At 40.2% G+C, this 144,179-nt stretch overlaps 1 protein-coding gene across 32 annotated transcripts; it reads left to right on the top strand.

Annotated features, from left to right (window-relative positions):
• Positions 1-71,487: 71,487 nt before the first annotated feature.
• On the top strand, positions 71,488-141,596 carry NRCAM (neuronal cell adhesion molecule; the record flags this gene model as incomplete). Of its 32 annotated transcripts, none has more annotated exons than XM_079786704.1 (30): positions 71,488-71,593; positions 73,941-73,958; positions 77,748-77,853; positions 82,720-82,916; positions 84,290-84,412; positions 88,326-88,496; positions 89,000-89,056; positions 90,919-91,030; positions 94,413-94,597; positions 96,032-96,163; positions 103,027-103,170; positions 104,397-104,508; positions 105,866-106,032; positions 106,127-106,274; positions 108,875-108,999; positions 109,431-109,460; positions 110,970-111,071; positions 115,902-116,099; positions 116,197-116,267; positions 117,230-117,455; positions 118,039-118,154; positions 119,452-119,656; positions 122,620-122,742; positions 123,455-123,631; positions 124,654-124,689; positions 130,050-130,166; positions 131,275-131,427; positions 137,210-137,341; positions 137,882-137,960; positions 141,359-141,596. In XM_079786704.1, the coding sequence occupies 30 exons, from the start codon at positions 71,488-71,490 to the stop codon at positions 141,594-141,596; spliced, it is 3,906 nt and encodes a 1,301-aa protein (XP_079642830.1). The 32 variants fall into 32 exon arrangements, with proteins under 32 accessions (XP_079642830.1, XP_079642819.1, XP_079642846.1 ...); XM_079786693.1 differs by having other exon boundaries at positions 123,455-123,640; XM_079786720.1 differs by lacking the exon at positions 89,000-89,056.
• Positions 141,597-144,179: the final 2,583 nt, after the last annotated feature.

The raw sequence follows: 144,179 nt of genomic DNA, 5'->3' as shown, positions 1-144,179 counted from the left end.
AATCAAGGAGGCTTTGGTGGTTTATAATAAAATATAGCTAAAACGTCCTTGGAAGCATTCTTCTGGCTATATGCATTGCCTTCTTAAGGTAATTTAAGCAGAACAACAAATTCACAGATCTCAATTGTATAAATAACAATTTGGTGAAAAGGTGAATTGTGCAAATTATATAGGTCAACTTTTCTGAACTCTGAGAGATAGTCTGGAATCTATTTTGTTGTTCAGATGTCAGATTAGCTCTTGACAAAATCAAGTTTGCTCTTTCCTATCAGAATTTTAAACACAGAAATATCTGTCACCTACTTATTGAATTTTTAAATCTGCTTAAAATAAAATAGTGAGCATGTGACTAACTTGATTATATATGAAAGGTGGAGTTTTCTTATTACCTTATATATCTGCTCTTTGCATACAGCATTATGCCAGGCTGAATTTTTTCCCATTCAACGGTAAATTTTAGCATTGATACAATACTTTAAAGGAAGAAATACTATCTCTGGGTTGGATTCTTTGTTCAAGTTCTTAAATATTAATCAAATTGATGCAACATTTAGTTAAATGTCCCATTGTCACCTTATGTTTTGTTTTAGTTTTACTTTGCTATTAAATTTATTGGGGTGACATTGGTAAATAAAATTATATAGGTTTCAGTTATACAATTCTATAATACATCATCTATATATTGTGCTGTGTGTTCACCACCCCAAGTCAAATCCATTATCACCTTATGTTAATGAAAGATGCTTAAGTAATCATATTTTGTGATGTTTAATACACTTTACTTTTTTATAAAATAGTCACTGTTTGTTTGTTCCCCTCCTCCCCTCTCCCAAAGTATCCACTTTAAATAGTATTAATCAAGTGTGAGCAATTTAATTTACCAGGCTTACAAATTCAGGTGTCTCACTGTTAATCAAATTCAGCTTCATTAGTAGATTATATAATAGAACTTAAAGAGATTCTATGTTTTGATCAACTCTAGAGAATTAAAAATTGGAGTGATGTTTATAACTTCTTATTTGATCATGATAATTCTTTGATATGTTAATAACTATCTTTCATCTGAAAGCTTCAAAGAATTTCACCTACTTTTATAATTGTATAAGAATTCATTTGTAGATCTTGCTCTCATTTTCAGTTGGTCATTTTTAAATTGTTAGAGCAGCAAAGAAAGTATTATTTTTGATCAAGTGATTCCTTCTTCCCTGTACCCCCCCACCCCCACCCTCAGCCTCTTTAAAGTACATCAGTGGATCCCACTGCCCTTAGAATAAATAAAGACTGAAAGATCTGTGGGTGCTGTGTGGCCAGAACCCCACCTGCTTCTTCAGCCTCGTCTAGACCACTCTCCCTTCCCCTCTGCTCTGCCCACACTCCCCCTTCCCAACCTTGTTCATCAGATCTCAGCTCAGTCATCATTTAGAAAGACTGACCTCTTAGACTAAGCCAATTCCCATCACCACACACTCTGGGAGCTCCACACATCTCTGCTTTGATGACTTTTCAAAGTTGATATTTTAGATTAATTTCTGTGATTAGTTGGTCAATATCTATCTCCTGCAGTCAACTATAATCTTTGTGGAGGCAAAGAAGGGTCTGGTTTGCTAAGGTTTTCATTGTTATTTTTTCACTGTTGTATTTCTGGTGCCCAGCATAAAGATTGGTAAGTGATGGACATTTAATATTTGTTGAGTATTTGAGGGAATGAATAAATAAATACTATATGAGGGCGGGGCTTTTTTTTATTCTGTTCATTACTGTACCTTCAGAGCCTAGAACAATGCCTGGGCCATAGTAGTTGCTCATTAAATATTTGTTGAGTGAATTAATTTTTCCTGACTTTTCAAAGGCACAGAAAGTATTGATGGGATAGTGTAGGATGTCAGTTGAATTTTTCCCCTGCAAATATCCTATTATTAACTTACAAAGTTAGAAGAACATTCATAGCCATGTTTTTTTATTGTGGTAAAATATATTTAACATATGAATTACCATTTTAGCCATTAAGTGTGCAGTTCAGTTGTATTACTAGTAAGTACATTCACATTGTTATGTGGCTATAACCAGCATCCATCTCCAGAACTTTGTCATTAATCCCAGACGGAAACTACCCATTAAACAGTAACTCCCCATAGAGCCATGTGATTTTATAAAACTTTTTTGTTTGCTCTAGAATCTTTTCCCCCAGCACTTTACATGGAAGTTCAATCTGTAAATATGTAAAGTTGAACTGCTTTTGCTTCTTGAATAAGATTGGGTGCCTACCCTTCCTCTGTTTCATGCTGTATCTTGGTTGGTGATAACGTTACCTGGAGATTGTGTTCCAGGACAGGGACACCCAGGGGAGATTGGGGAACCTGGGGCCACAATGGGGGACATTTTCCCACACAGGCATGAGACCTCATCTCCCCAGTTCAAACCCAGAAGTCATCTTTGTTTCTTCCTTCTCCTCATCACTAGTCCCTCCACACACACACACGCATACACACACCGATAGACATTTGTGGTCACTCTCCTAAGACTTTGAGCTGCTTAATGATTGGGATCATATCTTACTTGTCTAGATCCCCAGAGCTCTGTAATGTTTGTTGACAGAGTGTTTTCCACCCTGTGGATGAAAACCTTTCCCAATTTTACTTTCCTCTAGGAAGGAAATTGACAACATCACAAAGTGGTGTATTCACTGTTTAACCATCATTACCCTAGAGGCATTCTTCACCTTGTTGCTCACTGTGTGTCCCATGACCACCTGCATCAGACCCCCTGGGGCTGGCTGTTAGTAAGGTGGAGTTCCAGGCCCTGCCTACACCTACTGAACCAGATTCTCTCAAAAGCTTTCAATTTTTCCCATGTTCTAGGTCCCGTGCTATTTTATATGGTATCGTGTAAATCTTCTCTGTTTGTTTTATTTTAATGATTGTTGAAAAACATTTCCTCATTATCTGCTATAAAAATTGTTAGGACCTTTATATATTTACTGACAATTTATCCTTCTTTAAACTTTTTCTTCCCTAGGAGAAGTAAACACTGTTACTTTAATTATCTTTAATCAGACTTATATCCTTTTATCACTTTTGCTCTACTGCTCTGAGTGCACTAATATTTTAAAATTAAATATGTTTCTGTTAGATTATAGACACAGAAAAAGGACCAATGAAGAATAGATTCAATTTAAGGTTTCTATTATGTTCATGACATGCTGACTCTACTAGATAGGGCAGAGCTAGCCAGTCTAACAAACCCCCAAATTGTAGAAACTTCACTGGGTTAGAGTTCCCTTCCTAGAACAGTCTAGTGCTCGTAATGTAGATCATTTGTGTGAAGGGAAGGCTCTCTGCTCCTCACCCTAGGGACCTGTGCTGGCAGAGACCAGGCCCTGGGACTTCTAGTCACACTGAGCATTGACACCCAGCCCGCAGTGGAGAGATAAGGGGGTTGGGAAAGACATACTTGCTTCTTAAGCATCTGGGCAAAGAAGTGGTACACATTAGCTCTCTTACATCTCACAGTCTCGCCCAGATGCAGGGGGAACTAGAAATGTAGACCCTGGACAGGAGCCTCTTCCCCACAAGCACTCTACATGTGACAGCTAACTATGAATGTACACTGGACCGCTAGGCTTCTATGTACACGTACACTAACTCCTCCTATAAAACCATAAAAATGTGCCAATTATAATATACCATGAAACGTTACAATAATGTATGTGACAGTGTGCACTGACAGACAGTAAGATGGCATATGTCCATCCTGCCATAGATCAATGTAATTTGCCCACTATTGGATGTTAGCATCAGTCTCCAAGGTAGCAAGTGATGATGTCACTTGAAGCAGTCACAGCTTCTGGATGTGGTCAGTCTTCAATCTGTTTGATTTGATTCACCGAGGGCTCAGTGGTTCCTTTCCCTGGAAGGGTGAAGCAGGATGCACTTTGGTTCACTTGCAAGTTTCCCATCAGAATGGATCCCATCAGCCTCGCTCCTATCCTGACATGTAAGAGGTCATGGAGTTGGTCCCAAGTCCCAACAAATTTATTAGTCTTTCAAGAGGCTAAAATTGGGGCTAGAAGTCAGATCTTGTGTCCCCGGAACACCAGCCAGCCAGGTGGTGGTAGAGGTTGGCCCCTCTGGGCACCGTCTGGTTGAGGTACTAGTTGGAGAACCTGCTTTATGTCAGACCATGCTCTATGCTTTTTGGAATGGACTAGTTTTGTAGCCTGCTGAAATGGAGAGAACTGGGTTTCAAGATGATTTTGGCATTTTCCCACGCCAAGTTGAATTAAGCTGCTGGACGACAGACATACCCCAGAGAAACCAAAGACAAACGCCAATTTTAATAGGGTTGTTTATCCTTTTCTCTCCAGTTAATAAGTATGAATGGACCCCAAATTCAGTCAAAAGATCATGTCAAAAGCAGGAAGTTAAGAAAAAATAAGTGTTTCGGGGTTAGTCCATGATTTTGATACTACTGAAGTTTTGTTAAGACCAAAGATTAAAAAAATAAGTTTGTAAATTGCCATAATTTTAAAGTGATAAAAGCACAAAACAATTTTGCATGCTACAGAAATATATAATACTTTAGTGGCATAAATATATTGTTACATGTAAGGTTTTCAAAATTGATATTCTAAAAAGTATTTCTCAGTTATGTTTACTTTTAAAGAGCATAAATAGGAAATAATTCTCACAGATGAAAACAGAGTAAGCATGAGGGGTCAGATGCTTCATATTTTAATGTAAACTATCCTTTGCTATATCATCAATACGGCCAATTTTTTAGAAATTAATCTCATAGGAACCAAAGAATATGCATGTTTAAGATCCTCATAGTTATTCCAGAGAGTATAAACCAAATGAGATATTGGGGGTTTTTGTTTGATGATCATTTGTACCAACTAGTTTTTACCATAACAGATTTTCAGTTGTATTAAATGTTATGGATTCTAACATTTTAAAAAACAAAAATAATTTCTGCAAAAATTTCATGTGCATCAATAGTTCCATCTACTTTGGAAAGATTAGGGGAGGGTCAATATTTTATTTTTCTATGAGTGGTTAAGGCAAGTACTCACTTTCTTGAATTATTGAATTTTTATGTAATACTTCTACACCATTCAATTACTTTCATTGTAATTGCTTCATTGTGTGTACAGTGGCCTTTGGGTTTACATTTTTCACCTAGATGTGATTCATCTTTTCTGAAGGCTACTTTTAAATTACATCAGATCTCATCTTGACCTTTTGATTTAGGATAAGTTGATTATATTTTGGTTAAAAAAAAAAGGAAACTGTTACTTTGTTATTGGAAAAATAATCTTTAGCAATGATGTATTACTCTATCCCGTCAATCTAAATGTGTTTTAGAGTGATGAAAACCTATTGACACAGTTGTCAAAGCAAGAGTAATGAATGTAACAAAAATTCATTCCATAGAAATGTTTGGCATAATTGCTGACGTGGCAATACACTTAATACATAGTCTTCTGGTGGTCTTTGTAAAGCTTGAGGGTTTAAATCATCACAGGGAGGTTAAAACGGAAGCAGTGCCCTATCAATAATAGCCAGGATGAAATAATGGTTCTACATAATGCCTATGGGAAACCATACCTATGCAAAACTACATATGTGTTCTTTTTAGGGCAATGTGTGCTGAATTGAATTATACTAAAAACTATCCAAACTAATCAAAAAAGCCACATTGACTCTTGTTTAAAATTTATGTTAAAAAACATCTTCCAAACCATTCCTAGTAGTAGTTTCATTCCTGTTGCTTTTGTGAAACATTATTCATAAAAAATATACTTGGCAGAGGGACATAGAAATGGTAGTGCAGTTAGGTGTCACTAAAAGCTGGAAATCACAGTCGTTGGGGAGATAGTGATAGTGACCAGCTCAGGCTGCGGGGACTTCCCACTGACAGCTGCTGAGGTCTCCCCATTTGGGTCCTTCCTGCAGGCTTTGACCCTGTGGACCATCCTCCTCCCCTCCTGATCCTCTTAGTTCTTGGCTTCCTCAATACCTCCCTCTCAGTCTGACCACTCTTTCTGACACCTTCTGCCCTCCCCTTAAATTTCAGTAGCACCCCAACTCCAAGTTTATTCTGTCCTCTCTCAGAAGCCATAGGGTAAAGACGAAGAAGCTGCAAGTTTTGGATTTAGACAGAAGCAGTATTGTATTACAGATATATAGGGTCATTTACTTAACCTCTCAGTGCTTCAGTTTCTGCCTGTGTGTTGAAGCAATAGGATAATTACAGAATTGGTGCATCCCCTGCAATATGTATACAGGATGTGGGACATGGTAGTAGCCCATTATCTCTTACTAGAGGCCCGGTGCACGAAATTCGTGCACGGAGGGGGGTTGTCCCTCAGCCCAGCCTGTACCCTCTCCAATCTGGGACCCCTCAAGGGATGTCCGACTGCCCGTTTAGGCCCGATCCCTGGGATCGGGCCTAAACGGGCAGTCGGACATCCCTCTCACAATCCAGGACTGCTGGCTCCCAACTGCTTGCCTGCCTGCCTTCCTGATTGCCCCTAACCACTTCTGCCTGCCAGCCTGATCACCCGCTAACGACTCTGCTGCCAGCCTGTTTGCCCCCAACTTCCCTCCTCTGCCGGCCTGGTTACCCCTAACTGCCCTCTCCTGCAGGGTTGATCACCTCCAACTGCCCTCCCTTGCAGGCCTGGTCCTTCTCAACTGCCCTCCCTTGCAGGCCGGGTGCCTCCCAACTGCCCTCTCCTGCTGGCCATCTTGTGGTGGCCATCTTGTGTCCACATGGGGGCAGGATCTTTGACCACATGGGGGCAGCTATATTGTGTGTTGCAGTGATGATCAATCTGTATATTACTCTTTTATTAGATAGGATAGAGGCCTGGTACAGGGGTGGGGGCCAGCTGGTTTGCCCTGAAGGGTGTCCCTGATCAGGATGGGGTTCCCTTGGGGCGTGGGGCGGCCTGAGCGAGGGGCCTGTGGTGGTTTGCAGGCCGGCCACGCCCCCTGGCAACACAAGCGGAGATCCTGGTATCTGGAATTTATTTTCCTTCTACAATTGAAACTTTGTAGCCTGGAGCAGAGCCAAGCCTGGGGCTCCCTCCAAGGCCCGCAGCCATTTGTGTTGGGGTTATAATTGAAACTTTGTTGCCTTAAGCGGGTGGGCCCAGCCAGGGTGTGTGGAAAGCTTTGCTTCCCCTGTTGCCGGCGGCAACCCTGGCCTGCTCTCTCAAGCTCCATTCTGCCGCCATTTGTTTGAATTTGTTTACCTTCTATAATTGAAACTTTGTAGCTTGAGTGGAGGCTTAGGCCTGCAACGGCTGGCAGAAAGCTTGGCTTCCTCTGTAACCTAGGAAACCTTGCTCTCTGTGGCTGTAGCCATCTTGGTTTGGGTTAATTTGCATCCTCTCTCTGATTGGATGGTGGGCGTGGCTTGTGGGCGTGGCTTGTGGGTGTGTCGGAGGTATGGTCAATTTGCATATTTGTCTATTATTAGATAGGATAGGTAAAAATTACAATAAATTTATTTTTATTGACATGTGTTTTTTATTGCTTCATTTCCCTATATTTAGCTGTGGCCTCTGGTCATCTGTCAAACAGATTTTCAGCAATTGCTCCACAGCAATGTGGTGTAGGTTCTTCATTCACAGTGAAGGTTGCAAAATAATTAGGGTGAAGATTCCCCTAAAGGGCTTAGGTCAGCAAACTAAAGCACTGTCCAAGTTTCTATTGATTTTACCATACACAGAAATTTGTTTTAGATGGACTTTATGAAGGAAGGAATAGGCTACCCTTTTGAGTTGCATATACATCTTACCATGTATTTGGAGATGAAGGATTGTAGTATGCTTTGGCCAGGAGACACAAGAATGCTTATGTTCTGTTCTGCCTGTGAGGTCCCCAAATAAGATACTTGTAGTGCTGATATTGACAAAGCAAAAGAAAGTACAAATGTATTATTAGCTGAGGCTTGGTCTTGAGTCCCAATACAGAGCTCTACAATAGGCTAGAAGAGGTGACAAGTTCTTTACCCTAATGAGGTTGGCTTGAATGACCTGAATGTAAACTACTCCATTAGGCAGGCTCTCATTCTCTTAAGCCCAAACCAGTGTCAGACATTAACATTGCAATATGAAGAGAAAGATGGACCCAAGCCCCACATCCAGCAATAGGAAAAGAGGACACAGAGGGATGTTTCTCGACTGTAAAGTATGTCACTGGGCTAATCTACCTCCCTCAGGTCCTGGGCAGGCCCCAAAGCAGAGCCGAGCTGCCCTAAAGAGAGAGATTGCGGGAAGATGGAGAGATGGCTAGGTGGAGAGGAGAGAAATGAGACCACAGCCACCTACTGACCTAATAAAATTCTGCCTACAAGGTGCACTCACATATTGGGACAACAGGAAACCACAAAATTATTCCATTGATAAAGTAAAAATGCAATACCACCAGCTGTCATGGCAAAATCAGTGTTCTTACCCCTAAATCAGTGTTCCATCTGTGTATCCCGATTCTTCTTGGGGAGAAGGCAAATGTGGGCTTAGGGAGGAGGCAGTGGTTACCCCTAGAAGCCAATAATCTTGTATGCTGGTAACTGAAACACCCCCCTAAACAGTCTCCCTTTCCAATCTCTACCCTCTTTCCGTCAGTTACTCACAGTACTGACAAGTGTTCTTTCATCTCACCTAAAATCTTCAATAGGTCTACATTGCTGTCAAGTTCAAGTCCAGACTCATAAATTAGGAGGTGCTCAACAGGCCCTTTACACTCTGGTTCCAAGTGGCCTCTGTAGCATCCCCTTTTTGCCATACTTCCTGTCTGCCCCCCTTTATCACTCTGCCTGTAGCTTCATTGCTCTACTGATGACATCACCCATTTTGTCATTGTCATTACTTTGCTCCTGCCCTTCCTCTATTCAGAATTCCCTTTCTACCCACCTTTAAGGTTCAACCCCTCTGTTATCTCCTGTAGAAAGCCTTCTTTGATGCCCCCTTCTTTTGTGGCCTCATAATGTTCTATAAATAGTGCATTTTATGGTGGTTGGTAGTAGTTCTGTTTTTCCCATTAGCATCTGTACTGAGATCCATTATGGTAGGAAACATGTCTTATTTACATTTTATTCTTTTTTCCTTTTTCATGTTTAATATATTGACAGATACATAGTAAACGCTCAGTATGTTTGTGGAATTGAATTATTATTGTGGACGTAGCTTCAAATCCTTGTGGACTCTTTCCTGTATGCCGCTAGAGAGTTGTTTTTTTCAAGTTGGAACTTTTAAAAATGGCTTTTAATTCCAAGGAAGAGCTGCTAACCTTCACAACATTAACATTTTGTTCTGATAAAACATCATTGCATCAAACCCAATGAACATCTCTATTACGATTGGTTTTACATGTAATTAAGGTAAAGCTTTTTGCAGTTTAATACAGAAAATACTGTATAACACATGCATAAACTAAAACATCTGAGCTGATTACAGACCTTTTATTTTATTAAAGGAATCATTTGAGATTCATAGTTGTCTTAATATTTGAGTGCAGCCAGGAGTTCCTGAATTGACACTTGTTTCTCGTCTCTGAAGCGTTTTTCAGAGGTTGATAGTATGACTTCTGTTTCCAAAAATCCAACGTCCAAAAAGTCACAAACCCTCAATAGAAAACCGTGATGTCACTGAGTTGGTTGTCTAGCAAACCAACTAGTGAAACCTAATGCCCTCCGCTGTGATTGCACTCCATGCTGTCTTTTTCTGGCTCATTCTCAGCTGGAATATTTGCAAAGGAAACATTTAGGCTGAGGAGACGAGAGTTAGAGAGGACCAAGCTCTGGAGCTGTCCATAGCTGAGCCTTTGTCCTAGCCCAGGTGTGCCGCTCCTCTCCTGTCTATTCCCATCATCTACTTAGGACCCTCATTGAAAACTTGGGGGGCTTTCAAAAACAGTCAAAAGAATTCAAATTCTACTAAATGAACATTTTAAATAATAATGATGATAGTAATAATAATAAGCAGCCCACAGCAAGAAAGTATTTTAGCCACACTGTATAAAGCATTACGAAAACCTCTATTCCCCTAAACTGAAAAGAGAAAATAGACGTGACTCTTTGGGATGAGATCCATTAAGAGGATAGCCACCACAGTTTGAGTTTCTTCTCTGCTGTCACTTTTGATTGAAACCAGCAGTGAAGTGTTTTGCCAAATCAATTCATAATTCCCTTACCCGGGTCCCCATATAAATTGTCTTTCCCATCAGGGAGTCACTTAGAATTAATGTATTGACAATCTGCTGTGATTGATGACAAATGGCTTGTTAACATTTCCCCCTACTCTTCAACCCACAGAGCAATACTGAGAAGACATTTGGTTTTAAGTATTAAAAAGAAGAACAGCGTATTCAGACCTTCAAAGGTAGGAGTTTGTCTTCTTAAAAGAAGGGAATTATGCCCTGGCTGATTTGGCTCAGTGTATAGAGCATCAGCCTGCGGACTGAAGGGTCCCGTTGATTCTGGGCAAGGGCACATGCCTGGGTGCGAGCTCAACCCCCAGTAGGAGGCATGCAGGATGTTTGAAACATCTCTCATCACTGATGTTTCTAGCTCTCTGCCTATCCCTTCCTCTATGAAATTAATAAAAGTATTTTTTAAAAGAAGGGGATTATACCATAAAATGTGATTATATAATATTACTGCCTTATTTAATACATTTTTAATCCAGAGAGTATAATAAAATATAGAGTAGGGATATAGATGCAAAAGCTTGTTGTCAAAAAGGATGGACCAAATACATAGAACACACAGTGAAGAAAACCAGCCCTTCGTGTCCTTTCATAATAAAACAACTTTGTTTTACTAAATTATGAGTCATAAACTTCAGGAAATAGACAGTAGAATAAAAGCCTTGCTAGTAAACAATATTTTCTGAAAGAATTAAAGATAAAATGACAATGAATCATTTACAAGAAAAAGCTTTCTTTTTGATTTAATCATTTATCAAAAATCTCCCAAGAACATACTATCTGTACGTGATTTTTCTTGTCTCACAGTGAAATCCAAGTAATACAAAAGTCCTTTTGAAAAGTTTAAATATTACTTTGATATGTGTGTTCTACTTTGTAAATCCCTCCCCCCTCATTTCCCACCCCCACTGCTCACTCTGTTTTCATTTATTTAGTCACTTAGAATTGTCAACTTTAGAATGGACTCTACCAGGCCTAAGATGCCTTCTGAAAGGCCATTATTATAATATTGAACTTGATGAAAAATATCTTACTTGGAGATCTGGAACACAGTTCAGAGAACCATATCTCAACCAATAATGGCTTTCTTAAAAATTTTATGAGAGCATGATTGTTCAGACATTTAGTCCCATACCTCCTAGGTTTCATTTGGCAAATAAACTCTCATGGACTTTAATTAAGAAAGGAAGATTGTATGCAAGATTTTGAGGTAGTAAAATATTCTAAACATGTCCCTTGTCCTGAAGAATTCTTTAATTGATTCATTTGGATGTTGTTTTGTATTTAAGAGGAAATGATTCATGCCTTATTTGAACTTGCTTTCATTGTGTTGTATTGAAACTGATTTTATATGACTAGTTCTTATGCTGTTTCAAAATATTACCAGAAATCCCCAAATTAGTAGTCTGGGAACTAAGAACGCTGCTTTGTGAATGAAATAACACATTTTGGTTTGCTTGAAGAGTTCTTGAGAAGTGAAAATCAGTGAAGACTAACAAAATTGCTGAGTTGAGTATGACAAATACCAAAAGAGCCTTAAAATCTGTATAAATGGCTGTTTTAATAGAAAGCTTCCTTAGTTAATGTAAAATGTCTTCTTTTATAATGTTTTGGTACATCTATACATACCCCTCCAACAAGTGTCCATATTTCATAAAATAAAGAACACCTGTGAGGTAAAGCAATCCTATCTAATAAAAGAGTAATATGCAGATTGACCATCACTCCAACACACAAGATGGCTGCCCCCATGTGGTCAAAGATCCTGCCCCCATGTGGACACAAGATGGCCACCACAAGATGGCCAGCAGGGGAGGGCAGTTGGGAAGGACCAGGCCTGCAAGGGAGGGCAGTTGGGGGCGATCAAGCCTGCAGGGGAGGGCAGTTAGGGGTTGCCAAGCCGGCAGAGGAGGGAAGTTCAAGGTGACCGGGTCTGCAGGGAAAGGCAGTTGGGGGGGACCCAGGCCTGCAGGGGAGGGCAGTTATGGGTGACCAGGCCTGCAGGGGAGGGCAGTTAGGGGTGACCAGGCCTGCAGGGGAGGGCAGTTAGGGGCAAACAGGCTGGCAGGGAGCAGTTAGGCATCAATCAGGCTGGCAGGGGAGTGGTTAGGGGGTGATCAGGCTGGCAGGCAGAAGCAGTTAGGGGCAATCAGGAAGGCAGGCAGGCAAGCAGTTGGGAGCCAGCAGTCCTGGATTGTGAGAGGGCAGTCGGACATCCTTGAGAGGTCCCAGACTAGAGAGGGTGCAGGCTGGGCTGAAGGACATACCCCTCCCCCCATGCACGAATTTCATGCACCGGGCTTCTAGTGTAATATAGAACACAAGACCCATTCATCTGGCAGGGACATGAAAGTCTGTATTCACCAAATCACAGTTGTTAGGAACTAGGAATTAATAGTAATGATGTTAAGTATGAGTGGCTTATCAATGAAACACTACAATCAGCAGTAAGTTATTGCAAGTTCTTCTGTAGGTAATATATTGTGTGATACCTAGGAGAGGAAAAAAGACAGCAAGACCAGGAACTTATCTGTAAATGGCTGTTTCTGGTAAAAGGAGAAAATACATGAAGACAAGGCCAGGGAAGGGACCACCAGAAGGGAATACATCCGGCCCTTTTAAGGGGGCAGAGATGGGGCTCGATAAAGGGTGCTGTCCCACTTTTGAGGGTGCTCTCAGCTGGTTTCTAAGTGAGTTTACCTGGCAGTTTCTATTGTTTTCTATTTTATTCATTGTGTGAGAGTTATTTGACTTAAAATCTCTATCTTCTAGGCTAAGTCATAATGAAAAGGTTCAATTCTACATTCTTCTCACTGATCTTTTTGGCCAGTCTTTTGTTAAATGAATGAAGTGAATTTTTAGTTGTCATGCACTACTGAAGCCACTAAAACATCTCATTTTATCTTTGTAAATGATTTAATCGGGTTGAAACTAAATACTGAGTTGTCTTCCCCATTTCTTTCCCTGGCCTCACAAAGACTCCCTAAAACTTCCCGAAATTCTAAAGCACACTTGTATTCAGAAGTCCCCAGGCTATTCAAGAATTCGGCCTCTGACATTAGAATCAGAAAGTTTTTTGTAGCTCCTGTTTTCAGTAGTCTTTCCCACGTTCACTGGTGTGCGTGTTATGTTCTCCGAAAGATGGTGTGTGAACGCCCACTCCCATCCCCACATCCTCTCTCTGGAAAGTGCTACCTCTTCCAGTTTCCAGTATATATATAAAAACTGTGTTCTCATTCATCATTAATGCTAATGTGTAAATTCTCTCCAAGGAAAATCTACCTTCCACCTGGCTTGAAAACCTTGAATTAAAATGCAGGAGAGCAATGGTGGAATTGCAATAGCAGCCAGATCGAGGAGAAGGGACACCCCAAATCACTCCATATAATGACTGGTTTTCTTGTCTGGCTGCATTTGTATTTGTATACGTTTGGTTCTGGTTGTAACCACGAGTCTGTGAAGAATCTTGGCCATGCTATACCTTAAAGCATGACCCTTTTGGCAAGCTATATAAAAAGAAATCTCTGACAAGTTGTCAGAGTTCTTTAATGATTGTTTTTGGTTAATGATTTGAAAGTTTTTCTCCCCCCTGGACTCATAGTACTAGCTTTTTAAAATTATGCATATATCTCAGGAGAATGGTAATTATAGTTGACCCTTGAACAAAGCAAAGGTTAGAAGCCCTGAGCCCTCATACAGTCAAAAGTTTGTGTATGACTTTTGACTCCCCCAAACCTTGAGTTGTCCCACGGTATATACATGGGATTGTTTCTAGGACCTCCTAGATACCAAAATCGGAGGATGCTCAAATCCCCTATATAAAATAGCATAGATCAATATATACAGTTGCCCCTCCACATCCACAGACTCCCAACCACTGTTCAAAAACAGTACAGGCATTTCCTGAAAAAAAAAAAAATCCATATATAAGTGGACCCACATAATTAAAATCTGTGTTGTTCAAGTGTCAACTGCATATATTGAATAGATAATAGTAAAACTGATAACAGTAAAAAGACTATCTTATAATTAAGTTGATCTGTAAATTTGAATCAATATTTTATTACAAAGCCCAAATGGGACTACTGTTTTTAATACTATTTGACAGTAAAGAGATCTATCAAAATTTTGTCCTATAGCATCATTTTAAAGCTGAGAATGTTTTTATCAATGTTATGTGACAGCAGACAAATCCAGGAGACTCGTATCATCCACAAAAGGAATACTTACCTCATGAAACTAGAGTTGAAAAGCTCATGAATAAAGCAGTTACCCCAGGAAGCCTGGCACTTACAAAAACCAAGACAGGGATCTAAATCTACACAAAGGATATTCACCTCTTGATTGATTGATTGAATTTATGGGGGTGACAGTGGTTAATGAAATTATATAGGTTTCAGGAGTCTAGTTCTATAACACATCATCTGTATATTGTAGTATGTGCTCACCACCCCAAGTCAAGTCTCCTTCCATCACCATTTATCCCCCCAATACCCTCTTCTACCTCCCCGCTGCGGGGCTGTGTGAAAAAGGTGAAGGGATGAAACAAAACAAACAAAAAACACCAAAAACCCACAGACAACATTATGGTGATTATCTTTATTGTTTTAAATCCATGAGGCATTTAGTCAGCCAGAAAACCAGAATGATATTTTCTTATCCTTACTAACTTCCTCTTTGTCCTGCTGATGATGAGTGACCACATCTCTTGACTATTAGCACCCTTGGGCAGTCCCTCCACTGTGACTGTGGCAAACTCCTTCCCTGAGTGACTGCTGCTCACCAGAGCTGGGCATTCCTGGAAACTGAATGAGAGAGAGAACATTTTGTTCTTCCATCCTCATGTACTGTCCTGCTTTCCATTTCTATGTGGAGTCTGAGTAACACCCTGTGACCTGAGGTCAGATGGAAGAATATTAAACTACGTGTACAGTGATTCTATAGGGAGGTTGAATTATAATACACTTCCTGATATTTAGCTTTGAGTTATGGCATCCATGATTGGGATGCCTTTATTGATTAAGTCCTTTCTGCCCTTTGCATCCTGTCCTCATAATTCTTTTTTTTAAAAAAAATATATTTTTTTATTTCAGAGAGGAAGGGACAGGGGGAGAAAGAGAAACTTCAATGGTGAGGGAATCATCGATTGGCTGCCTTTTGCATGCCCCCTACTGGGGATCGAGCTTGCAACCCGGGCATGTGCCCTTGACTGGAATCAAACCAGGGACCCTTCAGTCCACAGGCTGACACTCTATCCACTGAGCCAAACCAGCTAGGGCCTGTCCTCATAATTCTTATGGGACACAATGTTTTTTTCTCTGGAAACTCACCCTATTCCCCTCCCACTACTCTGAACTGCTCAGTTTTTTAACTGTCATTGAAGGCTCAGAAAGAGCCATCGAAAGGTATCTGAAAAAAGACATCAGCATGCTCTCTTAGGAGATGGGTGAGAGGTGGATGATTGCATAAGGGTGAGAGAGAGAGCAGAATGGTGGCATTATGTTTTTGTGGCAGCGACAATTAGTGCTAGCAGTCATTAGAGGAATCCTGCAACTTTCAAGCATTCTTCCCCTCTTCTCCCACTGTGGACTAGGGGAGAGAAATATCTGCTTTGACATTGGAAGGAGAAAATTGCCTGAGTCACTCCAGAAGAGGAAATGTGTAACAACTTAGCATTTATACACCAAAAGGCTGATGCAATGACCTTTGCAAATAGCTATTTGCAGATACTCACTGAGTTAGATTTTTTTCCCTTGCTGCACTTTTGGCTTGCAGTTTTTAAATGTTTTCTAGTGTCATCAGAGTTAGAGCTGGTGATGAGATAAGGCTAGATCAATGGACCATGGACTTCCATGTGGGGACTCACCGAAATGACTAGAATTCTTCCCTGCGACCTGTGTTCCCAACAAGTACCTCTGCTGAAATAACTCTGCCCCTGAGAGGAAGCTTATCCTATCTAATAAAAGGGTAATATGCAAATTGACCATCACTCCAACACAAGATGGCCACCCCATGTGGTCAAAGATGGCCACCCCCATGTGGACACAAGATGGCCACCACAAGATGGCCAGCAGGGGAGGGCAGTTGTGGGCGATCAGGCCAGCAGGGGAGGGCAGTTGGGAGGGACCAGGCCTGCAAGGGAGGGCAGTTGGGGGCAATCAGGCCTGCAGGGGAGGAGAGGTGGGGGGGACTGGGCCAGCAGAGGAGGGCAGTTGGGGGGGACCAGGCCAGCAGGGGAGGGCAGTTGGGGGCGACCAGGCCGGCAAGGGAGCGCAGTTAGGGACAACCAGGCCTGCAGGGGAGGGCCATTGGGGGGGACCAGGCCTGCAGGGGAGGGCAGTTAGGGGCGACCAGGCTGGCAAGGGAGGGCAGTTATGGGCGACCAGGCTAGCAAGGGAGGACAGTTAGGGGTGACCGGGCCAGCAGGGGAGGATAGCTGGGGGTGACTAGGCCTGCAGGGGAGGACAGTTAGGGGTGACCAGGCTGGCAGGGGAGGGCAGTTAGGGGCAATCGGGCTGGCAGGGAAATGGTTAGGGGGTGATCAGGCTGGCAGGCAGAAGCAGTTAGGGGCAATCAGGCAGGCAGGCAGGCGAGTGGTTGGGAGCCAGCAGTCCTGGATTGTGAGAGGGATGTACGACTGCCCTCGAGGGGTCCCAGATTGGAGACGGTGCAGGCTGGGCTGAGGGACACACACACACCCCCGCCCCCATGCATGAATTTCATACACCGGGCCTCTAGTTCAAAATAATAATTATAAATGGTATCCCTTTTTCATTCAGAATGATGATCTTTATGTTCAGCCTTCTCATGCCAAAGTCAATAGTTATTGAATTTCATGCACCATAACCTACTGAAGGAAGATACTCTGAGTGTTGATAATACTAGAAAGCCTTAAATGTTCAGGTCCACGGAACCTTGTACACTCAAAGGTAGAAATGTGTGCCTGGGTTCTGTGGGGGTTTTATCAGAGCCCTTCCTTCCAGCATCTGGACATTTCATCCCTGGCTGCTTTTGGAGGGAGTCAAATCCTGACAGGAGGGTTATCTAGGGAACTACCCAGGAGGAAAATGAAGCCCGGTGTGGAGCAGGCGGCCAGACCCAGGCCCCTGCTGGTAATGCAGTATGTTGCTGTCACATTTGACTGCATACACAAATAGATGCTTGCACTTTTTTTTTTTCTTGCTTTGTTTTGTTTTGTTTTATTTTGCCTTTCGTTACAGCGTGCGTTTTGTAAGGCAAAGAAAAAAAATCTCTTGGAAGGATTCAAGTTTTCATATCTGCAGAAGGCATTTCTATAGCTTTTGTCAAATTTAGCTGCTCTGTAAAGTGTCTTTGTTTCTGGTTGACTGTTATAGAAAGCAAGTCCATAAACTAGTGCAAATACAGGAGAGAATGATTTCTATTGAAAGTGTCGTAGGGTAGGATGTGGTGCATGGGCCGATCCTGAGGGGCTTTGTTTCTTGCAGCATGGTGGAAATTCACATTGATATGGCTGCTTCGAGTTCGTTAGCATGCATGGTTAAACAATGGGGCATGCCAGCTGACGTGGCAGCGTTGATTAATGCATTCCTTGAATGTGTTGATTAATGTGTTCCTGCGATGCCTCCTTAAGCCACCCCTGCACCTGAGGTGTGCGGGATGTGCCTCCTCACCCGCTGCTGCGTCGCTCACACGAGCCCGTTTGCACATGGGTCTTCTGTGTGTATATTTCACACCAGTGCCTTTATAAACAAAACAGCCCTAGGAGGTTTTTACAGAAATATTCTCCTCTCACAAAAGTGTTCTACGCTATAATGTAGAGTGACTCTATACACTATGAAATTCATAGAAGGAATTATCTTGGTATATACACTTGGTGCCATCTCTCTGTCCTGGGCATGATGCTGCCTTGATTTTCATTTTTGTAATCAAAGTTTTTGTAAACAGAAAAAGCTGAAAATACTTGTTGAGTGCAGTTTTCACTGGAGTGAAACAGGAAGAGATATGAAGATGGACTGTCCATTAGACACTTGGTGAACTTGGCATCTTAGTTGGAAGCCCAGTCTTCCCAGAGGCAGGGATTTCCATCAGCCCAGCCAGAATAATTCTGTCTTCAGTCAGCTTCATTCAGGGTGGTGACTTTTCTTGCTGTATTATGAATCCCCATTAAACTATGTACGTTTTCATGTCTTGTTTCCAAAAAGTCTCATGTTGATGGGGTTCTGCCTGGCCAATGGTTTGGGGGAAAAAATGAGTGATTGAGGGTTTTTATTTGTTTGGTATCATTTACTTGTTATTTACATAAGAATTCTACTTCTACTTTTTAAACTTTCTGACCCTAGAATTCTCAGCAAGATGAAAAAAATGATGAAAAAGCTATGTTCTAAAATGTTGAGAGATGGTCCAAGCATAGAAGAAATGATTCAGTAGTGGTGTGGTGATGGTGTTGCCCTCTGTGTCTTAGGCTCTAACTGTAACATTTTAACAGCGGAAACCATCAGTTCTATTCAGAAAAACATCTTTTAACACTGGGAAAAGCAGAGCAAACACGTTCCTTCTGAACAAGAGGGAACTTCTTTCTTTTTTTAAAATTATACCAATTTATATTCCCAGTACCAGTCATATCTTTTATTTTTTAAATATGTTTTTATTGATTTCAGAGAGGAAGGGAGAGGGAAAGAGAGATAGAAATATCAATGATGAGAGAGAATCACTGATTGGCTGCCTCCCGCACACCCCCCACTGGGGATCGAGCCCACAACCCTGGCATGTGCCCCCAACTGGAATCGAACCCAGGACCCTTCAGTTTGCAGGTTAACGCTCTATCCACTGAGCAAAACCAGCTAGGGCTAAGAGGGAACTTTTATATATTAGGGAATTATGAAACTGCTAGAGGCCTGGTGCATGAAATTCGTGCATGGGTAGGGTCCCTAGGCCTGGCCAGCGATCAGGGCTGATCAGGGCCTTCCTTCATTCTGCGCCACCCCCTGATGGTCAGCACACATCATAGCAAGCCATCGAACTCCCAGTTTCCCGGTTGAACTCCCAAGGGGACACTTTGCATGTTAGCCTTTTATATATAAAGATTATATAAAGAAGTAATAAAGTCACCAATATTTAAGCCATTTAATTATAGGATGAAATTAATGGTGAAGGATGGCATTCTGATATTTTCAAGAATAAGACTTGAATGAAAATTCTTTATTCCATTTAAACTTAGCAATAATAAGACCATTCAAAGGTCTACTTTGGAAATTCATAGACTACATGACTTTTGTTATTTGCTTAAGGACATTGAAACCCATTATTTTTCATTGCTTATGTATGCCTGTATCACCGGGAATATTAATGAAAAATTAAAAAGTAAAATATTTAATTACTTCCTTGGCATTTGAATACATAAGCATTTTTTTGGAACTTGGGGTATACAGAGTACGTGTTTAAATCATTATAATACATATTTGATGTGAAAGACATATTTGGGAAAATTAAGTTTACTTGATTTTCAGAGGATCTTTCATTATATGGTATGTTTAAAAGAGAATTGCACCAAAATGACTATCTAAGTGGGAATTCACATTTGTGATTAGACATGCATTTTCTTGGTTTGCTTGAATTCTACAATAACCGAAGCGGTAAACAAAGAGAAGCAGTGAATGTGATTAATCCATTTTCCTGCAAAGCTTTTCATACTGTCCTGAATAGAAGCCTCGCTGACAGAAGCTGTTAGCTTGTGAAGGAAAGGCCCAAGGAACAGGTTATAAAAGGAGAGAATGGGAGGCAGAGAACCAGCCACGTGAAGGAGCACAGGGGAAATGGTTTCTGCAAGTTCCTATTTATTTTTTGTGTCAGTAAGCACAGAGAGCATGTAGTTAATTCAGTTTCCTAAATGGCTTTGTTCCTTAGGGCAATCCCCCCTCCCAACCCCCCCCCCCCCAAAAAAAAAAGCACCAAAGAAAGAATTTGACAAATATAACTGGACAAAACTACCATATTAAAATTATTCAAATGACCTAAAAATGTATCTATCAAGTCCCCAAGTGTCCTATAAAATATTTCTTCATTGTGTAACATTTCAGACTTATAGAGAATCTAACTATAAGATATGCTTCAATACAAAAAAAAAAAAGATCTTTGAATTGATATATTGTACAAAATAACTTATTTGACTGGGATACATTTTTAAAGGTCCTTAAAAAGCTTTCTTGCCATAGAGGAGTGGGAAAAAACAAATATGTCTTAGGCAGCCTCTTGCACCATCCTGGGTACTTAGTTCATTCTCTGAACTATTTGTTAACTTGAAATGAATACTTGATATGTACCCAAACCAGAAATCATCCCTTGAGAAAACCTTCCCACTAATTTTCTCTGGGTCTTTCCATGTGTTGCTGATGGTTGTCAGAGCACCTTTATGATAAATTAATAGACATTTTCATTTTCCTAAAAACAAAGCTTGAACACTAGGGTGAACATCCCCCAAGTACAGTGATGAAGTAGATTTCAGACATCTACATTATACTGGACTTGCTGAACCTGATCAAATTACTTTTATTACTGAAATGTAGCTGCTTTGATCCAGGAAGTGATCCAGTAGACACAGAAAAGGCATGGAAAGAGCTTTATTATAAATAGTAAACAATGAAAAGACTTTCTTTTATAAAAGTAGAGTATTCAGTAATCACTGAATGACTTATGGGACCATTGCTCATACTGGAAACTAGACTCTCACTACTTTACTGACAATAAATCAGAGTTTATTCTGGAGTTATTGGGGTTTTATTAATATAAATAAAATACTAACTTATGGGACCTACATGTAGTTTCTATATGGTGACCATCTTCATTAATAAACTTTGTTGATTGCTTCTTTACAGATAAGGAACTGTGAAAGGTTCTAACAGTGCACTCTGAATTAAAAGACATGACTCTTGCCATTCAGTGACTCACACTCCCTAGTTATATACATATAGGTTGACTGTTCCCTATTGAAGCCTTGGAGTTGATATACTTTGAGTGTATTGCTATGACTGAAGGTGCAGAAGTTGGAGGTGCTGTAAAGGCAGGTGAAAGAGTGTTGTCTGGGCCAGGAGTTTGGGACAGGTGTGAGATTTCTTCATAAGGATTTTGAGTAGAGGAAGTCACATAATTAGATCTGAGTTTAGAACATATACCCCGTGAACTGTATGCAGAATAAATGGATGAAATTGGAAGCCAGAATCCAGCAGTAGACAAGAGATGATAAGAAGTAAGAGTGCCTGACCCAGGTTCCTATCAGAGGGGCAGAGGAGACAGTTTAAATTATATTTCAGTGGACCTATATGCCCATTGGAAATGAAGAATGGGGAAAAGCAAGGCTTGACCTCTGACTTTAAAGACTAGGTGGATGGATGGCAGTGTTACTGAACAGAATACAAAATGCAAAAGGGCTATTTTTTGAGAGGAAGGTAGAAAGTCTGTCACAAATATGTTGAGTCTGAAATGTGTCCAATTGTGAATCTGTTGTACTGAGTTTGAATCATGTTTGGTCTTGAACCCGTTTAGCTCTTGAGTATGAAGTGATGTGTGCCCACCATTGTTTTGAAAGGTTAATTTGGCTTCAGCATTTCATCTTCAATGAAAGCACATTGAAGATGAGGGAAGCAGTTACTGTGAGGACAGCAGAAACTATTGCTGTGGTAGATGCATGAGTACTTACATCCCACAACTAGTAGAGAGGCTGTGGGGATGGGAAGTGGAGATGCCAGGCATCAAACAAGTTGGAGCTGGAGAACAGAGGCCCCTTGCCTTTCCTCATTTTATGTAAATTTAGCTGAGCTTTTATTCATTATTTCACGAATAGTTGAGCCATCTCTGCCTTAGTTGAGTTCCTCCTCTGGAGCTCAGAGAACTGAGTTGGCAGCATGATAACTAGTCATCCCAGGTTATCCTTAGAATGAGTACAGGTTTTTTTTTGAAGTGGGGGGCTTTCCCCTGGACCACATGTGAGGAGAATTAATGCCATCAATCATCCAAGAGAAGAACTGGCTGTAGAAACCAAAAGGTCAAAAACTCTTATTAACCTAAGGACCTAGTATGTACACAATTTAGACTGAAATGACTTTCTCAAATTGTGATCTACTAGTAAACAAAGAAATTTTGCCAAGGGCATAGCATTCCCAAGAGTCACTGGAAACATTTTTTGAAGCAATAACATGGGATAATATGTCATTATTACTAAGCAGACAAATTTGAATCCAATGTAAGAAGAAAGAGCTGCATTGTTTGTTTCTGTTGTTATGTTTGTGGTTATTGTTTTTTTGTCCGGTGGGCACTATTTGGAAAAGATGATCAGATAGACACATGTTATTTGGCATGTGTCTAACTGATCATGTTTAATGTAAATACCCAAGGTGGTATTCACATTAAATATTTTTCATTTCAATAATTCTTTCAGATTTCTAGGTGAAAGACAGCTTAATCCTAGGGTATGTGCTAAGATGAATCACAAGTCTCAAAAATAGTGTCCTAATGTGATGCGTTGGCTGCAGAGGGAATTCATGTGTACTTATGAATAAATTCTAGCATAATTAGTGCCCCAAATCATAATTTTAAGTCGTAATTTATATTCAGAAAATTTTCATTTTGAGCTCTTAGGTATTTTGTAATCAAAACTCATATCATTGCCCATTCATGTTCTACTTAATCAATCAAAAGGAAAAGAACTGTAGTTTTTTTTTTTAAGAATAAAAAATTATTTAATTTCCCTTCCACTTCTCATGAACATACAATAAGCAGAAAACAAAATCTCCAAACTTGACATGGTACTTCTTTCATTTATCCCAGAAACATGGGATGGAATAGGAAACAGTCGTGTGGTGCATGCCAGGGGCACCCTGCTTGCTTCCTTCTGCTGTTAAGTCTTATGGTTACTAATGACCTCCCAAGTGCCTGGTACCAATTCTTCATTAGTTCCTCTTGTCTTAGAAATCGTATTGGTGATCCATGTGGACCATGGAACCTATTTTCTGGAGAACTATCTAATAGTTATTTTAATTTATATAAATTTTGTTTATGGAAAAACCTTTCTGGGGTGTTGTTTTTTTCCCATATTTAACTTGCATTGTTTTGAATCTGGCTGACATATAATATACTTGGGCATCTGTAATGAAATTACATTTATCAGCCGTCAATAATTTGCTTCCTGATAAAAGGAATGGGACATGTTTATTAGAATATATAATAGCACTATTTTTAAATTGTTCAAATTGTGTAGAATTCATTGTAAATGATGTTAAAGATTTCACTACAATTTAAATTCATTTTAATATCAAAATTATCCTTTCTCTTTTTGGTGTTATATATCTGTGCCTTGTATACTTCTTCAGTATAATTAAATGTTTTACCTTTATTTAGAGGTTATAGAGAATATTATGCATTTTCCTTTTTTAGTTTTATATAGAATTATTTATAATGAGAATTTATGAGTCACTGAAATCTAGCTCTATTGAAATACACATTCAATATAAGTAAAATTTGTTTCCTGAATAAATGTAAAGTAAAACAATTTATTTTTAAAAGGGTTTTTTTGTTACTGAATTGATAGTATAATATCTTAATCAAAAGTATTTGAATTAAAAAATATTGTTTTTCATGGTTGAGCTTCTGTTGATGCATAAAACATTTTAGTGCCACAAAATCAGCAGCATAAATTTATTCGTATAATAAATTAGAAAAGAAAATAAAGAAATTCTAGGTTGTAAAGTCAGACCTGATACAGGTTTTGCCTGGTCCCTTTATTATTAACATATTTCCTCCTGGTTATGTGCCTGCATCAGGGTAGACATTTGCCATTCTTCTTTGGAACTGCTCATTTGACGTGCTCCTATTTCATTGTTGCCCTTAGTTTAACATAGAGGCAAGTTATTTTCTCAACTTACCCAGGGATGCATTTGTCTTATGCTTCTCTGTTTTGTTGGCCTATATGTCTGACATGATGGCCTTTTAGAAAGGCCATCATGTTGTAAAAATAGCACCTGGGATCCTCTAAGGCTGTATTCCATAAAGACAAATTAGTTTAATTTTATATAATATATTTTAATGCCTTCCCAATAGTGATGGCCCTTCTTTAATATTTAATAAGGTAAAATTAACGCAATGTAACCATAACAATTGAGAATAATCAAAATATGCCCTAAGCAGTATTTTACTTTTAATATCAGGTGTGGGTTTTTTTTTTTTTTACCATTTTTCCTTTTTTTTTTTTTTTTTTTTTTTTTAGTCCATGCCTATAAAAAGTCAACAGAAGTTTTGGAAAGGATTAAATTTTTATATAGACAGTAATACCATAATAGTGGAATTTAATATTCCCAGTGGCAACTGCTCTGAAAGCCATTTTGTTCTATTGTAATAGCAGTCACCCTTTATGAGGCTTACTATGTACTAGACATGTTCTAAGTATGTTTTATGCCATGTTATCCTCACAGTAACCTATTATCATCCTCATTTTATAGATAAAGAAACTGAGGTACAGCGTTAAATGCATTGCCCATAGACACACAGCTAGTAAATCGTAGAGCAGGGATTCAGACCAGGTTAGTCTAATTCCAGGGCACATATGCTTCACCATCACAGCTCTGCCAGGGCAAGGTCATTAATAAGGGAAGCCATTGGCTTTGGGAGTTCTGGTCAATGTGCTATGTGTGCATGACAAATAAGGTCTCATATTGTTACTGTAGGCAGCCTTCAGTCGGAGCAGGGGCTTGGGGGGCTGTGCAGAGGATGTGGATGCACTGGGATGCAGGGGGTGCCTCAGGACTCCAACCGGCGCTTGTGGATGTGTGGGCACCATGTCCAGTCTCAGCTGCTGCATCCCCAGGCTTCCTGATGGCAGATCCTGCCCCTGCTCCCCACTGCAGTGGACAGGGAGCACCATAAATCTCCCCCATTGGCCAAAATGGCACAGGGGGAGATTCTTAAACCCAACGTGCCAAAGGCTAGAAAGATGAATGGATGGGCCGAGGGTGTGGAAAGCTAGAAATAATTGGATAGAAAAAAGCCCACCCCTCCCAATCTCTATAAGAACCTTGGTCTTGAGCAGGAATGGGGAGATAGTCTTTGAGAGGGTAGTCCACCATGCTCCCAAGTCCTGCCACACCTGAATAAAGCCTCTTTCCTTTTGCACTAGCACCTGGCCCACAAGTTTGGCTTTCCTCGTGGCAGGCAGCTGAACCTGTGTTTTCGGGTACAATATGGAAGTCAAAGCTATTACCCTGCTGCCCATTCACATCAAATAATAAATCTAAAGCCTGTCAAGGTTGTTACATGCACCTGTGGTTCTAAATATCCATTTCGGGTCTGTGCACATTGTGTGGAATAAAGGGGGGCTACAGAACGAGAAGAAAAACTCTAGGCCAAAAAATGTAATACTGTTAAGAATGCTTGCCTGCTACAAGGTGGTGTGACATCAGTGTTAGCCATTTTTTCATATCCCTTGTGAGACTGATGATATCTAAAAAAAAAAAAAAAAAAAGTTCTTGGAATTTTAGTGTCAGAGTGGTTTGCTCACACGTGTGGCATTTGTTCACATTAATAGAAATAATCATAATTAAAGCTTGCTTTTTGTACCTTGTCACCACCTTCCCATCTCACCTCTTCCTCCTAGAGCTCTTCCACAGGAACCCAAGGCGTGATGCATTCACACAGGATTATCAAAGGCAGCTGCTGCCTACTGCTGCTCACCTGATAACTGCTTTAGGGGCGACTTCCTGCTCTTTTCTCTGCCCCCTTCCCATCCTAACCCAGTGTTTGTGTTTTAATAGAAGAATCTGGAAAATAAATGGCCTTGAAGATCTAAAGGAAGGAAAAATTAAATCCTATCATTAAAGCAGTAGAATTCAGAGTAGAGGGTTTATCTTTTTGGATGGGGAGCCCTGTCCCACAAATCCCTTAAGCCACCACACAGTAAAACTATGAACTCACAAATCCCCCACCTACTTAGATTACAATAATTTCAGTGATGTTTTTAGACAATGATCATGATTAATATGTACTTTTTTTCTTTAAATATGATCGTTAGTAATAATGGCTTTGCCACATGCATTTTATTTAAACTTGTATTTTTTTATGAATGATCTTCTTATCAAGTGTTTTGTTGTGGATATTACTTTTTCTTTATCCTAATTAAGCATCTACAAAGCCAAAGCCCATATCCTCACCACCCTGCTGTTTGCCCAACTCTGCTGTTGGTACATGGGCCTCCTTGATATCCTTGAACAAGTCAGGCACACTCTCAACCTCAGGGCCTTCGCGCTATGGTTCCCTCTGTCTGGAACACTCTCCCTGCATTTGTTCCAAATTGCTTGCCACCTCTTCTTCAGGTCAAAGCTCAAATATCACTTTTTTTTTTTTGGTGAGCTATTTCCTGATCCTGTGGTGAGCAAGTGTGCTTATACATGTACACACACACACACAACCTTGGAACCCCTACCTCCTTTTCTAGTTCTCTAGTTTTATTTTTTCTCCATTATACGTATCACCCAACAAACTATATCATTAACTGCTGTTTTGTTATTATCTGTCTCCCTTCACGGCAGGAATGTTTGTCTGTTGTGTTCATTAATATCCCAGCACCAGAAAGGCTGCCTGGCATACAGGGGGTGCTTAAATTGCGCGATGAAGGATCCAATGAGTGAATCAGTGCAGAGTTATGAAAATTTTAAGTTTCAGCCCTTTGTCGGATAACATCATTAGCCTCATAAATTCTACCTCACTTTTGTATAACGTTCTGACCTTCCAAGGTTCAGAAATGTCATAATTCAGATCTTCGCTTACTCACAAATTCCACCAGCAGAAGGTAAGGGTACTATGGTTTCCCATTGTTAAATGCGGAGGTAGAGTTGGAAAACAATCAAAAGAAATGTTCCTCTCATTTTTTTGGAACAAATGAACAAATCTAGCATTTGTTTTTGAGAGAACAAATGTTCTTCGCAAAGAACTGAAACTGTTCCCGAAATCTTTGAAGTGTGTCATTGATCCTTTACCCAGTAGCTGGAAAAGCAAGTATCCCAGTAACAAACATGGGCTTTGTCGGGATGAAAGCTAATCATAAGTTTACAAAGACTGATTGGGCATTTGGTTTGTGACTAATTCCTGGCAGTGACACAGAGGAAGCTCTTAACTGGCCCAGCCAATGTATTTTAAGTAAAGACTCTTGTCTTCAAATAAATTAGATTTTTTTTTGCCTCGTACTCTCAATTAGATTAAAATAGTGCATTGCTCAAGATATAAATAACATTAAGAATTCTGCCAAAGTCACAGCAGTTTCTATAATGGTAGAGGGAAACATATTTATTACTCAGGGATGGGGATTATCATTATTTATTTCCTAGAGGTTCTTTTTTTTTCAATAATTCATTTAACTTGCTGTTGCAAAACCACAATGAATCAGAAAAATGTTCCTAATGGCCTTCCAACTTCTGGGTCTGTTTTCTGGCACAAATATTGAAGCCAGCCTATTTCCTATCAACAATAAAAATCTTTATCAACCCCAAGGCCTGCCCTTGATGCTGCATTCCTGTAGTGATTTCAGGATGCTCGGAGCCCCCCCCCCTGGCCTGCTGGCTGGTACATAAACTTCTGCTAGAGCTTGGTTTCCTTAATTCAATTCTATATTTATTGAGCTGCTACTGTTTCAGTCACATATCAGACATGGGATTAGCACCAAGTCACCTATATTCTCTTCCACATGCCAGGGACTTTAAGCTTTAATCCCTGCCGAAACGAAACCTCCGAGTCTCATCCGCATGTAATGCTTTAGTGGCTCCATATTTCAGCTCTTTCCAGGGAAGGACATCAGGATACTGGCACAGAACTGGAAAGTACAATAGAGAAACTGTCCCAGCTTCAACACTGTATAGAGGCCCATCCTTGTCCACAAGTCATAGGGATACAATGCCAATTGCTTGGAACGCTTTGGTTTTCTGAGTAGTTGCCCTGTTTCTTCCATTCTTCTTAAGGCCTTAAAATGTGTGTAAGTGCCGCAGGCAGAAGGGCAGGTTTCCATCCGTAACCATGTGGGACTAAGACGTAGCCTTGGCTTCTTGCAGACAACCTCCGGGATCTCTGCGCTAGCCCAGGTGCACTCCTTCAGCAGGTTCAGTGGGGCTCTTTCCAAATACAGTCACATGTGGAATCGCAGTATATATAACACAGAGAAGAGCTGAGCTGTTCTGGGCCCCCCCCTGCTAAGCCTGTCCTCGGTGCCCTGAAGAGGCTCTGCCGATGATGCTGGCTCTGGCGTAGGATACTGACCACAGAGGTACTTGGGTGGTTGTCACAAATGCTGTTGACCATCCACAGAACAGGGCCAGATTAGTGTTGTTTTCAAGTGTACAGCTCAGGAGTCAGACAACCTAATTAGACAACATGAGTCCTGGCTTTGCCGATAATAAGGAACATGGAGAAGTAACTTGACCACTATGGGCCTCACTTTCTTCATCTGTGAAATGGGGAAATATTTGGTCTGGAAGAGGTGGAAAAGCGTTAACATATGCAAAGGATGTGGTACAGAGTAAGCCCTTAGTAAAAAGTAGTAGTTGTGGTAAAAATAAATAACACTCAATCCCAAATGATATAGAATGCTTCCATTTTAGGGGAGAAAAAAATAAAATCAGTAGCTTTAATAAGGGCTGAAAAAATTTGACACTCTAGCAATAATTTAATCACTATTTCCCACTCTTAATCCCTGTTATAATGAATAGTTCTATCTCAAATTATATATGTGTAGTAATTGTGCTCCTTTTTGCTGTAAACAAAAAGTTTCTGATGTATGGTGATGCAAATGTGGATTTAAGGGATGCTAATGCTATAATGAGCCAGAAGTTAATGAACAGGAAACTGAACAAGAATGGGGCAGACAACTTGGCACCAGAGATGGCTTCGGGGCAGGAAGTAAAAACCAAGCATGTCCTGGAAGGGGAAGCGATTTGGAAGACCAGAGGGGTAAGCTGGATGAGGGGCTGCGTCTGGCCTGGCTTTGGACAGATTTGACTGCCTGCTGAAGGGAAAACACAAGTGCAAGTCCCACTCCTGCACCAAGCAAATAGAGTTTGTGATGCAGTGCCCATGTACTTTCCCATCGCACATATAGTCTTCATGCCATTTATCTCAGCCCTTGACTATATCTACTGTGTCTTATTTGCTCTTGGCTCAAATGTATTAGTTCTATTACACAGACCGCTTATAGATTCCTTCCGGGCAGGGACAATGTCTTCTGCTTTATTTATTTTTTAAAAAAATTTATTGATTTCAGAGAGGAAGGGAGAGGGAGGGAGAGCAAAAAAAACATCAATGATGAAAGAGAATCATTGATCTGCTGCTTTGTGCACGGCCCCTACCGGGGATTGAGACCACAATCAAGCATGTGCCCTGACCAGGAATGGAACCGTGACCTCCTGGTTCATAGGTCGATGCTCAACCACTGAGCAACACCAGCCAGGCATCTTTTGCCTTATGTACCTCTTCCAAAGTGTTGCCACATAGCAGGTATATTTGTATAAGGCAAGGTACAGAAAAAAAACAAAACAGAAGACATTTTAGGTGTTTAGAAAGGCTGGAGCTACAAAAAAAAAAAGAGGGGAGAGGCGGGAGGGAGATGGGTGTTGGAGGAGCAAAAAGGAAGAAGAGGTGATATCTATATCAGAAGCAACTAATGTCCCTGAGCTGGAATCGGTGAACTTGCTTTAGCTGTTGCAAGTGGGTTGGAGACACATGTATTTGACGCTGGATCTGCTCAAGAGGTGCTATGTCAACCAGGGTTGGAACCAATAAAAAATTGCTGGTCCTTCCTGGGCTGCTGGAGTCAAGAATCACAACAGCCCCACTGCTACTGTAGCAACTACCATCACCTGCCTCCTTTTGAGTCAGAACCAAGAATCTTGTCTTTACCATCCTTCTTGTTGCCCACAAGTACCTCCAGTTAGCAGAACCAAATGGAAAGACAACAGGGAGAAGAGTGTGGAAATTTAATTTGTAAACTCCTAGCTGCAGTAGTACTAAGTATAGTGGGACAAGTGTGGGACTGAAAGACAACAGATACATAATTATAATGGAAAGAGCATTCGATTTAAAATCAGAAGACCTGAAACCAAGCCCATATCTAACTCATAGTAGTCATGTGATGCTGTACAAGTTACCTAACCTCGCTGAGCCTTAGCTTTCATGTTAGTAAAATGAGGATGATAATAATGGTGCTACCTCAAAGAGTTGTTTGGACGACTAAATGAGATAATGCATATGGAAACCATTTAGAAATGAATATTAGTTACATTACATGGACCTGTTATGAGATAATCATAAGGACTTTTTTTTCTGCCCGTCTTGCATGCACTTAGCCTTTCTTTATGATACAAGAGAACATGACTAAATTGGAGATGTGAGATCAGTGGTATTTGTCAGTTTAGCAGATGAGAAATTTTTTTTAACAATTCTCTTTTGATGGGTCACATCCCAAGATAAGCAGCTGAGCCCTCTTAGCAGGAAGGAAGGGCGGCTAGCCTTGGGTTACACAAATGAACTTATTAAGGGGATTTATAAAGCCATCCAGTTAATCAGAAAGGAGGAGAGTGAAAAGAGCCTTTCTTAGCTAAGCCACGTCTGCCCGCTGGACAATTAGAAGCACAGTTTTCATTATACTGTTGTAGTCCTCGGTTGGGGTCAGGCATATGAGCTAGGATACAGCTGGTGGTGCATGCAGCAACGCTGTTAATTAATCACAAGGGGGTGGAAACCGAGGATGAGGCGTTCACACCCTTTGATTTCGAATGGCCCCTGTTCCACTGCATTGACCCTCGTTTCCTAAGTTGACCTCTGTTAGATTTCTATGAACTGTGGCATGTTAGGTCCTCATTTACAAGTTGCCAGTGGAGTTGTTTAGGCAAACGATTGTCTTTGGCCTTGATTGGATGAAGATTAGGTTTTGTTTGTTTTTCAGACAGTCTAGAGTAAAATGCTGGTTTAACCAGTGTGGGAGATTTGGTGGATTTAGCTATTGCTGTGTTTTACATTAGTAGTAATAACAGCTAATTCTTTCCTGATGCTTTTTCTGTGTCAGACACCATTCTAAGCACTACCAAAAATTCACTTAACCTTCATAATAACCCTCTGAGGTAGGAACTGTGACCCCTGTTTTTACACATGAGGAAATTGAGGCACAGAGATCTTAGGCAATTTGTGTAAGACAGTAAATGGGGGAATAGGCTTTGAACCCAGGCCAGGCTGGCTCCAGCGTGTGTTCTTGACCAGTAGGAAGCACTGCCTCTCAAAAATTGAAGCTTCTTTTACGTCTCTTCTTGTTAGGTGAGTGTTCACTTAATTAGATGTGGCACATTTAACACCAGAAACTTATGTAGATAGAACATATTCCTGAGTTAGCAATCAAGTCTCTGATGGACATTGTTACGGCATTTTGTGTTTGTCCTTTCAGACTTTGGCATTACATATCTCAATACTCAAACTTACTGAGAATTAAAGTTTCTAAGCAGTTCCTTTACAAGTAAAGAAACGTATTACATAAAAGCACCAGAACAGGCATCTGAGGCCAAGAGAAACGTGGACATGAGTTTTTCAGATAAGGAACCATTCTGAAGGAGACCCATAGTTATTGAGAAGCAGCACAAAGTCAGGCAGCATCTGGCCATGGCTGTGTTTATTTATCCTGGAGCCACATAGCACTTTTACATTAGTTGCTACTACTTTAAAAATAGTTAATTTCATTATCAACGTGAATTTCTGGCTTAAAAAGAAAAAAGGTGGTCTGGCAACACTGGGTTTTTATTTCACTGACCACAGTCAGCTGGAGCTGAGTAGCAACAGGCCCTTACCTGCCCAGTAAGCAGGGCTTGAGTCTTCATTCCTCCACTAGGCAGATTCATTCTTTAATTTTAACTGCTTGGCACCCCATAAGCATTTTAGTTTGAGACCACTAGTTTGCGACAAAGACCTCCTGATTCCAATAAAGTCATTTCTGAAAATGATGGCTATTTATAATTCAGATACTTAAAGAATGTTTAATTTAAGATTATAGTCAGCATTCAACTTCTCTTATGAGGTGATAAGGTTGTGTCTTTTCTCTCCTTCCCTTTCTCCCCTTCTTCCCTTTCCCTCCCCTCTCCAAAAATCTGTAGGGATATAGTAGTTTTAGGCAAGACCAAAAGAAACATTTACATGCAATAAATATATACATATATATTTTAAAATTGGTGACACACCAAAGAAGATATATAGATAGCGAATAAACATATGAAAAGATGCTTTAAAACATGTCATCAGGAAAATGAAAATTAAAGCAACAAGGATTGTATGGAATTACAAAACAGCTCAATAGCCAAACCAATCTTGTGAAGAAGGAACAAAGCTGGAGGCATCATGCTCCTTGATTTCAAACTATATTACAAAGCTTTAGTAATCAAAATAGTATGGTATTGGTATAAAAATAGACACATAATAATGGAACAGAATAAAGAATCCAGGAATATGTGGTCAATTAACATACAACAAAGGAACCAAGAATATACGATAGGGAAAGGACAATGTTTCAATAAATGGTGTTGTGAAAACGACAATATGAAGAAGAGTGAAACTGGACTAGTACTTAAACCATACACAAAAATTAACTCAAAATGGATGAAAGACTTGCATGTAAGACCTAAAACCATAAAACTCCTATAAGAAAACATAGGTGGTAAGTTGTGGATTTGACACCAAAAGCAAAGGCAACAAAAGCAAAAAATAAACAAATGGACTACATCAAACTAAAAAGCTTCTGCACAGCAAAGGAAACCATCAAGAAAAAAGAAAACCTACCGAATGGGAGAAAGTATTTGCAAATAATATACCTGATAAGGGGTTAATATCCAAAGTATAGAAAGAACTCATACAATTGGCCCTGGCTGGGTGGCTCAGTTGGTTGTAGAATTGTCCCATGCACTGAAAAGTTGTGGATTCAATTCCCAGTCAAGGCATACACCTAGGTTGTGAGTTTGATCTCCAGGTCGAGGTGCATATGGGAGGCAACTGATTGATGTCTCTCTCTTTCTCTCTCTTTCTCTCTCTCTCTTCTCCGTTTTCTCTCTCTAAAAATCAATAAAAACATATTCTCAGGTGAGAATTTTATAAAATCTCCTATAATTCAAAGAAAGTTCTTTAAAAAAATTTTTTTAAACCAAAACACCAGTGATGCTGTCATTAGTCTTTATGACCCACATTTAGCTGTCAAGAAAGACACATTTGAGAGAACAAACAATTTGGAATCAACTTGTCTTTCTCTGTATTGTTAGGACAATCATTAAATTGTATTAATTTCTGGTTTTCTAATTAGGTATCATCAGGTTTATGACCTCAAAGCATTTGCTTGCTATCTGGCTATTTTTAATTCAAAACGAAATTGCATAATGAAACTAATTATATTTTCCATTGAGATAATGCATTTTTAATTACTCAGAAGGGAGTCAAATTAAGTAGTATTTACCCAAAGTAAATGCAGGAGATAATAAAATATCTTCCTGGCATGTTTAATTCAACACAGTCCCGTACACAGATGAATTTGGTGTTGGATTAGAGGTACCTGGAGGAAGAGCTTGCCCAGAAACACAGCTCTTTTCTTTTGCTCTCCTATATTTCATCTGCCAACAGCTAACCGATTAGATTCTGGATTTGCCAGTTTCTTTTCCTGCGGAACCATTGGAAATGTGACTAATCCCGGGTGGTTTTGTTCCTGCTCATCTACAGATTGGTCTCTGAAAGTGACTAGATGTGAGCACTGTAAGTCCAGCTTTGTAATGCCATTTATCTGGCGACAGAAGCCCTATTTGCAGTAGCTAACTGTCTTTTTTACATTTGCCATGGTCCAGTGGTGTCGCAGAGCTCTGTGGCTTCAGTAGCTAGTTGATGACAATCAGCAGATTCTAAAGCCTTTACAGAACTCTGAAAGAATAGACACTGATAGTGTGCACAGCTGAAATGAGGGAAGGAATAATGGACATTCAAATGTTGAAGCCACATAGTTTCCAGAAACTGATTGCAGTTCATTTTCTTTGATTAGCTTTTCAGGTTTTGACTTTAATTTTTTATTGTGTAACTTCTGTAAAATGACATTGAGAAAAACATTGCCACATGAAATCTGTCAGAAATGTTTAGACAGTTGTAATCACAAAGAGCGAGCTGCCTGCTTTGTTCTGTACTGTGGACCCTGCTCTGTCCTACCCTGATAGTTGCTGATTCAGATTTTTAAGGGTGTAAATGATTCCTTTTTGAATGCTTGAGGGAAATGGCATTTAGCTTTTGTATGAGATAGGAATGGTGTTCAGCTGACAGAAACTTGAAAAAGAGTGAGTTAAATAAAGTAGTAATCTTTTTACTCAGGACAAAGAAATCTGGCATTTCCAGGCTCAGAAAAATATGGTGCTCCACAGATTATGATCAAGACACAAGATCCTTCTTGCTTTCTGCTCTTCCCTCCTTGTCCTCATTCTTTGAATTTGACTGCTGTGAATGCCCACGTTTCACGCAGCAAGAGAGGGCGGGGCAAAAAGGATGAACGCCTCATGACAGTATTATTTTTCCATCTGATAAATTTGTTGGGTTTATTACTGAAGGTTGACCTTTGAGACTCTGAGATGAAATGGAGCCTTCAGAATCCGATGAGACTAATGTTTAAGCTTATCTATTATCTAAAACCATCTAAATTCATGTTTAGTGGCACCATAGGTTTGCCCCAAGTGTGGGAAATGTGAGTTAAATGAAGTAGTAGACTTTGTAGGCTTCCTTTCAGGAAAGGAGGGACCCCATATTATTAGTTTGATTATAGAGGTTGTCATACTTTAATGTGTATCAGAATCACCTGAAGGGTTTTTTGCCATACGGATTCTAATCCCCCTTCCATGGTTTCTGATTCAGAATTTGACTCCCTTGACTTCTGTAACTTCTGTTGATTCGATTTAATTCAACAATCATTCCTTGGTGTGCCTGGCCCTGGCAGACACTGCTAGTCATGAGAAGAGAAACAAAGATGAGGCGTCCAAAGACTTAAAACGCTTACAAACATAAGTCAAGTACCTGCATAACTACTGAGAGACAGAGAATCTGTACTTTTTCTGTTTATACTGTTGGCAGTGTATATAGCATTTTTAATGGAATGCCAAATGTCTTTGATCATACTATTCCAATTATTCCAATGATTAGTCTGCCTTTTTATTTAAAACAGGGAGTCATGTCCTGTGACCACCCTGAGCCCTAGATAACTTTTGTTTGGGAAATTCCAGCCCAATTCACTGCATGTGCTATTCCAAGCAGGCCGATCTTCACTACCCTCTAACGTGCCCCCCACAAATGGAAATGGAGAAGAGCCATTATAAGTAACTAGAGGCCCGGTGCACGAAATTCATGCACGGGAGGGGGGGGGGCGTCCCTCAGCCCAGCATACACCCTCTCCAATCTGGGACCCCTTGAGGGATGTCCGACCGCCCGTTTAGGCCTGATCTGGGATCGGACATCCCTCTCACAATCCAGGACTGCTGACTCCCAACCGCTTGCCTGCCTCTGCCTGATTGCCCCTAACTGCTTCTGCCTGCCAGCCTGATCACCCCCTAACCACTCCCCTGCCAGCCTGATCAACGCCTAACTGCCCTCCTCTGCTGGCCCAGTCACCCATAACTGCCCTCCTTGCTGGCTGATCACCCCCAACTGTCCCCAACTGTCCTCCCCTGCAGTCCTGGTCCCCCCCAACTGCCCTCCCCTGTAGGCCTGGTCCCCCCAAACTGCTCTCCCCTGCAGGCCTGGTCCCCCCAAACTGCTCTCCCCTGCAGGCCTGGTCCCCCCAAACTGCTCTCTCCTGCAGGCCTGGTTCTCCCCCCCGCCAACTGCCCTCCTCTGCTGACCTGGTCTCCCCCAACTGCTCTCCTCTGCCAGCCCAGTCACCCCTAACTTCCCTCCATACTGGCCTGATTGCCCACAATTGCCCTCCCCTGCAGGCCTGCCCCCCCCCACTGCCCTCCCCTGCTGGCCTGGGTCCCCCCCCCCAACTGCCTTCCCTTGTTGGCCTGGTCTCCCCCAACTGCCCTTCTCTGCTGGCGTGGTCACCCCTAACTGCCCACTACTGCCCTCTCCTGTAGGCCATCTTGTGGTGGCCATCTTGTGTCCACATGGGAGCAGCCATCTTTGACCACATGGGGGCAGCCATCTTGTGTCTTGGAGTGACAGTCAATTTGCATATTACTCTTTTATTAGATAAGATAACAGAGTCAGGGTCTAAATCATAATCTTTGGCTGAAGAAATAACTCATATCTCTTCCTGCAGAAGGTAAATTATACCTGCAAAGATAAAAATAAGCTACTTCAATAGTGATGGCCCCATATAGTTAGTTATATGGTTTCTTTCTAGTGAGGGAAACACTTTCTCAACTGTTATTCTTCACCTATGTACTTCCTCCTTCTCTCCCTGGTCCCTGCAGATTGCTACAAAGCATGTAGAGAGTGGAGGTAGTGGTGGGGAAAGATTTTAATGTAATTGAAAGTGTCTACCAACCTGAGAAAGGATTCATGTCTATAATAAAACATACCGTTACTAGTAAGCAAAGATAGGGGATATAGTAAATGTGTGAATTCATGTAAAGTGAGCTAAAAATAAAAGTTTCTTATTAATTCTGAATTAATTGGAATATTCAATAAAAAAGTAAATAAGCTAATGGCATAGAGAGATACATTTACAGTAGCTTACTTACAGTTCTCAAAAGACTATACTGACATATGTGTCCCATGTATCACTGAGTAATCATTGCTAATACATGCATTTTAATGTGAGAAAATATATTTAGTAAAGAATTTGAATGCATAAACATCTTTGATGTTCCCATAAAATTTTTCTATTTATAATTTTTTAAGATTTAAAAACTTAATGTACTGGAACTATCCTATATAACAGGGATTTTCAACCGGTGTGCAACAAGAATTTTAAAACATGTAATATCTAATCAGGGGCACTGACCTCTTTTCCCTTAGATTGTCGAGTAAAAAAATTACAAGAGCCAACACAACAGTAACTGTCTGGTGTGAATGAATAAAAATTGTACCTTTTTTTTTTTTTTGGTCAGATTGACAAAAAATATATATCTTGGTGTGCTGCAGAATTTAAGTAATTAGTTTATGTGTGCCCCAAAATGAAAAAGGTTGAAAATCGCTGCCACATAAGATGTGCCTAAAAATAATAAAAATTATATAGCTGATCTTATAGACACCAGCGTGGAATGGAAAGAGTGTGGAGTAATGTAGACCTGGCTTTGAGTCATGGCCCTGCCATTTAAAAGCTACGTGTTGAAAAAATGGGAAAAGTAATACTCACTTCACAGGATTTGGGAGGATTAAATAAAATAAGCCACATAAAGTACTTAGAAGAATGTTTGATGATATTAATCACTCAATAAATACTTTCTCTTCCACCTCCAATCTTTCCTTTTCCCCCCTCTTCCTCCTCCTGTCTTCTTCGTCTTCTTTTTCTCCTTTTTCTTCCTTTCTTCTCCTCCTCATTCTTTTTCCTGGACTAACTTCCTTGTTCTCTTATTTCCATTGCTTAATTTGTCTCAGTGAGGAGTGCCTGCTCAAAGAATCTTCTCATTGAATTTCTATCATCATTTTCTTTTTAAAAAAATAATTTTATTGATTTCAAAGAGGAACGGAGAGGGAGAGAGAGAGAGAGAAAAAAAAAATCAAGGATGAGAGAGAATCATTGATCGGCTGCCTCCTACAAGGCCCCACACTGGGGGTCAAGCCCCCATCCTGGGCATGTGCACTGACCTGGAATCGAACCATGACCTCCTGGTTCATAGGCCAATGCTCAACCACTGAGTCATGCTGGCTGGGCTCTATCATCATTTTCACCTGTGAGGTTAACTGATTTTTGAAATGGTCAAATGTCATTTACAAAAAACACTATACCTGTGGATAAGGCTGGTAAGCATTGCTCTAGAGCCGTGGTCAGCAAACTGCGGCTCGCCAGCCACATGCGGCTCTTTGGCCCCTTGAGTGTGGCTCTTCCACAAAATACCACGGCCTGGGCGAGTCTATTTTGAAGAAGTGGCGTTAGAAGAAGTTTAAGTTTAAAAAATTTGGCTCTCAAAAGAAATTTCAATCCAACCTGTTGATATTTGGCTCTGTTGACTAATGAATTTGCTGACCACTGCTCTAGAGCAATGGTCTACAAACTAATGCCACTGCAAATTCGGCCCTCTGCCTGTTTTCTATTGCCTGTGAGTTAAAGATGATTTTTACATTTTTAAATATTGAAAAAAATCAGACTCTCAGGGCAGAGAGTTGGAGTGAACTGGATCTGAGTGCAAACAAGTCGTTCTGGGATAATTCTATGGCCAAGCTTGGTGGAAACCCTCCTTCTCTTATCTCCTAAAAAAAGAAAAGAAAGAAAAAAAAATCAGAAGAATATTTCATAGCATATGAAAGTCAGATTTCAGGGTCCATAAATAAAGTTTTATTGGAACCCTACTATGAAAAACAGGCTGCTTTTACACAGTGATGCCAGAGTTGAGTTATTGCATCAGAGAGTATATGGCCACAAAGCCAAAAATATTTATTATCTGACCCTTAACAGAAAAAGTTTGGTGATCCTTTCTAAAGGAATGGAACATGTATGAATATTAATTTGGTGCTGAAACCAGTTCTGAAAGGGGAGCTTCGTGGTAGGAGTTGCTGCCACAGGGTTAGAGTGAGTATTAAGCTTCTTGGGTGACTGTGTGGAGGAGAGCATTCAAGGAGATAGATGGTGGAGTTTCTGATAGAATTGCCTACACAGAAACAAAGATCCATCTCTCTGCTCTTATTCTGTTAACTCCTGACAGAATGCAGTGAGTGATAAGCATATACAAAGCAGTTTTGTTACTAGCTCCTTAGTGTTTTAGACCATTTTATCTACGAAGCAATCGGGTCACTGGTCTGGGGGAGACCGGTACAGTAGGGCCTCACTGAAACAATCCCTAGGAATGGTTTGGACCCGAATTTCAGAAGATATCCAATGACAATGTAAATCCCTCCCCTTCTGCCAATTAGTTTGTTATCCTTGGGAAATCCATTGTTTCCCTGAGCAAGCTGGGAATTCCATTGTATCTCTTTAGGAGAAGGACTGACCAGATCAAATATCTACCTTGAAACTCATTGTAAAGTTTTTTTTTTTAGAAACAGATTGAAACTGATCACATATTCCTTGATAGTACCCCAGATGGAGCCAGTACTTGCATTTGTGAACAAATGTGTATTGTGTGTGTGTGTGTGTGTGTGTGTGTGTGTGTGTGTGTGTGTGTGTTTCAGTTAAATGCAAACAGCTATTCCTGGGAGGGTTAGTGGTATAGTGTTTTACTCTAAAGAAGTGGAACTGGGTGAATAGGAAAGGGTGGGAGGTAATCTTTTTCCTACAGCCATGTCTAAGTCACTATGTGATCTGGTATCCAATGACTGAGACCGAGGGAGAAGACAGAGGAATAAAGCCATTAGGTGGACTTAAAGCTCAGATGGTTGAACTAGACAAGCCAGTGAATTTAATAAGTTAATGAATGCCATCTGTCAATTGCATTGGTGCTCCTGACTTTGCATAGTGGCATCTATTCCTCTCTTCTCTCAAAGTCTCATCCCAGCCTATTGTTCACATTGCTGCTTGAGTCATTCAATGAGTAGATGAATGAGCCCTTCTCCCACACAGCTCTGATTAGCGGGTCACTCATTCAGTTGAGTGCTAATTATGTGCCAGGCACAGTGCTAAGTGCATGGGACACAAAGCAGAACAAGAAGTGTTTCCTGCTCTCCCCAGTGAGGCACTCACCGGCTCCCGGCGGAGACACACTTGTAAACAAGTGTAGTGAAGTAGAGTGGGCTCCTAATAGATGTCTGTGGGAGGAAAAATCTCGCCCTGGGAACAGATAAGTGAACTAACAGTTACAGCTCAGTATGAACCACAAGTTTGGGCAGAGATGAAGAACATCTGACTCAGAGCAAGAATCCCCAAAGATTTCCAGGGACCTGGCCTGGTGTCTCAGTTGGTTGGAGGATTGTCCTGTACACCACAAAGATTGTGGGTTCCATTCCTGTCAGGTCACATACATAGTTTGTGGGTTCGATCCCCGGTTGGGTCAGGTACAGGAGGCAACCAATTGATGTTTCTCTCTCTCTCTCTTCTCTCTTCCCCTTCCCTTCTTCTCTCTCTAAAATCAATAAACATATCCTGGGGTGAGGATTTTAAAAAACACAAAGATTTCCAGGGAGAGGATTGAGACTTGAGGAATGAGAAGGGAAGAGTGTGAGGCAGGCAGGAAAAACCACATTTAGGAAGGCATACTGATTTGAAACAACTGCAGGCAGGTTGAAATGGCTAGAACCGCAGTGTGTATGGGAGGGAATCGCATTAGAAGTGGGCAAGTGTCAAATCATAAGGGGCCAATGTGCCAGGTAGGCAGGCTGAACGCTAACCTCGGAATCCTGGGGACCAGAGTAGGAGAATCATGTGATCAGGATTTTGTAACGATGCTTTGGAAGCCATGTGGAGAACGGACTGGGATGTATTGATGCTGGAAGCTGGAAGCCTAGTGAGAGTGATTAGTGTATCTAGAGAGGATGAAACATAGAGATTGAGGAGAAAGACTCAACTAAACAACATGACTTCTTAAAGTGGGGGAGAAGGAGAAAGAGGAGTAGCTGGCATATAGGTTCCAGCTTGAAGTCCAAGCACACGAAAGTAGTTTAAACACTGTACTATCATTGTATGAGAAATTAATACAGGATACAGTAGAATTCAGGGACAATAATTTTTTAAGAAATGTGATAGAAATTTGGGAATGAATGATATATAGGATGAGTGGAGGAAGAAATGTCTAAAGGGGGCTGGAAAAGGACATCAGAGAGATAGAAAATGAAGGACATTGTGGATCCTGAGGGAAAAGAGTGCATGAAGGAGGCCAGCAAGTGGACAACAGTGCCACACGCTGCCGAAAGATCTAGTAAGACCACAACAGAAATTGTCATTCACATCCCAAGAACCTCAAACTTAGACCAACAGGATTATCCCAGCAGTGCTTCAATCTTCTCTTCTGGATGTATCACCTTTTACTTCTTTTTGCTTCTGCCAAAGTGAACTGCCAAATTCTGTTTCCTGGGTGTATTCGTCAATTAACGTCTCCTGCTTTACCAAAAAAAAATCAGGATATGTTCATTGATTTAGAGAGAGAGAGAGAGAGAGATGTGATAGAGAAACATCGATTGGTTGCCTCCCTGACATACCTGCTTCAATTCTATCAAGCCTGCTTCAATCGCTGTAGTTTAATAGCATCATTTTCTGCCAATGAGCAAGAACTTCAAAAATAAGTTCCCTCTTAGGTTCTATTGTTTCTTGAAGAGTTTTACCAGCTCTTCAGCAATGTTTGTACAGGTAAACTGTTCTTTACTGGACTCAAGTTCTGCTAAATTGCCAAGTGCATCGAGACACATTTCTGTAAGAGCTGCATTTTGGCAGTGGATGCCCAGTAAGTTCACTGTGGTGAAATTATCAGTGCCCATATTGATAAGATGAGTTTGGAAAGAATTGTTCTCATTGCTGTAGTTCTTCAGCATGCCACAGAAGACAGTCAGGAGCTTCTCACAGGTGGGATCTCTTATCCTGCACAGTGGCCTTAGATGGTCAGTTACAATCTGCACCACCTGCTTGGTCAACCCTAGGCTTCTAGAGCCCTGCCCTTTGAAGCAGCACTGCCTGGTCTTTGCTGTTTAGTAGCCAGCCGCACCAGTGGTGAAATCAGTCCAGCACCCACACATGGAATTTGCATAAATTCAATTTTGGCTACTTCTGCTATAGTGTTAGCTACTTTGGCTGTACAGGAAGACTATGGAATCGACAGACTTGCAAATAGTTGAAGTATTCCACTTCCTTGGATTTTTTCACTTGTTTCCATATTACTTTGAGCCAGGGCTTGAAGCAGACAATCCAAGCATCCTTCTAACCTACCTTCAGTTCTGTCAACAGTTGTCATTTTCAGCTGCTTCAAGGTATCACTAAGATTATCCATGTTCCTCCTGAGGGTGAGCAGCTGGCAGGGCGGGGCGAAGGTCTCTGGTGCAGCCAGGGAAGGACCTCGGGGAGGGGCGGAGCACCTGGGAGAAGCAGTCCCTGAAGCTGCAGGCAGCCAAACCTGGGCTGAGAGGAGCAGCAGGGAGGGGCCCGGGTGGGCGGGTGCAGCGCAGAGGCAGCCTGAGAAGCGCCCACCCCTCCTCCCCATCCCGCCTTCCCCCCCTCCCCCCCCATATAAGCATAACCAATGGACACAGACACTAGGGCGTGAGGGCATGGGCAGGGTGGGGGGCATTGGAGGGGAGGCCAGGGGGAGGTCAATGGGGGAAAATGGAGACATATGTACTACTATTTGTAATACTTTAAACAATAATAAAAATAAAATAAAACAGGCACACTGATGCTAGGTTCCACCCCAGAGCTTCTGGCTTAGATGGTAAGGAGTGTGGCCTGGGCATTGGGAGTCCTCAGGTCATCTCAGGTGGCTCTCCTGAGCAGTGGAGTTTGAGAACCATTGTTTTTCAAGTTCTCATCTTTTACTGGTGATGACTTATTGTTCCTACACTGAAGTCTGCCTGTAGTTATAAACCAGAAATTTGTTTCTAACGGTAATATATCCTCTCCCTCTCCCTCTTTCTCCTTCTTCCTTCTGCTCCCAACCCATGAGCGAACAGTCCTGAAAGCATGACTGACAGGTGTTCTCTCTGCCAGGAGGAAAATGCCAGTCTCCCCTATGGACGTGTTGCTGTGGCCACATGCCAACAAACAACCAAACCTTGAATACATAAAAATATTTTATGCTGAAATGTTGAGGTGCATTAATGTCATTAATGGTATAAGGCCCCATATGAGCTTTGTTCTTAATATGTTCCAGTGAAACAGAAATTTCTAAGACAAATATGTTGGTGGTGCTGCTGTCCAAGTTTTATATATCTCTAGTAATCATGTCTCAAGAAAACAGCATCTGCAGAGATTTTGTGTTTTGTGTTTTTTTTAAGAGAAATGAAAGAATGACAGAGAAGCAGTCAGGTATCAATCAGTTCATTTCAGACATTAGTAAAGTACGCCTGCTTGTGTTTCATAGGAGAAATGATTTCCTGCTTACCTTCTCTGTTAAAAATCATAATTTTGGTCATTTCATTAGAAACGGTGTAGTAATATCTTTTGTTCTTTATGATATACCTTGCTGTACTACTAAGTCTGTGTATATATCCACTCTTTATAAAGAGCTAGGTTTATTTAAAAATACTAAGTAAATTATCATACATGGCTGCTGGAATTCATTTTATTGTTAAGATATTTAATATTTTATAACAATTAAGTCAAAGAAGCAGGACCGCAATGACACAGCGACTTTCTTTTTCTCACGGCTGCCTCCACGCGCCTGCTCTGTGGGGCCAGTTGTCCTCCTGGAAGAAATCTCCAGTTTTATCCACTCACTTGTGTTTAATCAGAAGTCTTCCTTCCACACACTTGAATCCCCGAAACACTCTCAGTCCTGTCGTTATTATGTCCAGTGTAGTTTATTCATCAAAGCTGCCGGCTTTATTCAAAGCCAAAGCTTTGCCCCTTCCTCAGCTCCAGGCTGCTAGTGTGGGTAGAGCAGCCCCCCAGCTGGCAGTCATTCACACCCATCTCTCCTGAGTTCTCCAGAGACCCCCTGCCCACCTCACAACTGCCGCTTGGGCTCTTTTACCTGCCTTTTCTGGTGGGTGGGTTATAACCCCTCCTTCAGCTCTGGGCAGCTGGACACCTCCAGCATCCTTTCAGAAACTTGCTAAGATTTAATTCAAACACTTCCTGCCCCCCAAACCTTTGGGGTTCATAATCTCAAGATCACTTGCCTTCCTCTGAACTCTCACAGAATGCCTTGCTATTTCTAAACCATTTATCCCTTTATTCCTTGCATTACAGTTATTTATGATACAGCCTCCTGTCTTATCTCCCCCACTATATTCAAAGCTCCTTAAGAACTTTCATCACTCACTTTTTATTGCCCACAATGTACAGGATACAAAAATAAAATACTAAAATAAAAATAAAGGCATTTATAAAAGTTGTAGTTAGGTTATTATCATATGAAGTTAACATTATATACATAAACAAGTGCATAATTGAACACCTGGGGAAATTTATCTAGTTCTTAATTTTGTTCATTTCATCAGGTTAAGGAAATAAAGTCGATTTATGTTTTCATAGTTTTTTCCCCACATATTTTAAAATGGAAATATGCAATCGTTTAGATCAATTTATCTAAAATATTTTAAGTTGTCCCATGAAGTAATTATCATAGTTATTGTGTTACACCAAAGAGCAGATAGCAAATTACTTATTTCCTTTAGCAAAAAACTCATTTCTAAAGACTGTTGGGGTTTTAGAAGGACAGGTTTTTCGTCATTTAATCTTTAAGTGTATTTAATGCCTCTATTTTAAGAGCTTTTAGCATAATAGGCCCATTGCTTTCCTGACTACCTTCTCTGTCTTCATGAGGAAGATAATTTATAATTTTATCTTTTTTTGACCTAGTGTTAGTGAACAGACTAAAACAGCTTACTAAATATTTTAAGAAATCATATTAAGGTGGCATTTGTGTCTTTACAACAGCTGCTAGCCATATTGCCAGATCTTTTATTTCATTATGTAAAATGCAGTGCCATTGTTATTCCCATCAATCCAGTTAAAAATGGACAAGGCTCCAACTGTTTTCAGTAGCGCCAAAGGGACTACATGTAAAAGTTCTGGATTGACCTCATTGTGATTTTTGAGACAGGTCATTGAAAAATATGATGTTGAGATTCAGATTTGTGTGCATTTGTTATTGTTCAGTGGGAGGGCTCTATTCCAACTCCTACCATTCTGTGATTTCAATAGTTCTCTTTAAAAGGTAGTCATATCACAGGCGACTGGCATGGGCTGCCACGGTAGCTCCCGGGCATCCCACTGATTCTCCTTGGCAAGAAAAGAGGCTTTTACACCGCATACTAAATATCTCATTTCTTCCTCACATTTGACACTCTGGCCTCTTCCTGCTTTTTCAGATTGACCTTCATTCTGGTGAAAGGCGCCAGAATTGCAGAAGCGTCAGTGTTTGATAGCTGATAGAAAGAATAACTGTATTTCGAACTACCAAAGGAAAGATCATGCTGAATCCACTAAAGTTGAAAAGAGGTCAGCCCTGACCCCAGAGGATCGATCCCATTGTTGTCTTTTCATCCTGATCTTTTAAAATTATATTTACTATTAAGTTGTTTGGATATAGAAATTGCCTGGCGAGATCTAAGACTTTGGGTTTTGATAGTAAATGTTGGCACTGTTGCTGCTGAAAATGTGAAATGCCAGTTTTCCTGAAGTCTTGGTGCTCAGATTACCCTACTTTAAAACATGTTCTGTCCATAGTTATCTTGCTGCCAAATTACAAATAAAACTCATCTCCTTTAGGAAGAATTAAAGTGATGGGGCAAACATCTCTCTATGGGGGAACTCATAAGTCTTCTCCCACCCCCAAATTCCCAGACAGAAAAATATAACATTTTTATATATTTACTAGAGGCCCAGTGCACGAATTCGTGCATGGGTAGAGTCCCTCAGCCTGGCCGCGATCAGGCCTGATTGGGGCCATCTTGCCCAGTCCCGATCGAGACCAGTGAGGGGAGAGGGGGTGTGTGGGGGGAGAGGGACCCAGGGAGGTTGGCCGACTTTGGGATGTTGGCTGTGGGAGCACACTGACCACCAGGGGGCAGCTCCTGCGTTGAGCGTCTGCCTCCTGGTGGGCAATGCACATCTTAACGGTCACTTGGGCTTTTATAAATATAGATATATACAATATATTTTTATTATTTTAAGAACATCAGGGTTTTAAAGCATGTAAAACAAACTGTAACAATTGTGAAACATAAACCAGGGTTCTATTTGATTTGTGAGTATGTACATTTTTCATGAAGATAGGAAATAAAAAATAAGAAAATAAAATTGGTAAAAACTGAAAATCCTACCCACACGCATGTTATCAGTGTCTGTCCTGCTACACTTATGCCAGGAAGCCCACCAAGCTAGCACCCGATCACCAGTCTCTTACCTTACAGTCCTTCCCTATTGTCTGGTATAATAGAACGCAGACAGGTGTTATAAGCAGGCCACCCTCTTTCAGTACCTCTCTGCCTCTCACTCCCTAAGCGTCAGTTTCTTCATCTGTAAAATGAGAATGAAATTTCGTGACTCTTTTTCTGGAATCTTGGGACCAGATGAGTTTTAGAATTCAAGGTTTTCTTAGAATTTTTCTTTTAGAAAGATAACACAGTGTAAATACAAATGTTATAAAGCAGCCCCAGCAGGATCTGAAGCAGCATCGTATAATCAAACACATTAGTAATTCTGCAGTAAATGTGTAGCTAGTCACACTTAGTGAGATAGAGTGTATACATGGGTCAAAGTTGACACCAAAACTTGCATTTTTCAGATTTTTTTTTATAATCGAACCTGTACTAATCTCTTCTTTGAGAATGTAAATATTTATTCTTTTTATTAGAATTAATGGCAGATAATGTGGATTTAATCTCTTACAGTTCAACCCACAGTTGGGGCTTGTACAGGAGGCAACCAGTAGACATTTTCTCCTCTGCCTCTCTCCCTTCCTCTCTCTCTCAAATCATTAAAAACATATCCTCGGGTGATGATTAAAAAATAAAACCTACATACTTTAATAGGCAGATATGCTGGGGGAAAAAACTCCTCAAAAGAAAGAAAAATTCTCCTGCCATTCATACTCCTGCACAATGCCCGCCCCTTTCTCTTCCATTTAAGAAAGTATATTAGAATCTAGGAAAGTGAGAAGGACATTATCACAGGGTAACCTTAACCTGAAATAGCCAGGAAGCCCGCCATTGGAATGTGAATTAAAAAATTCTACTCACTGTACACCTCTCATTCCCATTAATTTCATTAAAGGCCATTATAATCGTTTTTAAAATGGTGGTGAACTTCACTCTTCAAAAAAATATTCACAAGAGAGCATAAGTGCTTCTTCAGTAATTTTAGATCTACACCCATTACTCTGCTCTGACATGATTGATAAGATCAGAATTATAGATTTAGAACAGGACATGAGAATTCTATTACATGCAGTTAAAATTAGCACCAGCACATTTTCAGCTTTTTCTTTTTGCCATAATTCTTAACTTGAGAGGATAAAATCAATCACTTCACTAGTTCAGCTAGCATCTGAACATTCTAAAGTGACTTATCTTTAACCAGGCTAACTTGCTCGCTTATGCTTGATGTGCCCTTAGACCAGCAGTTTTCAACTCACTCGTGTACCAGGATTAGTGTGAGGTGTCTCATAAGAAATTTTACCAATAATATACCAGAGTTTATAAATTATTTAATTAAAAATAAATGAGTTGCTATTTCAGGTTACCCTGTGATAATGTCCTCCTCACTTTCCTAGATTCTAATATACCTTCTTAAATGGAAGAGAAAGAGGAGGGCATTGTGCAGGAGTATGAATTTTTCTTTCTTTTGAGGACTTCTTTTCCAGCATCTCTGCCTATTAAAGTACGTAGATTTTATTTTTTTAATCCTCACCCGAGGATATGTTTTTAACGATTTGAGAGAGAGAGGAAAGGAGAGAGGCAGAGGAGAAAACGTCTTATCGGTTGCCTCCTGTACAAGCCCCAACTGTGGGTTGAACCCACATCCTGAGCATGTGCTCTCACAGGGAATCGAACCCCTCAGTATGAAGGACGACGCTCCAACCACCTGAGCCATACCTGCCACTCATGTTGATTCTGCAGTCTCAGACCCTTCTTTTTTATTCATGTAAAAGCACTTTAAAAAAAAAAAGACAATATAATTCTCTTATTTCTTATGGCAAAGGTATTGTGTTTGTACTTTAATAGTATAAAGAGTAAACAGGAAAAAAATCCCAATTTAAAAAAATGAGATTCATTGTGAATTAAGTTTACTTATTTAAGGTATTTATGTGAAAATGGCTAAATGCAAGTTTCAATTTTAAGAACCAACTCTGATATGCACTAATTTATTTCATAAGACTGGGCAACTGTGTGAGGTAAGCAGTAATTTAATTATCTATACAGAAGTCTGGTTAATGGGTAATATTTTTGCTAAAGTAGATTCTATGTATGAACATAATAAGAAAATAATGTTATACCATGGAGGAAATGAGCTTTGTCTCCAAGTAAATAAATAGAGTCTTTCCTATTTTATCCCCAAGCTTTGAATTAACAATTTATTAAAAGGACTACTGGATTGGAATTAACATTTGCTTTTGATGAGCTCTCTTCATATTCTATCTGAGATTACTAGTATATGTACATATAAGTATCTTTCTGTCTCTTATAAAAAACCCAAGTAAGCTAACCTTAAATGCAGTGTTTTAATTCAAATAATCAAGTATTAAGAAATGAAAATGTTTCCCTTTAAGGGTGAATGGGTTACACTTACTAAAACTTTGTTAAATTTAGAGTATTTGTAGTGGAACCCTAGATAACTCTTTAAAGTGTTTAGAATGGTCTTGATATGGATAAACATGGCCAAAAATCATTATTTATATTTACACTAGAGGCCAGGTGCACAAAATTCATGAACTTGGGGATGGGGGAGTGTCCCTCAGCCCAGCCTGCACCCTCTCGCAGTATGGGAGCCCTCTGGGGGATGTCTGACTGCTGCAGAGGCAGGAGAGGCTCCTGCCACCACCGCTGCGCTCGCCAGCCGTGAGCCCGGCTCAGGGCTTCTGGCTGAGCAGCGCTCCCCCTGTAGGAGCACACTGACCACCAGGGGGCAGCTTCTGCATTGAACATCTGCACCCTGGTGGTCAGTGCACGCCATAGCAACCGGTCGTTCCTCCATTCGGTTGATTTGCATATTGGCCTTTTATTATATAGGATTCTCTTTGGAGGCCATGGGAGTCTCAGGACCCAAAGCCAAGAGCTGACTGAAAGCATGAGGTTGCCTATTGAAAGAGCATTTCTATATTGCATAGCCACACAGTGTGTCTTATTTTATTTTATTTTTATTATTTAAAGTATTACATAGGTCTCCTTTTTCCCCGATTGACCCCCCCCTCCACGGGCCACTCCCACCCCCCAGGACAAGCCCGTACCACCCAGTGTCCGTGTCCATTGGTTATGCTAATATGCATGCATACAAGTCCTTTGATTGGTTTCTTGCCCCTCCTCCCCTGCCTTCTCTCTGAGGTTGGATGGTCTGTTCAGTGTTTCTTTGTCTCTGAATCTATTTTTGTTCATCAGTTTATATTGTTCATTATATCCCACATATGAGTGAGATCATGGGATATTTATCTTTCTCTTGACTGGCTTATTTCACTTAGCATAATGCTCTCTAGGTCCATACATGCTGTTGCAAATGGTAAAAGTTCCTTCTTTTTTATAGCAGCATAGTATTCCATCATGTAGGTGTACCACAGTTTTTTAATCCACTCATCTGCTGATGGGCACTTAGGCTGTTTCCAAATCTTAGCTATTGTAAATTGTGCTGCTATGAACATAGGGGTGCATATATCCTTTCTCATTGGTGTTTCTGGTTTCCTGGGATGTATTCCTAGAAGTGGGATTACTGGGTCAAATGGGAGTTTCATTTTTAGTTTTTTGAGGTAGCTCCATACTGTTCTCCACCATGGCTGCACCAGTCTGCATTCCCACCAGCAGTGCACGAGGGTTCCTTTTTCTCCTCATTCTCACCAGCACTTGCCCTTTGTTGATTTGTTGATGATAGCCATTCTGACAGGTGTGAGATGGTACCTCTTTGTTGTTTTGATGTGCATCTCTTGGATGATTAGTGACTTTGAGCATGTTTTCATATGTCTCTTGGCCTTCTGTATGTCCTCTTTCAAATAGTGTCTATTTAGGTCCTTTGCCCATTTTTTTTATTGGATTTTTTATCTTTCTTTTGTTAAGTTATATGAGTTCCCTGTAAATTTTGGAAATTAAACCCTTATCTGAAATAGCATTGGCAAATATGTTCTCCCATGCAGTGGGCTTTCTTATTGTTTTGTTGATGGTTTTTTTCGCTGTGCAGAAGCTTTTTATTTTGATGTAGTCCCATTTGTTTATTTTCTCTTTAGTTTCCATTGCCCTAGGAGCTGTATTAGTAAAGATACTGCTATGACATATGTCTGATATTTTGCTGTCTATGGAGTCTTCTAAGAATTTTATGGTTTCCCACACAGTGTGTCTTTCTACCATAGCAAACAGCAGCAAAATTAAAGGATTGCTGGGGAAAAATCCTTGATGGGTCCCTTGCACATCTTGCAAGCAGAGGTACTGGTTGCAAACTCTCTTTTTGATGATGTTTGTATACTGAACAGCCTCGGAAGTAGAGACAGTGTTTCCCTTTAGAGCAAAGGGCAGGCATGCTCACTGTCCATTATAAAAGATCCAGGTTCCCTAATCTCCAAGTTCCTCTCATGTAATTCACCTGTACAAGTGTCAGCTGGTCCTCTTCACATCACCCTGTAGGAATTAGAACCTTGGGAATCAGGGCAAAAAAATGCTGATATTCTAGATCCTCTGACTGTTGTTATTGCTGTATGCAAGAAAGTCTTTGTCTTTGGCCCAGGAGTCCTGTGCCCTCTACTGGAATCTATAAAACTGTAGCAAACTACTTGTTAGCTTGTGAGTGAAGTAGAATCTCAAACCATTTACACCTACTGCTGGGAATGAATAAAAGACAGGTAAAAATGATAGCCTTCACCCCCACCCCCCTCTGTACATGATCCCAAGCAGTTGGTGGTGGGTGTGCAGATAACATGGCCTGAAGTGTAGTATATGGATAGAGCACTGCATGAGATGGCAGGGCATCCAATTCTAAATATATAAGGTAGCTGTGAATGGCAGAGAATAACTGGCATTTCTCAGAAGTGTAGGAGATTGTCTTTTCATGAAGACTTTGTACATCCAGGGACAAAAAGGATGCTGGATCTGATTTGGACTTCATCTCTTTTGGCTCACATTCTCAAGAAAAACATTATCTTTAAATTTGTGTGGAGCACATGCCATGTGCAATGGCTGCTTACTCTTAGAGACAGTGGATAAGCATAAGCCTCGCCATATAACACCTCATTTTTGTCATCATGCCCAGGGGGATGTCATCATGTCACCATGGGGATGCCAGGGTGCCAAAGTCTACATTGTTATGAGTTATGACAATAACATTTCTTTATAACTGCCTTCCTAGTATGGACATGCCTCTAAAGAATGGTTCTGATAGACTAGATGGAAATGTCTTGTACTTCACCCAAAGTGGCTGAGGCCACGCCATCATGAATAGGGTAACCAGCATGTAGCCTTTCTGTTGTCTGTTAACTCATCAGAAAGAATGGGAAGGGATTTTGACATGCCATTCAGGTGAAGGCCCAAACTGTCATTTCCTATGTGTTTTGGCATATAAAATGATGGAAGAGATCAAAGGACTTCTCCTAAGAGTGATAATAACAAATTATAGAGGAACCCTGGCCGTTGTTGCTCAGTGATTAGAGTGTCATCCCATGCACCAAAGGGTCACAGGTTCGATTACTGGCCAGGGCACATACCCAGGTTGCGGGCTGGATCCCTGGTCAGTGCACATGTGTGAGGCAACCAAATGATGTTTCTCTCTCTCTCTCTCCCTCACCCTTCCTCTCTCTCTCTAGAGTCAATGAAAAAATGTCCTCCAGTGAGGATTAAAAAATATATATAGAGAGAAGAGTCTTCATGATTTTGTTGTTCACAAGCAGCCAGAGAGGTTTTTTTCTCTGTAACTAATTGAGGTTGGCCAACAAGTGGCACTGGCGCTGCCACTCCCCCCATCTGTGCCAGTGTGTCCATGGCTGGTCCATCCTGGCCTTCTCTCTAATAACACCAGACTCCAGCCTCCGGCTTCTCCACCCAGCCCTCCATGAAGCCACTGACAGTGGACTCATGATGGCCAGGGAGTCTAAATCTACTTGTTCCCTTTCTGTAGATGCTTATGAAGATTCAATATATTTGAGAATCACAATGCCCCATTGAAACGCTGTTGTGGGGAAATCTTACAAAGAACATTGTGAAATGGCACTTCTTATCCATAAGAGAAAATATTTAAACACGCACACAGTGTTAAGAATTAAAAAATGAAAAATTTCAAGAAAAATCAGATTTAGATGCATGAGAGGAATATTTAAAATGATTTCAACAATTCAGAATTATTCAAAATGCTGAACGTTATTCTAGCACTTTCACGACCACTGTTTTTCTTATTCACCAATTTTCTCCACTGACAGATATGCTTTCATTGACTAAACATCAAGGGTGTATTTTAGTGTAAAAGATTGCAAATAAGAAATGCATGATTTGATGAGAACTGCCCTAATCAGGATACAAATATGCCAGTTAATTTTGAATCTTGTAGTCTTTTGTGAACCCTCCTAACTATCTTTGAAGCTTTATATTTAGAAGCTTTTATCTGTTATTTGTAACCTAACTCTGAGAACTGCTGTGAAGATTAAATAAGGCAATGATTGCAAATTTCTCAGCACAGACAAAGCCTGGCACATAGAAAATGCTCAGTAAGTGTTTAAAACATGAGTGTTATAGATATTAGGGGTTTCCAGAAGGAAGCCAAATTCTGCTGTGCAGTTTGGAAAAGTATAAAATAGAAGTCAAATGTGAATTTGTTTCTTAGAAGGTGATGGGGAAATAAAACAAGGACTCTGCCTGCTTGCAAAACTGGGTCAAATTGGGATAGGTCTCAACATAGGTATGCTGTGGAATTATCTATGTCTCACAGAGGGACATTGGGATCCATCCACAAGGTGACCTACCATTACCACTGATCAAGGGTGGGATCACCGCTGAGACCTTCCATCCGGGGCAGGGATAGTCCAGGCATAGTCCCTGTATCCCAGAGCTCCAGGGTTGACAGCAGGATCCAGAAGAGCTGTGCAGAGCACCAGACTTACACAGATGTTAAAGGAAGGGAAAACCGGGAGTGTGTCCTGGGTATTATCACACAGGTTTACTTTCTAAATGCAGCTATGTCCCCTGAAGCCCTGAGCGAACCTTAGCTGCCACACAGTCAGCTCTGAACATCATTCGGAAGGTGGGGCTGAAATGAACCATCAGCTGTCAGAAGTTACACAGGTGCCACCATTGCCCCAGAAGCACCTGATGGATGGAGCTTAAGGCTCAGATATATCAGTCCCTCTTGCAAACGTAAGGTTAATGTTCACTGCCGGTCTGGTAGGAGATCATCATTGTTTATCTGCTCTGGGCGGGAAGAGGAGGTGTTCGTTGCTTTTTCATTATGCCTTGCCTGAGGGGGAAGAATAACTCCCCACCCCCAATTCCATAGCATTAGTAACCAACCTAGAAACTGAATGAGGGCTTGGTCCAATTAATCAGACTCTGATTTCTGATTAAAAACGACAACTCAGGGAAAGAGAGCACACGTGTCTGTTATAGGAACAATGGTCTTCGGTTTTTGTCCTAACTCTGGAGAAGACCATAAAAAACAATGGGGTGCCTTTAGGAGGCTCATAAGGACAGCTGCTGTAAAGCAATTGATGCCAGTTACAGTTACATGTGGTGTTATTCAGTATGGAGCATGGATCTGTCTCTGAAATACCAGTTTGTTGCTGTGGTCGGACTGTTTTTGGAGTGATCATTTCAAGTAAAGGGAGAGTAGTCCTAGTTTTGGTGACACCTAATGACCTTAAGATTCTTGTGATTTCTCCAAGAGTCCCAGTTGTGCATTATTTTTTAAAATTAAACCAAAAAACACGTAAATCAGCTTGCAGAGAATATAAACATAACTAAAAATGAAATAATGCAGCATTAAAGGTCTTCCTAGATAAATGAGCAAAGGGCTTTACACAGGAAATAGAAAAGACGATGCTAATCCACGTTATATTTTCAAATACATAGCATTAACTGTCGCAGTAATATTATGGTATGTTTTAGAAACAGCAGGCAATGCAATGAGGAAAGACTGCATCAGGGAATACCTGCATGGATCATAAGGTAAATAAAGTGGAGGAAATCTCTGGGCTGTACGGCTGGTATGAGGCCCGGCCCAGGTCACTTTCAGCTGTCTAACATGTGTTCCTCACTCATGGCACCCACCCAACATGAAAATGAGCTTTTCTGATTAAGTCATCCCATAAGCCTGGGAGCTGAGCTCTGTGGAGTGGGTCATTCGTGGAGATGAATGACTTCTAGTTTCCTAAGTGGTTTCTGTGTGACAGTTGTGCTCATGGCAGGGGTAAGGGCTTCTGAGAAACACCCCATGATTGGTGGCAATTACTCAGCCCAGCTCATGGCTGGGAAATGCCAGCACCTGCCAGATGGTACTGGCAGGAAGTGGGCTCCGTGCAGGCCTCTCAGCACTGCCTGATGAGGAAGCTCCGAGTTGGGGCCATGAACTGCAGTTGGCTCCTCTGCCACTTTGCACCTGTTAGTGAAGAGGCCAGGCTGTTGTGCCATTCACGCGCAGAGGATCTCTTTCTTTCTGACTTTCGGAGTTCGTGTTATCCTCGTCTCCACACTGGGGGAGAAAGAGCTTCAGCTCTCATTTCCATCAAAAAAAGTGGGGGCAAGGGAAGTAATGACATTCTCTTCTGTGAAGACATTGAGTGAACAGAGTGAAATGAGGCAAACAGATAAAATAATACGATTTGGTTCTTTCTCCCGGAGTCTAGAATCTGAGAGGAAATTGGGAGTTTGCTGCCACAGGGCAGGCATCCAGGTGGTTCTCGAGGGAGCCACGGAGAAAAGGTTCTTGCTCTAACTTAGCGCCTTGGAAATGGAGGGTTGTTTTGGTGGTCTCCCAGACTATGTTATGTTCAGTTTTCCTTTCAGTGTGTGCTCCATGTCAAGCTGGTAGCCAAGCTTGAGGAGAAGTTAATGATGTCTGAAAAACGCCTCTCCAAGCTGTGGCTAACGTGTTCTTGCATAGAACAAATTTGCACCAAGGGAGTTTGTAGTGGTGTTTCCAGTGAGGCAAAGGTAAATAAACAGCTAAGGCAGTGGAAGAATGTGATGTAAAAGGAGAGGAAAATGGGGGTGGGGGCAATTCTAGGCATTGAAGCAGAATGAGGTTTCACATTGTAAGAGTCATTATGAGCCACTGGGACACATTGTGCTCCCTATAGCAACGGAGGAGAACCAAATGCAGAGTCCAAGAAATGACCCCGCAAAAAGGGTGAAACTGCACGTCTAGAGATGCATGCCTTATCTAAAGCTTGTCCTGCAGATCCTCAGGGGATAAATGTGGAAGGAAACAGATGCTCAAGATTTGTAGTAATAAGGACTTGTCTACTCTTAGCATGCCATGGAAAGATTATGGGCTTTGAACCCACAGGATTGGTTCAAATCCTAGTTTGAATTCTCACTGTGAAATCTTGGATGAGTTATCTGGCCTCTGTGAATCTGTTTCCACATTGTATAAAAAAGGTAATAAGAAAACTAAAATAAAGCTGGGCCCATAAGTGCTCAAAAATGGCCATTTCTGTTTCCCCTTGGGGAGAAGACACAAATCAGTGCAGTTGAGGAGTCCTTGTGTTGGGCGGTGGGTACCCCAAGAGACCAGTAGTAGGTGTTGTAATTCTGAAACATGAATCCATAGCATGAGACTTTGCAAATCCACTCTAAGCCTGTGCGCACTTGTCTTAGCCTAGGGTCTCTCCAAGTGAGAGACCAAACTCATGCATAGGTACTTTGTTTGGAAATGTCATCTCTGGGAGCAGAACTACAGGACAGGGGAGGGAAACAGAGAAAGGGGGAAGCCAACACAGGATACATGATTGCACTGGCTGTTTCATCCCGCCAGGACCTGTGAAATGCATCTCAACACTGTCTGCCAGGGGATGGAAGTGGAATAAAACATGCATTTATTCACTGGTCAAGTGTGGACCCACAGCACTAACTCCCCAGTCCTGATGGGCTCAGCATGCCTGAATGCAGAGTGGATTCCTGGGACACTTGAGCTACAGAGTAGAGGTAACTAGGGCTGGAAGCGATCCTTTATGAGGAACAAGGTGAGGCTGCAGTCCAGATGCTCCTGTATAAAGCTTCTCAAAGTCTGCAGAGGAATAAGACCTAATAGCTGTGGCTGAAATATAAAGAACAACTGACACGGTTTTGGGGTGGTGCAGAAGAGGGGTGAACACACCAGCTCTCAGGAAAGGCCCTTTTTGTCCTTCTCCCTAGAAGAGAGGTGCTGAAATAAATAATTTCTTGAGTGTCTTTGGCCTTTCAAGTCTATGATTAATGAAGATAAAAAATTGCTAAAAATATATTGATTAATAAATGTGAATGGACCCAGCAGATCACAGCAATATCATTTATTCTCCAAAAGGTATCTGCCAGCTGTAGACAAGATATGGAGCAAAATAGAGCTCTATCCAGTGTCTACTTAGAAACCTGAGTAGGCAGTTTTGCTATCCACTGAAAACAGAGAAATCGGTGTCTGGGCTCTGAGGAAAATCTGGTGAAAAGTCAAGTTTATTGGCTCTTTGTACCATGACCATTACCTGGGCCTTCAGTGTTTTTTATGACTTAGGAAATTTTATTAAAGGTCAAACTTGGAAGGAGTGCCAGGGTTGTTTTATTAACCTGAAATTTAAGGAGAGGACATGGGGAACCTTTTGAAGTATACTTGACTCCAGGCAATATTATAAAGTGGATCAGGTTTGTTTTCAGCTCTTCTCTGTCCACCAGTCCCCCCTAACATCCCACACTCACTATCCCTGCATCACATTCACCCTTTGGGAACCTAGAACCCCACTGGACTACTCAGATGCCTCCATGCTGTCAGCTAGTCTTTTAAAAAGGTTTTAAATTTATTTTTAGAGAGAGAGAGAAAAGGAGGGGGAGAGAAACATCAATGGGAGAGCAAAACATCGATCTGCTGCTTCCTGCACACACAGCACTGGGGATTGAACCTCCACCCCCGGGCATGTGCTCTGACTGGGAATCGAACCAGGGGCCTCTTGATTTCATAGGTCAACACTCAACCAGTGAGCAACACTGGCCAGGATTAACCAGTCATTTTTTATTGACACCTTGTACCTAGAACCTTGCTGGGAATCAAGTGTGGGAACACGGAAGATTGTAAACCTTCCCCAAATGTCTTATCCTCTGGTGTTCAATTCCTGCCCATGATGACTAGGTAATTTGAAAGATAAATTTATATACATTGTGGCAGATATCTTTTATGCTCCTCTTCAGAGCCTGTTGGTCTCCCCATCTCTCGTTCCAGCTTTGCATGGGCTCTGACCAACTTCGAACCCGTACACTTGTCAGCTCCAGCTCCAGGCTCCTGTGTTGACACCACTGCAGGACCTACTAGGTGCCCGTGCCTTGGAATGCACAACCCAGAGGTGACCAAGTGGAGCCAGGGATAAATTCTTTCTCCTTTTCTCACTTCGTCTTAGAGATTGTTCATGACTGACATTTGTATAGCTTCTTAGAGCTCTGATCTGTGGACTGAACAGTCATGCTCAGCAGCTCAATATACTTCTCCATATTAGATCTCCTTCTTTCTCAGCTTCATTCCCCTTGTACTTCATTCCTCCCTGAGATTGTGCTCCCTGATAAAATAGTAGCACATCCATTCCTTCAACAGATATTGTAAGGTACGTACTATGAGCCAGACACTCCCTAAGACACTGCAAGTACTGAGATATTTACATTAAATGACTTACCTGGCATCAGACATTTTCCCAGAAGCCACATCATTTAATTACCTTTGTAGGAGGCCAAGAAATCCTGGCCACATGGTGTAGAGCTGGATTTGCCCAAATGGGTTGGGACCCAGAGTGGCTAGAAACAAATGTCATCTCACAAAAGAACACAATGAGAGGCAGAGGAGGGATGCCAGGGACAGGGCATTAAGAGCAAGATAAAGCAGCTGATCTGGGAAGATGCACATCAGAGAAGAGACAAGAAGTCATGAGTCAAGGAGGTCAGGGGCCTCCAGACAAAAGATTTTTTTAAAGCTTTTAAATAAATTATTCAATAACTCCTTTAGCAAACTTACTGATTGGGGTGGTACTTCAGAAAACTCACAGTTAATAGAGAAAAACAAAGAATCAACAATCAAAACGTGAAATAATGAGTGCTTTATAAAAGTACACATGGGTTCTTGGGTCGAAGATCAGCAACGACATTTTTTCCTCTAGAGCTGCTCTGTCTAGCTGCTCTGAACTTCCTGTGATGATGAAAATAAGTTCTATTCTGCAATGTCCAACACAGCAGCCACTAGCCAGCCACAAGTGGCTCTTGGGCACTGGAAATGTGGTTAGTGTGACTGAGGAACTGAATTTTCAATTATAGTTAATTTTAAGTAATTTAAATCTGAATAGTCATATGTGGTTAGTGGCTGCTGGTTGGGACAGCACCGTTCTAGAGGACGACATCCTAGCTGAGTGGCCGGGAATGAGGAGGCATTATCCAGGCCACGAGGAGGGTGAGGATCAAGTACAGAGTGGGGAGTGTTCCAGTCAGAGGGAACAGCAGTGAAAGGCAAGGGGATCTGTGTGTCTGCTTATTAGGCTTGTGATAGAGCAAGTGACAAAAAGGGAGTCTAGAAAGGTATACGGAGGTTGTTTGTGGCATGCCTTGTCACATTGACTAAGTCACCATTTACTGAGGGTGCGCTAAGCTCCGGGCATGTTGCTGTGTGCATTACATATTCATCTCATCCTCTATAGCCCTGGAGCTGGGGTAATGCACCCCATGTTGTTGGTGAGGAGACAGAGGCACAGAGTTGCTTTAACATAACCAGTGCAACACAGCTTCTAAGTGGCAGAGCAGGATTTAAAGAAGGGTCTGACTCCACAGCCAATCTTCTTTCCACTTTATCTTTACCCCATTATGCGTGCCATGTGGATAGTTTGGGCGTTTGGGCGGTCATTATAGGTAAGACTGTTCTGCATTGGCATTTTTCCAAGCAGGCATGATGTAAAAACAAGGAGACAAAGGAATTGAGAGGACTGGGCAGAAGGATGAAGGGTGGCCCATAGCGCCCAGGCTGGAAGGAGAAGGAAGTAAATATAAGAGAGGCCAATGAATGGAGATAGTGGGGTAATTAAGAGAACTGAAGGCGAGGACATTGTGGTCAGAGGGGATAATTGCTGGTTTGTGGGCTTTCAGCCAGAGGACTACATGAGTATTCTCTGCCCTGGAGCTGAGGGTGTTAATTGGTGGGGAAAGCCTTTGGCAAAGTTCCCAACCGGCACTTAGACAACATCTTTTTCTTCCAACAGGCAGAGGCCCAGGCTCCTCCTCTGTGTGAGTTTCAGAATTTTTATTTTTTTAATCTCTATTTTGGTGCCTTATTTTTCCTTAGTGACATAGAAATAAATAGCATTGACTTTTAAAAATGTTTGTAACTCTCAGCACACTAAGCGACATGGAGTTGGGGAGGAGGTGGCGGGGATGTAAAGAAGGGGGCATATGCCCTCACCCGCGACTCTTGAGGACACAGATCCTCTCTGCCCGATGTATGAAGAGGTCACGTGCCTTAGGGGAGATGGAAGTGAATGTGAGGTTAAATGTATTTTCAATTTGAAATCAAAATTTATGTAGACATGAGTCTTAATATATCATAAAAATCATTTGGGGAAATATTGAAAAATGTCCTGAACTCTTACTAAGGAAACTGATTTGCACATGATGATAGAAACATTTTTTATGAAAATGGAAAATGTAGCTTAGTTTCATTGGCATTATCTATTTTAGTTAGAATAGCTCCTATCTCTAGATTTTTCTCTTAAAATGACTCCTTCAGTAATTCAGTTAGACTCCTAAACTAATAGACTGTTTGCCATTTCTCTCAGTATTACTTAGTTTTCTTTTTCAGAAATACACACACACACACACACACACACACACACACACACACACTAAGTGGCCAGATTATTATGATCTCTGAATGCATAATAATCTGGCCACTCAGTGTGTGTGTGTGTGTGTGTGTGTGTGTATAAAATCTAGCCACTCAGTGTGTGTGTATTTAACTTGTACTGGGACTAGAGTAAGTATTATATGTGAGAGCATATACCAGGGGAAATAAGGTCGTAAATGTATCCTCTGGCCCTGGCCCATGTGGCTCAGTGGGTTGGAGCATCGTCGGGTCCTCCAGAAGGTCGGTGATTTGATTCCTGGTCAGGGCACACACCCAGGGTTCGGAGCCCTGGGACCTCACTGCCGTCCTCTGTGCCTGGAGGACTCTGTTACTCTTCCAGGGCAGAGAGCAGCTGTCACCTCCTGAAGCCTTTCCTGGGAAAGTCTCTCCTCCTGAGCAGAGTTGTTGGCATCATCCTACTCCCTGCTCCCCTTGGCTCGGGACCTGCAGCTACTGGAGCCCTTGTTTTATATTTAGTTCTTACAGAGCTTGCCTCTCTTTCCAAAGCCCAGATTTGAGCACTTTAAGGGCATGAATTATGTCAGATTCACTTTTGAAATCCCCCAGATTATCTGAAACTTATAGGTACACAATGAATATCAATATATATATAAAATCCCCCAACACCCTGATCAGGGGCGAGGCCAGCCACCAACCACCCGTGGCCCCTCCCACCGGTCAGCCAGACCCCACCCGTGCACGAATTCATGCACCAGGCCTCTAGTTTTAAATAAAATGTTTGAAACCAGTGCTACAAAGAAGTCGATCTAAGTGCACTTAGACACCGCTCTAATGTTGCAAGATTAAAGCTTCTGGGTACAAATGAGTGCTCTCCCATTAAGCTCTGTCATTTTAGAAGTGCCCAGGCCTGGCCGCCCCCTCAGGCCTCACTGCCTCTGTGCCACTAGTGTGAGCTTTCTTCTCAATTGTGTAGCCTTGCTCTCCGGTGAGAATTTTCAGCAGAGATTATTGTCATTTGCTTCCGCTCTGGAGCAAAATAAATTCAGAAATGTATACAGATGACTTGTCTCCACTTAAAACCTTGCTCACAATTAAAACCAAAAGTACGTCTTTCAAATATGACTGACTATTGCTTCCTGCTTCTTGCTTGTCTACCTGAGAGCTTAGCACAATCTGAGAAGTCTGTACATACGAGCCAATTTCTTGAACTAGTTAAATGTATGAGAAAAAACTGAAAATATAAATATCATGTTCTTGTAATCAACTTGGATGAGAAATCAGAAGTTAATACTGTGCTGCTACTCAGTATAGTAGTATCTTTCTAGAAGGATACTTAGCCTTCCAAAAATATACATAGCTTTTTTTTTTTTTTTCTACAGGGCTTGTGAGAGGAGTTGGGGAGGCCTGAAGTTAATGTTTTGTACTCTAGCAACTGCCTAGAACAGTGGTCTCCAACTGGTGGTCTGTGAGGTCCGAGAGGTTGGCGACCGCTGGTTTAAGGAAACCTTTGGAGCAGTGGTCGCCAACTGGTGTTCCACGGACCACTGGTGGTCTGTGAGGTCCGAAAGGTTGGCGACCATTGGCCTAGAACACTCTTATTTTACATATTAAAGGAAACAAAAACCTAAACTTTGAAAACCTTCCTCATACAGACTTGGTGGACACATTTAAGATGCTGCCCTTGGCCCAGTGAAGAATGGGAAGAGTAACCCCATTGTTCACTGACTTAATCCTGCACCTGCTGGCCTGGGAAGGAATGGACCTTTAACCATTTCTCCCTGCCCATGCCTGAGCAACTCCCACACTCCTAATTCCCCATGAAAGCCATGTGTAGTCATTCTTTTCAGCTCCAGGAATGTCTCCCACATCCCTTGGTCTTAAACTTTATACCAGGTAGTCTCCCTTGGGATGCTTTCTGCTATCTCTTACCTGGACTGTGTTCTTTATCCAGCCCTTTCACTTCCAGACTCTGTTGGGCGCTCTGCCAGGCTTTTGAATTGCTTTCTCCACAAGAGGTTTTCTTATGTTTTGCCCAAGTTGGCTTCACTGGACACAGAGATCCAGCAGGTGGTGCCCAGACCCAGGAACCACTGCTGAGCCTCAGCAGAGAGCCCCAAACCCACTCTTCTCTGAGAAAGCACTGGGCGCTGACTAGTCTTACCTGCTCACATCATGCTGCCCTTGGTTAAGACAGTAACATGTGGCTGATACTCATTTTTCCATTCTTGCCTTGCCTATGTTCATCAGATCCAATAACCAGCAGCCTCACAGAATCTGGTGCCTAATTCTCTGTTTTTCAATTCTGGCCTTAGTGTTTTGCTTCTGCTGTGGCATCTCAATGGCTGCACTATTTACTAATGGCTGCTTTATTTGGCTCCACTTGCATTTTAGCAGATGCGGCTCTCATCATTCAGAGTAGAACTGGAAGAGACCTTGCAGGCTCTAACAGAGGTGCTCCTACACAAACATTTTCCTTGAAATCTTTGATTCCTTTCATAGGCTAAAAAAGTTTTCCGTAAGTATTTTTCTCCTCAGTTTCTTTGTGAATTAAAATTTCCGAATCCCCAGAAAGGGATGATGATAACAATACTAATAATGTAACTTTGAGCATTTCTTGCATCTATAACTTTTCTTTCATTGCTTTCTCTTCATCCTCCTCTATCACTTTTCCTTCTTGCTTCCCAGCTCTTTCCAGAAAGGCGCAAATATTTGTCTTTAGGAAATAAATGATCAGCTTACCCATAAAAAATTTTTCCCATGAAAACTCAGTTGAAGAAACACAAGGAGGCAGTAATTCTGGGTTTAATGTTCCTATCGACCTACTTTGACAAAAACCTCTGAGGGGCTTTTCTGTCCTGATTCTTCCAGAGAGCTGGACACTTGGTCCAAGAATATGTCCTTCCTGTTGGTATTCCTAACTGGCTCTTTGAGATGCCATTTCTTTCACACCAAAGCCCTGGAATATATTCTTTCCATGGGGTCCATTTAAGTAGGAGTAGAAATAGAACAAGATCTTCTCATAGGAAAAAGTGGTTCCTGAGAAGTCAGTGTCTATTAGCTCACACAGCAGACTACTCTAAAGCTTTGACTGTCAGGCTGATTAAATCTCACATTGCAGGGAACATTGTTTTTAACGTGCATACTTTTGTATTCTTAGCTTTCATAGAGAATATGGACTCCTGAGGAACTAATATTTAACTTCCTGGAAACCAAATTATATTCTAGATGCTCAAGAGGAGGATGTTCTTTGGAGTAACTCTGATAAATTATTTTGGAAGCAAATGATCACTTACTGATTTTTTTGGATGTTCACATGGCCTGTGTAAAGAAAATTAAATGCACCTGGGGCTAAATAGTATTTCATGCATTACACCCCCGTTTGGATGGTAAATCCTTTGTAGTACAAAATGCCTATCAGCAAGTGACTCAGATGTGTTCTTTATATAAAATAGCTTCTAGGTGGAATGAAAGCTTTTCAGCTATTTAATGTATGATAATATAACTTCCCTAGCACTGATAACAAGTGGAAAACACAATTCTCCATGCCATGTCAGTCTCCATTTCTCATTTTCATGGTCCTGTTGTGATTATACAGAGCCTGGATAACTTAGCAAAATATATTTTGAAATGTTACCGTGAAGATTATAGTAATTTATGACATGGAAGGAATGATGTCCCTTAGATTTGATAAATCTGGGCCTTCTGCTTCCTCACTCCTGCACCCAGGCCCATGTTTGGGGGAAGCCAACTTAGGAAAGAGTGATTCAGAAATGCAGTTGGGAGGTAGGCAAAGGAGGTGGCTGCAGCCAACCAACACCCACACAGCCTTGCTCGCCACCATCACCCCTCTTCCTGATCCCTGAGATGAGGCATAAGACAGCATGAGGTATGAACTGTCCTGTGCTGAGCACTGAGACCTCTGGCTTCATTTCTCACTACAGCGTAGGCTCATTCTCTTGCAGGTTCTCTCTTTCCCCCAAACTCCCTCCAGCCCTACAGGGGAGGAGCACACATTGACATTTTGACCCAAGCCCTACATCTCCACCCTGAATGGCTTGTAACAGTTTGTAAGTCCTGGTTTCTTATATTTGAAATGTGACAAAATTTTTTTAATAACTAGCCTACTATTAAATGGCACCATTTTGCCATGTGTTGTTTACTTGACAGGTGAATGAGGGATAGCCCCTTTAATATACTAATATCCCATATGCCCACTTTTGCTGACGGTTTTAACATCTTTTCACTGATAATTGTGGAAATCTCAATTTTAGGAAGATAGAGCCAATGATTCAACAAATGTTTCCAAATATACTACTATCAAGACCCCTAGTCAGAATGAAATTTCTATTTCTCAGACTTCACCTTTAGAGCAGTCCCCTACCTTTCATTTTTAAAGATTAGAACATTTTTGTTTTATAATTGGAAGGAAACCAACTGGGAAGCAGGCCTTGTGATGAAAAAAATAGACCAGTTTCTAGCTTAATTTTTGCTTTTATGCATTAGAAATAAATTGCTGTAATGCCTAAGACTCTCAATTAGGCATTATCCACAGTTATTTTAGTGTGAGCAAATTCATTAGACATCAGTGGTAACTAACTGTCTTCTATTTTTTCTGAGTATAAGTTTTGTGTAAGAAATGTAACTTTTCTGTGCCTTTTGGCTGCACCAATAGATATATAAGGAAGTATATCTAGGAAAAAGCAAAATGATACATCGTTTTAGAGGGAAAACCTATACCACCATACTATTTATTTAGAATTCCTGTGGTTCCAATCCTGCTCTTATAAGGAGATTTATGTATTTGAATCATTAAGGATTCTCTTAAATGGGCATAGTAGGGTCTTTCTGTTCACAAGAAACAGCCGATCTCCATTTATCTTAATTAATTGTTTCACATGTCTGTGCTATATAACAAATCACCACCATAATTAGTGGCTTAAGACAACAATAATTTATTATTTATCATCATTCTGAGGGCTTGTTAACCCTCAGATGGCTAATGTCTGGCTCTTCTGCTCTCAGGTGATTTTTCTGTTGCATGTGTATTAACAAGCCTTCAGTTGGGAGCTCAGTTGGGACCAGAAAGTCGAAAACAGTCATTCATGTGCCAGGGTCTCTTTCCATTAGTCTCTTGTCATTTAGTAGTCTGCTCAGACTTCCCAGAGGGAACCTTACCAGAGGATAAGCCCCAGTGTGCAAGTGTTCAGCGCACCTCTGCTTGCATAGTTCTTGCTAACATCCCATTGATTAAAGTATGTCACATGGCCAAGCCCAGAGTTATGTGAGAGGGGACTCCCCATGGGTATGGATGCTGGGAGGAGTGCTTCCTGTGGGCCACCGATGTAGCAGCTTACCCACCATGTTAATGAAGGCTTGTTTTAGAATTCACAGATAGAAGAAAGACAGGAAGACATTTCCATCACAACCACTATTCTGGCAAACTTCATAAAGAATTGGAACATCATGTTAGAGTTTTAGAGGCCTGGTTGCCATAGTGCAACAGGAGCAGACACTTGTTATCACCTGTCTGGCATTCCACTGATGCCGTGTCATTCAGTGACTCTTTGTCTCTATTTCTGCTGATCTTGTTGCTGTCTACTGGCTTCATTCTGCTCTTGCTTATGTCATATCCTCTGCTTACACATGGTTTCTCATGCTGTCTTGCCTCTGGGTGATCTTTGACCTTTATTCCTGCTGTAAACTATTGACTTACTTTCTCTTTCAGCCTCATATTCACCCTCCCCATGAGAAAGGAATGTCTTACCACTTCATCAGTCATTCTTCAGCCATCCACAACAGCCAAGTCATCTCACAGGCTCTATGTGGCTGCTGCCTTTGGTCAGGACTCCCCCCACCATCCCCTAATTCTTCTAGCCTTGGTCAGGATGGTGGGGTCAATGACAAAAGTCAGACTGTGAACATGGCTTACCTTCAGAATGGAATAGTCTTCTCTCCATTCTGTTTAGCTAATTGTAATTGAATTTGAAGGTAGGAGTGAGCAAGGCTTCTTTTGAGAAACACTATTATCTTTCTCTCTTATTCCACCCTTCCTTCCTTTTCTAATCAGCTCTCTCATTCCTGAGGCTGATGCTGACAACTGTCATCAGATAACTGGCTGGACACGTGTAGAACAGGTGCCAACCTTGGTCAGGGTCACTATTAGTCTTACACATAAGGACTTTCATTAAGCATTCTTTACCCCTTTGTCTTAGATCTCTTAATTATATCACTGTCTACTATTTCCTTTCTTATAGTTTCTGTGCTTAATAAAGGAGGTGTGGCAAAGCCAGTATCAAAATAATTTTGTGTGGCAGATAATTAGATTCCATTGGAAGACATTGGTATTTTTGATTGTTTAACACCAGTCAAAAAAGGCTTTAAAATTTTTTTCTAAATCCAAGAGGTCCTTAAAACATGGTTATATATATTTTTATACTTCTTTATGCATCAAATATCTCTAGAAGGATTTACAAAACTTGGTAATAGTAACACTCACAAGGGGAGAAACTTGGTTTCTGGCTTGCTTGCTTTGAATTATATGGTCTTTTGCACCTTATGAATGTTGCATTATGTACATATATTGCCTACTTTTAAGTTAACTTTTAAAGTGTGTCTTACCTACATTGTCCTGACTTGTGGTTCCTTTAAAAGTCCAGGGCCAGCAGGTGATACCATCCCAGCTGGCACCATTCTCATAGACTCCAGCGTGAAGAGGCCCCTGAAGTTGTGCTGTTGGCAACACTGTGAAGATTTGTTGATATTCAGAAACCATTCATGCTTTTTTTATTTTTAAACACCGGTGCCTAAACTCGGTCATTCTGTTTGCAAGTAACTAAATGTAAAATAAGAGGATATGAGAGGGAGGGAAATGCTAGGGGCTTCTCAGGGTGTGACCATGTGAGATAACGGAAAACTCCAGAACTTTTCAGAACTGGGGCCCTAGGTCTGGAGCTCCTCATCCTGTGAGTCCTTAGGCATATGACTTTACCACCTTGCATCTTGGGTTCTGTATCAGGAAATTGGAGCATGTAATAGAATTTGCCTTTGGGGATTATTGACAAGAGGTGGTAAATTAAAGCAGGGAGCAGACTCAGTGTGACTCCTGGCACATGGAAGGTTTTCGGTGAATAGTAGCCGTCCACTGTGATTGGTTTCTTCTCCTCATCTATTAAATGCATATAATACCTGCTTTCCTATTTTCTGGAGCTTTTCTGAATAGCAAATAAGTTATACTGCTCCGAGGAGTGGAGATTTGAGCTATTTTTAAGTTGTAGTCCATTATCTGTTATTTGGGTAAAAATAAAAGATCTGTTAATTGTTCACCTTTCCTTCAATGCTATTCCAGGTTCTAGCTACCAGATTCTTTGTGGGAACTCTACTATGGGACATCACTTTGGGCTAGGAGGAAATTAGAAACTTGTTCCTTGGTACTTCATAAAGTTTGCCTTGACAATCTCTGTAGTCACATCTCAAACTACTGTTTTCTGGGGTGCACTCATCGTAGTTGTTGCATAGATTTAAGGGTGACTTGGTTGATGTGTTAATTATGTGAAGTCATTGTCCATTCTCTCTAACCTTCCTTCCATAGTCTCAGACTCAAAATCTGTGATTGAAAAGCATAGGTATGGGCTAGAAATAGGCATTGATGTGCTTATTCTTTGTGGTAAACACACAACAAAATATAAAAAGTAACCATCCTCTGGTTCACTGCTGAAAAACGCCTTTCACAGCCAAGATAATGTCCCACGCAGTTAGCTATCCAGTCAGTGAGGCCAGCCACTGACGAGTCAGGAGAGCAATAATTAGTGCCAAGGAACAGCCAGTCACAAGTTTATTGGCTCAGAGAGTGGGCCATCTTACGTTGTGCAGTCAGCATTAAACCACCCATGCTGGGATGCTCAAAAGTACAGATTAGAATGCAATGGTAAGTAATGCTTGGCCTCTCAGTTTTTTAATTAAACTAATTTTATCTTTCACTTGAAAGAAAAATATTTTATTTTCTTTCTAATGACAAGACTTTTTAAGTAAACAACACAAGAGCTGTTTCTTGGGCTTAATAACAGCTTTAGGTTTTTAAAAATATATATGTACCGTAAATAATGCAGGGGAATATTTGCTCTATGACTTAATATGAATTTTGGGCTAAAAGAAGCAAGGGAACCTTGAATTGCATTTCTGTTCTAATGATGAAAAGTTTACTGAAGAAGGGAGGTAAAGAGGTTCTGGAGTTAAGGTGTGAAAAGTTGCTTTGAATGGCATTAAATTAAATATTAAAAGGCTGTATTGTTTATCATTAGTCTGGTTCATTTTACAATATATGTGGTTTCAAATATCAGGGTGATTTATATTCCAAAGATGAACCTATCATTTGTTTCATTCCAGCATGTTTTAAAATGTCTGTGGCAAATATTTTTTTCCAAATTACAAGCTATATTGTGCTCACATACTCTTTAGCCTTGACTACACATGACTTGCTATTTTATATTGGGGTTTTATTTATTTGAATGTCATTGCATGAACAATTTAGTTTTCGTTCATGGTTCTCATGTACGAGAGAATTACCATCATTTTTCAAGGTAAACTATAAGGCAGATGGGCTCCTGGCAGGGCAGGGCGTTGACATCAATATTGAGTGCAGAAACAGTGGTGTTTCTTTGTGAGATGTGCAGCGCACATTACTCTTACAGAGAGTAAGCGTAATTTCTTGTAGCTGTATTTGATTTTCACTTTGACTGAGTGCTGGGGACTTAATGCTGTCCTTGGGCATTGGGTTTTTCGCCTATGACAGCATACGTAGGAGGAGTGAGTGAATTTCCAGGGGCAGGCTTCAGAGGATGGGCTGGGCCATTGCTTTGTCCTCCTCAAACAGAACCTATCCTGGACACAATTTTGTGGCTACTGGTGCAGTTAACTTACAACTTCTTGGAAGAGGGACCACATTTTCAATGATCATAGTTCATGCCTCTCTCATTGTGAGGATTTACCCATGTCTCTTTAAGTAAGTGCTTTCTCAATTTTTCTTAATGTTTTTCTTTATGCAACACTGATTTAAAATGCGATATTTTATTCCATATATATACTCTTAAAAGGTAAAGCAGGTTGAATGATACTTTCTTTTATTTGAAGTTGTCTACTGGTTTTCTCAATTTTGAAGGATGACTAGTTAAGGCATCCAGGAAAAATAAATAATAAATGAAGAACTTAGAACAGAAAGTGTATGTGGTTGCTTAAGATCTTATGAGCATTATAACGTATTAGTACACCTTTGAGAAAGTGTTTCATTTCTCCAGCACCTATTCAGAGAGTGAGGCACTTAAGATGAATAAACTCAATTACTTTGACACAAAAATCAGGCAGGTGTGCCATTTGTTTTCTCAGTGATTCTGTGGTTATCTCTGAATATGTGTAGAATGTATATCAACTTGTTTTAGTGCCATTTATGCTAGGTATTTTTATTTTCCCTGAAGCTTATGAGCAAATGCAAAATTAGCAATGTAATAGAAGATCCTGATAGACGTAAGTAAATTTGGCTAATTGATGTAGATATGCTTTGCACACACAGAAAGACAGTCTGGTTTGTATTTGGGTTAGAAATGGTTGTGTGAGCTGCTATACCTGCCTCTCAATGCTTAATGGGCCTGATGGTTTATATATTATATTATGGAAAGCCAATATCCTATTTCTTAAGTGAAACTACACAATATGGATGTTTCATTCACAAAATATTTATATATGTATAATATCTATATTTAGCACAATAAATTATTTTATTTATTTATTTAGCAAGAAGTGTCCAATTACAATAGTAATTAGATTCATATCAGAACTCAGTTGCTAGCAAAACATGTCTGTATTCTGTGTTTGTGCTCATGTTCTCCTGTGGACAGTAAACATTTAATGTGCAAGGCACACTAGGTTACATGAAGGGAGAGGGATACAAAGATGGGAGAGGCCTGAAGGAGTATGGTAGAGAGCATGAATACAAAAAATAAATCTATTTGATTCTCTATCTATCTATCTAACGTGATGATTAAAATAAGGAATTTTAGGAATTTTTTTTTTTGGGGGGGGGGAATGACTTCCTAGTTTTAGTGATCACCAATGTTTCAATTTTAACTGATCTATACAGAAATAAGTTGGACTTTGATAAGGAAATATGGTGGAATGGGCATTCCAGGGAGAAGGAATAGAATAGATAAGGCAAAAAGGTGGGAAAATTCAAGGTATTGACCTAAGAAAGAAAAACAGAAACAGACCATCAAACAAACAAAACAAAAAAGTTATGTGGAAATAGGAACAGATAAGGTTGGTAGGATAAAATGTAGCCAAATTATTGAGGTTTTTTTTAACTACCTGTTTAAGGATATATTGAACTCTATTTGGTAGATCCCATATGGCTACTCCCAATATTTAACCACAGAAGACCCTGTAGGAAGAATGAACAGTGCTCAGGAGGGTGGCTTCAGTGAGGAAGGCCTGGAACGCAGAGCCCAAGCATATCTGCTGCCCTAGTCTAAGTAAAGATGGGAAGGCCTGAATTGTCAGTAGTTCAGCTGGTAAGTCAGTGTGGGGTCTGAAGCAAATTCGCAGCAATGCCCTGGGGTTTCCCAGAAATAATCTCTAGAATGGAGAAGCCTCCCCTCTAACGTCACACTGTCTAACTGACTTACAAGTCAAGTTTGTGTGAAGGCATGGCAGGCTCTGATGGGAATGCAGATATTTAAAATGGAAATGAATTGACCAAAAAAATGGGAAGCACAGAGACATGGAACAGACTGACATATCTCAACGTGGGGTTGGGGGGACCAGAAGAGATAAACCAAGGAGCTTACTATATATTTATATGCATGGCCCATGGACACGGGCAATAGGGTAGTGAAGACCTGGGGGGTGGGTAGGGGCTGGGAGGAGGGAGGTAAAGGGGGGCGGGAATGGGGGATAGCTGTAATACTATCAACAATAAAAAAATATATATTTTAAAAAAATAAAAAATAAGTAAAAAATAAAATGGAAAAATCATAAAGATGGCAGAGTAGACAGATTTTTGCTTAGCATCACTACCAATATTTCTGACCTGATTTCAGCTGGTTTATAAATAAATGATTATTCTAGTCCCGGGAGTTAAATATTTAAAAATTAGCTCGCTTTTAGAGTTCATGTATAATCCAGGACTGATTTTCTTTGCTGCCGGTTTCCGCTCTTCATTTCCTTCTTTTTAATACACTATAATTTTTATTCTGTACTTTTTCAGTTTCCTGCATGAAAATTATTTAGACATTGCGCACAAATCTTTTGTGAAAGAAGAAAAGGAAATCCAGCTTGTGGGTCTCAGCAGGAGTTAAGCTAATGCAGCTGAAAATAATGCCGAAAAAGAAGCGCTTATCTGCAGGCAGAGTGCCCCTGATTCTCTTCCTGTGCCAGATGATTAGTGCACTGGACGTGCCTCTTGATTGTAAGTATTAACGTTTTAAAGCTGTTAGGCCCGGGAGTCAAAACCTCCCCAGCATTTACCGTTACTCTGAACTGTGTGAATGGAGAAGGTGTCTGTGTGATACTGAAAAGCTAATCAAAATTAATTTGGCTTTTACCTTCAGCACCTGGTGTTTATAAAGAATCGCACCAGAGAAATGGCCATTGAAACGATCGGACACATTGCACCCTCCCTATCATTATCTTTCTGCGCCCCCAGGTGCCTTTTGTGTACCAGGGGACAGGGCTGGCCTGAGAAGGAGTGAATTGTGGGGTGCCCTGATCCTCCCAACAGGGGACTCTTTAGAGAAGGAGTCCTGCAAGAAAACTACATGAATGACTTTAAAATGATCGTGGAGACCTCCCCACTTTCACCCTCCCTACTTCTCCACCCTCTCATATACTGAGTGCTCTGGAAAAGATGGGGGTAGGCTCTCGGCCAACCCCACATCACTTCCTCATCCCTACACTATGCATAATTCATTTCTCTTCAGACAAGACAAAATTCACCTTTGATTGTTGAATCTTAAATATTAATTTAGATATAGGAAGTGCATCTTATCTTAAGCCTTCTTTGTTTAAAAAGCATAAAGATCAAGATGTAATTTTTCTTTTTATATATATTTTATTGATTTCAGAGAGGAAGGGAGAGGGAGAGAGAGAGAGAGAGAGAGAGAGAGACATCAATGATGACAGAGAAACATCATCGGCTGCCTCCTGCACGCCCCCTACTGGGGATCAAGCCCGAAACTGCAGCATGTGCCCTGACCAGGAATTGAACCATGACCTCCTGGTTCATAGGTTGCCGCTCAAACACTGAGCCACACTGCCAGGCGCAAGATGTAAATTTTGAAAATACAATAAGTCATCTGCAAAAACACTGTTTAATATAGAGCAAGAACAGCTACTGTATTAGCCTACTCTTTTCCTAGTAGTTAAGTATATGCTGGACTCTCCCTGGTCTGGGTGGCCTATTTATGAAAAAAAAAATGAAGATAACGCTTGGTTTCAACTGGTCACTTTTCCTGCACTGAAAAGCAGAATTTCAAATCTGGACAATTACTAAACTTCAGAATTGATTTATTCTTTATCCCCAATCTGCATAACTTCTTTAAATCCATTAGCTTCCTGAATAGAACATCTGTTTGGCAAGCTTTCCAAGGTGCAAGGAAGATAGTACTTTCCTGGGGCTGTTTGATTGTTGGGATGTCATTTTTTGCCAAAGAGGTTGCAACTGCCAGTGGAAAGACACTAAGAAGAGATGTGGTTTGCCCCACACTTTGTTGAATTCCTTTGCTGTGCCTCTATAGTCTAAAGTACAAAAATGCAATATTTTGCTTATTTTCAAAACATATTCTTTCAATGACCTTAATTTCAATTAAAAAAAAAAAAGGATCACTTACATTCACTGGAGTTGGAATGCTTAAGTAAGCATTTGCCCTAAGAGGTATGTAGGAGAGAGATAAAAGCACTGGAGAGAAATGTTTTATTCTCCCTTAATCTGACTGCTCAATCGAACAATCAGGAGGAAATAATCACCTACGGCTAACTCCATTATTGCTGCTGATGGAGAAGAGGCATAACCATGATGAAAAGAAAGTCACGGACAAGCAGGGCCTCCTGCATTAACCTTTGCAAGAACTAGTGCCAGGCAACCCTGCAGAATCATTTGAATTGCATATTCATGTAATTTCTTCCCTGCCCCTATTCCTTACATCCCTTCTACATGAGACGCTCCTTGTTGTGGCTACTGACAATCCCTGGGTGATTGAGGAATTCTGAAGGCAGAAATATGCTAACAATCTGAAAAGTTTATTACGGATATGGGTATTAACCATAGAAATATAAAAACCTAAAATCAGTGTTGGATTTGATTTGGATGGAACATTGTCATTGCAGCCATGTTCCCATTGTTAAGTGTTATTATCATGTGCATAGTGATGTCTGGGATAATGGGATCAGACACTACATAGTGTGTGACAACTCAGATTAATTGTAGATTTCAGCTGTTTTCCAAATTGAACATAATTACTTGTCTAGTACTACATGGATGGAATGGAAATAGCCATTCTTATTCCTGGAAGAATTATTTTTTTTTTGTTCTTCCATGTGTTATATGGGATAACTGCTACAAGAATAAACAAACCCATGAATGGGAGTTTCTTTCTCCTACCACTTCACAACTTCAAGCTTTGCTATACTAGTTTTTTTAGGTCAAATCATATCAAGATGCCCCTTTTATCTTCAGGGTTCTAACGTTCTTATTACTAACATCTGGTTTTCTTTAATCCTGTTTGCCCACTCACCTGCTGATATTGATGGGGAAAAAGCAAAACTTCTTGACGACTGTAAGTGTCTTTTGGCAATTACTAGGCAATGCGAAAATTTGGCCATGTTTTTGTTTTTGAATGAATAGTGTGAATTAAATGCACAATTTTATGTTTTGTGACTAACGTGTTTTTAAGCATGTGAATTTATTGTGGCTAAACGTTAAAAATACCAAGAAGCAAGTTTAATATATTCCCTGCACGAATTCTGAAGACTCAGGTATTACTATTTTTCATTTACCAATACTATGTTCTACTAACGTCTGTGCTTATTTTGACTTCTGATGTAACTCAATGAGAAAATTCACTAAATTTAAAGAGTATGACTAACTGGTTCTAAATGCTATTAAATGTTTGCAGGAATACAGACGTGTCTTTTGGTACCTTTTAGAAATTGGATGCATGCAGACGCTTCCTCCAATTGGCATCTATATACCCTCTTATCCTTCTTCAGCTTGTGGACTGTGTAGTCAGGTGTTTTCAGGTGCCATTGGTATAATGGCCTGGAGAATCTGAATATTGTTTTGAAGTGTGCAAAAGGCAATAAACAGCCCTCCCTCACAGCGTTTCCAAGTGGCCTGCTCTAAGCAAAAACTTCTGCTGCCCCTCGGCATCAGTTGAACAGCATCTATCATCTACCTAAAATAAAAGAGTTTTCAGGCAAATGAAAAATCCTTTGATGTTGGATTAACCAGGAAAATCATGTGAAACCACCTTTTTTCCATATTACTTCAAAGCATTTGTTAGTAGCTAGGTGATCTAAGCACTGTTCATATAGGTAGGTCTCGACGGTTAACACCTGGCAGTTAGGAGTGACATCTTAGCCAGTTCTATTGCAAACACATGACTAGAAGTTCTGAGTCTGAAACTACCAGTCTTCCACCTCTGTCCCTTGCAGAAAAGCACGAGTAATTGGGCTGAGTCACTCCTAAGAATTCCCTCACCTACCACCTATGTCCACCGTTCCCTGGATGTGAAATTCCAGGTTTCTTTCCATCATCCCAAACTCTATACTCCCAGAGCATCCAGGATCACTCAAAGGTGAAGCTGGTCCAAATAAAAATGATTGTGATAATAATGTAAACACAGCGAACATTACTGAACCATTACAGTATTGGCATGTACTAATAATTTTACACAGATTGTTTTATTTAGTCCTCTAGTGACTCTAGGAGTTAGATACTACTTTCAAACCCCATTTTCTCTCTAAGGAAAGTAGGTCTTACAGAAGTTAAAAAAAAATTTGCTTGAGGTCTCAAAACTGGTAAGAAAGAAACAGACTAGTTCTTAGCCACCAGACCACGCTGCTAGCCAACATCGGGAACCGACAGGGCTGGAAGAATGAGGTTTCTGTGCCGTGGTGGAAGCTGGGAAGAGCAGCTGGCTTTTCAGGAGGCCAAGGAGGGGGACAGATCTTGCTAAAGGGAGGGGAAATTGACACTGTCCAGTATCCTGCATTTAATAGGTGCACAATAAAAAATGACAGTGATAGGTTCATCTTTTGACCTGTTTTTAGGTGTCATTTGGATATTTAGTAAAAGATGACTGGTGGGCAGCCTTTTACTGGGAGGTAGCACAAGGCTAGAGACCAAGCAAGAGAAGAGACCCATATTTGCAGGTTTATAAGACATTGGATGTGGAAATGGTAAATTTAGCCCTGGCCACAGTAAAGAAAGACAAGAGCAGAGCACAGTTATTAAGCTTAGGGAAACACTTGGTTGGCAGTGGAAGAGATTTCCCAGAGGAAGCACAGAACATGGGCAAAGGAAAGGGTAGATCTAGAATATGAAAAACTTCAATGATTGAGATAACTCTGTTCCGGAGGGGGGCACTATATATTATAAAATGTTCAGTAGCACCCCTGGCCTCTGCAATAATAGATGCCAGTACCACCCCTAGTCTCAGAGGTGACAACCAAAATCATCTCTAGATATGGCCAGCGGTGGGGGCAAACTGCCCTGGTTTAGGAACTCTGGTCTATATGAATGGCTCTCCCTGGAGGTGTGCAAGTCAGTTGTTTCTACCAGGAGAGTTTGGCTCTTTTCTCTGCTGTGTGCCTTCCTAGTCAAGCCTAGTTGCTGCCTAAGCAAAAAAATAAGCTGAAATCGATCATTTCTCTAGTCCTCCCCTGTTCTAACACTCCTGATTCTGATTTCACAAAAAGAACATGGTAATTTTAGAGTGAATTGAGTGTTAGATGTCCAGAAACTAGCTTTCTTCAGAGTAAATTGTTCTGGGTCAATAACCGTTTCACCCTCTGATTTGATAATAAATAATCACATAACACTTTGAAGAGTGGAATGAAAATATTATCTCCTGTAACAGAGAACTTCCCAAATCTATTTATCTTCCAAATAAGACTTTTACCTTTGTTCTTACTAGCCACCTACATCCTGGTTCTAATAAAACATGTCCAGTCACTAACTTAACCATCTTTTAAACATTAAGTTCTCAAATTTATTTGTTCCCAACATACAAGGTGGGGCAAAAGTAGGTCTACAGTTGTTTATATGGAATATAATACAATAGTTAATAAATAATAATACAAGAATAAACTTTGTGTTTCGCATACAAACACAAAGTTTATTCTTCGCATACAAACACAAAGTTTATTCTTGTCTTATTATTTATTAACTACTGTATTATATTCCATATAAAATTCATGCATGGGGCGGGGGGGTGTTGGTGTCCCTCAGCCCAGCCTGAACTCTCTCCAATCTGGGACTCCTCGAGGGATTGGGCCTAAACGGGCAGTCAGACATCCCTCTCACAATCCAGGACTGCTGGCTCCCAACTGCTCGCCTTCCTGCCTGCCTTATTGCCCCTAACCGCTTCTGCCTGCCAGCCTGATCACCCCCTAACCACTCCCCTGCCAGCCTGATCGATGCTTAACTGCTCACCTGCTGGCCTGATTGCCCTTACTGCCCTCCCCTGAAGGCCTGGTCACCCCTAACTGCCCTGCCCTGCTCTGGTCGCCCCAACTATCCTCCCCTGCAGGCCTGGTTGCCCCCAACTGCTCTCCCCTGCTGGCCCGGTCACCCCTAACTTCCCTCCCTTGCCATCCCTGTTGCCACTAACTGCCCTCCCCTGCTGGCCCAGTTGCCCCTAACTGCCCTCCCTTGCAGGCCTGGTCCCTCCCAACTATCCTCCCCTGTTGGCCTGATCACCCACAACTGCCCTCCCCTGCTGGCCTGATCGCCCACAACTGCCCTCCCCTGCTGGCCATCTTGTGGTGGCCATCTTGTGTCCACATGGGGGTGGACATATTGTGTGTTGGAGTGACGGTCAATTTGCTTATTACCTCTTTATTTTATATAGGATTGTATTATATTCCATATAAACAACTGTAGACCTACTTTTGCCCCACTCTGTATGTTAACATATGTTAGCTCACTAATGAATATAAGTCAATTACTCTTTCCTAAGAAATGCAAATTTGCGACATCACTTAAATTTCATTGAAAGGCCTGTTTGAACCAACGGAATCAGAGCAATTTCTCATTGTTACATCAGAAAAGAAATGGTCCTAATATTAAACTTGTATTGGTAATTATTTTTCTAATCTTTTAGTGGGGGAAAATGGGCTTTGTGAGTATATATGGGTTACCAAAGGAAGTTATTCCTTGACTTCAAAGTTTTAGGAGACTGCTGGTTAGAATCAACTGGGGCATGTGCTGCCACCATAGACATTACTAAAAGCATTTGGAGCATATTTAGTCTGGGGTAAGTGATGTGATATAAAAAAAAATGATGGCTGTTATGATATTAAATGATTTATTTCTTTACATTGTTCTTCTTTCTACAATTAAGTGGTACAACCTCCAACCATCACTCAACAGTCTCCAAAAGATTACATTATTGACCCTCGAGAGAATATTGTAATCCAATGTGAGGCCAAAGGGAAACCTCCTCCCAGGTGGGTGTGCTTTCCGCTTTGTCATAGTACTAAAAGTAAGCACTGATATTAACACTGAGCTTGATTTCAGGTCCTGCACATCTTTCAAGTATCATTTGTAGGTTCACTGTTTTGTCTCTCTACTTACAGTCTGTTCCTTTTTGAAAACCCAGATAGCATTTCTGTATTCATGCCCTTCTGTAAGATGCTCAAAAATAGCGGGGAGATGTGGAAAGAGCATTCTAGTGGCTCTAAAAGCCTTATGACATAGGCAAGTCCCTCTTCTCTGGGCCTCAGTATCTTTATTTGTAAAATAAAGAACTTGAATTTGATGATTTCTCAGATCCTTCCTATCTCTAGAGAGGTCTATAAAATAGCCTTAAGTAGGTTTACTAACTTGGCTGGGTTCAGTAACTCAGGATTTTCCAAATGGGTCTTGCAGTGAGCACTGCATGGCATTTTAGAGTTGGGAGAGATGCTAGAGATTATCTGGCCCAATGAATATATTTTATAGATGGGAAACTGATGCCTAGTAATTCTAGATAACTTACCCACGATACAACGGTTAATTAGTAGATGATTGCTAACTTGTCCAGTAATATATAGGAGCTTGGGAGAGTTAGGTTATTATTATGAAAATGTAATGTGGAATATTAAGTAATAAAAAATGAAAATTTCTAAATTTTTTCTTTAACAAAAAATATCCTTTAATTATATACCATAAAATTTACCCATTGTAAGTGTTTGCTTATTTTTAACCAATTGGCTGTTTTGCAACAATCACCACTCAGTTCTAGAACTTTTCCATTGTCCCCAAAGTTCCCTTATGCTCTTTTGCAGTAAATCTCCCCGCTACCCTGAGCCTCAGGCACTAATCTAATTTCTGTCTCAGATTTCATCTAAATTGAATATGACATGTACTCTTATGTACATTTGGCATCTTTCAGTTGGCATAATGTTTGGCTATTATGAATGATACTGCAATGAATATTCTGTGCAAGTCTTTGTGTAGACATTTGTTTTATTTCTCTTAGGTAGATACTTCAGAGTGGAATTGCTGGGTTGTATAAGTATATATATAACTTTTTAAGAAAGTACCAAACCATTTTCCAAAGTGGCTCTCCCATTCTACTTCCCCATCAGCAATGTATAAATGTTTCTATTTCTCCCCATCCTCTCCAACACTTGTTATTGTCTGTCTTGATTTTAGCTATTCTAGTGAGTGTGAAAAGATGTTAATTTGCATTTCTCTAATGAGTAATGACATGAAACACCTTTTCATATGCTTATTAAATACTTCTATATCTTTTCTTGCTGAAATATCTATTTAAATAATTTGCTCATTTATTAATCGAGTTATTTATCTTCTAATTATTGAGTTGTGAGAGTTCTTTATATATTCTAGATACAAGTGCTGTATTAGATACATGATTTGCAATTTTTAAAAAACCTATTTTTTATTTATTTTATATTTTCATCACCATTTATCCCCCTGTGCCATCTTCCACCTCCCACCGCCACAATCACCACACTGTTGTCTATGTCCAAGAGTTTTCTTTCTTTTTATTATTTGCTCAATTCCTTCACCACCACCTCTGAACCTTCCCCTCACCAGAGCTGTCTGCCTGCTCTCTATCTATGAGTCTGTTTCTATTTTGCTTGTTAGTTCAGTTTGTTCATTAAATTCCACATGAGTGAAATCATATGGTATTTGTCTTTCTCTAACTGGCTTCTTTCACTTAGCATAATGTTTTCCAAGTCAATCCATGTTGTCACAAAGGGTAAAATTTTCTTCCATTTTACAGCTGAGAAGTATTCCATTGAGTCAATGTAACAAGCTGTTTTATCCGATCATTACTGATGGACACTTGGGCTGCTTCCAAATCTTGGCTATTGTAAATAGCATTGCAGTGAACATAGGGGTGCACATATTCTTTTGAATTAGTGTTTCTGGGTTGTTGTTTGTTTTCTTTTTTAGATAAATTCCAGGAAATCAAATTACTAAATCAAAGGCAGTTCCATTTTTAATTTTTTGAGGTAACTCCATACTGCTTTCCACAATGGCTTTACCAATCTGCATCCCCACCAACAGTGCACAAGGGTTCAGTTTTCTCTACCTCACCAACACTTGTCATTTGTTGATTTGTTGATGGTAGCCATTCTGACAGGTGTGAGGTGATACTTCATTGTCGTTTTAATTTGCATCTCTCTGATGATCAATGACTTTGAACATCTTTTCATATGTCTATTGGCCATCTGTATGTCCTCTTTAGAGAAGTGTCTATTCGGGTCCTTTGCCCATTTTTTAATTGGATTGTTTGATGTTGAGTTGTATGAGTTCTTTATAAATTTTGGATATTAACCTCTTATCAGATATATCAGCAAATATGTTCTCCCATTCAGTGGATTGTCTTTTAATTTTGTTGATGATTTCCTTTTGCTGTATAAAAAATGTTTAAGTTTGATGTAGTCCCATTTATTTATTTTATTTATTTTGTTTCCCTTGCCTGAGGAGATATATAAAGAAAAAAATAATAATACAAGGAATGTCTGAGATTTTACTGTCTATGTTTTCTTCTAAAATTTTTATGGTTTCTAGTCTAACATTTAAGTCTTTTATCCATTTTGAGTTTATTCTTATGTATGGTGTAAGAAGCTCCACAGGGTGGTATGAGAGTGTTTCCAATTGGTGGAGCTATTGCTTCCCCCTAGGCTGATGCTGCATGGATGGGAATGTTTTGTCTGAGAAAGATGGCTTCTGCAGTATAGGGGAATGACTCAGCACAGGGATCCTGGTGGCTGACCTCTCAGCTCTCTTCCCAGTGCCACCAACCCCAGACTCTCCTCACACAGCTCTAGTCCACTCTGCCCTCCCTCCACTTGATCCCAGGGTGAGTGACTACAAATGAAATTTTGTGCATCAGCCCTTTAAGAGGGTGCCTGCATTTCTAGCCATCTCTCCCTGGGGACAGAAACCTCCTGCTTTTCCCAGCCAGATATTATGTAGGCTTCTTTCTGAGTTCTGGCGCTCTTGCCTGGAGAGTCTGCCTTGGGGTTTAGACCCCACACTTCTCAGGGGGGACCCTTCCATAGCTGAGATATCCTTCTAGAACTTCAGCTGCTGCCTGTGAGTGCCCTGCCATCCCTCTTGTACCTCTGTACCTCCTGCCAGTCTCAATGTGTCCTCCTCTGTAAGTCCTTGGTTATAAGACTTTTCTCCAGCTAGTCTTCAGTTGGTTATTCAAGGGTGATTTTTCTATACTTTAGTTGTAACTCCAGTTTTGTGCTGCGTCCAACACGGGTAGGTTCGGTGAGCCTGAGGAGGGGCGGTGAAGGATTAAAGAAGACAGACAAGAGAATACAGCTGGGGCTCGGTGGAACGCTGCTTCTCTGATGGAGAGACAGTGCCATGGCCTGCAAGCCAAGTCTTTATTTTATAGTCAGAGCACACAAAGCAAAACAAGGGTAGTGGTCAACATGTTTACAATGTTCTTGTGAGTTTTACCTTGTTTTGACAGCACGTGCTACACCTCCCACAGCCCATTAGCTACCTAGGAAGGAACTAGGGAGGACTATAAGGTCAAGCTTAATTATGCTAGGAGAGCTCTGCCCTCCAAGCTGGGACTTGTTTGTGGGCCCAGCCACAGGTCAGTCTGAGGCTTAACCCTATAGCCACTCCCTATACAGTTTGGTCCTGGGAGGAGGTGAGTATAGCTTCCATCTAATCTGCCACCGTCTTGAATCTCAAATATTTTATTTCTGAATTTGTCTATTGCTGGCCTTACCAAACTAGCACAGACTAGCACCTGAGGAAAAAAAAATAATGTATACTAAATACTGAAGTTTATAAAAATCTTTTATCAAAGGCTTGCTTCAAAACAATATAGTCCAACATATTAGAAACACTCTAACACTCGGGCCCTAACATGATATAATTTGATGGGGTTCTTCTTTAGTTTTACATGTACGTTATCTCAGCACTATTGATATTATGGACAGATAATTTTTTGTTGTGGGAATGGGGGCAGTCCTGTGCATTGTAGGGTATTTAGCAGCATCTCTAACCTGTACTTAGTATATGCCAATGGCACCCACCACACTGCCTCCACCATAGCAGTTGTCACAACTATTACTACAAGGAGAGCAGTCAGAAGGGAAATCCAAGTGGTCCTGGAGAAGAGTGACGTTTAGAGATGTATCCCTTTGTCTGAGCATGGCCCTTGTGACTAGCGATAAAGTACTTAATTACACGAGTACTGTGAGTTTTATATAAGAAAATCTTTTACATAAATGAAACTGGAAAAGAAGAATTTCAGTTGATAATTTGAAATACTGCCTATGGAATTTATAAAATTATCTCTAGAATTAAAAGTCCTCAAAATACATTATATATAGATTTACCACTTTCCATAACCAACATTTAAAATGCCACTGAACTTGCATTTCTTCCCATCCTACACTTTGCACTTTGGCAGTTTGAAACTTGTCTGATTACTTGTGAAGGCCTTCCTTGTCACATTTCAGCCCAGAGCAAATTGCTGTAGATAGGTCAACTCCATGAACAAGGGAGTTTACAATAAAAATGCTAATGAAGCTCTAAGATAGTGTGCCTAGGAGGCCTCCTTTCTATATTTCCTTGAAAACTGACAGGCAATTTGTGTGCATGATTTCTTTATTGAGTCAGATTTTGGATAGTCCTAATAAAGACATGTACCTTAAAATATGTGGCCAGCACTCTTTTGTAAGTCATGATTCAATGAAACATTTTAGGTGTGAAGTCTATTGCTCTTTTACGGAATATCAAAATCTAATAATTATTTCTGAAAACATATAAACTACTAGGAATTTGTTAAAGAGTAAGTAATCCAGTTTTTATGTCTTGGGCAGCTTCTCCTGGACCCGAAATGGGACTCATTTTGACATAGATAAAGACCCTCTCGTCACCATGAAGGCTGGCTCAGGAACCCTCATAATTAACATTATGAGCGAAGGGAAAGCGGAGACCTATGAAGGAGTCTATCAGTGTACAGCCAGGAACGAACGTGGAGCTGCAATTTCTAATAACATTGTTGTTCGTCCATCCAGTAAGTGGGACTTGTCCACCAACAGGTGGATCTTTTTAAAGCATGGCTCTGAGACTCAGCATCTGTTACGTCATCCAAATACTATTACGAGTAGATAACAGCATTGATTCCAATAATCTGACTTTGTTTTGCATAAAAATTATTGCCCCTTTCCACTTTACCCTAAGTTCCTCAGCCTAATTCTTTGTCAGTCCAGTATGTCTTTTATACAAGTCCAGAATAAAACACCAGGGGTAAGAAAAGTGTTTCTTTCCCGAATTGATCTAATTATTGATTTCTTATGTATTTTATGTATGAACAAACTTCTTACAGCCAGGTGGAATAAATTCAGTAAGAAATGAGTAATGAGGTGTAAGTATTATTTATTTAAAACATTCTTGTTTCAAAATTCAGGTAGAAATAGAGGGGCCTCACTACCTTGCTATTACGTGGTTGTTTTGCAGTGTTCTGTACCCAAATCCTCTCAACAGCTCAAGAGCATAGATTTCAAGAAAAATGACCATTGGCAGTTCTAGTCATTTTAAAAGCTTTTTTTAATTACATGTGCAATGTATGTTCATTATATAAAAAATTAATTCTGCCCTGGCCGGTTTGGCTCAGTGGCTGGAGCGTCGGCCTGCGGACTGAAGGGTCCCGGGTTCGATTCCGGTCAAGGGCACGTGCCCAGGTTTCGGGCTCGATCCCCAGTGGGGGGCCTGCAGGAGGCAGCCGATCGGTGATTCTCTCTCATCATTGATGTTTCTCTCTCCCTCTCCCTTCCTCTCTGAAATCAATAAAAATATATTTTTAAAAAATTAAAAAATTAATTCCAAATAAATTTAAAAGTTACACATGCATTCTTCCATTCAAGAAAATAATTACTGCTTTTTTTTCTAGATATGTTTGTATGTGTTTAAAATGAGCTCATTCTGAAGTACTATTTTATAACCTTTTCTGACTTAACTACGATAAGTATATTCTCACACCAGTTTTATCAATAAGAATACTTACATAATATATAATACTGTATGATATTAAAAGGTGTAAGTGTATAGTTATGTTATTTGTTTTACAAGTCTTTGGCCATTTAAGTGTTTTTCCATTCTTTTGTGAAGAACATGCTTGTAATGAAATTATTAGGTATCTTCCGAATGATTTATTTAATATAAGTTCTTAGGCTTAGAATCACTAACTCAGAATTTATACTATTAATGGCAGAGAATGAAAATAGTCTTTTTTTTTTTTTTACTTTCAGCACTGTATTTAAAATTAATTTTCTTGTTATCTTAATGTACACAAATGCTGAGTTGCAATTTCCCCAAAAGTTTAGTTTGTCTTTCTAGTGCTCTTTTTCAATGCAGAAACAACTTAGAAGTTGTTATTTCATACCATAGGGTCACCGTTGTGGACCAAAGAAAAACTTGAACCATTAACACTTCGAAGTGGCCAGTCTTTGGTACTTCCCTGCAGACCTCCGATTGGATTACCACCAGCTATAATATTCTGGATGGATAATTGTAAGTTTTAATAATATGAATTTCTTTCTCCAAGAGTCTGATAATTATTTGTTGTCAAAATAAATTATTATCTCTGTGATTCATGAAATGTTTATAAAATGTTTTAGAGATCCCCAGGAAAGTAAATGCTCATTGAGATAAATTTCATTTCATTCATTCATTGGATTTTGTTGAGCACCTACTATGTTCCAGGCACTGCTCTAAATAAACCAAACAAATTTCTTGCTCTCCTCGAGCGTATATTCTATGCAGTAGGAATAGATGGGCGTGGAGAAAGAAGCAGACAATAAATGCATGTTGAAAGTATGTGTCAGCTAGCAATCAGTACTAGGAAGGAAAATCAGCAGAGTTTTAAGCAGAGAATTAATGGAATGAGAGCAAGACAAGCCCCTAAATTGCTGGGTGGGAAGGGAAAACCTGGCACAAGCCCGTAAGGCAGGAGCACCCTACCCTGGTGTGTGCAAAAGGCAGCAGGGAGGCCAGTGGGGCCGGACTCAGTGAGTCAAAGGGGAGAGTGATGGGAAAGGTCAGAAAAGCCCCTGGGCTCAGTGCAGAGGGCTTTGGCTTGGCTTTGAATGAAGTAGGAGACATTGAGGGAGTGACTTTACCTGAAACAAAACCAGTAGCAGTAACATCACTTCTGTTCATGCATGGACAATAGCGAGGACAAAGGGAGAGTTGGCCTCCTTGTTTGGAGGCCGCTGCTCTAACCTAGACTTGCTGGTGACTCGGACTCGGGTAGTGGCAGTCCAGTGGGTAGCACATGGTCAGATTCTGGATATACTTTGGAGGTAGAACCTCTAGGATTTATTGAGGTTTGGATGGGAGGTATGAGAGAGAGGAATCAAAGAAAACTACAGGACTGAACAACTGGTAAAATGGAATTGTCATGTCATTTCCCGAACTAGCAGAAGCCCGTAGAGGAGAGGAAATCAAGCTGCTTGATTCCGCCCCCCCACTTTCTGTGTGTGTTTTTGACCCCCAACAGCAGCTAATATTTATTGGATATTTATTAAGTGCCTTTGCTAAGGACTTTGCATGGGTTATCTCCTCAATTTTTTACAACAACCCTATGAAGTATATCTGGTTATTCTTTCTGCTTTTTAGATGAGGAAACCAAAGCACAGAGTCATGAAGTGATAATCCATTAGGCAGTTTAACGTTTGTCCACCTGTCCCTGTCCTTGTGGGACTTTTTTATTGCTCCGCCTCTCCACCCTCCAAAATCTCCTGTACTAATAGGTTAGCATGTTACCTTATAGGTGGGTCCCACATGGTTCTGCTGGGAAACCAGGAAATCAGGACTTTAAACATGAGAGGCCGATGAGACATCCATGGGGAGATGCCCACCCAGCAGGAGTCAGAGCTACAAGAGTCAGAAAAAGATTCAGAGCTCCAGTCAGCAGTGTTTGCCTTAGGAGTGTCTTAGAGCCAGGGGCTGGAGAAGAGAAGGGCGGGAGGGAGGGAGTGTAGGTGGTAAAGAGCAACGCCTGGGGGCTGAGACCAGGAGCCCTCCAGGGACCAAGAATTTAGGGAGAAACCAGCAAAATAGATGAGAAGGAGCTGTCACTGTGGTAAGATGAGGACAAAGAGAGAGTGGTGAAGGAGGAGTGTTAAGAAGACAGAACCAGACGGATTAACCAAAGAATTTATATGCATAACACGTGGACACAGACAGTAGTGTGATGAAGGTCCTCGGGAGGGGGCAGGAGCAGGGGGGAGTGGGGGCAAGGCAGGGGATTTCTGTAATACTTTCAACAATAAAGGTAATTTTTTTAAAAAGACTAATAATCAACGGTTTCAAATGCTGCTGATAAATCATATAACTTCTGATCTGACTGAGAAATGACTATTGAATTGGCAACATGGAGGTTACTATTGACCTTGACAGGAGTCCTTTAGGTATAATGGTGGCAATGCAAGCGAAATATTTGTTGGGAATATATTTTATTCTCAGTGACATGATTTCTTCTGAAGTCACGTGCTGTACATATTACCAAAGATAAAATTTAGCTCTAACATAATTTCCATTTTGACTCTTACTTGAAAGCACTCAGAGAAAGTATCATGAAAAATGGAAAATAAACATACACATGAGTAAATGAGCAAACATATTTTTCCCATTATTGCTTTTACTGGTTTTGAAAGTATAAGCAATAAATCAAATGTAAATGTCTGGTGTCTGACATTGAGAATAACAGTATCTAAATGTCACTGCCAAGGGAGGCCAGTATTTGGTCCTTGGTTCTTATTGAGAAATGGTGACCTTTTCATTTACTAAAGATACATGTACATGCATAGTTTCAGAAAAATCTGAATAAATAACTAATTTTTTTCCAAATTGCACTGCTTGCTTTGTCATCTACATGCATTTTAGACGTTGGCATATCATCTGGATCTTTCAAATAAAATTGCATCTGGAATATGAGAAAAATTCAGATCTGTATAGCATCCTTCTTGCAAGATGACATTATCAAGTTATTCCTATCTGCATACATTTTTTTTTAAATGTAACGCAAAGGAATTCAACGGGCACTTTAATTTGATCTACTGAACCGTGTCAAGTAATAAAATCCAGCAGGAGAAACAGAAGAGAATAAATGCATGCTTATCTTTGACTCTCTGTATTCACTAAATAACCGTACATTATTTTTATGAGTTATTTTTAAAACAATTCTTTCCCTAGGGATTAGTGACTCAAAACCATGACTTTACAATCACCAGCCAAATTTGCGTCTTGACCGGGAACTTTGTTAACACGGCTAACCAGCGCTGTTTCTGGCTCTGGCTCCACATTTCTCTGCCATGTTTTCTGCCCAAGGGAGCTGCAGGCTTTGCACCCTAAGTTTACCTTTTGTGAAATGTTAGATGGGCACCTGCTGCAGGAGGAGCACAGCGGTGACTCGGACTGGAGAAATCCTCTGGTCCCATACAACCTGGCCCAGGGCCTGGGGTGTGCAGCTTTTCCTAGTTCTTTCGCTTCAGAGCTGAAGAATTCTCCCAGTTTAGACTCTGTGGACTGAGTCAGAAGCTTCAGGATGCATGTTAGCCAGCCCAGTGTAAATTCACGCACAGATCAGTGGTCCCACCTCCCTGCATCCTTCATCAACTTAGAAAAGCTTCCCTTCATGCCTGAAGCTAGACAGTTCCTCAACTGGACCTGAGAGGAAGTAAATGGTTAAACACGAAGCTGACAATTGCTGATTTAATTACGGAGCTGCTAGGTGCTACCACGGAAGACATGCAGGTGGTAGTCTCTGTCCCCCTGGAACTTGAATTCTGGCACGGGGAGACAGGCAGTAAGCCATGGATATGACACATGAAATATGTTGTATGTTAGAAGGTGCTAAGTAACTCAGAAAAGAAAAAGTAGAGGAGGTGAGGAAGGCTGGGTGAGGCGGGCTGCTGAGGGGCGTGTCTGCAGTATTAAATAGTGTCATTATTGCACCCTATTGTTAATTGCCCTTTTGCTGCCTGATTCTTCAGTTAGACAAGCTCAGACAGGGTAGGGACCCTGTTATGCCCGACACCTGCACAGGGCCTAGTTCACGGTAGGTGCTCTCCCAGTATTTGATGTCTGGCCATTTGTGATGATGAAACCCAGGTTAATATCCTTATAAGCTTCCTTAATGCATATTCTAAGGCATGTGTGCATATGTGTATATTCAGAGATTAACTAAAATATTAGGAAAGGTCACACAAACTTTTTTTTTTGGTTTACACTTGCTTAATAAAACACTTCACTGTACAAATCTAATCTCATCTCTGTCTTACTCCAGAGAAATTAGGGTCCACAGGTACAATTGGAGATTTAATAATACATAGAACTAGTGGTAGATACATTTGTCTTGCTAATTTGGAAAGTGGTCGCTTTAATGATAGAATGCTCTGGCTATTTCTCTGCCTTTCCCCAGCCTTTCAAAGACTTCCACAGAGTGAGAGGGTTTCCCAGGGTCTGAATGGAGACCTTTATTTTTCCAATGTTCTCCCAGAGGATTCCCGCGAAGACTATATCTGTTACGCCAGATTTAACCACACTCAAACCATACAGCAGAAGCAACCTATTTCTGTGAAGGTGATTTTAGGTAAGTGTTTAGCTCCCTGCATCTGTCTTTCAATGATGTATAAAAAATATCAACTATTCACTACTACTGACTGAAGTAAAGGGATTCATTGATCAGGAAACTACCTGTGAATAGTGACTAAAGTGTTGGCATATGTGTTATAAAGAGCATGCATACAGACCCTAAATACTGTACTTTACAATTTTTGCTGTAATTAACGTTACTGTTTTCCTGATAACTTTGTGAATTCACTTGAAGTTCTGCGCATTTGCGTGTGATTTATGCCCCATGATACCTTTAATGGGCAAACCTACAGCTTCAGTTATATGTTCACATAATGCTGGTTGGGGGTGACTGAGTAAATTAATGAGTTAGTCATGTACAATGGAAAGCACTGTTTTTAGTTGGTAGGGATGGCACTTGGTCAGCATAGCTGGATGTGTTTGCTTTTGTTGCCCAATATTTTTCTTGCAATACCTTCTCCCCTACTTTTTACATTCTTCATAATATTCTGTTTATTTCAGTGGATGAATTGAATGACACTATAGCAGCTAATTTGAGTGACACTGAGGTTTATGGTGGTGAGTTATGGTGATTGTAACTGATAATCTCTCCTTCATTGTAGAATTTAGTTCACTAACTTCACCTCCATGGCTATTTAACCTTATTTCTTTATGAAATTCCTAGTTACCACTAGAATAAATGTATGTTTCTTATGAAATTTAGCTATAAGCTTGCAAACATGCCACTAAAACATTTTCCATGTTGTATGTATAATAATGAAAATTATTATAGCTGTTTTCATGCAAAGAATCATTTCACATAATTTGGAAAAAATGTTCATGTGTGTTCAGAATTAGATTTTTCATTTTCTGTCTTGTTCATAAATTTTTCTCATGAACTAAATAAGAATTGGCAGGGTGCATTAACCTGCTTGAATACTAACTCTTCAACATCTTAGTAACCTTTAGCAACTAACAGTAAGTGGATTTTGATAGCAAGTTATCACATTTTCCATCTGTTTTCACATGACATTATGAATATTGTATAATTAGCACAGTATTTCTCAATTTTGTTTAAAACCCAGTCATTATCTTCAGTAGAAGTAATTTTTTACAAAATAGAGCATTTAACTTCATTCTTCTGAAAATAAAAGAATTTGATTTCCTTAAGGGAAATGTGGATCTCAGGTACAGAATTGATCATTGAATATTATGGATTCTGAATATGGGGTCTTCTTAATTATCTAGAAGGCAGAATTTGTGCTGCATTAATTTTTTACCTTTGAGTATGAAGTAAAAAACATTAAGGTTCTATCAGTCACCAGAATAAACATGCCACAACCCCTGTTTTATTTTATTTTTGTTGTAATATACTCCTGAAAGACATAGGCCTCAAAACCATTCTCAAAGTGATTTCAGAGGAGTAAGATTACCTCTAACTTTAAAATCTTAGAAAAACTATCATTTTACCGTATTTAGTTTTTTGAGATCATCAAATAGTTAATGCATTAACCTTTTGCACTCGGATGTCTAGTGTGACTCGACACGGTTAGCATTAGAATAAAGGAATCGAGAAAAAAGCAAGCGAGTGCAAAGGGTTAAAGTTTTTGAAAACTGTAAAGGGCTACAGAATCAAAATATGAAACCCAGGTTAATATCCTTTCTACTTTAAGTTTGCTTTCTACTTTAAGTTTTTCTGAGAGTTCACCAGAATATAAGACCACATTTAGGCAATATCTTCATAAGAAAGAAGGTGGCCTGTATAAATCTCCCAGAGATCTCTGATTTGAGCCCTCTTTATATTTTCATTGAGGAAACCAGTTTCAATTTCTTTAACTCCATTATTATTCTTAATTTGTAGCCAAATTTGCCAGACCTCTATTAGTAACTTTCTAATTTTGTTTTATGTTGTTTTGTTTTCCATAAACCTTGCAACTTGAGGACTTTGACATATTAGACATCTATCACAAATTTATCTCCATGATTAATCAATGGTATTGAGTGCAATGTTGTCCCTGGTGGGAAACTAGAATGGCCCATCCATAGTCATACCCTCAGAAAAATCTAACATCTTCTATAAAGTAGACAGTTAATTTTGCTTTGAGCACTAATTTTACATAATGTGTAGTTTGAGAACATGATTTCCCTTTCTGTGTCTACATTGTGAAAATTTACCTGTACACAAAAATTTTACAAATTAAGAAAATATATGAAAGGAGAATAGTTCTTACCATTAGTGTTTATGCAACCAAAATTGTTTCTATTCCTGGGTTGCTAAGTGAGCAACAGCTATTTGTAAGGCAAAGAGTGTGCATGTGTAGTTTAACAAATTTTACAATGTTAAATAGTTTTGAAAAGGGATTAGATTTTTAGGCAGTGAACTGTGTTTCTAGAAATACATATTCATAACTTTTAATACATATTGATTTTCTCGTTTGCAGCTAAATCAAGTAGAGAGAGGCCACCAACATTTTTAACTCCAGAAGGCAATGCAAGTAATAAAGAGGAATTAAGAGGAAATGTTCTTTCGTTAGAATGCATTGCAGAAGGACTGTGAGTTAATACTTTGTGTCTTGGTATACATTTCTTGTAAAAACAGAATAGATTGGTAGAGAAGTATTAATATCATAGGAAGAGTCATTGTCTTGTATAATTCCATCAAGCATCAAGAAATAGCTGATAATTATTTCCAAAATAGCCCACATAATACCATATTATTAAAACACTAGAGGCCCAGTGCATGGATTCGTGCACCAATGGGTACCTCAGCCTGGCCTGCACCCTCTCACAATCCGGAACCCCTCAGGGGATACCAGATTGCCAGTTTCAGCCTGATCCCCGCAAGGCAGGCTGAGGGACCCCACCGGTGCACAAATCTGTGCACCGGGCCTCTAGTATGCATACAAGATCTTTGGTTAATCTCTTCCCGCCCTTCCCTCTCCTCCTTCCCCTCTGAGATTCATCAGTCTGTTCCATGTTTCCATGCCTGTGCTTTGAGCATCTGCCCCCTGATGGTCAAAGCGCATCATAGCTACCAGTCAGACAGTCAGACAGTTGGATGGTCGCTTAGGCTTTTATATATATAGATTTTTAATATAATAGTGTTCCTCATAAAATAAGTATCAGTAATCACCTTATGATTGCTACAATTATAATTAGGGTGTATTATTTTGCCACTGTGTGTAACAAACCACCTCAAAACGTAGTGGTTTAAAAACAGTAGCTATTTTTCTGCAGGTCTGCAGGGAGGTTGTACTAGAATGGGCTAATCCAGCTAATTTAGGTTGAGCCTGCTCATGTGTCTGCTAGGTGGCTCAGCTATGGGTTCACAGTTCTGAGGGTGTAGTGCTGGCTGTCAGCTGCACAGCTGAGCTCTTGGCCTTGAATTTCTCACATCCCTCTAGTGGCCCAGCCCAGGCTAATTCTTCTAACAATAAAAGCACGCACAGCCTTTTAGGGCCTAGCCTCGAAACTGGCACACTGTTCCTTGCACTATTTCCTACTGTAAAGTCACAAGCCCAGCTTCTTTCCAAATGTCTCGTCAAAATTGATGTCACCCCTAGAACTTATGTGCTCTTGACAGGAGTTGCAGGAAGGCCTCGCTCAGATATAAGAACAACTGTTACATTAGGTACACATTAGAGACAAGCTTCTACCTAGTCCCTTCTGATAAATGGCATAGAGCAAGTACAATTGATATGGGCACATATGCTGAAAGCATTGAATAGATTCTCAGAAACATGTTGTGATCACATGTTTGAACTGTGCTTCCCCTGACTGGTAACTCAGCAGTCTCACCTTCCTTCCCAGAATCGGCCTTCAGGAATGACTTTATGGCTGGAGACACATGGAGGCCTCTGCTGGCTGTGGCAGGAAAGCACACTACACACGACTCAGTTTCTCAAGCACCTGAAAACTAGCAAAGCCCTCATTTAAAGATACATTAAGTATATATCTTTCCCCATAGAATAAAAAACAAACAAACAAACAAACAAAAACCCCTTGCAATTTTCTTCAACATTGTGTTAAAAAGTGGTTTAATCTACCAACCTTCAACCTTTTGGGAGTAGATGTACCCGTTCTCACAATTTAGTGATTCCCCTTCCCACAAGTGATATATTACATAAAAATGTAAAATATGGCTGGTATTTGGAAATTGCCTCAAACTTCCAAAATTTATTTTAGAGCTTGGAATGTTGTAAAACTGAGATTGGAGCTCTATCACTTACAAATCCATAAACATGAGACTCATAGAATAAAAATATTTCTAATTCCTAACACCTGCTCAGTGGAGTAGCAGGCCTCCAGAGCAGTTCATGATGTAGCTAAGCTGTGATCTCATGCTTCTACCACCACTGCCCTCTCACCTCCAGATCATAGGAGATGCAGATTAATCCGACTGTAAGGAAACACCATAGTGTGCTATCCGATTCCACATGTGTATGGTAGCTTCAGCTTTTCAAAATGATTTCACATTTTTTGCTTTTTATATTCACATCATGTCTTATTTTAGAAGCCATTTCATCAAATATATGTGTTCAACTATTTTTGTTCAACCAAAAAAACCAAAATCAATTTTTAAAATAATTAATCCCACTTGTATTTCTAATGACAAATATTGTGATCTTCCTGAGGGCCTGGATCATTCTTTATTCATCTTTATCTTCCCAACACATAGCTCAGTGCTTGGTCTCTAGTTCCATGCCTGTAAATGTTCGTGTCCAGTGGATTTTTTATTTTACCGTCATGAAAACCTTCTAAAGCCACTTGATCAAGTCAGGCATTATTATCCCCAGTAAGGCAACTAAGGAAACTGAAGCCCAAAGAGGTCAGGGAGCCAAGGTCAGAGAACAATTTAGGGACAGGGCTGAACTTGAAAGCAGATCTTTAACTCTCAGCCTATGTTCTGGCTTTTCATCGGTCTCTATATTTCATAATTGAATAAGAAACACTGTGAGAAATGGTGTAATACATGAGTTTAATCTCTTCTTATCAATTGGTATAATATTTTAAAATATCTATGTATATAAAAGCATAAGTGACCATTTTGACCAGACGACTGGACAATCGGCCGGTAGCTATGTTGCGCACTGACCACCAGCGGGTAGATGCTCAATGCAGGAGCTGCCCCCTGGTGGTCATTGCGCTCCCACAGCCAACCTCCAGTGGCCAGCCAACCTCCCATGGTCCCCTCTCCCTGGCTGGCTGGCCAACCTCCTGTGATCCCTCCCCCCAGCTGGCCAGCACCAATCGGGACTAGGCGAGACAGACCCCAATTAGCCCTGATCGCCAGCCAAGCCAAGGGAGCCCACCCGTGCACAAATTCGTGCACAGGGCCTCTAATAAATAATAATGAAATTAAGGAAAGAGCACCATCTCTCTAATTACTTCATTTACATTACCAGATAGCCTGGTTTGAAATAAAAACACTCTTTCATTTGATGTGGAAATGTGTGTAAAAAAAATTTCTGGGCATGACTATGTGTATCATCTCTTTCTCTGTGCATCTTTAACTCTAGCTGATAAAAAAAAAAAATCTAACTCAGTATCATTAATTTCATGGTAATTCTTTTGATTGGCATAGTACCTTCATGTAAAATTTTCCAAGAGTGCCTCATTGATGAGAACTTGGAAGAAAACATTTAGGTCCCATCAGTAAAGTAACTCGTGCTGGCATACTCACCGCACCACTGCAGTCAATGTTTATGGTGTGCCACAAAGTAGCATAATTCTGCTTATGTGAAAATGGTAGATGATAGCCTTAAACATAAGGTTCTGAGCATTACTTATAAAAGTGTGATGCTAGTTAAAGTACCTGTATATTTCTCATTAACTTTATATAAAGTATTTATTATAAACTTACATGAAAATTCACCCTCAAAAGCAGGTAGGTCAACTTCTTTTTTTGTATCATCATCCTTTTTTATCTTATCAGGCCTACGCCAGTTATTTACTGGATAAAAGAAGATGGAACACTACCCATCAACCGGACATTTTATAGGAACTTTCAGAAAACTCTGCAGATCATTCAGGTTTCAGAAGCAGACTCAGGAAAGTACCAGTGTATAGCCAAAAATGCGTTAGGAGTCATCCATCACACCATTTCTGTCACAGTAAAAGGTACATATCATTGTTTAAAATGTATTGCTCTTGCATTCATGAGAGGCCCTAAATCTTCAATTCGCATGCCTCCCATTATATTCTTCAATAATAATAAACGTAAATTTATATCAACATTCATGATACTGTGAATCTCTTCTCATTGCTATTTATACTTATAGTGCATCTAAATAAGATTTAAAATAGCTTCCTCAAATCTTCCTTACAAAATAATCCAAATTATAAATGTAGAAAGAATTAAGGAAATGGAGAATCGCCATTAGAATCCCTCCGTTATAATTGTTGCAGGCAAGAGCCAGTGATGAATGCTAAAATTAGTGGATGAAACCTTAAGGAGAAAGAGGATATTTGTATAGCCTCAAAGTATCTGTATTTATCCCGCCACAAAAGAAAATAATTTACTGAAGCAGTTTAAATAGATGTCTTCACATTCTTTATACTCCTCCCTTAAGGAGATGGAGCTTATAGTCCCTCCTCTTGAATGTGGGCTAAACTTAGTGCCTCACTAAGTAAATAGAGAATGGAAAGCAGGAAAATACTAACTTTACAGTGGAGAAACCTGGCAAACATCACCTTAACCAAGAGATCAAGATTAACACAACCAGAAATATGTTGATACCACGTGCTCTCTGATATGATGTAATCAGAAGATCCATCACCCAAAACCTCAGTCTAATCGTGAGAAAACAGACAAATCCAAGTCGAAAGGCATTCTACAAAATAACTGATCAGTGTTCTTCAAAAGTCTAAAGGTCATGAAAGACACAAAAGACCAAGAAATTCTCAGATTGGAGGAAACTAAGGAAATATGACAAGTAAATGCAATGTGGTGTCCAGGGTCCTGGGACAGAAATAAGACCGTGGAAAAACTGGGGAAGTTCTAATAAAGTGTGTTGTTTAGTTAATGGAGCTGTACCAATGTTAATTTCTTGTTTTGATAACTGTACCATGGTTATATAAGATATTAACATTAGAGAAGGCTGGGTGAAGGGCTTGTGCGAACACTATATGTTAACTTTGCAACTTTTCACAATTGCAAAGTTTTAAAAATAGCTTCCTAATTTTATAATGACATATTTTCTGTGAGGCTCAGAATTTTAATTCATGTTTTCAGTCCTATCTGTGCCTGTAAATTGCTCTACACCCTTGGATAAATCTGTGGCCTGTTTGATGTATGGTTAATTACAGTAAAATGGGTGATAATTATATCAAAAAGGTTTAGAAATAATACATAGATATCAGTGAGTCTCTTTAAACATTCTTTTGAAAATCTGAAGTATTATTTGAAGCATCACTTACAAATCTATTCACTCTAAAAAATAAAATTAACAAATGTTTTGCAAAATGCTATTTAATAAAATAGTTCATTATACCTAATTTGCTAGAATACTTATTTGACTCAAATTTTTGTGTTTTTTTCTTTCCTCAATCAAGCGGCTCCATACTGGATCATGGCACCTCAAAATCTCGTGCTGTCCCCAGGAGAGAACGGGTCCCTGATCTGCAGAGCTAACGGCAACCCCAAACCCAGAATTAGCTGGTTATCGAATGGAGTCCCAATAGAAAGTAAGTTTCCTTGACTGGCTCCAGTGGTGGTGTATTTTCAGGGCGTAGGTACATCTCAGCAGGGAACAAATAGTGATAAAATAATTTGGGTTAAGGAAGGAAGTCATGTATAAGGCAAACAGATACCAGATTACCTTCATATTTTTTAATTTACCACCTTTAGATATTTATTATGATGGAATATTTGTACTATAATGGCATGTGTTGATTGGGACTTGGGGAATATTTCCTTTATTGTTGTTTTTACACACATCATAGGAAGAAGGGCAGGATCAGAAATAAACATCACTGAGAAGCTCAGATTATCTTCTTTGTTCAGAATGTGAAGTGGTTTACAGAAACATCGTAAGAGTCAGAGGAGGTGGGTGGGGAGGCTTGGGAATAGAGCCAGTGGCTAGAAGAGTAAGAAACATAGCTGTCTTAATTTAACGAGTTTTTATTCCTAAATATAGCCCAGGCTTCAGAGGTCCCTGTTCCACTTAGTAGCCAAAGAACACACCTCTCACCCTGGCCAGTGCAGGACACTCAATCTTGACCAGTTTCCCTTCCCGGGGATCGCGGAGATCATCCTTGAGCAGTTCTTACACAGTCCTGGCTGCAGCTGTCACCTCTCCTGGCACTTTCCCTGGACCACTCCCGAAGTTTTTCTCAGCCAACTGGTCCAGGCTGCCATTCTGCTGCCTTGAACAGACCCTCAAGTGTGGCCACCGGCCCTTCCATTAATTTCCTAAATCATAGCAAACCCAGTTTTACAAAACTTTGGTAAAGGCTTGAGGATAGAAGGGGATTGTAGCAAAAGAAAATTGAAAACAAATATTGCACTTTTCTGCCCCCCATCCCGAGCCACGGCATCCACAGAAAGCCCACCGAGACTCCCTTTTCTCAACCCCACCCACCACCACTGCCACCAGCCGGAGAATCTGGGGACATTTCCTCTTCTTGGAGCTCAGACCTTCCCTTAGACCCAGACAAAGAGAAAATTCGTTTCTGTTTAAAGCCCAGCCTCAGGGAGCCAGGGAATGCTGCTTGGCAGCCAGAATTCGATAGTAAACAGGGGACATTGAGATGGAGGTAGGTCAGTGACACAAGAACACAGGGAGATTAAACTATGAAGCTGATCTTTCTTCCTGATTTGCTCAACTTATTGTCATTCCAAACCCAGGACAGGCAGTGCCTCTCAGGGAACCTTGTAACCCTAGTTGTATTAAGAGCTTTGAAATGCACTCATGGACATTCCTCTTTAAATGAAATGTTTTGGGGAAGGATCAACTGTGAAAGGCCTGCTTTGGATGGGGAGGTTGGCTCAAAGCAGAGTAGTCCCAGGAGATAAGGTAGGGCCTTCTATTATAACCCCAAATTATCTGATTAGGTCCAGAGGAGAAAGAAGACAAAAATCTGTCAAGTCAGGTTCCATATGAGTTCATTTCTTCCATCTCAAAAGTATTTAAGTCCCCACTGGAAGGAAAACAGGCGGTTAAGCGAAGGTGGGATCAGAATTCCACAGTGCCTACAGATCCAGGGTTCCTGACCTCTGCCTCGGAGCAGTCACTCTGGTGGATAAGCAAGGAGAGAAACACCATGGCATGGCAGCAGACAAGGATTCTGGCCCTCCAGGCTGTCCCATGGTGCCAGGAGCAGGTGCCGTACGTTTACACCACAGTGATATGAAGCATCCCTACAAGGTGTCTCTCTCCACAGTTGGTGACCAAACTAAACGTGTAAGGATTGCTTTTTGGAATCTCATTACTAAAAGGCAAAGAGCTGAGTCACCTGGTGGGGACCCTCATAGCTCTCTGCAGGATGATACTGCAGGATCACTGCTCTTCTCTGCTCCCACCCTCAGCATCTGGACCAGCTACTGAGTTCAAAGTCAACCTACATGCCCCACCTTGTGTTGACCTACCCTGATACAATACAAGGAGTAAATGGGGAAGAAAACTGTCAAAAATTCATGGAATTTCAAGGAGCTTTGTGCTTCTCCACTCTACTGGCTGCCCTCTGAATTTAGAGGCTCCTAAGCAGAATTGCCTTTGGGGTTTGGGACTGTTCTGGAAACAGGGGCCTGGGACTTGTTTTTCATCTGCAGTTTGCTGAATGGTGCACCCCCACCGCTGCATACAGCAATGGTGGGTCCTGGGGAAAGGTTGGCAGAGAGGCAGGGGTAGGCAAGAGAGCAAAGTCTGCTGCAGTATACAGTGGCTCACAATAGGCATGGTAGGCATTTCTAACCTTCAAGGGGGCCTAGACTGGGCCTCATAAGTTTGCTGGGAGCACAAGCTGATTTGCTGACAATACCTTTCACCAAAGAGGCTGCAGAAACCTTGGGTAGACCAGCTGCCGCGGGTGAGGGGCAGGGCCAGCTGCGCCTCTGCAGCATTATCATGCAGGGAGCTGCGTAGCATCTCTGCCCGGTGCCTGGAGTCCCCACCAGGTGCCACACAGCAGAGGCACTACCAGGGGACCATACTCCCAGATACACAGCCTCCCCATACCTGGCTTGTAGGCAGTCACCCAAGGACATTGACACTCCTCCTACCTCTGCAGGCCCTGGCTGCCAAGTGCACATAAATACTGTGAAGGAGAAGCAGGATCGGGGAGAGAGGGGGGTGGGTTGCTAGCAAAATGGTGTTATTGATTTGTGACTGTGCATTTCAGACCTGGGACCTGTTTTACAAAACTGGGAGAATTAACTCAAAAACTGTCTGGGATCTAATCTCAATGTCTTCTAAAACTCTATCCCCCCAGACTGGCCAGGTTACTTTAAACTTTTCATGTAGCAAAAAAAGAGACTGCATGAAATATGGAATTTTCCCAAAATCACCTAAAATATTCTTTAAACAACCTACAGAGGTCAGGAGAAAGAACACAGCTGCAGAGAGCTTTAATTTTAACATGTGACCTGCAATGTCTGGGAAGGTGTGGAAGTAGAACCCAGGACCAGAAAGAAAATGTCCAAGGCCAAGGTCGTGGGCACCACAGTCCCTGTCCCTGTCCTAGGAGGCAGCGGAGAGCCTAACACTTGTAGATCTGTAACCGCGTTCCATGTGAGTTGTGGTCAATCTCAGATTCTTCCGCATGGAACATATATAACATCACACCACCATTATGTCAAAAGGTTTCTTTTCTCTAAGACATGAGGAGGGCAAGGAATGAAGAGAGAGAGAGAGAATGCATAGACCTCCTTCCACAATTACATATATTACTGACATTGCAGGGAGAGATTGGAAACCAGTAAGATATGATAAGCAGCCAAGGGAATGGAGGAAGGGACCAGGATATTCCCAAGGTTCCACCAATCTCCTTCCTTTTCTCGAAAGTAAAATCCTTCTAGTGGATGAAATAAGTAATTGAAGAGGAACATTCACCTCTTCACCTAGAGACTAGGTCTACGTTATTCCCAAATGTTCAGATTTCTGGAGATGTTTATGAAGCAGACTAACTCAGAAAACCTGAGCATTGATCTCATGGTAAACAAACCATTAAGTGCTCCAGTCTCGAGTGCATGTGATAGCTCATTAATCTATCTTGACAAAGTTCTTTTTAAAATAAAATTATGCAATAGACATACAATATTTTTAAAATTAATAATGTTCTATACATGTAAGGTGACACTCCTTCTCATTATCTAAATGTTGGAAGCATTTATATATAGTTCAGGCAGTCATGTCAGGAGAGTTAGATAAAAGAAAGTATTATTGGAAGGCTATCACCCCAGTTCGGAGCCTTACCTTTGGGGCTTTAAGTTATACGGAGTGATTCTATGCTCTTAAATTTCTTCCTCCAATGTTCATTATTAGCAAATGAAATTAATTATTTCTAGAATCAATTATTATTCCTTTGGATAACTTAGCTTTGCACTGGAGAGCTACTCCCACCCAGTAGCCAACACTGAGTCCAAAGGCTTCATTCGAATATCTCTGTACAGTTTCATTCTTTGTCCAAATACCAGCTGAGCCACGGACAGACAGCTCCTGGGTTTGTTTGCGTTTCATTAGGAAGTACTTAAGGAAAATGTAGACCAAGCCCCATGGAGCGAGACCTGCTTGTTCACTACTCTTACCTAAAGGGTTTATTTTATTCCTGAATACCTTGCCAAAAATATTCAAAGAGTGCTCCATTTAGCAGAAATAAGGCACAGACAGCTGGATGCCTTTCATGTAAAGAATAACATCAAAAGGTGCAACTGGGCGGCATAAAAACTTTTCAAAACGGTTTATTTTATGATGTGACTAATGAGTCTCCACTGGAAGAAGACTGTCCTGCTGGCTTTGTTCATTGAGCTGGTCTTCCATGTTCATGGTGCTGTAACCTTTTTTATTGTGGTTAAAAACCCCCACATGATATAAAATTTACCGTCTTAACCATTTTTAAGTGTACAGTCCAGTAGTGTTAAATATATTCACATTATTGTGAAAGAGACGTCCAGAACTTTTTCATCTTGCAAAACTGGAACTCTATACCATTAAACAACACAGGGTGGTGTGACTTCTAAAAGCACAACATACTCAAGGAATTCGAGGAGCTCTTCTCACTTAGTCTGCCACCCATCCAGATGGATAAGGCCCAGAGTCTCCGCGGGCCTCATCACTGTCACATGCCTGTCACTCACTCCCGGCCCTCCACTGAGTGGCATGTCCATAGAGGTACCGTCCAAATGGACATGTAGGGGCACCGAGAGTCCCCTGAGGAATCCCAACAGTGAGTGCCCAAGTGCTGGGTCCAGATTTGTTATTCAGCTCTGCTCCAGCACGCCTTGCTGAGGCAGTGGATGGGCATCACTGAGAGCATGTGAGTCAGAAAGATCCTGATGATACTATACTTGGATCAGGAACAAGGAACACGGCTGCCCTGAGGTATACTGCATTCTCAGGGTACCTGGATGTCTGGTCACAGCTGTAGTTCACTTCCTACATCACTATGACATTTCTGTTCTCTCCTGTCATTTATTGATAAAACTTGTACCCTGTTAAAGGAGTTGGAACTTGTTATTGTCTTCTGGTTAGAAGAACGTGTTTCCTAAGGTGATTTTTAAAATATCAGACTTATAAACAGCAGATCTGAGCTAAGAAGCTGACTCACTAGTTGAACCTGATCACTAGTTGAACTAACTAACTGGAGTATCCTATCTAATAAAGAGGGAATATGTAATTGATACTCACGCCGTAGCAAAGATGGCGGCACCCACAGCCAATAAGGAGGGAATATGCTAATTGACTGCCATGCCTTCAAAGATGGCAGTGCCCACAGCCACAAGATGGCGGCGCCCAGTCCCCTCAGCCCCGCTGGGGTGGCAGGCGCGTGGCAAGGCCGGGCCAACCCCCAGGCAGGCCTGGCCACTCCGCACGCCTGCCTCTGGAGTCCCCCAGTCCACTCAGCCCCCCAGCCGCCCAGGGCCGACCCGAGGCACAGGCAAGCCTCGGACGTCGGCTGCCCAGCCGCCCAGGGCTGCCCGAGGCTCAGGTAACCAGGGCTGGCTGAGGCTTGTGTTGCTGGCAGTGGCAGCAGCAGAGGTGTGATGGGGCATCACCTTCCCCTGATCGCCAGGTTGCCTCCCACCTCTGAGGGCTCCCGGACTGTGAGAAGGGGCAGGCCGGGCTGAGGGACCCCCCCTCCAGTGCATGAATTTTCATGCACTGGGCCTCTAGTTTAAGATAATTTCATAAATTATCTATTGATTGTGATCTGAGTGTTGAACATCTACATACAAATCTGTATGATAGTAAATTTGTGTGGTTTTAAGCCACTAAGTTTGTAATAATTTGTGATAGCAGCAGTAGAAAACTAATGCAGAAAGCATGAGCACATTGAATATGTGTGATAAAACAAAGATTAATAACTATATTTTGGCTTCTATTAAAGTGAGTTCATCACAAATTAACCCAATATTTGAAATTTTAAAGCCATAAAGGAGTCTGAATGCAGTGATAATCATGTCTTAGATGCACATTCCATTTCCTGTCATCAAAGGGAAAAATGGTGTGAAGAATGAAAGCAAAGTCTACTTAAGTGGCTCAAGTTGCAAGAGCAGTTGAAAGAAAGGCTGCTGTGACTCAGTTTTGCTTTGGATCAGCATGTTGAGGCAGATGCCTGTTAGCCCTTTTAGTGTCCTTTTAAAGCAATGGAAGGTCCCCGCCTAGGCTTTAGCATTCACAAGAAGGGATTTATCTCAGGAATGCAGCACCTCCAAATTGTTGGGCATGCCCTGGACATAATTCTCACATATTACATTACCCGACCAGTGCCATTCCACGTCAGTAAGGATCAATCCTGGTCTTAACATTTTTTTAAGTACTTGAGAGGTGTAGCTGAAAATACTACCTTTCAAAGAAATTTTACACAATGTATTTCTATGCCAGCCTCAGGAATTTCCAAAACAGGAAAAGAAGGATTTCACATTTGATTATTAGTTATTTATTTATTTATTATCTAGTTATTTCAAAAAGAGGCTCTTAAAAGACAGATTTGGATGAGCTAGAGGGTTCCTATATTGTTTTTGACTAGCTTTTGCTGTCTCCTCTTAATAATTAACCATGATTTCTTTGTGAACAAGGAAATGTTTTCCTAAATTTGTATTACAGTTTTCACCTAATTTGTGCTTTTCTGTTCCTGCATCTCTCAAAATAATGTTCAGTCAATCCACTTAAAACTAAGTGAATATCCAGCATACACCCATGCTAAGTGATAACTAAATTCTGAGGAAGGAAAATTGTGGCTTCTGCCTCAGTTCTTGGTCTTGTCCTTCATACTGGATATACCTAGATCAGTCTGTATTTGTTCTGCTTACTATAATGTAGACCTCAAGCTTTATATCTTCTCAGCAAAAAGGAATAAATGTATACTTTTTTATTTTTACACCCAAACAGTTGCCCCTGATGACCCCAGCAGAAAAATAAATGGAGATACCATTATTTTTTCAAGTGTTCAAGAACGATCCAGTGCCGTGTATCAGTGCAATGCCTCTAATGAATATGGATATTTATTGGGAAATGCATTTGTAAATGTGCTGGGTAAGCTCTTCCTCTATTGAAGAGATGGCAGATTAAATTAAGGACTTCTGTTATTTTCCAATCATTCAGCAAAAATGCATTGAGCAGCTACTATGTGCGATGCTTGGTTCTTGGAGCTAACAGAGATAAAGAAAGATGAATAAGATACAAACCTTGCTCTAAAGGGTATTACAGTCTACTCTTAATGTTCTTTCATAACACAGTGTTTATCATGGGATATTCTTCATTGTACAAATAACCAAATAGTCAGGCTGCTCTGTTCACAGATGGTTAGACCAAGTATCAAACCCCTCAATAGGAAAATGGCATTGTGTTGCCATTAGTAACAGAATGTTACTGCTGTTCCATTCTAGAAACTGACAACTTGAGTAATAGTTCTGATTTTTTTAAATAAGTCATTAAGCATAACAGTTGGCCTCTAACCAAGTCACAAGTGTGCATTTATTAATTCATAGTAATACATTTCGAAAACTATGACATATTCAAACATATTCTGAAGAGGTTGGTTTATGTAAACATTATTTTCCTTGTAATGGACAAAACTACCAAAATACCAAAGTTGTTAAAAGTTTACGTGAGAATTGTTTTCATAGTACCAGGGAATTGTATTTCAATTCTTTAAGTGTGGCACGCTCCCTTTCACACAAAATTAAAGTTAGGAAGCCAACCAATACTTGATATTTTCCCTTTGTGCTTGAAGTGGAGGTCAGTAAATCAAAGGAAGAGCTGAGCAGCTGAGATATTGGTGGATGTTTAGGAAGCAGCTCGGATCTCTGGTTCTGTTTTTTAATCACCAGCACTGTGCTCTTCTCTGCCGGCTTTGCTCCCACCCACCCCCAATATGACTCAGGGCTTATGATGGGCCAGTCACTCAACAAAAATGTGCTTCGTCATGATTTTTGTGCCAGACATGTGCTAGTTCCTGGGGAAAACTAGCACATTCCCTACCTTCAAGGGACGCACAGTGTAGTAGAAGATATAGACAAATAAATCAATTATTAAAATCCTATGCCTGGTAATATGTGGGGCATGAGGCAGAGGGAGAAGACTTATTTTTCCTCCTTGAGTGGCTGGTAGTGTCATGCCTGATAGAGAACATATGAACAGAGGCATATTGGTTGTTCTTTTCCATAAACTCTAATGGCCTTAAAACAAAAGGCAATGAAACAAATGGTGGGTCTAAATGTTTATTTTATATTTACTTTACCTTTTCTAAACATTTCTAGCTGAGCCCCCACGCATCCTTACATCTGCAAACACACTCTATCAGGTCATCGCAAACAGGCCCGCTCTACTAGACTGTGCCTTCTTTGGGTCTCCTATGCCTATCATTGAGTGGTAAGTATTGGCCCTATTTCTTTTTAATGTTTCCATTTGCCAGTGCCTTCAAATTTCTCAATATGTTGGGTTTTAGTCAGAGAACATATAGAGGAAAGGCAGTGCAGAATCCATATATTATTAATTATTAAATGTATGCACACATATTTATTAACTACTTGCTCTGTGCTAAATGCTTTCACGTGTATAATCTATTTAACAGCACGCATTGTCAACCACAGAGATATATGTAAATGTTTTTTATAAAATTTAAGGTTGTTGCATTTTACGGTGCCATAGACATTACCTGGGACTTCATGCATGGTGGCTAAGAAGCCTTGGTTGGGGGACATTCCTTGAAAATCAAATATCATTTGGGGTGGGGAAGAGAATTCATAAACTCAAAATCAGAATTTATTATTGCTAGTGTTTACCTTTATTACCTCCACCACCTGAATTTCCTGACTTGGATCCAGCCAAGCTCTCCAGTGTCCCTTCACTCCCCAATTTAGTCCTTCTTCTTCCCTATAACACTCCTGATACAAGTTCTGCTCATCTCCTAGCTCGCTTACTGTAGCACAAGCTGGAAGAAACAGGGCTAGCATAAGCAACAGCTCAGAAAGAATGAGTGAAAGAAAATGGGAACGTTCATTTATTGGCCAGCTATGAGATGCCAGACATTGTGTTGGGCTCCTCCTGCTGATGTGAAATGAAAGCCAGGTGTAGGATTAAAGGATAATCTCACCATGTCCCCACTTCTACCACAGAGGCATGGATGCTTGTGCAGATGATTTCCTAGTGAAGGGGGCAGGTTAACACTTAGTCCTGGTTGATTTAGCCTTTTCATCCACCCTTACTTCTCCTATCTGACACGAGCCAGGAAGCTGAAGGTACATATACATGCTTTATCCTTTTTCGTCCCTGAATATTTTTCTAGTCATACTTTTAAAAGTACAAACTTTATAGCCTTGAAATCAAAATCTCTTTAGAATGAAGTTACAATACTTCACAATAGGGGGGAAATGTCAAAAAGAGCAGTGTTCATTGGGCCTATTTTATCACTTATTTATAGATAGAGTGTATAATAATGTGTTTAAAAAAATTATAATTCTATCATTTTGAAAATTACAATTTAAGTATTTTGTATTGTCACCCTAATTCTTCAAGCACCACTGATCATTGAATTCTCCAGTTTTACATCCTATCTTTACATTGGTCCCGCTGGTGTGCAAGAATGCAATATGCTGTGCAGATTTCAAACATCTCTGAACTTGAATCTATAATGCGTATCATGATGTGTTGACTTTGAACGTGGCATTTTATGTCTGACTTCAAATTATGATGTGTTTTACTTCTCCTTGTGATTATTTCCATGAAGGTTCAAAGGAACTAAAGGTAGTGCTCTTCGTGAAGACCCTTATGTTTTACATGAAAATGGAACTTTGGAAATTCCTGTGGCCCAAAAGGACAGCACAGGAACATATACATGTGTTGCAAGGAATAAGTTAGGAATGGCAAAAAATGAAGTTCACTTAGAAATCAAAGGTAAGGCAGAGGTGGCAATTTTTTTTCAAGAATTATGTGACTTTGAGCAAATTCTCCAGCTTGGGCAATAGACAACAATAACTTTAAATTTCAGATCCAACGAGGATCGTTAAACAGCCTGAATATGCAGTTGTGCAAAGAGGCAGCACAGTGTCCTTTGAATGCAAAGTGAAACACGATCATACCTTGATCCCTACTGTCACCTGGCTGAAGGACAACGGTGAGCTGCCCAGTGATGGAAGGTATTTGAAGATGATCACTTTCCTTTCTCTTGCTTCTCTCTTTAAGCTGCTATTGACTAAAGGTTTATTGTATAATGACTTAACCACGATGTTTTAAAAGTTTCTGAAGTCTGCTTTGTCCAGAATAGATACACATGTTCTCCCTGCTGTAAAATGTCTGTACCCAATCAAGTTATTGAAGTAAGACCCTGAGAATGTTTGTCTGTCATTGTGTGTTGGTCTCCTGTGTAATTCAGGAGGAGAAAAACCTTCCAGGCTTTGGACAATGTCCATTGTTTTCTGCCTTGTACAGTGAAGTCTCAACAGATGTTCTCATTATCACCCTACAAATAAGCAGAAGTATGATCTCTTGAATCACCAGAGCAGGCGTCCTCAAACTAACGGCCCGCGGGCCACATGCGGGTGTTTTTGCCGTTTTATTTTTTTTACTTCAAAATAAGATATGTGCAGTGTGCATAGGAATTTGTTCATAGTTTTTTTTTAAACTATAGTCCGGCCCTCCAACGGTCTGAGGGAGGGACAGTGAACTGGCCCCCTGTTTTAAAAGTTTGAGGCCCCCTGCACCAGAGTGTGCCTGAAACCTTGTATTTTGTTGTTGTTGTTGTTGTTGTTGTTGTTGTTGTTAATTCTCACCCAAGGATATTTTTTTCCATTGATTTTTAGGGAGAGTGGAAAGGGGAAGGGAGACAGAGAGAGAAACATCCATGTGAGAGAGACACATTGATTGGTTGCCTCCCGCATGTGCCCCTTCCCAGGGCTGAGGATCGAGCCTACAACCCAGGTATGTGCACTTGCCTGGAATGGAACCCAGGACCCTTCAGTCCAGGGCCGACAATCTAACCACTGAGCCAAACTGGCTAGGGCAGAATCCTTGTATTTTAAAGCAGCGGTCGCCAACCGGTGGTCCGAGGACCACTGGTGGTCTGTGAGATGCGAAAGGTTGGCAACTGCTGTTTTAAAGGACACTCGTGTTTATTTGGATAGGGAGTTTTCTTTTGAGTTTCCTTAAAGCCAATAAAAAGAGAGAGAAAAAGAAAACATTTAAAAGAGCCTAAGCATATTGCAACCCTTTAGATTAGAATGGAAAACAAACGTGGTACCTATTTTCCACGTAAGGCCCTCAATTTGACTAAGTGTGGAGCTGAAGGTATGAATTTTAGCTATCAGAGTGCAGCGACAAGCATCACCCCCTGTTGGAAGGAATGCTGGGTGCTGGTGGAAATAGTTTCTAGGGTTTGCTTACAAGGTGCCGATATGGTTAATAGCACCTAGAACAACTATGTGGCCTTCTCCTCTATATGCCCAGAGTTTCCATCTAGTTCTGTGCTCCAACAGGTCAGTTTTATTTGTGGAATCTGAGTGATAAAGATGAGAAGGAAACATGAAGTAATGACCTTCAGTTTAAGTTGGCTAAAGCTTTAACTTGGAAATTCCCTGCGAAGACAGTTGATTTATACAACCTTGCATGAATCCTGCCATGCCCATTGTGACCCAGTTGATTGGAGTGCCATCCCATACACCGAAAGGTGGCAGGTTCAATTCCAGGTCAGGGCACATGCCTAGGTTGTGGTTCGATCCCCAGTCAGGGCATGTGGGAGGGAACCAATCGATGTTTCTCTCACATTGATATTTCTCTCTCTCTCTCCTTTCCTCTCCCTCTCAAATCAATAAACATATCCTTGGGTGAGAATTTTTTTTTAATCTGCATGAATCCTATTTACATGGATTTTTTACCTCCTGAGTAATTTTTCATGCCCACAAGAACCTCCAGAAAACTCTTCGTGGTGATTGCTGATCTAAATCTTCCTGTTTCTAGTGATAAAGCTGGTCCTATTTTTTGCATTTACTCTCTCCTACGAGAGTTTATGCATGTAGTAAAAGTGACATAAAATTTCTGCAGTAAATTCTCGATTATTTTAAAATATACAATTTGTGCCCTGGCTGGGTGGCTCAGTTGGTTGAAGCTTCATTCCATACACCAAAAGTTTGCAGGTTCATTCCCAGTCAGGTCACATACGTAGGTTGAGGGTTTTATCCCCAGACAGGCATGTATGAGAGGCAACCGATCTCTCTCTCTCTCTTTCTTTCCTCCTCCTCCTCCTCCTCTTCCTCCTCCTCCTCCTCCTCCTCCTTCTCTTCCTCTCTAAAATCAATAGAAACATATCCTTGGATGAGAATAAAAGTAATAATAAATAAAATATACAATTTGCTGGAAATTGAGCTGGATGAGTAGTGTTGAAAGGTTTCTTAGTAGCAGAAGCCGTAGGAAACCCTCTAGTAGGGTAACTGGAGCTGCCCCACCTCACCTCTGGGTGTCCCTGGTCTCTAAGGAGCTCCTAAAACTCCAGGGACGTGGTTGAGCGCCATCAGACCATATGCCTCGATAGCCCTCATAACCCACGGTTACAACCCATTCTAGTTGTTTTCCAACTGTAATCATTATCAAAGTGATACATATTGTATAAGATTTTAACTTTAAATGTGCTGCAAATTTTCATCATCCTTCTCTTTTACCAAATTCACAATTTTGTGCCAGTAAAACAATCATCAAATGTGGTTAGATGTCCATTTCAGTTGCTCAGAATGAGTTTTATTCACAGGTTCACTATTGACAAGGACCATTTGGTGGTAGCTGATGTAAGTGATAATGATGGTGGGACCTACACGTGTGTGGCCAACACGACTCTGGACAACGTTTCTGCCAGTGCTGTGCTTAGCGTTGTCGGTAAGAACTGAACACTCACAGCGTAACTGTTTCAGGTAGAAAGGAAAGATTGTCTGCAGTAACTGTTTACTTGTTAGAGCTTTACAATTTTATTGGTGAGTTAAATACTCGTTTTTCCTCTTTGAAAGATACCCAAGAGGCTATAATTTCAGTGTAACTATACTCTGTAGCAGCACTGGAATAAAATGGTGGCTATGCATATGAGTGATATTTGCATAAGAAAATTGGGGAACATAATTAACTTTTATTTAAAATGGAAGGGTTTTTCCCCCCTAAATTGGTAACGCATGTTTATCAATGCTATGGCTCACAATGAAACATAAGGCTTTGTTTATAATCTTAATCATGTTCAATCTTCGTCTTCTTGTGCTATCGTATATCTTTCCATTACTAATTGTGATTAAAATCCTTTATATTAATGTCCTTTCTAGCTCCTACTCCAACTCCAGCACCCATTTACGGTAAACTAATGAGTCTTCTTTCTCTATTTTCTGTCAAACAATTTCACATTTGCAGAAAAATTAATTTTCTCTATCACATCTTTGTGTTTCTTTAAGGAAAGGGCTGTCACCTGTTCTGTTGTGTTGCTCCATTAGTGCTGTGCCTCATTTCTTCATTATAACTCTGGAACTTTTCACTGAATATATTGCCACTCTCTTCTAAACATTTCATGTGTCATTTTAAAGTCATTTCATTTTATAAATGTCCCTCTTTGATATAATTTCCCTGTAAAAAAGCATAGTGTTTGCTCAAAAGCTGTCATCCACATTTTACAGAATGAAAAAGCTATTTTAAATATCATTCCACAGAAATCAGGCTTTTATATAAGTCTATTAGTAGCTTTTTTTGGAGAAGTAAATATTTTGGGATTCCATTTTCAAGAAATTGATGTAGGAAAGCCATGAATGTTTAGGGCAACATTTGACCTTCGTGTCTGAGAAAACGAACTCACTGTGTGTTAACAAAAGACAAACCACTAAAGAAAGGCCAAGGAAAAGGGCAGCTTACAGTTGTGTGATTTTTCTGAGTTTGGAAAATAAATCAGAAATTATTTCCAGAAATACTTTTGATTAAGGAACCCTCATCTTTATTTAACATATAAATACATAAACTAATTTTGTGGCATAAACTCAGCCAGATTTATGCTATAGAAGATCTCTCCTTTGTAGGCATTTATTGCTTCTTTACTGATAGGAAATAAGTGCCCTTATTTTCGTATGGTCTCTGCTCCTCCAAGAGCCAAAGTTACCCCAGGAGCAAGGTCAGGAGAAGTCCCAGGGAGGAACATGAACTCTCTGGATCTCAGAAGCGCCATTAGAAGAGGCGGACACGCTTCTGGGATTCCTTCATTCTAAAAGGTGTCTGTACCCGTGTGTCCTCTGAGCGTACACACGCCTTCCCATGTGCCTGTTGTGCGGAATATCTGCATAAGGTGTGCATGCTGAGAGCTACCTATTCAGCACCAATTTTAGAATGCCCTTAAAAACATAAACATTCTTCAGGAGCCCCCCAGATCCACAATTTAGCTTAGCATGTTTCAGGGAGAACATTTGAGTCTTCTTTGAACTGTACATGTACTTGCCTGTATTTGTTTTTCAGCATTTACTATTCTGTTTCTCATTTATTAGAAATTACGTTTCTATATCATTTTTTCTGTCTTTGCTCATTCGTGTTCATGAGAAGACACACACTGAGAGTGCTGGTGAACCACCCACACCCACTTCACTGGTTTTGGTTCCAAGTAATTTAGTTTCATTTGAAAAAGAAGCAAGCAGGACTCATTGATGGGTTGTCTTGGGTGTGCTGTGTGTTCCCAGCAACCTCAGCTGTTTCCATTTCATTTCAGTTGCATGCTCATTGACCATTCAGTATGCTGTGCCTTTAATACATCCCCTCTCTGAATAGTATCACAAGTAAAGGACAACCTCATAAGGATGGATGGCTAATTATGATGTATGTTTGGTCTACAGATGTCCCAAATCCTCCCTTTGATTTAGAATTGACAGATCAACTCGACAAAAGTGTTCAGCTGTCATGGACCCCAGGCGATGACAACAACAGCCCTATTACAAGTATGTGGTGCCATTCGCTTCATCACTGATGCACATAATGACCATTTTTTAATCACTTCATCATATGCAATTGAAATTCCTTACAGAGTTATCTGATGGCATTCTGTGCTTCATTACTAATAGAACAAAAACATTTATTTATGTCTTTCTTCTCTTCAGAGCTAGAGTTATTTCTGGTTTAGCTTCTGATACGAGACACTAATTGATTGCTGAAGATGTTAATTAAGTAAACACACTATCATTTTGTGTTTAAATTTTTACCACTGTAAGAAGATGCGTTGTAAGTTATTCATTTTGCCCATTAATGTGGGAGTAAAGGGTAAGAGGGCCAGGTGCTATAATGCCTAGCCTATATATTGGGAAATTGAGTCTTAGAGAATATAGTGGCTTTTCAAACCCACACATCAGGTCTGTTAACTTCCAGACCCAGGTGTCTTTCTTCTAATTATCCTTTACTGCAACGTGGTGGCACCATCAGTGCTGTCAACTCCTCACCTTGACGGCATAAGTCTAGGGAATAAAATCAGGTGAGGGACCATACCAGAAAGGTACTTGAAGAGCTTAATAAAATTAGCCTATAGGTAAGTTTAGAAATTTTAAAACCATAAAGATACTTGAGTGTAGACACATGCAAGACACATGCCTATAATATATTATTATCTTCAGGTATATACTGCAGGAAGACTAATGAACTGAGGCTTCCACTTAACTCAATGCATTAGCTGCTTAGGTTGCTTGGAGACTCTTTTTACCTAGGATACAATGATAGTATTAGATTTCAAGGCATTGCTACTCACCCCTTCATTCACCCCTTCATTCAACAGATATTTATTGAGTGCCTGTTATTTATCAAGCATTGTTCTAAAATAAAACAATGAAAATTATCTGCCCATATGGCACTTTATTTTAGTTTGAGGACACAAATAACATAAAATTAATAATATTGTTATTATAAATAACTAGTGGCCCGGTGCATGAAATTCATGCACATTAAAAGGGAATTAATTAGAGGAAATATTTTAATATTGCTATTTGCCCTTTCTCTATAATAGAAGTGTCAGAGATGAAAGAAAATTAGTAAAATGTATATGAAAACCTTCCTCCTGTCAGAGTCTGGGGTGCAGCACAGGACCCAGAGTCAGGTCCCTGCCCACCCACATGTGCCTCAAAATCGCGTGAGACCCAGACCCAGCCGGCCCCCCCTGCCATTGGGCTAGATCCAGACCCGGCCAGTCCCACCCTTGTCAAGCCCCACCAGGCAGGGGGCATAGCCTCAGGTCCCCTGGCCCAGCGCCAGGACGGGGGGCATGGCCTGAGGTCCCCAAGCCCAGACTGGGGCGGGGGGGCGTGCCTTGAGGTCCTCCGTCAAGCCCCGCCAGGTGGGGGACACGGCCTGAGATCCTCTGTCAAGCCCCGCTGGGTGGGGGGCATGGCCTGAGGTCCCCCGTTAAGCCCCGCCAGGCGGAGGGAAACAGCCTCAGGTCCCCCAGCCCAGCACTGGGAGGGGGCGCAGCCTCAGGTCCCCTGTCTAGCCCCACCTGGTGGGGGGCGTGGCCTGAGGTCCCCCAGCCTGGCGCTGGGGCAGGGGGAACAGCCTGAGGTCCCCTAGCCCAGCACCAGGACGGGAAGCGCTCCTTGAGGTCCCCCATCAAGCCCCGTTGGGTGGGGGGTGCGGCCTGAGATCCCCTGTCAAGCCCTGCTGGATGGGGGGGCACGGCCTGAGGTCCCCTGTCAAGCCCAATGGGGGCGGGGGAGGGCGTAGCCTCAGGTCCCTGCTGATTGCTCGTTAAGGCTCCTTATGAGAACTTGGCCTCAGCTGTGGGTGCAGCCATCTTTGTGACAGAGTGATGGTCAATTAGCATATTCCTTCTTTATTAGATAGGATGTTATTATATATTTGTACACATGTATATGGGTAACACACACACACACACACACACACACACACACATCTCAGGGCTCCCTTCAAGAGAGAACCTGCTGCAAGGAGTGTTAACAGCAGGCTCTGTCAGCTGCACCTTCCCCAAAGACCTGCTGCAGTGTTCTGTCTTCCTGAGCTACTCCATTCTCTTCCTGAGCTATTCCATTGACTGAGCACAGAGAGGGTCCTAGAGCTCAGCCGCACCCAGCACAGAACTTGACTCTGAGGTCCTCGTTGACGTGGCTCAGGCTATAACTGCAGTCTGAGGCTTTTCCTACACACTGCTCCTTCCTTCCCCCTCTCCTATCACGGACATCAGACCTTCATCATAGTCTGAAGATCTTCACTGCCTACGCCTGCTCTTTCTCCTTTTTATCTTCCATAGTCATTTCCCCCCAGAGTCTCTAGCACTTCTAATTCTGTCTCAGCATCTTCTTTTTAAAGGACTCAAACACATATATAGCTATACGCCTGATTGTGGCACGTGTATATATGTTGTGCGTTTGTGGTACATACAGAAAAAACAAAGCATGAGAAGGAGGTTAAGGAGTACAGGGGTCAGGGCTATAATTATGAATAGGGTGGTCAGGAAAGGCCACATTAAGAAGGTAACATTTGAATATGTCAATAAAGACAGGAGAAGGGAGAAAGTGAACACACTATGCAGTTTCTGGGGGGAAATCTTTCCCAACAGAGCAAGAAAAAGAGCAAAGCCTAAAACAGGGGCGTGTCTGCTAGGAGGCCAGTGCCGCTGGACTGAAATGCACAAGAGGAGGTAAAGTAGGGAGAGAAGGTTGAAGAGGTAGAGGTGGCAAATGGAGGGAGGTAGGGTGTGAACTTGCAGGCCTTGTAGGCCAGTATAAGGGTTTGGGAAGTTATTGGAGGGGTTTAAGTAGAGGAGTGATTCATGGATCACTGTGGTTATTCCATTGAAAACAGTCTCTTGGGTCTCAAACTGCATTGAAGTACCCTGTGGAACCTCAGCCAACTCATAGGCTCACAGGGGTGCTTCAGGGCATTTTTAAGCTTTTTATTTGTAAATTTTGATATTTGAAAAACAGTGACATCTATCAGGCACCACATGAAAAATTAGCTTGAGGCAGTTTATGGTTTTAATATGATATTGCTACATCATATTATAATGATATCATATCTCTGCTAAGCCTTTGCTGTGATAAAAGGCAAGGACCACATGAAAATCACTGAGGAACAGGAAATGAGTAAGGTGGTATCCAGTCTGTTTACAAGGTTTCAGAAGTTATGTGGTATCCAGTGGTAAGACATGAATAGTTATTAAGTTATATGAACCTAACTACTTACATGGAAATGTTATTTCTTTTGTCCTAAGGGAGCCATCAAAAAAATTACTGGAACACTAAATACACCATGAACTGAGAAAGTTTAAGTTCTTGTGAGTTAGTAGGTTATGCAATAATTCAGGCAAGAAATTATGGAGGCTTGAAATTGGCTGAGAGAGATGGAGGTGCTAAAAAAAATGGTCATATTTGCATGTATTTTAAAGTAGGGCCAACGGGACTATTGAGAGTATGAAAGAGTAAGGGGGCTAAGAAAGACATCAAGGTTTTGACCTGAGTTGTCACTGTGAGTTTGGAGAGGGAAGTGGAGATCAGTCTTGGCCATATCCAATCTGAGATGCTGTCATAGACAAACAAGTGGAGTTGTTGGGCAGGCAATTGACTACTCAAGTCTGCATTTCACGGGCTGCAGACTTAAATGTGAAAGTGATCAGTTTATGAGACTGGAGATCACCTCCAAATTGGTGTGGATTGAAAGGACAGAGCGCTGCAACACATGATGTTTCTAATTCATCTTTGTATCTATAATTCATATTATTGCACATGGCAAAGAGCAGGCAATTGATGAGTACCTAGTTTTACAAGGGTAAAACATGTACATACCACACAATTTTGGTAGATGCAAGAGGGTATGCGCTGAAAAGTGAGTCTTCCTCCCACCCCTGGTTCCCAGTTCCTCCAGTGACACCAATGGTACGTATGTATCTTCTGAGAGGTAATACATGTACATTCAAGCATATTTTGAATGTGTATGTGTCAGAGTAAATCTTTTTACTTTTACACAAGTGTACTACTCAGTACACAGTGTTCTATATACTACTTGGTTTGACTTAAAATATACTTTAGAAATTATTCCATTTTAGTACAGATCAAGCAGCTCCATTCATTTTTTTATAGCAGCAGAGTATTCCATTGTGAGGATGCACCATAATTTATTTAATGAGTGTCCTATTGATGAACATTTAGGTTGTTTGCAATTAGGTTCTTTCAACCGCAAACCGTGCTGCAATGTGGGTTCTTTAGCATGTGTATTTGATCATATGCATGAGCGCATTTATTCTAAATAAATTGCTAGAATCACAATTTCTCAAGCAAAGGGTATCTGAGTTAAATATTTTAGATGTTCTAAATTGCCCTCTATAGAAGTTGTATCAGTTTACACTTCCCACAGAGTATGAGAATACTTGTTTCCCTGAGTCATAGTCAGCGTCAACGAAGTATGTTCAACTTTAGATTATTGCCAGTCTGTTTAGTGGGAAATAGTTTCTCACTGTATTTAATTTAACTTCTATAATGAAAAATATTGACCATCTTTTCATATATTTAAACTTTCCTAGGGCCATCTGCGGATCCCTTCTAAAGAGTTTTCAGTAACTAAACTCAGCACGCTAGAGAAATATTATTGGGTATTCTTAAGTATTGAAGAGGATGTTAGAACTCTGAAATCAAAATATCTTAATGAAATATTTCTTGAAAGTGAAATAATTCATGTTTGACTACTCATGTTAAAATGTTATTCATTATTCTAGTAACCTACCCTTGAGTGACTGAATTCACTGTCTTGCATTTGTTGTGTGTGTGTGTTGTGGCCAGAATTCGTCATTGAATATGAAGATGCAATGCACGAGGCGGGGCTGTGGCACCACCAAACGGAAGTTCCGGGGACGCAGACCACAGCCCAGCTGAAGCTGTCTCCATACGTGAACTACTCCTTCCGAGTGATGGCAGAGAACAGCCTGGGGAGGAGCTTGCCCAGCGAGGCATCTGAACAGTATTTGACCAAAGCTGCAGGTAAAGCAGGACTTTTGTGGTATGAAATAAAGTAGAAAAGTTTTCCACTGTTTGAAAAAGACCAAAGCTTACATGTGTGTGGCTGCTTAACTTCTAGAACCAGATAAAAATCCCATGACTGTGGAAGGACTAGGATCAGAGCCCGATAATTTGGTGATTACGTGGCAGGTGAGCTATGTATAAAACCTTCAACTTTCCTCTGTGTACTTTAGATTGAAAAAAACTGATTTTAAAATAATATCTGTTTTAAAATCCCATTTTACCCATTTTGGAGGAAAATATATGTTATATATCTTTTCTTAAAAGACAGTATTGTGTAGTAGTTAAAATTGTGTAGTAGTTAAAATCTTGATGAATGCGTAAAAATTCCAGCTTTGCCACTTACTATGTGACTTTAAGCCAGTTGTTTAACATCTCCATTATGTATTTGTATGACTGGAAGAATAATAGAACCAACTTCATTCAATGCTTACAGCAGTGCCTAGCACATACTTGTGCTCAATAAATGCGAGCTAGTAGTATCATCATTATATAGAACCATCTAGAAGACATGTACCAAGTTATTCCTAATAGTCAACTTCTCTTCTTTCTTTTCTTTATTTTTTTTCTTTTTTTGCTTATCTGTATTTTCTGGACTTGGAAAATTGACATATAATTTAAAAACTTATTTTAGATAGCTCTGTTCATGCATGCTTATATACAAAAATGTGTTTGTGCATACTTATATATGTATACTGTATATGTACATGTAGAAACAGGATAGATGCAGTTTACAAGTTTCAGCCTCCAAGTGACAGACAATGATGTACTGTCACACAAACAGGAAGATATAGAGGAACCTACATAACTGAATGTTTTAAGACACCCACCCTTGACTGTGGAGCCAGAGTTTGAGAGGCTTATGTGATATATAAGATAGAAATGAACAATCTTTGAAATGTGGGCCCTAGACAAGCTTTGAATGTCATCAAAAATGAAAAAAAGATAAAAGGTCCCTGAGAATATGTTAGCAGCTTATATTTTAGTGTTTTAGCACTCACTTTAAGTCTGGGAATTGGTTTTGTTGTTTCTGTAAAAGGTTGTGCAGTCGGCCTGTTTTATAAGCTCTGATTATTTGGCTTTTCTTGTAGCCCTTGAATGGTTTCGAATCTAATGGGCCAGGCCTTCAGTACAAAGTGAGCTGGCGCCAGAAAGATGGTGATGATGAATGGACATCTGTGGTTGTGGCAAATGTATCCAAGTATATTGTCTCGGGCACACCAACCTTTGTTCCATACCTGATCAAAGTCCAGGCTCTGAATGATGTGGGGTTTGCTCCAGAGCCAGCTGTAGTTATGGGACATTCTGGAGAAGACCGTAAGTGGCTGACACTGTTTTGTTTATACTTTTTCTCAGCAAAACAGACTTACCAAAGTGCAAGCCAAGTCTATTTCCAGACGTGTTTAGAATGGGAGGAAGAGAGGCAGCAGTGATTTTGTTCAACGTTTCTGAATTTAAACAGCCTACTATGTAGAAAATAGGTTCAGAATGTTAAAAGTTATTACTTTTTAAAAGATGTTATTCTTTTGAGGGGGAGGGGGTTAATCCTCACTGGAGGATAATTTTTTCATTGATTTTAGAGAGAGTAGAAAGAGGGGGAGGGGAAAGAGGGAGATAGGAGATGTGAGAGAGTCATATCAATTGGTTGTCTCCAGCATGCGCCTCAACTGGGAATTGAACCCACAACCCTAGGATTCACAGGCAGATGATACTAACCATTGAGCCACCCCAGCCAGGGCAAGATATATTATTCTTTCAAAGTCTAATCTCAGTCCTTGATCATTTATAGAATAGGTCTGGAGCATTGCTTCAATAAAGCCAAAATTATTAGACAGTGACATTTTTTGCATGAAATTCAAAATAACATTGGTACTTCTATCCTCCCTCCCTCTTTCCCTAGTCCCCATGGTGGCTCCTGGGAATGTGCATGTGACCGTGGTGAACAGTACCTTAGCTGAGGTGCACTGGGACCCAGTGCCTCTGAAAAGTGTCCGAGGACACCTGCAAGGCTATCGGGTAAGTGAAGGGAGACCTTTCCTCTTCTTTCCTTAGGAAGAGCCCATCAGTGAAGGCCAGATGCACTTTTCTTGGTTAGAGAAGTTGTTCTTGAGAGTTCATCTGGTTTATCGCCTCGGGCAGGCCACATCTAAACAACCCCAGCTAACACTGAATCAAAATTCCACTGTATCCAAAAGTGAGGGGGGAAAATGTTTTCTCCATTTTTCCCACAGATAACCTAAGATTTTGCCAACTAATCAATTAACATATGCAAAAAATGTGGAAAGCTGATGTTTGAAAAATTAGATATAACAAAATGCACCTAGCTTAAAAACTATACCGACCACATGCGTTGAATATACAAATTATCCTGAAAATAATGTAGACATTAAAAAAAATAATTCATATTATACTTTAAGATCATAAAGTACCAACTGGGTCATTCTTATGAATATCAACCATCTTTGTTCTTGGGAAGCACAGAAAGACTGGTTTATAGAGGGGTGTTTTTTTAATTGATAGTCAACTGTTTTTATATTCAACCATAAAAAAAAGAATCCCTCCTTTGATTTGTCAACCCTGACCCCTAGAGGTCACTTTTTGCACTGCATCATGTTCAATTTTATATTTTTCTCTAACATTGTTCAATTCTGGATATGTTGGCTTTTCTTTAAAAAATGTCTTTAAACTGCTAAGAAGAATTTAAAAGGACTTGATAAACAACAATTCTAGATTTTTAACCAAAGTTAATCAACACTTTGTTAATCAAACACAATATAATACAAAAAATAAGTGCGAGAGCCCCAGACTTGGAGTCACTCCTGATTGCCCCGTGCCCTGTACAAGTCACTTGGTAACCCAAAGGCTCATCTGTACTATAGGAATAATAATAATAAACGCTTCACTGTGGGTGTTAGGACTAAACTAAATGACATATTGTACATGAAGTTCTATTAACTCTGGAAAAAGTATCTAAATATTGGCCAGTAATTTTTACTTTTAGAATATTTTACATGTCAGACACTGAAATCCTTCTATTGGCTTTTAGAGAAAACTGGATTGGTGTTGTGCTATTTCTTTTATTTCACTTGTATTCCTCCAACAAAATAGGATAGCCCAGCTTCATCAGATATTCTTAATTTGACTTTCCTCAATATCTGTGGGCTTCTGACTCTCTTGCCTCAGAATCAGTATTTTTCAGCTTTGCCAGTAATCCTCCAAAATTCACCAAGGGAATTTTCTGGGGGAAAGCCCATAAAACTTTAATCTTATTTGCCTCCTTACACATCCCTGACTTTTGTTCTTGCTGCTTCAGATTTACTACTGGACGGACCAGAATTCATCAAAAAGAAACAGACGCCACATTGAGAAAAAGATCCTCACTTTCCAGGGCAGCAAGACCCACGGCATGCTGCCGGGGCTGGAGCCCTTCAGCCACTACACACTGAACGTCCGCGTGGTCAATGGGAAAGGGGAGGGCCCGGCCAGCCCCGACAGAGTATTTCATACACCAGAAGGAGGTATGAGGTGGGCGTGTCTCTGAGACCCTAGCATCGTGTGGCACATGCTGAGAGGCTTTGTGTGACAGAAGGGCCCCCAAATAAAGTATATTCTGGAAGCCGAATGTGATTTCCCATAGATGAACACAGCACGCTCAAGCTGGCTCATTTTCAATACTGGTTGAGGCCCTTATGTGGACTGAGGGGATGAAGGCTTCACATCACAGAATGCTGCCCTAAAATCTCCTCTCCCTTGACTTAAAATTTTGTCCACCCTTAGTCACACTGTCAAATATGATGTTTATTTGGGTCATTAAGAAGCAAGTTCTATAGCTTCTATAAGCCTCCGTTACCTAATCTGAAGTGTGGGAACTAAATGTGATACCCTAGGAAAACCATCTAGAAAAGAAAATAATTCACAAGTTACAGTTCATTTCTTTCTCAGGGCACCTGCATAGTTTATGCTGCACATGAGCTGAGTTAGAGGTTGGAAGTCTTGATAAAATGGGTTGGGAAGAGAAGGAAAAAGTCATTGCAAGTATAGCCCACTGCAAGAGGAAGAGGAAGAGAGGCCCACATGTGCGTTATGTGGGAGTGGGGGAAGGAGGAGTTTGGACATAGGAGCCTCGTGGATGAGGGAGAGAGGCCATAAGTGAGAAAGACAGGGATAGGAAAAGGTACTGAAAATCAGCCTGACCTCATTTGAATTTTGCCTCAAGCCAGTATTAAAAATGAGCCAGGTAACGTCCATGGATTCATTAGTTCTTTTAGGTAAAAGCAGTTCACAAATTCTGTCCTGGCTCCTGGTTGAGGGGCTCATGATGTCAGCGGCTTCCCAACAGCCTCTGAAGTCATCCTGTGTCCCGGCTCCCATCTCATCATGACTGCTGGTCCTCCGTTATAGAGGTTAAGGGCTCCCTCCACTCAAGGCTTTCCCTAGAGAGACCCCACATTGGTCCTGGATGGTTCAGGGGAAGGTGTCATACAAGAGAGGACCAGGGGAGGGAAGGATAAAGAAGAGAGGAAGTAGCATGCTCAAAGACACAAATGTGTGAAACAGCATGGCTCCTTCGGGGAACTGCAATTTGTGTGGCCGGGAATGGTGGGAAAAGAGGGGAAGGCCAGCTAGGGAGGACCCATATCATAGATGGTCTTACATGCTGTGATATTAAGCCGGAGGCTCTTCACCTGAGGACTGTAGTCTCTCATAGGGAATCAATAAGCACCAGTATCATGGAAAAAGGTGTATTTTTTTTCTAGGGAATATTTATGGCTGTCATCAGATTCTCAAAGGGGTCTGTGATCTTCCAGAGTTAGGAACCACTTATTGGTTTGGGGGAAGCTTAGAACTATGAGCCAGGCGTGTTGTAGACACAGCAAAGGCCACGGAGGCCCTGAAATGGGGTGGTGGCAGAGAGCAGAGGAGGGAACGAGGTGGAATTCACAGGATTTAGTGTCCCAGGAGATGGTGGGAATGAGACACAGCGGGTAATTCAGGATGACTCCCTGGTTTCTGGCTAGAGTGACAGGCAGAACAGTGGTGCCCTCAGTGGGTTTAGGGAATGTGGTAGGTCGGGTAGAGGAGGTGATGATCATGAGAGAGGGCTGCCACCATCCATCATCCTCTTGAAGGAGCCATAAAAGAAGCCTGGGCATGTCTCCTCTGGTCATGTGCCAACCTCTGCCTCAGAGAACCTGACACCTGCAGGCCTGCCCCAGAGCCAGGGTTTGCCAGCATTGGGGCTTCTGTCCGTCACCACGAGATGCTGGGCGTCTGTCAGCTTTCCGGATGAGAACTGCTCTGCGCCCGGGCAGGCTGGCTCATGCCAAGAGCCCAGCAGGCAGGTTGTTTGGAAACACCTGGTTTGTTGGGGAAAACAGCCCTTAATAGCCCAGCACACAGCTGCTTCTGCTCAGAGGCCAAGTCAGAATGGTTTCACTTAGTCACTAGCTTGCTTTTATTTTCATTTTATTTTATTTTTTAGTTCCAGTAGACTTTTATTATACAACTGCTAAAGTAAGTTCTTTTTTTTATTGTTGCCAGTGTTACAGATGTCCCACATTTTCCCTTCTTTGCCCACTTCCACCCAGCCCCCACTCCACCCCAGGCCTTTCCCGTTCTGTTATCTGTGTCCATGGGCTATGCATATATGTATACCTATATGTTCTTCAGTTAAGCTCTTCCTGTCACCCCCACCCCTCTTCCCTCCGAAATCTGTCCATCTGTTCTATGCTTCTGTGTCTCTGGACCTATTTTGTTTGTCAGTTTATTTTGTTCATTAGATTCCACACGTAAGTGAGATCATGTGATATTTGTCTTTCTCTGACTGGCTTATTAACTTAGAAAGTACTCCTTTTTATTTTATTTGTTATTGGGGAGAGAGAGAGAGAGAGAGAGAGAGAGAGAGAGAGAGAGAGAGAGAGAGAGAGAGAGAGAGACACTTATTGCTTTGTTGTTCCACTTATGCATTCATTGGTGGCTTCTTGTATGTGCCCTGACCAGGTGTCAAACCCACAACCTTGGCGTATCAGGACAACACTCTAACCAACTGAGTTAGCCGTCCAGGGCCACTAGTTTGCTTTTATTAAAACATCATTCATTAAACAAATAAGTGTAACTAGTTTGCTTTTATTAAAACATCATTCATTAAACAAATAAGTATAGTATCTTTTAAAATTTTTATTAAATTTATTGTTTTTTAAAATTTTTTTTATTTCAGTCCATATAAAGGCAAAATCTATGTATTTTGAGAGAATGGTTTTAATGAATCTAAATGGAAATGTCAAGAAAAAAAGAGGAAGAGAATGGATAAATGAGTACCTGTCACAGTTTTCTATCAATGTATTTTCAGCTGAATCAGGACCAAGAATGTGTTATAAAAAACAAAAACCTTGATGAATTGTGTGAACGTGGTGAAATATGTCATTTTAATACATTTTGAAACATTGAAAAACCTTTATGTTGACTGTGTTCTCTTTATAAGTTCCCAGTGCCCCGTCCTCCTTGAAGATTGTTAACCCAACACTAGACTCTCTCACTTTGGAATGGGATCCACCAAGCCACCCGAATGGCATTTTGACTGAGTACACCTTAAAATACCAGCCAAGTAAGTTATTAGGAGAAGGGAAAATGGAAAATATCATTAAAAAGGATTTAAAAAAAACCTGTTATCTTAAAATACCAACTGGTTATTCTTTATAGCTGTGGAATATGTACATATACCTTCAAGATTTATTCAAAAAGGACCTTCGTATTTTTTAAAGAAAAATTACATATATGGTATTGAAAATTAAGTATTCTGTAGATTAATACAGGCCTTTGAGCATGGGGTTTAGGTAGGTGCTATCATTATACATTATCTGTAGCTAGAAAATAGTAACCCTCGTTCATTTGGCACAAGACCTCTGAACATGAGGTTTGGGATTATTTAACAATACATGACTCCACCTGCAAAAACCCTGAGATGAGAAATGCTATCGTGATTCAACTATAAAATTCCCTTAGCTTAGAAGCCAGTAGAGACTATATGTCCCCTCTTATGCCATATTATAGGAACTGTAAAAGGTTATCAGTTATGCTGGGCAAAAAAATCAGTGTAATCCAAACTTGACATTTTTGGTGGACACATCTATATATATAAAAAGCCGTGGCCCTAACGCCGTAACGACCCAAGACTGGCGAGGGTGGGCAGGGCTGCGAGCACGGCGAGGCCGTGTGGGTGGGCAGGGCCGCGCGATTTCCCGCGCTGGGCTTCTAGTTTATTTATAATAGTATTGCTATAACAATTAATGGGAAATGCTCTTTTTTCTTCTTGACAGTTAACAGCACCCATGAATTAGGCCCACTGGTAGATTTGAAAATTCCTGCCAACAAGACACGTTGGACTTTAAAAAATTTAAATTTCAGCACTCGGTATAAGTTTTATTTCTATGCACAAACATCAGCAGGATCAGGAAGTCAAATAACAGAGGAAGCAGTAACAACAGTGGATGAAGGTAAGATGGGTATGTATAAAATCCATAAAACTTTAAGTATTGTGAAACAAAGCTCCTTAACTTCAATGTATGCTTTCTCTTTTCTTCTGACCATGGAGTGTTCATCCCACCCAATAAATATAAACACTTATTTGTAATTTCTCATTCAGATATATAAAATCAATTATTTAATTCTTATTAGAATAATTACTTGATATTTGTTTTCCAAGTCCAAGTGAAAAAATTAAACTTATATTAATATATTGAGGTGAGAGTGGGAAATTACAATATTTTGCCACACTTGAATTTGAAGTTCAAGGCACTGTTTTTTCCTTTTTACAACTTTACGTATATGCATACACATATACATACACATATATGTAATACAAATTCTAGTATATATGCACACACAGACATGCATACATATACTTACATAAATATAAGTAATTCAAGTTCTGGCTGGTTCACCAGAATGTGATTTACTAGTCCACATATTGATTTAGGTTTTCTAGCAATGAAATTAAATAGAGTGTTTATTTTGTGTTTGAGCATGGGACTTTGCACCTTGATAGGCCATCTGGCACAGAGAAAGCAAAATAGCTCCATTAAAGTTTCTAGAAAAGGAATTAATACTTTCTTTCATATTTTTTAAAATTATTTTGAAAACCTTTAGATTCAATAAAAATATTGTAAAAGATTTCCTCTTTTTGCATGTCTCTAAATTGTAGAATTGTTTAAGGATTATTGATTTGATTATCTTCCATAGCATATGAAATTGACAGTGCTACTCCAAAATTGGTTTGAGATATCCTAAGCCTTCTTATATAATAGGCAAGCATGAATAATGTACCTTAAATGTGGATTTGAATACTACGTAAGTTTGGGGACACAAACATGTCTTTGTCCCCTGAACCTGATATGGTACACTTCATTCTTCTTGCATGCTTTAGCATTGTAATAAGTGTTTTTATATAGCTTTACATGCTCATGGGTGTGTTACATTTAACTATATAGTGTCCTATTTCTGTTTCCCTTCATTAAAGCTGGTATTCTTCCACCTGATGTAGGTGCAGGCAAAGGTAAAATAATTCATCTGCATGACTTTATACATGTGTGAAATTTGCAATGTTAAACATGGGGAAGTGCAGCATGGGTTAAAAGAGAAAATAAAATAAGCTTTGAAAAAAACAAAAGAAAGAGAAGATCTTGGCAGATCTTGGCTTTATCATTAATATTTAGTCTTTATACAAATAGAAAGCCACACATTACATTTTTCTACGACTTTTCTCAAGACTTATCCCTGGTGCAAATCCTAATCTTAGCTTTTAATGATATGATTGTGGCTGGATCAGACAGGACCAAAACTGTGGATTTGTCACAGGTCCTCTCTATGGTCACACCACATATTAAAGAAATATTAGTCGTGTGATGAAAATAGACTGTGAGAAATCAGATCAACAGAGTTTTCCATTCTGATTTAGCGAGACCCCTCATAGACACAGAGTACTGTACACTTTGCTGCATTACACTACACTGTCCATTTGAAATTTTGGCTTAGCAGTCGATACCCTCTATTTATCCTGGGACTAGAAGTCTGGCCACCAGGATCCCCAAGGAGCAAGTCTTTCCGTCCACCTGCATGTTCTACTCAGTTGTGTTACTCCATCCTGTCGTCACAGAACTGCTCAAGTCTCCTCCACCTGGGTAATAGCCAGTCATCACAATGGATGACTTTGTTCTCCTTTATCGTGCACAGCTCTCTGGGTGAGAAGGATTGGTTGGGAGAATGGTGCTTGAATACATTGTAGTATGTCTTCCACATGAGGCAGTCCCAAAGACCCCCAGTCTTTCACCCTTGGCTGTGTTTGGTCTGTTAGCCTCGGACATGTTTTCTTGGGGAGAAACCCTGGGCCAGGGGTTTTCTTGGGCTTTGACAGACTGAGTGAATACAAATAGGAATGAAAAAAAGACAAAGAGAAATAAGTACTTTGTCCCAAATTATTCAAATCTTGTGAGCTTAGGTCTGATACACATCTTCTATTTTTTTAAAAATCTGCTTATAGTCAGAGTCTTGGTAAATTATAAAATGTAGATTAGATAGATTTTAGAGTGATTGAATAAGAACCGTAGCCATTTTTGCTAATCTTAATATGTTATCTATGTGTTTTTAGACTTGAACAAAGTTGTAAAAGTTCAAAATTTCCATAATATTGTAAAAAGATGTAAACCTCTCTTTTATATGTATTCTTCTTCCCTGGGACAATTAGATAGCAATTAAAATCCTTGATTGTTTTACAATCATTTGCTGCCAGGTCCCCTCATAACCTCTCATTGAAGCAGTCCAGAGAAAACCTGGCCTCGCTCCCTGTACAAAGGATGCCTGGAGTCAAGAGCCGAGTAATTGTGTTGCAACGAGGCTGCCTGTGAAGTGAATCTGAGTTTTCCATGGACTTGTCATGTTAGAATGGGACATGCAATCCACTGGGGAAAAAGCATCACCTGCTTTTTTTTTTTTCCAAGAGTCTTTTTTTAAAAAATATTTTATTGATTTTTTACAGAGATGAAGGGAGAGGGATAGAGAGTTAGAAACATTGATGAGAGAGAAACATTGATCAGCTGCCTCCTGCACACCCCCTACTGGGGATGTGCCCGCAACCAAGGTACATGCCCTTGACTGGAATCGAACCTGGGGCCCTTCAGTCCGCAGGCTGACGCTCTATCCACTGAGCCAAACCAGCTAGGGCATCACCTGCTTATTTTAATGAATTAAAACTAACTAAAATAAATCTATATTAAAATAGTTTAGGTTTTATTATTTAATGTTACTCAATTGAATTGCGAATTGCTTATGACTATAGAGATAAGTAAAAATGGAGTGTCAGAAGGTGTTGAAATCTGATGGATCTCAGATAAGAAGAGAAATGGAATTTAAAGTTTAAGAGAAAGCTAAATCTATCCTCACTTTCTATAGTGTTTCTTTTAATAGTGCACGAGTAATTAAATATTGCTTGCATAAAATTATGACATTTTACTGATAAGAATTTAAGCTGATCAAAAAGAAATTGTTATCCTGGATTTTCCTCCCTTAAAAAGATTTCTTTATTTCAATCTAAGAATAAATTTTATCTTCTCTGTTTTTCTTCTCCAGGTGGGGTTTAGATACTCCCTGAGAGAGGAGAATAAAAGTGTTCCACAGCCCTCTCAAAATTTTAATACTTTTATATATCTTTTATATTTTAATTTAAAGCAGCATGAAAGAGAATAAAGAAGAGATAAATCACTGAGGAAAAACATGTGTGATAGACACAGCTATAGCAGCACCAGCCTTTAATGATTTTAACTAACTTCTGGTGGAAGAGGGGGAAAGAGATGCATCAAAGTTTAATTTTTTAGCTTTCTGGAAGATTTTAAGCCATGTTAATGAAACCCAAGCTTACACATACATAATTACAAAAAGGATTGCTTATGCCACGCAGAAGCCAGGATAATTGATTTACCTGTATTATGCCTACCTTCCTTTTCCTTACCACTCTCCTTAATTTGATCGTGGAAATACTCCTGAGATCTTTAGGAGTCACTTATTTTGATCCGTGCCCTTGTTTTGTTTCCAGTATCTCTGTAATAATGGTAGTTGTTGGATGCATTTGTTCAATTTCTGTGTCCTTTTAAATACAGGGTGTCCCCCCAAAAATGTATACACACTAACAGCTGATGATAGCTCAATGGACATTTCTTTCTTTTTAGATTTAACCCATTGGAATTCATAATGGCAGCCAAAGTGTGTATACATTTTTGGGGACACGTTGTAGTTTTGTGTCTGGAACTCTAGGAAATAGACCTGTGAAGGCATCTGTAAAAATGAACCGAAGCAGATGATGGATTTGAGTTAAGGTCTCAGGATTGCTGATGGATGATAGCTTTTACTTTCTCACCCTTGGGACCAGTCTTCAGAACTTGTTTGCAAAGTGACTAGTTAGGGCACAGGAATAGGAAGAAACGAATTGGCAAGTCAGCAACGGAACCTGGTTCTTCACCTCATTAGCAGCTGACAATTAATTAAGAGGAGGACACTGAGGAGCCGGTGACATCCTCTCTGTGGTCAGACTATCACTATATAATTACATCAGAGTTGGTCCCACTGCTACCAATTAGGTCAAGACACAGGAAAACCTAAAGAACCAGTAAATTAAAATCAAGTTTAAGTTTACAGTTTTATTTCACCTGAAAAACAACAACAACAAAAGACTATATAGAGGGTTCAATCAAGTTCAACGTCTAATGTCTTCCTGGCAAGTAAAATGCAATAGCCTTTTATAAGACACTGTGTGTCTAGATGGTAAAACACAGCCAGTTAAAATCAACATACGAAAAAGAGTAAACATAGATGCTAAACTAGTTATTTGAACAAAATTGTATATGAACATAGAGGAGTGAAGCATTTATTTTGCCAAACAAGATCAGGAAAACTTCACAAAGAAAGTAATAACAAATTTGGCCTTGAGACAAATACAGGATTTTGGCAGATGAGTCATTGGGGTAGGGGGGTGTATAAATTATTGGTAAGGTAGTAAGCAAAGGCATGGGTTTGAAAGCCTATAGGACATTTGGGTTATACCCAAAAGTCCAGTTTGGCCAAAATGTAGAGTGCCTGGGAAAGAACCTGAGATGTGACTGAAGAGGTAGGTAAGGACACATGATTAATGGCCATGCTTGCCTGGCTAAGGAATTTGTGTTTACCTGTCACCAGAGGTCTGTCATCTCCACATTTTAAACAGAAATGTCGGATCAGATATGTAGTTTAGAAGCTAAAATGTAGAAAGACACAGTAGGAAGAGAGACTAGAGTGGACTCCTGAGAAAGCCCAGCTGAGAGATGACACTAGCACATCCCAGGAGACATTGTCCAACACATAGGTGCTCAGTGAGTGTTTGTTCAATAAGAAGGTGGATGAGTGGGGAGTCAAAGCCAGGAGAGTTAGAATTCTCTGACAAAAAGTAGCCAAACAGCACAACCTCAGAAAATGGCATTATCTTCTCTGGGTGTCTTTAAGAATAAGTGAAATGTTCTTCTGTTAGAAATATTTCACTATGGTTCTGCCTTCAACGTTTTCCATAATTACAACAGATTAAGTTCCTCAGTTCCATGATCCCAAATTTTTTTAAAGAAAATTAAAGTTTTGCCTGAGTTCTTTGCCACTGATGTTTTACACGCATGTTCATATTTACAGTCTCTGTTTATTGATCATATTCCTATCGTTATCTATTTCTTCAGGTGCAAAATCAATTAGGACTCCACGTAATTCAGTAATCAATGTTTCTCTCTCTGCTGTTTCCCACCCTTAGCATGAAGGGGCACACAATGTGATGGTGAAGTGTATCTCAGAGGTCAAGTGCATTATTTAATGTCTTAATATACTTCTCTTTTAGATCCTGAGAAGTGCAGTTTCATCACATTTTAGATTTGTAAGAGGTCTTTAGCTTCTAAATTACGTAACATCATTTGGAATTTAATTTTAGAGTCTGAGTAACCCTTCTGATTTCCTAACCTAGGATGTTTTCTCTGGGATAATAAACTGGTCTTATCAGTTTTAACTACCCAAGTTAATATATCTGTAAATATGTTATTTTAAGTGTAGGCACTTGGAGTAAAGCTGACATAATTGTCAGCTTCAGATGCCCAAATAACATCTTTTAATAACTATAGGAGCCGTCTTTACTCAGTAGCAAGTAACTTCTGTAATTTGGTGTTTTAAGATGCTATTTTTCAGAACAGGATATGTAATGAGCACTTAGAAGGTAAGATTGTCTTTCTGCAGCTTTTCTTCCAGCGTACCTACCCCTCCAACTTCCTCCAAGCAGGTGTTCCTCACCTGGGTCCCGGAACTCCCAGAGGCAGTGTCTTAGAGAAGTTTCTGACTCAAATGATGTCAAAAGCCACTGTTATGAGGAGCATCCTTTCTCACCCCAACACAAATTCTTTAAAGGCCCACACTGACATGATAAACAGAACTGAAAGTAGCCACCTAGTACTGGGTTTTACCTTGCAGTCTGTGACCTCTGCCCCCAGCATCATTCAGCAATCCCACACCCCCTCATATATCAGTCAACGAAGGCGTTGGTGTTTCCTGGGACTGTATCTAATGGACAACAGTTCACATTACGCAGGACCCGTATAATAGAACTCATAGATTTTTAACATTGTGCATCAATCACTATTTCTAATTATTGACTTATTTCCTAAGGCTGTAGTTTAATAAATGAAAAACCTGTCTGTAATAAAAGTGAAGTATGAGTGAACCCTAAATTTCAGCAGTAAATTCTAATTCAGTTTTATTTGCACAGTTTCGGAGTACTTAGAATTATTTTATATTTGTGTGTATGGTGTTGCAATTTGATTGTCTGTTTGTTTTATTTTTCTATTGTATATTTATTTCAAGCAGTAAATCCCAGGATCAGCAAACTTACTGTCGCAGCTGCTGAGACCTATGCCAATATCAGTTGGGAATATGAGGGACCAGAGCATGTCAACTTTTATGTTGAATATGGTGTAGTCGGCAGTAAGAAACCACTTCATTACCCGGTTTTTAATTTGGGGGATACATTTAAAGAGATTAAGAACATTTTAAAGGATTTACTGTGGATCATCTTGAAAAATAACTTGGCCCAATTAAATGAATCAGATTTATCTAAAAAACATTGTAGTGAACCATTAACTTATATATGTTATGCATAACAAAAAAATCTGTCTTGTTCCTGTTATTTTAAGTTCCATTGCATATGTTATTTTCATTGTTCTATACCCACAACATGTAAACAATGGTAATAATGAATTGTTATATTTGTAAATACAATAGAAAAGAGGAAAAGTTTGTTCAAATTGGACCTTGAAGTAGCAGAAATTAGATCAAAACGGACTTTAAGTAGTCATTTTGCATATACTACACAACAGAATTTTATCAGAGACTGCAGAAAATTACCGCTTGTATTTCAATGTTAATATATTCCCGAATCAGACTCCCTACTTACATCCTGGCCACTTCTACCAGGAGCTGGGGCAGCTCTAACTTTCAGCAGTTTATGAAAACCCCTTGCCCCCCACTCCTAACGCAGTGTGCTCCACACATAATAAGCTGGGTGGCCACGGAATGTTTGTATGAAATGTTGAACACAGTCCAACTTTCTGTTTAGGTCTTAATCAAACAAATAAATATTTATTCCTTTAAGAAAACCAATGTGTGGGAAAGGTTGAATTTTTAACTTGGATAAATTTGAAGGCATTTAAGTTAACTAAAAGATTCATCTTGTTAATCTTAAAAGCAAGTGTTCCCAACGTTCATTTAAACTGTTTAATATGTAACAGTTCTCTTTATACACATTCATAGAAAAAGTCACTCGTGTTGTAAGACAAGGTGTATGTAAAGAAGCCTCCTTTGTATTAAAAAGAAGATTCAAAACAAAGGGCACATATGCAAAATTGCAACCTGAACATCAATTTTCATGTAGTTCTTAATTTTCATTGATTTATTTGACTCGACCTAAAATGATATACATAAACATCCTATATTTTATCTTTTGCTTATAAAGGATTTTCCTTTCTTGAAGCATTTAAGTGACTTCTGGTCCCTTAAAATATTATAATTTGTTGTTTTTGCAAAATTTCCATAGGCAAAGAAGAATGGAGGAAAGAAATTGTAAATGGTTCTCGGAGCTTCTTTGGGTTAAAGGGTCTAATGCCAGGAACAGCATACAAAGTTCGAGTTGGTGCTGAGGGGGACTCTGGTTTTGTGAGTTCAGAGGATGTGTTTGAGACAGGCCCAGGTGAGGTGCACACCACGCCAGTTCTGCTCATGCTCAGAGGTGCAGCCGGTGGAGATGGGGGCAAGTGGTGCTGCTATGGATAGGACTGTAAATGTCTTTCTATGGGGTCCTGTTGGGTTGGGAGTTGGGCTTTTAATTGTCTTTGGCTCTTTATATGAAATGAATTACAGAACTGAGCAAATCATCTTTTAATGACATTATTGCCAAAACCATTACAAAAACAGAGCTAGATGTGATTCTTAACTTTCATTATTTAGATAACTCAATCTTTCACATCATTTACAAGAATAAACTGTTCCACGGAGTTAGAATGGAATTTTTGAAATGCTTTTGAAGCTGAAATAACTCATTGATAAAGTCGCATTTTTTTCATGTCAAAATGGACTATAGCCCTGCAGAACCTTGCAGTTTGGTTAGACGACTGATGCAAATATTGTTAAATTTGTGAAGAATAAGAAATTGTTCAATTTATGTATTTTATTGTAATTATACCATATTTGACTGCCTGTATATATTTTAGTTATTTGAACATTATCAAAACAAGTAATAATTAAAGTCTCCAAAATAAATAAAAATGTTCATATAAGAGTCAAAAATATTCATATTTGTTCACAAGATGGGAAACAATCCCTGCTTACTTAAATTTAAAGAAGGGCTGTGTGGTATGTGTTCATTTTGTGATTCATACATGTTCTGTTCAGTCATTTCATGCATTCTTAAGGAAATGTTGCATTTCCTGTAGAATCTATAGGCAACATGTATTTTTTGTATCTTTAATTACCCAGGCATTATGGTTTTAAAGTCATTTCTTATAATTTAGAAAGTATACAATCAAGAATGATTTCTAAAAAAAAGAGAGAGAAACCAAAGGTAATAATAATTTACTAAACTACATTTTTAAATATTTATATACTAGATTCATAATATACAAAGACAAAATTTTTCTGTTATTCTGTTCTTTGCATTTTCATATCCATTTGTGTACAAAGTTCTAGGAAAATACTGTATTATACTTAAATGATAAATATCAATTGACCGTATTACAAGATGTTTGTTATTGTTGATAACTTTTAATTTCAAAATACTAAAAGCTCCAGTAGATATTCTGTCCATTTACAGCTAGAATACTAGTAATAACAATAGCATTAGCATTTAATCAGCTTTAATCTGTGCCAGGCGAATGGTTTTCATGGCTTTTCTCATTCAGTCCTTACAACAATCCTATGAAGTGGGCAGAGTTATTACCCACTTATTACAGTATGCCAGTGACATGTAATGAGAGATGGGATGCCTGCCTGTCACCCAGTTAGAATGTGGGGGAGCTGGGGTTAGAGTCTCAGCCTCCCAACACTGGAGGAGAGACTCTCACTACCCCCCACACAGGGTCCCACAGGTCCACACACAAGGGGAGCAAGTGGTCTCAGAAATAACCGCTTAGTCCTCCCAGCTCCTATGGACCCAGGGTCCAGTGAACTCCCAGCTTGCAGATCCAGCTAGAATGAGATTCCACCCATAAAATCAAGGTGTGGTCTTTTATGTCCTTTTATAAGACAGATGGCAAACCCTTTAGAAAAAAAATTTTCTTCAGTGTTGCTATATCTACAGTTGCAGCTGCAGCTGGCAGGTGGTTCAGATGAACCGTCATAATGGGTGGGCCATCCTTGTGCGCCAGCGATGGAGAAATAGGACAAGGCTACAACCAGTTATTGTCACCTTTTACATATAAATGTAACTATTAAAAAGAGTAAATACTGATTAAACCCTAGTGACCTTAGTTAGTATATTACCTCCTGGAGCAAATATGTATTGTAAATCCAACTCCCTATTCTCCCAGTTTCATTGCTCTGTCCTGTAGGGCCACTGGGTTAACTCCAGTGTGAAAGCATTGTCTTCTACGGTTAACTCCACTGTGAAAGCATTGCTTCTCCTCCCCTCCATGCTACATTCTGAGATTGAATGTCAGTACTGGGCATGGAAGCATACCGTTCTGGATAATTTTTTTAACTTTGCATTAATGAGCTACTACTTCCTGAGTTCTTCTAATTCCAGGAACTAGACTCAACTTTCATCTACACTTGTTTCATGAATCTTGTTAATCTGACACCATCCCTGCCTTTGATGGTCTGAGTATTTAAGATATATTTCTCCGTTTTTTCCAGTGGCACCAAAGTTGAACACCAAATCACACAGGACTATCGGCGGGGTCCTGAAGCTGTGCCTCTTGCCCACACTCCTGTTAGGCCCCACCTCCTCTTCCTGCTCTCTCATCTCTTTCCCTCAGTTACCCTATCTCTTCCTCTCAAATCACAAAGGATTTAAAGCAGATTTGTTTTTACTGAGGCCTGTCAGATGCCTCCAAACTTTAGCCAAGGTAATTTCCCCCCCTTTTCTATACATTTCTAACTATTTTAATGGAACAGGGCATTTTTATATATAATGGATTTTTAAATTTTTTATTGACAGAGAGAGGAAGAGAAAGGGGGAGAGGGGTAGAAACACCAATGATGAGAGAGAATCATTCATCGGCTACCTCCTGCAAGTCACCCACTGGGGATCCATTCCACAACCCAGGTATATGCCCTGACCAGGAATCAAAATGCAACCTTCTGGTTCATAGGTTGATGCTCATCCACTGAGCCATGCTGGCTGGGCTATAATGGATTCTTTATAGCCATTTATCCCACTGTGTCTTCCATGCTCATTTTATTAGTCTAAGTACTCAGAACATTTTCCTCTGAGATCTACTAGCACAGAGCACAGATTATCCACAAGACATCAAGCAATGCCATAGCAGAAGATTGTTGTTAAAACTAACTCCTAGGAAACCAAGTGAATTTCATTTCTCTGGCTTATTTTCTTTTTTCACATTCTTGATATTTGTCTATTTGTTTAATTTATGGCTTTCTGGATTACCCAAGTAATACATAACATAATTTTTATAAAGGTTTTAGATAAACTGCAGATTCTCTTTCTCTCTTCAACCCAGTCTTACTAATAACCCACCCACTGAAAATCAGATTCAATAAGAAAAATCCCCATGGCTTCATTCTGTGTGGTGTGTGTGTGTGTGTGTGTGTGTGTGTGTGTGTGTGTGAGATGCATAACTTGGGTTTGTAAAATCATCTGTAGTTAAGATGATTTTAGAGTTTCCTGGGAAGACTTGAAGCCTTTTTAGTCATTGTGGACTTTAGATACATTCTTATGTGGATAGGAAGTCAATAAAAGTTATTTTAACATATATAGTTTTTGTTTTATATCAACTTCTGGTGCAATTGTGTGTGCATGTATGTATGTGAGTATGCGCGCACACATGCATCTGTGAACATTCTGTGTCTACCTAATTTTAAATAATGAATGGGGTAGTGAAATATTTGGCACTTTTTTCTTGAGACATAGAGGCAATCATTTAAGGTGAATTTGCATGTTCCTTTATGAACTGTCAAAGAAACATTTCCACTTTTTGCATAGTAGCAAGCTGCCAGTTCAATTTTGACAGTCACCATCTTTATAAGACAATGTGCTCATTTTGTAGAATCTTATTGCATTTTGCCTTTATCAGTTGCAATTAATTAGAGAAAAACGTAACTACAGATACTATTTATGACAAAGCTGTAAATCATTAAGTATACTAAAAACTCTTTAAACTTCAATCAAATGTTCAATAGATTTACACCAGTTGGTTTTGGGTTCAGTTTTGAAGAAAAAGCACACAAAGACCACATGAGAATTGACAGAAATATATTGCCAAAGAGTATATAGTGATGGACTTCTAAACTATGTTTACCTTTCTCAGAATGGAAAGTCCCTACATTTTATTCTTGTAAAGACTTCTGCAGATTTGATGTCTGGACATGTTTTCAGGAAGGCATTACAACAGTAGATCATAATGGCTACTACCATGTACCCTGGAGTCAGACAGACTTGGGTCAAACTCCAGCTCTTGAGCAAGTTCTTTACCCTCTCTGGGCATGGATCTGTTCTCCATGCTTATCTCAAAGGATTGTTGTGAAGATTAAATGAGATTTTTTTCCCTCCCACACAGTGCTTTGCAGATAGTAAGAGTTTCACAGTGTTAGCTCTCATTATGACTATGTTCATCATCATCACCATCATTGTTGTTGTACCTGTGTGGAAGGGGGCACTGTCTATACTGGTGCTTACGTTGTATCATGTTATGATACAACTCAAATCCCCTCTAACTCATAAGGCACAAGGGGAAAGGCAACTGGCATTTGATTTGTAGCCTTTATTAAATACATTATATTCCAGATAATGTATTTCCACTTCTCGTTTGATTTCTTAAACACACATCCACATATTTTTCACATTCCTCTTCACACTTGATTTTAAGCATTTCCTTTTTCTCCCTGTATTTTGTGTGGAGAAAAAAAAGGCAATGAGGTGCCACTTCTGTACATATATCAGAACCTAGGATACATGTAGCCATGCTTATTTCCGCATCCAGAGATCACATACACCTAAGCCAACAATGTTAAATGTATTCAAAAGAAAATCAATCAAATTAAAAGCATGACAGAGGCATGCTTTTGAACCAAAAGAAGAAACCCTTTTATCTTATCTTCTTTATGGTCAAAATAGAAAAAGACCTTTAAAAAAGTTTTATACCAATTTATTTAAACAAATCCTCATGGGCATGTCTGAATAGCCATTAATGCTGCACTTTGTCCCATTTGATTGACACTCTTGAATAATACTAGAAATGCTAATTATTCCATATTTTTCTTAGGAGATTTGGTTGAAAAAGAGGCTTCACATTTATTGACTCAAACAGAATAGATGAAGACTTAAAGAACATGTGTACATGTAAATGAGTATTTTCTTTCTAAACTGGTCACTTATTCCAATAATGATGCCTCTGATCAAGATATACTCCAAAATCTTTTAGTATATTTTTATTGATTTCATAGAGGAAAGAAGAGGGAGAGAAAGGTAGAAACATCAATGATGAGAGAGACTCATTGATTGGCAGCCTCCTGCATGTCCCCCACTGGGGATTGAGCCTGCAACCCGGGCATGTGTCCTGACCAGGAATCAAACTGTGACCTCCTGGTTCATAGGTTGGCACTCAACCACTGAGCCACACCGGTTGGGCTCCAAGGTCTTTTAAATGGATCCTAAGCAATATTGACCTTTTGAGGGTAAATTGGATTTTTCAGAATTTTGCAAAAGTTATTCAGAACCATCTCTTATAAATAAGATGACTAGCAACGGAGATGAATAACAAATCTAAGTAACGTTTTGAGTGAAAATTGAGATATAAAATAATAAGGCTGGTTCCAATCTTATATGGATAGTTTTCTTAACAGATTTCTAAAATATTTTGAAAAATGGCAGCATCATTGAATATCTTAGCCTCCAAAGTTGTGCCTTTGAAGGAAAAATACTCCATTAGATGTATACATTCTGTTCTGCTTAAAATTCAGTCTTATATTCTTACCATGGTACTTAATGAACAATTTATCTTATAAATAGTAAATTTGTTCATTTGTTTGGGACTATGTTTCCACTGAGAAGACATACTTGAAATAACTGTGAACATAATGTTCAGCAAGGTTTGTTGACATTTAATGGTATTATCATTCAGATTTCTCTATTTGAATGGGTTTTAATTAAGATTTTTCAAAGTGAAGTACTTATACCTGGTTGATAACTGACAGATTCCAATTTGGGGCCACATGTAAAACATATTAAAGTTTATACAAGAGACTCCAACATCTCTCTCTTAACCCATTCCCACTGACACCATCCATTTGCTTTCCAGCAATGGCAAGCCGGCAGGTGGACATCGCGACGCAAGGCTGGTTCATTGGTCTCATGTGTGCTGTCGCTCTGCTTATCTTAATTTTGTTGATTGTTTGCTTCATCAGACGAAACAAGGGTGGTAAATATCCAGGTAAGAAATAAAGATTAAAATTGCCTTACAATGCTGCATAATTATCCACTGAAGTAAAAAGAAATCATGAGGGTAAATCATGTAGATTGCAATAAGTATATCTTTACAGAGCCATAAATTTGGACTTCCTGTTCAAACCATTTTTTTTTATCTTTTTTTATCTAAAAAAGGGAGCCTAAACATTGTTGAGGGTCAGGAGACATTTGGTGGGAGTACATTAACGTGTTCTTTGAAGATATTAGTGACTCTGCTTCCTTAGGCTCCACCCAAGTCATAGGTGCCAAAATAGCACCTACAACCAACAGGCAGAGGGTGAAGGCACCTGAAGTCTCCCCGAGGAAATAATGCATGAACGGCGGGCGTCTCCATGTCATGATGCTTACCGTTGCTTTCCTTCTAGGGTTAGTGTTATATAACCCATATGGTTGTGTAGAAGTGTTTTCTTTCCACTGCTGTGTATCTCAAAGAGTGCACTGGTAAAAACTTTGAGTAAGGAAACACGAGATCAATAGATAAGAATGTCATTTTGAAATTTTTCAGTTAAAGAAAAGGAAGACGCCCACGCTGATCCCGAAATCCAGCCTATGAAGGAAGACGATGGCACGTTTGGAGAATACAGGTGAGCCTGCTTCTCCCCAGCCCGCACCTTCCTGGCGCTGCAGACCCCGCACTGGTCTCCTGGGATAGGGTCGCGCCAGCTCTCCCTGCTATTTCAGATTGTCTTCAAATATTAGTTCATAAACACTTCCCTGTCTAAATGTTTACACATCCCTCACAGTTAAAATGGTCTCTCGCTTTCATTAAAGAACAAGTTTCCAGTGTAGTCACAGGTTTAAGGTGGAGTGTCGTCCACTCTGTAGTACTATCCAGAGGCCTTTGCTGTAGAGATCAACCTAGCATAGCTGTTGTGTTACAAGAAGAGTTAAAACAACAATGAAGACCCCACAAACCCGGCTTGTAAAGAACACTACACCTGTTATCTTCCAAATGGTGCTTTTAAAAATCAGTGTTACTCTTTAATCTTGGATTTGAGGCTTTTTTTTCTAAGACAAAAACCTATAATTCCACCTCTTAATCATGAAACGATGACTAGTGTTTTTTAGAGGCTGTTCTTGTTAGTTTTAGATATCAGTGTTATACTAGACTCGTAAAATGATTAAAGGCGTGGTCCCTCTGACATGTCAAACTTTATCATGTCCAAACATCCAGTAAGGGTAGTTCTATTCTTCCTGTTTCTCAAATCAAAAATCTGGGCATTGTTTTTCTTCTCCATTATTCCATATCTAATTCCTCAGAAAACCCTGTCTGTGCTACATTCAAAACATGTCCATAATCTCACTCCTGGGTGATTGCCATGGGCCCCCTGACTTCCTAGAGCAGGGGGCAGCAGACTTTTCCTGGAAAGGGCCTGATAGCAAATATCTGACTTTACAGGGCACACAGCCCCCGCTGCAGCTCTACGCTTCTGCTGTTGCAGGGCAGAAGCTGTCACAGGTAATAGGTAATAAATGGGCATGGCCCAATTTTGCTGTTTGCCAACCCCTGCTCTCCACGGTAGGCTGTTCTCAACACTGATTACTGTAATCCTTTTAAAATGTAAGACCGTCCATTGGAAACCCTCCAGTAGCTTCCCATCTCACTCAGTTAAAGACAGAATCCTTACAATGTCCTACAAGGAAGGCCCTGATCCAGTCTAGCTGTCTAGCCCTATCTCCTCCCTTTTACTTTCACTCATTCTCCCATCCTCCATCTCTCTCTCTCTCTCTCTCTCTCTCTCTCTCTCTCTCTCTCATTCAGCTCCAGCCACACAAGCTCTTCTCTGTTCCTAGAACATTTTAGGCTTGCCTCCACCTCCGGGCATTTGTACTGCTTGTTACTCCTGCTGGAGTCTCTCTGCCCCCAGCTATCCACCTGGATAAGTCAACTCTTTTAAGTCTTTGATCTAATGTCACTTCTTAATGAGCCTTCCCTGGACATCCTAATCCTATTTACCTGTCAACCTTTCACATCCTCCTCTGGCACCTCCCATCCTCCCTGCTCAGCTCTGTTTTCAATGGCACTAATTACCTTCTGATATACTATACAACTACTCTTTTAAATATGTTGATTGTTTATGTCTATGTCTTCCCTACTAGAAGTAGCTCCGTGAGGTCAGGGTTTCAGTCTATTTTGTTTGCTTCTATATCCCCAATGACTAGAACATTATCTGTCCTACAATAGGCACTCATTAAACATTTATTAGATAATGGATGGCGGCATGGATGGATCAAAGAAATGCCATAGACTAGAATTTCCTGTATATTTCTTAGAACACTAGTTCCACAGAGCAGGGTATGATGAAGAGTTAGAATCCAGGTGACAGAATTCTGCTCGTTATTGAACTCTTCAGGGAAATTAAGTGTCTTATCAACTCATGAGCAATACTTCACAGGAAATATTCGAACAAAGCCTATAAATTAATGACCAAAGATGTGCAAGTTATTCTTGCAGCAGGTTGGAGAATGGATAATATGTCCCCTAAAGTGCCCCAAACACAGGCCACCCAAGGTTCTGTGATACTTCCCCAGTTGCTTAGTAGTAGTGATAACATGGTTTATTCAGTTTGTGACAAAAACTTGTGTTTTGTTGAAACAGGTAGTTTTCAATAGCACATGTGAACGTCTTATTAAGCTACTATTTTTTCCAATCTTAAGATTTTATTCTTGGAGAAAAATTGAAAACACTGGTAGGAACTATTGGCAAAAGAGCCAGAATATTTGTGCATCTTAAAACATTTGTATCTCGGCTAGAAGTAAAAGTCACTCTCAAAAACAAAGGGAGCGATAAAGTCCTTGTACAAATTGGTAGGTGAAATACATCTAATGCGACCTCTCTTTTTACATTAAGCCTTTTTATTTTTCACTAATATTGTTTATGTTTTTTATTTTGCCTGTATTTTTGTTCTTTGAAAAAAAAAATTGTCATTGCCTTTCTTGCTTTTTTTTAAGCCAAATGTTACCAGTTAAAGAATAGGTCGATGTGCATATGTAGTTACATGACCATATGAGTGGATGTTCTAAAACATGATTACTTTCCCATTCCAGAGGTTCAACAGAGAAATAAAGGGAAAATGGGTCTTATAAAGATTTATTAAATTTCCCTCCCTAGATTCCCATCTACACGGATAGGCTGCGTGCCACACTTGGAAGAGGAGGAGCGGGATAAAGAGGATACAGGAAATGCTTGCTTTTGCATTTTTGGAATCACTCACGCTCTAGAATGTATTGGCATGCCATTAGTAGTACACACATATTTCTCTTAAGTTAAATTGTGTCTCTTCCAAAAATAATAAATCTTTACCCAGTAACTAAAATTCTTACAGAAAAAAATACTATATACTATCAGTATAAGAATTTTGCTTTTCTTCTTAGGCTATTTTCATTTGTTTCTTCTGCATCCTTTTAATGGAATTTATAGGTCTCTTGAAAGGTAAGGTTAAAGTTTACAAATCTGGCCTGCAGTCAATAACAAAATTATTTGAAATGCAGGATTTTGCTGTTGCTTCTTGCTCAGAAGAAAAAAAAAATCCGTATTTCACACTTAACCAAAATCATTCTCCATTCATATCCAAGGAATCAGAGATACTACAGTGTTTAACATACTAACTTCTCTACTTGCCATAATCTTTACCCCCTTTGGAATTCAAAATAGTGATGATATTTATCTTTTTTCAGTTCTTCCTTTTTTAATGCTTGTGATTATTTCTGAACTGTTTCTAAATCAGGAGCCTGAATCTGACATTGATATTGACTTGTACAATAAGAAGCCATCCACCTACTGACGATTTCATGATTAAGCCATTTCTGTGCCTGATTTTCATTCCAGCCACACCCCAGTCATTGGAGTCAACCTGATGATTAGATTTGGCTAGAGAAGCTTGGGACTCCATATGCTTTATCATAATCAGCATGCATGATCTTTCAGAACAAAACACTTTATCAAAGTACCAGTCTTGACGAAAATTTCTTTTTCTTCCAGTGATGCAGAAGACCACAAGCCTTTGAAAAAAGGCAGCCGAACACCTTCAGACAGGACTGTGAAGAAAGAAGACAGTGATGACAGCCTTGTGGACTATGGAGAGGGAGTGAATGGCCAGTTCAATGAGGATGGCTCCTTTATTGGGCAGTACAGTGGTAAGAAAGAGAAAGAGCCAGCTGAAGGCAACGAGAGCTCAGAGGCACCGTCTCCGGTCAACGCCATGAATTCCTTTGTTTAATTTGTAAGCTCTTTGCCAATATCCCCTTCCTCTTAGAGGGTTTATCTTAAGCACTTGTCAGTCAGCCTTCTCATACTGTGAACATAGAGGCAGAACGTATATATTCTACTGTATGTTAGCACTATGAGAACAGTTAGAGCAAGAACATAACTCAGTCAAATGATATGTGAATGTGAACTGCAGTGCAAAGGGCATACTTTTTCATTCAAAATAGGCATTCTTGATTTTCTCAGAACTGAGAAAAATAACCCACAGATCATGTTATTTCCTCTTCAGGATACAGTTCAATAGGATGCATGAAAAATGCTGCACAGTTAAAGGACAGACCTGTGTGTGCTATTAAAACATGGTTTGATACTTTGTTTATACTGTTCTCAGCTGAACCCCCTAAATATGAATTCCGTTTTCATTGTCAAGAGTGTTACTGTAGTATTCTCTAGAACTTCAATGTCTTTGTGGACATTGTTGTGAAATTGGTGACTCTGTGTCTAGCTGTTAGTCTTTTTGGGAGACTGTTAGGAACAGTATGTACAGTATATACTTGCTAAATGAGTTAATCACGACCGTTGCATTTGCTGATGCTTACTGAGACTCTGTTACCTGCTCTTTGCTCTTGTTACCTCGTAGCCTTCTTAATCTTCCAGGTATTACAGCAGTACAGTGTTCCACTTTTTACATCATCTCTATGTTCAGTTGTTTTTAGGCATAAACAAGGTGTATTGCAATGCATTCTGGCATTTGTGCCATACAGAAAGAATCACAGACAAATCACTCCCATTCGATTCCAAAACCTATTCCAGAAAGCACAGGGCAAGACACATGCAGTGCCTTCAGACAAGCATTCCATGACACACGGCCTTCTGCATCGAAGGCACAGCTGACTCAGAGTCCTAGACTGCTGTCATGGTCTAAAAGTAACTTTTAAACAGCGGAGATCATGAAAACTCGCCATGTTGAAAAAAAAGGAAATGTGGAAATAAAATGAATAAGACAACTTATTTTAAGGAGCATTTCCCCATACGCATAAAAAGAGAAACGTTATCACCAACTGGATCACATGATGATTTTTGGTGGGGGAGGGGGGTGGTCTTTTATAATTTCGACTAAAACAAGTCCCATTCAGTAAGAAAGATGTCAACTTGGTGTAAAATTTTAAAAACTACAAGTTATTCCAAGACTAAAAGCATACAACAGCATGCCACCAGGAATATATTATTAAGCCTTTACTTATGTGGCAACTTTTTAAACTCTCTGCATTAAAAGACCTGTATGCAAATGGCTATGGACACATTTCAGAATCTAAAAAAAACCGGGTAAGTGCTAACAAGGCCCAGAGTCAAGCAGATTACTATCTGCAGCTTCAAAACACCCATATATATGCTACCATATTTATAAACGATATCTATCAAATGGTTTACCTCCACATAGGAAATTCTATAACAACCTATGGTTGAAGGAATGCTCAGTTTCATTTGCCAATAAATTGGTTTCTCATAACTTGCATCAAGTTTAATTTTAAGTAAAGCTTTTTATATGTAGATATTTTGTTGAATTTGTACATACACTTAAAATGTAGATGCTATATGCTTATAGGTGTCACACACAAATAAACATGCAAACAGTGTTTATGTTGTACTGTATACGAAGTTAGCTAATTAATACAGTGCATGGGATTGGAAAGCATTTCAATACCTTTGGATTTTTATTTTCCTCTTTTGCTGTGGAACTGAACTAGTGAACTATCCTACACACGGACAGCAAGTTTCTAGATGAACTCTTCCGAGCTTTGCCCGTGGGGCTCAGTAACCTAGTCATGTGGCATCTTTGATACATGTGGGTAAAGCACAGTTTGAAGCCATCCCAGGTAAAGATGGCCCTAAATACTTTTGTGTCTCCTTCTCTGATTTTTCACAGATCAGTCTTTCTAATGGAACCAGGCTTGTCTTGGTATCAGAGAGCACAAAGATAAAAGTTACTTTAAATTTGCCAGTGTTTTGGGGGAAACAATAAAAGTACAGGTTTTACTCTTCCGTAACGGTAGATGCTAAATTTATCTGTGCATGCAGGGGGCACTTCTGTAATAGTGCAACAGATTTTGTATTAAAAGTTAAATGTGGTTTTAAAAGTCCCTCTCTTTTGTAATATATCATGTTCCTAGTGGAGTGTGAGTGTCCGATGGTATATGTAACGGTACAGGCAGGTACAACTGGATTTTCATCAAAAAGTAACTATTAAACAGTTTTGATCTCTTTGTGATTTTTAACTTTTTCAAACATACATTTCCTAATGTTTTAAAATAGGGCAAATTTTTATTTTTGCTTTTAGAAGCACACTATATGCAGAGAAAATTAAACACAAAACTGGACACATTATAACACAGATGTACTAACATAGGGCACACCAAAAAAATGTCAACGAAAACCAGGAGTAGCTGTTACCAGCCTTTGAGACACAGTCTGAGAAAGCAGGGGCTGCTTCCTTTCCTGGAGCCTGCCCCCCGCAGGCCTGGTTCCAGGCCTCGCCAGCCTGGCTTCCGCTGGCCGAGATCGCCACCCTCCCAGCCACAGACACCTGCAATGCCTT

This window comes from Cnephaeus nilssonii (genome assembly GCF_951640355.1).
Source record: "Cnephaeus nilssonii genome assembly, chromosome: 12".
Classification (NCBI taxonomy): Eukaryota; Metazoa; Chordata; class Mammalia; order Chiroptera; family Vespertilionidae; genus Cnephaeus; species Cnephaeus nilssonii.
The sequence above is the reverse complement of the archived record's forward strand: the minus strand, read 5'-3'. Positions and strand labels throughout refer to the sequence as shown.